This window comes from Natrix helvetica (assembly GCF_964273705.1).
Source record: "Natrix helvetica genome assembly, chromosome: 4".
Classification (NCBI taxonomy): Eukaryota; Metazoa; Chordata; class Lepidosauria; order Squamata; family Natricidae; genus Natrix; species Natrix helvetica.
In genome coordinates, this window is record NC_138550.1 from 135,322,318 (window position 1) to 135,466,496 (window position 144,179).

General features: G+C 38.7%; 2 protein-coding genes across 3 annotated transcripts; one reads left to right on the plus strand and one right to left on the minus strand.

Annotated features, from left to right (window-relative positions):
* Positions 1 to 5,570: 5,570 nt before the first annotated feature.
* Positions 5,571 to 65,299, minus strand: JPH1 (junctophilin 1). Of its 2 annotated transcripts, XM_081953016.1 has the most exons (6): positions 64,642 to 65,292; positions 59,506 to 60,262; positions 20,795 to 20,913; positions 15,571 to 16,208; positions 7,969 to 8,064; positions 5,571 to 7,804 (listed from the first exon to the last, which is right to left on the minus strand). In XM_081953016.1, the coding sequence occupies exons 1-5, from the start codon at positions 65,018 to 65,020 to the stop codon at positions 7,984 to 7,986; spliced, it is 1,974 nt and encodes a 657-aa protein (XP_081809142.1). In that variant the 5' UTR covers positions 65,021 to 65,292; the 3' UTR covers positions 5,571 to 7,804; positions 7,969 to 7,983. The 2 variants fall into 2 exon arrangements, 1 of the variants encoding a protein (XP_081809142.1); XR_014175384.1 differs by lacking the exon at positions 15,571 to 16,208 and having other exon boundaries at positions 64,642 to 65,299.
* A 17,898-nt stretch (positions 65,300 to 83,197) lies between these two features.
* On the plus strand, positions 83,198 to 90,568 carry GDAP1 (ganglioside induced differentiation associated protein 1). The gene is made up of 6 exons (XM_081952846.1): positions 83,198 to 83,441; positions 84,037 to 84,229; positions 87,295 to 87,468; positions 87,804 to 87,898; positions 88,146 to 88,260; positions 88,498 to 90,568. The coding sequence occupies exons 1-6, from the start codon at positions 83,325 to 83,327 to the stop codon at positions 88,878 to 88,880; spliced, it is 1,077 nt and encodes a 358-aa protein (XP_081808972.1). The 5' UTR covers positions 83,198 to 83,324; the 3' UTR covers positions 88,881 to 90,568.
* The last annotated feature ends 53,611 nt before the right edge of the window (positions 90,569 to 144,179 follow it).

The following is a 144,179-nucleotide window of genomic DNA, read 5'->3' on the forward strand; positions in this document are numbered from 1 at the left end:
AACTGCTGGGCTGGACAAGTGGTTTTCTATAGCTATTGATGTGATACTCATTTTCCTGAGAACTTCTGAATATCAACTCATAATGCCGACAATCTTCCTACTGTTTTACCATATTTGTGTTGGTGTTCCTGCCACTGTTGAGATCTAACTAACAAATGAGCCCACAAGAATCACATCCAATTAATCAATGTTATCATGATGTAGTAATGATAGAAAGCAAGCCAAGTCCTGGTCAGTAAGAGGTGCCCTAAAAATAATGTTCTAAATTTTTATTGTTCTAAGACAAATATCCCAAAGGGGCTTTTTCAAGACTCAACTGGACTTTATTTTTTTTTCTTTGAAGACATTTCACTTCTCATTCAAGAAGCTTCTTTAGCTCTGACAAGATAGTGCAGCATGGAAGGATCCGAAGGAATGGAAAAATGACCATCATGCTCACCGTGGGATGCTACAAATAGTCCTAAATGTGAGCCACTTGCCAAGTGCCCAAAATGCGATCATGTGTGGTGTGTGTGTGTGTGTGTGTGTACATCAGAATTTTGAAAGTGGGTCATAAGTAAGTCTGGGAAAGTCCATCATGTTTTTGAATGATTGATAAGTGATTGGTTATTAAGCAAGGACTCCCTCTAGACTTTTGTATCCATTTAGTAAGAAACAGTTCAGAACTTGAATAGGGAAATTCAAAATAGGAAATATTGCTATTCTCCTAAAATGCAAACTAATGTAAACTATTTGCAATAGTTCTTTGTTATTGTTTTGGTTGTTTGACTTTAGTAAAAGCACAGTTTATATTTCTTCTCATTACCCAGAATACATCGTTATCTCTGACTCTTAACCCATTCCATGTACAAGTAGTCCCTATGACTGGTCGCTTAATGATTGTTCAAAGCTATGGCAAAATTGTTATCCTCAAAGTTACAACTGCCACATTACCCTCACCATCACATGACTGCATTTTGGCCACTTGGCTACTGGCTTGCATCTACAACCAGTTGCAGTATCCCATGGGCATGTGATCACATTTTGCAATATTTTTTGTTATTCTCTAGGAAAAACACTTTTTTGGATAGCTAGATTCGGATTTAATATATATCCACGTGATTTGCTTAATGAACATTATAAACATGATTGTAAAATCAAGTCAGGTGATGTGACAACTCAACTAACGACCGCAATGAACTATGACCAAAATTTCTGGCTCAGTTGTGGTTGTAAGTTGAGCACTACCTGTATGGTCTTAAGCCAGTCTATTTTCTTCTCATACAATAAGTTCTGTATATACTTTTCTTGGTGTACTTGTAAAATAAAGTTACTAATTGAATGTTAATACATGTGTCAGATAGTTCTTCCATGATGCTTGTTTTTCTTCTTGAGCTAATGACACTGCACTGTTTATAAGTTTGAACATGAGTTGATTGAATTAATCCTTATTTGTTACTCAAATACCAGACATCTTCCATATACCCAAACTAAAAGAGCATAAATGTGCTGTTCACATGCTACTTTACATAATTTGTTCTAGTGTTGCAAGTATATTTATTCATAATTCATAAAGTGGTATATTGTTCACAAACTTACGTTTATCAGAAATTTATTACATAAATTTATTTTTTGATGCAAACACCATGTGGCAGGTGCATGCAGTTTTAAAAGGTTGTGGATCAAAGGGAATTTTTTGTGTCACGTGATTTATGCTTAAAAGCATGGATCTGGCAGTTAATGTTGCAGATTACATTTAAGATGATTCATTTTTATAGTTGCAGTATAATAAGGTATGAGTATATCTTAAAATATAGCAAAGCTAATCATTCTTCTAAAAAGATTCTACTCCTTTTAACAATGTTTCGGATACATAAAGGCTAGCTGAAAGGAGTGGATTAAAGAAAACAGCACAGACCATCTGGCAGAAAAAAAATGTTCCAAATTTTAATTTTACCATCTGGGAACTTTTTTCTCAGAGCATTTAGAAACTCAATAATCCACTAATTTTGGCTAAAGTGTTTCTGCAAAAATTCCTCCTGTTTTTATCAGAATTCATTTAAAGGTACAACCAATCATCCTGCTTTGCACTTTGTTGATATCAGAATTTATAAACATAACTTAATTGATATAGAAAGCAGAAAATAAAAATGACTGGGAGAGTTCTAAAATGTATCAGCTTGGTGGTTATAGATGACAAAAATATTGTGTAATACTTATTTTTATGAGTTCTATAGTCTCAAATTTGAATTTATTACTTATCAATTTCTGCTCTTTACATGACTTGCTGTCAGAGGTGAGTTGTTCCCGGTTCGGCCCAGATCAGGTGAACCAGTAGTAGCGGCAGTAGGAGGCTCCACTCACCTGCTTCTGCGCATGCACAGAAGTATCACAAGTGTGCATGAATGCGCCCCCCCCCCCCAACCCGGTAGTAAAAAAATTAGTAACTCATCACTGCTTGCAGTGTATAACTGACTAATGAGACAAAATTCTGGGACAAAGCATTACACCAATATCAGTATCATAATACCCCACCTTTCATGGCCATATAGCAGTGATGGCGAACCTATGGCACACATAGGTGGCACGCGGAGCCATTTGTCAGGGCATGCACGCACTGGCCAGCTGAGTTCACCATTTTTAAAAGCCATTTTTCGCCCTCCCCAGGTTCCAGAAGCTTTATAGGAGCATGGGGAGGGCGAAAAGAGCCTCCCCCCCTCGGAGGCCCTCCGGAGGCTGCAGGGACCGTCCGGAGGCTTCCCTGAAGCCTTCTGAATGCTTAAAACGACCCTCCGAGCAACTTTCGGTTTGCTCAGAGGGTCGTTTTAAGCGCTCCGAAGGCTTCAAGGAAGCCTCCGGCGATCCCTGAAGCCTCCGGAGGGCCTCCGGGGGGGCGGAGGAGGCTCTTTTCACCCTCCCCAGGCTCCTATAAAATCTCTGGAGCCTGGGGAGGGCAAAAAAAAGCATGTAAAAATGGGGGGAGCGCCTTTTGTGCACGCATGCGCACGGGGGGGGGTGGTCGTGCATTGCATTATGGGTGCGGCACGCACGCACATGATCCCCCTGCGCTCCCTCCACTTGTGGCATGCCAGCCAAAAAAGGTTCGCCATCGCTGCCATATAGTTTTCAACAGATAGAATCTGACAGTTCTGAAATTTCAAGATAAATGGTCCTTTGGTGGCTTCCAGCACTGAATAAATTCTATAGCTATGAATTATTATCAGAAAATCAGCCATGTGGAAATGAGAAAAAAGAATAATAAATAATTGTAGACTTAAGTGCAGGGGGGAAAAAATCAGGCATCATGCTTTTTTTAATTAAAAGCAGCTTCTTCAGGACCCTCCTATAGTTTGCATTATTCTACACATGCCTAATTATAATTTGACACAAGATGGTTTTTTGGTAGTAGAGCTAAACAATTAAATTGTCTTCGAGCTTTCTGAAATGATCCATGTACAAATTGTTTTGTATGGTCGTTTTGTAACTCTGAACAAGTATGAGCTGCTGTGAAACATGTCCTGTATCTACCTGAAAACTTACCTCTTTTGGAATATTATAATTTCAAAGTAGGAAAATCTCTTGAGTTGGAAGTACTTCTTTCCAATGTTTTATGTAATCAATCAATACAAACAAGCTCAGCAACGTGCACCATTTAATCTAATCTTTATTCTAAGGCTCACTTCATGACCTCGTTTAAAACAAAGCGCTTTACACACCATCCACAATCAGCATCGCTGTCCTTTTAAACATTAAAAATGAGAATGCCAAACATTATCTTCACAGGCTGGACTGGCTTTTCACCTATTTTTTTTCAGGGAAAGGAGGGGAACTGTAAAATACATCCCATACAAGAATGCAACTTTATTCTAGCATAAGTATAGAAAGGGCTGATATAGATCAGAACTGCTAAAGGGAAAGGTTGAACCTTGTTCTTCGCACTTTTCAAAAATAAAACTCATCAAGAAAAAATATTCAGCTTAATTCTCTTAGATGTAGTCACATCAGCAGATCTCTGTGTTGTGCTTTGATTAAGAAAAGCAATAAAACTCTTTCCTAAACAGAATCTTCCTCCACTGCTTGACTTCCATCAGAAGGCAATCTATTTATCCACTCAAGAAACTCCTTGATTAATACGCCTATTAATTCTGGTGTATCTCCAACACAGAATGAAGTTCTTTGGAGGCTCTACCGGCCTTTAGCACATTTCATTTGTCTAGGAGAACAATACATTTTTCTCTTCTCATTCCAGGTGCTGATTGTTACTGTGCCCCATCTTGAAAAGGAGGAAGATATTTTATAAGGCCCTATCCTATTAAAAAACAATAGGATACGGCTATATAAAATGAATGTGGAATGTAGTCTATAATCAGCCAAGGTGTCTATTTGTAGGAAGCAGCAAGGCAATCAATCACTCCCAAGAAAAGATGTGGCTGCCTTAAAGTGTTATAGGTCTTCATATTCTTATACACTCGAAACATCTTTTCTGGCAGAATTTAAAAGGTTACACATAGATTCTGTTTTGTCTCATAAGTTTACCTCGGGACAAAGAGTGAAGATATATAGAGCAAGTATAATATTCACTCAATGAATCAATGCTTTGCTTCATTAAATGTGATGAAAAAAGATAGTATTATATTTTGGAAAGTAGCATTATAAAAGTCTGTATTTCTGTTCTTCGTATATTGATTTCTAAGGGAACCTACCGTATTAAAGTTTTGAAGAGGCAAATAAAAAAAAAGTTTTTGCACTCTGCAAACCTCCCCAAAATGGCCCTTTCCCCCCCAAAAACATCATGAACAGCCTTTAGGGGGTTTGCAGAGTGCTCCTGGGGGTACCCCCCAAATGAGCAAAAACAATTCTTTTTTCGCAAAATGGGTCAATTGTTTATAAATAGCCTTTAGGAGGCTTATAGAGTACTGGGGGATGGGGGGCAAAATTGAGCAAAACACGGCCTGTTTTTCACTCATTTCTGCCTTCCTTAGCCCCCAGGAGCTCTCTGAAAGCCTTCCAGAGGCTCTGCATGGCCATTTTGGTGAAGGGGGCGGGGTTTCAGGAGGCAAAATACTGTATTCAGTGTATAAGACGCATCCAGATTTTCAGTCTCTTTTTTGAGGGAAAAAGGTGCGTCTTATACTCCAAAAATATGGTAGTACAGTGGAACCTCAGGTCCCGAAGAGCTCAGACCAAAAACAATTCAGTTTTTTTTAGCAGAAAAATCTGCTAAATGTTTCAATCAGGTCACGAACACATCCTCGGGTGCCGAATAAACACAGCTGCAGCGATTTCCCCTGCCACGGCAATTTCCCCTTCCACATCATTTTTTGCATGTGCACACATGTGCAGTCAGTCTTGCTTCTGGTCACGACCATATTGGGTGCCAACCGAAATCCTGGAATGGATTATGGTCAGCACCCAAGGCCCCACTGTATGGCATATTGTCTATATAACCACAATAAAGTTGAACTTGTAACATGCATGTGTTTTATTTGTAAATTATTTATGTTTTTTCCTTTAAAAAAAAGCAAGGAAAATGCAGAAAACATTAACTGGCTATAAAGAGAGAGAGACAGAAAATAAAGGACATTGATACATTTGTAACCAATACTATTCTTTAATTAGAGCAAATACAGTTATGAAAACTGTACATTATCCATTTTGGTTTCCAGAAATTATAAATAAAGCAGCTCATTAGATAAAAGAGTTCATTCACAGCAAGAAATTTTAAATAGACAAAAGTGACATATTTAAATACATTGGCAGGATTATAAGCTGTCCAAAATGTAGTGTACAATATTACAACCAACTATAAATAACCTTTTATGTAAAATACAGCAATGCACATTTTAGAAAAATACTAACATTTTTTTATTGGAGCTTTACTCTTAAAAAAGCTTATAAATCATATTTATAAACGGAAACGACATGTTTAATTTATAAATTTTCAAAAGCCATACTTTTTGGATTTTTAATACACATGTAATATTGTGTTACAAAATTAGCATAATCAACTTAATTGGGGCCTGTTGTAGATAAGCATGTTTACATAAGACTTGTTAAAATTTAATGTTCTGATACTTAAGGAAGAAATATTTTTCTAAACTTTATAAGTAAACTACGTTTTGCTTCTTTAAAAAAAAGTTGTTACATTTCATTTGCTGCCTTTTTGTGTTCTTCTCAATTCCATACTGGTCAAAATACAGGACTGTCAACCCATTTCTGCAAAAAATGCCACTATATTATTTTCCTGCACTAAGCAGCTCCAATTTCTGAGAATTATTCCAAACCATTTCAGTTAGAATTGGCTGCCTTTTGTGATAACTAATGCAATTATGAGAAACCTTTCTACTAAACCATGCAAATAATAGTAATAATAATCATTAATAATAATATACAATAGGATTAAACATCTATTGAAAAGCATAATTTCTAAGAGCTGAAAATAAAAGAAAACTCAAGTCCTATACCTTTTATTTCAAATTAAAATGCTGACTTTCCAAATGATCTACACCGTGTACAGTTTTCTGATAAATAAATAAGCATGCTCCTTTATTACATTTATTTCAATGGGGAGCATAAAACATGGATCACATCATCAAAACAAAGGACTGTACATCTAACTGACACAAAGAATCAAATTAAAATTTGAGGCTTAAGTTTTGAGTGGCTGAGGTAAGATGACAGACTTTGTTTAGCAACATTAAAGGCATCAAGCTGAGAGTCATTGTTAAAGATTTAAATGCTCTACCTGAATGTATTCAACATGAAGTGTAAGCTTTAAAAATGGTTATGTATGATAAGTTGAATTAACAGGTTTTACTGTCTAATCAGGCAAGGCTTTAATCCTAGTAGAATTTGAATGCAACTGGGCAAAATCTCACATTGCTGACTAACTGGCAAACTGCTTCTCAAAGTCTCCACACTTTGCTAATTCAGCATGCTGCTATAGCTTGATAAACCCTACAGCATTTTAAATAATCCGACTTGCTGGCATCACCAGGAAGATATAAACTATGGCTTAAAGTTCATCATAGTGTATTGCCTGCTAATCCTGAAAAATGACTTTTCTATCTTACATTTTAAAATAAATATTACGTAGAAATAGATCTTGCCAGAAAATATTCTCACTGTGCTTATAGCACAGGCTTTATTTGTTTTCTCCAATACAGGTTAAAAACCAGTGAAGTTTTCCAGGCTGGTCAACATTATTATATTACTGCTGTACAAAGGCTTTAAATAAATAGCAAGTGAGCAGAAATCATGCATAAGCAAATGAAATGCAATCTCCCAGAAAATGGCAGAGATTTTAAAAGCAGCAGGTAATGGAATAAGACTGGTGAGTGATGCTGCTAACTATTTCTTCTAATGAGATAGGAGTGAATATTGGAATCTCTTCCACAGCAACAGAATCCTCTGAACACATTCCTCTGGCAGTCACTTTCCCATCTCCCCCACCAAAAACATCAGACAGCAAAATAGTAAGGCAGCTGTTCGGTTCCATCAACAAATGTGCAGCTCCGTACATTTCCAGTTTAGTTACACTCTCTGTTCAAACAGATGGAGTAACCAACACACTTTATTTGTTGGAGTGCTTCAGAAAGCTGGTGTATATGATGATGATTTTTTCCCCCAACAGTGGCTGCTTGCTTCAGCTTTCAGAGGACCTCAAAAGCCTTTGGGCTGAATTTTCCAAGTTTCCACATTTCTCATGTCCCATCCTAATTCCATGCCTCCTTCCCTGTGTCTGAACATGACTCGTGCCATTAAAAAGGCTGATGACACAACTGCTGAGAACTGTGGGCTTACGCCACTAGTTGTCATGACTTCACTGAAGGATCAAAACAGTTATATCATTAAGTAACTATGTTGAATCACATCCAGGCATAGCCAAAATTAAATTGGGGAGACATGAAAGTTTACAAATCGTTTTAAAAAGGAAAAATATTGGGGAAGGGTAGAATTTCCGTATGGGAAGTACAAGAGCATTCTTACCTTTCTTAATTCCAATCAAGTTAGGAAATGGACAAAAAGAATGGCTAAGCCAACATTCAAGAGCATTACCATGACAATCATGATTGAATTAGGACCCTAAAAATGGGAAAAAAATAGATGTGATTACATTTACAAAGTAAATAAAATTCTTCAAATTATTATGACAGAATTAAAGCACTTGTGGACCTTAGAACCTTTGAAAAACGAAAGACTTTGAAATCGAAAGACTTGCTCCTGTTTAAAAAATCACATTACATTTATTTTCTGAGATGTCCAAAAAGCTACAATCTCTCTGTTACATGTACGGTATATAAAGTATATAACTATGATAGTGTCATTTGAATTATGTTTTTTCCTTAGGAAATCAGGAAATGCTGTGAAAAGAATGAATAGCTCTATAACTTCAAACAGTTTAAATTGTAGATGTAAATAAAAGTATGATTTCCAGATGCTTTTATGTCTATCAACATCAAACTATTTATCTCTACAAATATTAAAGCAAAAGATTTTGGAAAAGGCATGTATCATAACTAAATGCTGGCCTTCTGAACTGGCAGCTCTTAATAAAGTAGTCCAATTTTCCCCAATCTGTTCCCAACCAAATGTGTTGAACTTCAACTCCATATCCTTACTCAGCAACACATACAGATGGCATCAGATGGGGAAGACACCTGTACCCAACAAACTTAGATGTTAATGAGAGCTTAGAGAAAAAGATGGAGGTAGGGAAGCTTACTGTACTTATATACTTATCATATTTTACATTCTGCAATTCTGCAAGTGGACAGACTCCAATTCTGGTTATAAGTTTATTTCTGAAGAGAAAGAAAATTCTTATGATTCAGGTGTGTTATCTAAAGAAACTGAATTCCTTCACAATACTGACATTTGTTCTAATATAGATTTGTATTCCGAAGAGCTTATCTTACAAATACAACGTAGTTTCATTACAATTAACAGAAATAGCTTCAAAGAACTAAGTATCATCTAACTTTCATTTCTGTTATTCTGGTGTTTATTATGCCATTGATGCTGTTTTAACCATTTAGTTGCATCCGACTCTTGGTGACTTTATAGGCAAGTGCTCTCCATGCTATCCTATCAAGCACAGCTTCTCAATTGTTGACGTTCAACTTTGTATCAGATTTGATGTTATCAAGCTGGCATGTTCTTTCCTTGCCCTTCTTCTTGTTCCATTTAACTATTACTAGCATCATTGCCTTCTCCAACGAATTTGCACACATGACATGGCCAAAATAAATCAGACGTCGTTTTATGATTTTAGCGTCTAGGGATGTGTCCAGTTTTATATAATTTAACAACTCTTCTCTTAGTTATTCTGCCTGTCCATGGTACATGCAATAATTTATGCCAGCACCACAGTTCAAAGTATCAATTCTTTTTTTCTTAGTGTCCATCTCTCAAACCCATACATCATTATAGGAAAGACTATGGCTCTAACTAACTTGCTGTTTGTATTTATATCAATATCTCTGCTTTTCCAGATTTTATTCATGTTAACCGTTTCATTATTATGAAATATTCCCATGCTATTCATAAAGGTAGCTGACACTGGCACATACATCTCCATAGCACATAACAAACTCTTTTGAAGAATGGTGTTTCATATTATGGTTCTGATAAAATGATAAAATCCATTCATTCATTTAGGACAGTATTTGTTATTGATTACTGTTATTTGGTTATGGATTTTAGTGTTACAGGTAGTCCTCAACTTACAACAGTTCATTTAGTGGCCATTCAAAGTTACAAAGGCACTGAAAAAGAGAGATTTATAACTGTTTTTCACATTTATGACTGTTGTAGCATCTCCATCGTCAAGTGATCAAAATTCAGATTCTTGACAACTGGCTCATATTTATGACCGCTGCAGTATGCTGGTATCATGCAGACTTTTTGTGACCTTCTGACAAGCAAACTCAATGGGAAAGCCAGATTTACTTAACATCTAACTTTATTAATATTTACTAACTTAATAACTGCAATGATTAACTTAACAACTGTGACAAGAAAGGTCATAAAATGGAACAAAACTCACTTAACAACTGTCTTATTTACCAATAGAAATGTTGGGATCAATTGTGGTTGTACACTGAGGACTTACCTGTATGTTATTATACAGTAGATATTTTATTGGTATAATATATTTTAAGTGAGTATTATAAGCTGTCATAAGTCCAACTGGCTTTGGCAAAATATAAATCAGTCTCTATAACATTTAATGATATCCATAATACACGTTTCAGCCTAAACTTAGCATTATCCATGACCTCTGTTTGAGGATATACAAAATAGACAATTTAAAGATGGTTGTTTTTGATGCTTTCTGAATTTTGCTATTTGCTTATGGATATTTTGTTATCTAACTAGGTAATGTCAGTGTACGTTTAGAGTTTGCCGTTTGTTGATGTTACCTAGTTGGGTAATGAAATGTCAACAAGCAAACAATCCAGCTCGGAGTGTCCCAGGGATTCCACAATTCAACCCTGAGCTATAGACATTCTCTTTTAATGGTAATTTTTGTCACATTCCTAGTACATAATGTCAGTACTGCTGATGATAGTAAACGCTTGATATAAGGCTCCTGAAAGTCTTGGGCGAGGCTCGTCTAAAACTCCAAACTACATTATTAAAAGAAAATTAAAAACACGGGAAGCAATACCTCCATGCTTTAATACATTTAATTATAATTTAATTATATCTAATTAAACTCTTGCCTTGCTAGAGCAACTTCAAATTTAGTAATTTCCTCATTGTTTCCTTCTTTGTTTTACTCTTCCTATATTTCCAAATTATGGCCTGTGGTGAATTGTTCAAGTATGACACTTGCTTCAAAAAAGTTTGAAAGCCCTTTGGTTCAGCTGAAATAGAAATATAACTCATAAATCAAGAAGAAAAATAAAAGGAATGCTTCACACATCAGGAAGAACAGAAAAAGATACTCATATAATTGGAGGTGCTTTAAACAATAAAAAAAACTGCAAACAAAGTGCTCTGTGATAAAATCCGAAGTGCAGCTCAACTTGCGTCTTTTAAAACATTAACAGTGTGACTCCAGAATGCTTTAGGGTGAAGCACCATAAATAAGGGCTTAGTGATCAGCTATGGCTTAAAATAGAAAAAGGCAAAATTAGTCTCTGCTTTCAGTGACTGATTGGAGCAGGTGTTTATAAGGAAGCTATAATAGAAAAGCTTTATTCATGCCTGGAGAATTGTCCTTGTGTAACAGTAAGCTTAAGGTGTACAAAAGAGAAAAATACAACATTTAACTTTTCTATCAGGCATTATGATATGTTGGCTGGTAGGAACTATTGCAGAGGTGGGTTGCTCCCGGTTCAGCCTGGATTGGGCGAACTGGTAGTGGCAGCAGCGGGAGGCTCCACCCATCCACCTGGATGCTTTTGCGCACGCTCAGAAGTGACACACGCCAGCATGAGCGAACTGGTAGCACTGGGATTTGCAACCCACTTCTGAACTATCGTATATATTAAAAGAGGGTCAGTTAAGAAAGAACAGTTTTCTTGTTGATTTTAGTTGCAGGTGTATTTTATAAACAGAATCTCACTATTTATGAAGGCTCTGAAGGGCTATGCTTAGCTCATCTTTGATGTTTGATCATTGTGTATCTGGGATCTGAAATACATACATCATGCTGTCCTCTTTCAAGAAAATTAACATTTTGCAGAATGCAAAAAAGAACTAGTTAAGACAAAGAAAGGCATGAGGCAAGGGGGAAATAGGTAAAATTAGTTTATAATAACATCATTCATTCAATCTATGTATCTATAACTTCCATGACATTCATAGGCTCCTTCTGTCTTTTAGAGGATATTAAATGTACCTATGATTTCCAGTGTCTTCCTGTACCTCTTCCATCATGCATTTGTTTTGCAATTGGATCCTCTTGATATGACCAAATCATCTCAACATTCCATTTTATACTGGTCATTCATTCAAACCACATTAATCCAGGACCCATTCATTCTTGATCCTATCTTTTGTGTTACCACAACCTCAAGTACCAGATTCCTACTGCATTCAACTTATTAAGTTTTATGCAGGCATCTTTCACTTCTAAACAGAAAATAATTTATTCTTATGCACAGCCATTTTAATCTCTTTAGAGTACAGTAATTCCCCATTTTTCTATCTTTATTAAACATTTTTACAAAAGTAAACTATTGATTTATTTATTAAACTTATGTTTCCCATCTGTCTGCCATCATTTTTTTTACTATATGTGTGTGTGTGTGTGTGTGTGTATGTGTGTGTGTGTGTGTGTTGCATTTGTGCTGATAAATAAATAAAGGAAGACTAGTATAGATCTATTTCAAGCTATTTAGCTCTCATCAGGTAGCCATACCCTTACTGGGAATTGAACCCAGGCTGGTGGTCTCCTGGAGTGAGCCGAAAGACAGAAAAGGGAAGCAGTGTGCTCCCTCCCATATTTGGGCATACAAGGGGTTGACACACAACACACATACACACGGAATTATTCACAGCATTTTTCCCTGTCAAACGTAATTACCCTGGTTTTGGATATATGAATTTCAGAGCCATATTCCTGTTCCATCATATTGTCTAATATTTGCTGAAAATCATTTAGATTCTCAGTACACAAGCTGGGTCATCTGCATATAAAAGCACATATCTCTTCATATTCCCTACTGATACACCCCTAACATGATCAGAAGCATTCTTTATGCCCTTATCAGTAAATATTTCAGACAACTAAGAAGGCTTTACAGACACTTTTATCAGTCATTCCTCATTATTGAATCATTTGCTAAGCATTTCATTTGCATTCCATTATTTACTGTTTTCTCTACATTCATTAATCAGTTTTCCATTCCATATATGCACATAATTTTCAATATCATGTGTATTCTTAAACCAACAGGCACATTTTTATTATTTTAATAAATTTCTCAATGATCTGCATTAGTAATCCAAATAAGGAGTTAGCCTTGGAAAGATCTCTTTTAATGATATTGTGGGCTGGAAGGATTAGTTGTAATGGTCTAACTTATTAGACGGTTCTCTTTCTTACTGGTAATTTTATTGGCAGAGAGGAGGGGAGAGAGAAAAGGAGGGAGTGGGGAGAGAGAGAAATAGAGAGGGAGGAGGAGGAGGAGAGAAAGAGAGCTCTTCATATTTTATAAATATAACAGCTCATTGGATTTTATCTCCTGTAGGGTTTGTTTTTTTGCCATTCTTTCTACTGACGTGTAGCAAATGGGATAGACTTTTTTTTTTAAACTGAAATGGTCTCTAGACTCTAGAAGAGGTAGGACGAAGATAATTGCTTTCTTCTTACAGCTGAAATGGTCTTCGGGAAAAAATTGCAAACAGCATTGTAAAAAAAACACTGCATCAACGAGATACTGAGTGGATATGAATTGTTGAAAATAATGAAATTGGTGTTTGTGTGATCGATATGCCCATTATGCACTAATACTGAAATTCTCCTTTGCTTGAAATAAGCAAAGCTGTAACACTTATGATCTTTTAATATTTCAAAAAGGAGGCAAGAAGGCAAATACAAATATACAGCTCTCTGATTAGATCACATATATAGCAAATCACATAAATCTCTTTGACAGCTAGTTCAAAATCCTTGTTTTTTTCACTCTTCTTAGTAAAAATATTACATTCAGATTGTCAACACAAACGTACATACAGTAATTCAATTATTCTACTAAGCTGGCATCTTATTTATGATGTATGTGCATAAATATGATTTTCACAATGCTGTTCACGTCTGAGAATAACCTTTGGTAAAATATGCATATGTATATATGTATGTGTGTATGTACATCTCTCTCTATCTCTCATTTTTTTATTTATTTATTTATATTTATTAGCATGGCTAATAACTCCTAACCTCATTAAACTATATGTGTATTTTAACTATTGCAGGTAGTTCTTGACTAATGTGGAACAGAAACAGTGATGCAGTTGTTAAATGAGGCATCCTGTGACCACACTTGATTTTACAACCCACAATTGTGATTTGTGACCTTTCCTGATTTTCCCATTGATGTTGCTCACAAATAGTGATCATGTGATCCTGGGATGCTACAACCAAGGTCAATGTGAACTGGTCCCAGTGTCCAGATAATGATCATATGACCATGGAAACACTGTGACAGTTGTAAGTACGAGGATCAGTCATAAGTAACTTTTTAAAGCACTATTATAACTTAGTTGCTAGTTGAATGGTTGTAAGTTGAAGACCATCTCTGTAAAGGTATTTTATACCTTTAAAAATTCAAAACACTGAAGCACTTCATTATGTTCCCCATTGTGTACCTGCTTATTATCTTGTAATACCCTTTTCTCCGATCTCTCTTTTCTGCAAGGGCGATTGGGAAAGAAAAACATTTCTAGCCCTAAAATATTCATAGGATTCCTTTCATGCACTGTTATATCTGAAATCTGCTCACAAGAGTTTTTAAATAATATTCAAGTTTGAGAACTCTGAAACTATTCCAAAGTCTTTTTTTTTCTTGGTAATTGTTTATGGTTATTTACTGAAATATCTAAACTTTTCCACTTTCAATTTCTTCCTCTTAGAATACTTTGATATTTAATTGAATCCATTTTCTATCTACACAATAGTTTCTCTGCCATCTGCTGTCACAAACCGCAAAAGAATAATAAAGCTACCCTCAAGTTTAATGGCTGGCAAGGTATTTCTTTTTTTCAAATGCTTCATTGATTTTTCTCCAAATATATTTTGTTTGACTGAGCCCAAATCATTCAAAATACTTTATTCCCAAACATTTCACATTTACTAAGGCTTTATTTCCCTTGTTTTAGATAGTGAACTTTGTGATTATGTTTCTGGTAAGATGTTCTTTTTACAACCCTGGCAGTATACACGAGTAAGCAGCTAACCTTGAAGAAGGAAGGTAATAGCGATTAAGTGAAGATTAATTTAGCCCAGGAAGGGAAGATGCAACAAGAAAGACACTCAAGACTGCACTGATTCTCTTTGGTATAAGAAAGGCAGAGGGAAATTCTGTCAGGGCAGAATGTACTAGACTAGAGTAACTCTGACAATTGATTATCCGGCCTGTTTGAAGACCTCCAAGTAAGGAGATGCCACTTTAATTCTTAGCTCATGCAGCAACTTTTTCCACTGACTGATATTTCCCACAATCAGGAATTTCCTGATACATAGTCTGAAATTTTAATATTCCTTGAAGTTTTAACTCACTGGTTCTGCCCACTTCTTTTTCTCTATAGCAACCCTACAAACATTTGAAGGCTACAACCATTTCATGGCCAACTCACATTGCAGCCAACTCAATGCAGGACAACTCAATGAATACAAAAGTTAAATTAATTTCAACAGAACCATGGCCAAAAATAAAGTAAGTCCAAAAATGCAAGAGTTACAATACTTTAGATGAATATGTGGTCATCAATAATAAAAGTGACTGAATTAATCAATTAATACAGCACTGAATTATTGCGCGGTGAGTTGTCAAATGGTGAGTTGGCCGTGGTGATTTTGCTTATAGACTAAACAACTTTTAATCATTCCTTACAGTGCTTTCAATCTACCATACCTACCAAACTGATTTCGTTTTCCATTGAAGAGAAGTCATTATTAGCTGGATTCTTTGGTGCAGAGGATTCCAATTTCTTTAATGATTCTTTGGCATCTAATTGATTCCCAGCTCTGGTGGGACTTGGCTTCTGAGCTGATGCTGCTGGTTTAACTGCTGAGGATGATGGGTTGCTATGGTCCTCGTCTTCCCCAAGCTCATATGGATACAGTGTTGGATTAGTCTTCACATAATACCCATGGTAATGATCGTGCAACTCCCCATTTTCTTTGCTTTTGGGATTGTTGCGAGGTGACAACTTTTGGTGGTGTTTGGCCATCACTTCCTCTTTCACAGCAGGTGCTTTAGAAAAAACAGGTTTGGAGACTACTGGTACAATGTTTTCACTTACTACATTCTTTTTTTCTTGAATAAGTCTGGCTTCTGGGGTGGAATTTTGTTTCCTTCCTTGTTCTTCAGGAGAAGGCTTGGCAGAGGAGGCTGAGCTATGCTTATGACTTTCTTCTGGACTCCTAGGAGGTGTAGTGCCCTTTCGATAGAAATGAGGAGATTCTTTTGGTGTAGGAGGATTTTCCTGAGCTTTTTCTTCTGGTTTTTCCTTAAATTCTCCTTCCTGAAATCGCTGCTTAATATAATCAGGACCTGAAATTAAAATCAAACCAACAATAACTTGAGAAGTACTAATTTATTATTTCTTACTGGAAATCCTCTTTTTGGGCCTCATCACAAAAGATACTCATAACGCCCACAATAAAAATGCAAAAATCCATAACAGGAATAATATCCCAATAATACCTTGAAATTGTTATTTTCAGCTTGTTTTGTAATTGTGAATTCTTTTCCTTAAGAATGAAAGATTTCCACATTTTCTTATTATTGTAAGAAAAGAGAAATTTGGTTATATACTTTTATATTCGTGCTTTTCTTTCAATAAAGACTGCTACTGATAGTTAGATACACTTCCAAAATTATTGGTTTCCTGACCTGTGTCAGAAAAGTATATAGTATTTGGGATTTTATATCACAACTTGTATTTCTCACATAACTCACAACTCAGAATAGCTGCCACTACCATGTCCATGTGAGTAAATTACATTCACTCTGTGAGGAGATGGATGCTTTCTAAATAGGATAAAAAATAAATAATTCACACTGATACTATTTAAGTCCATATATGTCAATTATTATATCAGAAATAAAAGTTAACTTTAAAAATAGTTAACCGTGAACAATCAGAATTGTTGTAACATTATATTATCAGTGGAAATTTAAGTTTTCCACTATTTGAAACATGTAACTTCTGCAAGGCAATGCAGGCTGCAAGATCATTTTTCCAAAGCAGATTCCAGAATGAAATCTCACTTATACCATTACTATTTCTTTTAATTCCTTTCACCTTCTCTCCATCTTTTCAGTACTGCAATTGCCAATATCCAGTGCAGACATATGCAAAGAAGGGACTATCACTTTGCTTCTCCATGACGTTCTGCTTTTCCATACACAGCCTAAAATAGCATTAGCACTTTTGCACTTGTATCACATTTCAATTACATGGGCTGAACCTGCAGTGGTTGGCAGTTAACTTTGATAGGTGCAGGATCAGGTTTTTCATCTAATGTGCTGACTCCTATCACCTCTAAATTAGTTTCACAGCATTAATTTTGATTAATTTAAGCTTCTTGCTTTCATCCAATTGCTATTTCCATTTTTCTTTCTTCTTCTTTTTTGTTTATTAAAAGCATTAAAATTCCCAGTCTCTCTGACCTTTGAATAATAAAAGCTATATAGGTGGTATTATTTTGGTACTGCTAACAATCTGTCTCTGTCATTTTTAGAGGTTTTGTGAATTTTACTGGCATTTAATCAAAATTCACTTCTAATTAAACCCTATGCTATGAATTTCTGCAATGGCATGTGTCTGTGTGCGCGTACACACACTCACACATAACAGATTAGCTAAACAGCATTCCTTTATCATACAGAGTTTGTGTCTTTATTGAACAGTGTTGTGCTATTTATTCAGTTCATATGTCATGATCTGCATACTCGCTATGCACTGTAGAAAGCCCACTCCAACTATAAACTAATTTTGTCCTATAAGTGGCTAATTGAAAACTGGACAAAACTTTGTTCTACAAATATACAGATACTGTGTAGCACTAACTACAATACACAAATATAGGTGGCAAATAATGCCTAGCATTCGTACATCAAACTAACCTATTTTCAGAGCAATTTTCCCTGTTCCTGAATCTATTAGTATCAATACAACAGCAGGTTTTAAAAAGTGAAGTATTATTATATTCTGCTAAATACAATGTTTCCAAGTGTTCTCCAGATATGCTGAGTTCCCAGTCCCAGAGAAACCATCAGTATAGCCTAAAAAAATCTAACACTGTCCTGGAAGACCCTAAGTAGAAAAAAATGCACACAATATGTGGCAGAAGACAGAAGGAATGCTAAAAACAGCTGGGACTTCTCCCAGGCATCAGGCTAAGATGTGGGTTGAGCTGAGAGGCTGTTAGATCGGGTGCCAGATGGGGAAAGGTGATTTTGTATTTATCTCTGTTTTAACTGAGTGTTGTGAGCTGATTAGGAATCATTATAGTCCTTATTGTCTTTATTTAAATATCTATATTAATGATGGCTAGCCTTTTCTGGACCAAGCGCCCAAAGTGTGCATGTGAATGCACACCTGAACCCCCAAAATGTAATGTGCATGCTTCCCTCTCCCAAGCTCGCGTGTGGTCCCATGTGCCCTGCCCCCATGCATGCGCCCCCTACCCCACACATGCTGCCCCCTGCATTTATAAAAAACTATGTGGTTACCTTTTAAAACACAAGATAGAGAATAATTTATAATAATTATAATATAATTAATAGTAATAATAACAATTGTGACCTTATAATTTATAAATTACAATAGTTATTAATTATAATAATATAATAATTGTGACCTTGTCTCAGAGTAACTGTGAGACGGACCTTGGAATTCTAGTGGACAATCACTTAAATATGAGCCAGCAGTGTGCAGCAGTAGCCAAAAAAGCTAATACAATCCTTGCTTATATAAAAACTGGAAATTCGGGAACGGACTTCCTGTTTGCTCCTAGGGCCGTTTTTTGCCCTCCGGAGCCTTCAGGAAAGCCTCCTGAAGGCAAAAAACAGCCCTATGGACAAACTTCCGGTTTGACTGTAGGGCTGTTTTTTGCTCTCTGGAGCCTTCAGGGAAAATGGCCCAACTGGAACTGCATTCCCGAATTTCTGGTTTGCCCGTAGGGTTGGTTTTTCACGCTCTGGAGGGGGCTGAAAAATGGCCTCAAAAGACGGGCAAAGTTAGTTGGCCAGCGCGCGCATGCGCGCTGGAGCTGACAGGGCAGTGTCTCTCATGCCCTGACAAATGGCTCCGCCTTCCATCCTTGGCACGCGTGCCATAGGTTCTCCATCATGGGCATAGGATCTCCCAGTTGAGCAGAGGTTGGATTAGAAGACCTCCAAGGTCCCTTCCAGCTCTATTCTGATTGATTGGCTACCTGATTTGGTTGTTTGCTTGCAGACATTCCATTATATGTACTCAACTTATAACACTAATTGGGACCAGAATTCCTGTTGCTAAGCAAGGTAGTTCGTAAACAATTTGTGCCAGTTTAATGATCTTTTATGTTGTTAAGTGAGTCAGCCCAGTTGTTAAGTGAATCATGCAATTATTAGATGATTCTGGCTTCCCCATTGACTTTGTCAGAAGCCAGCTGAGAAGATCACAAATGGCAATTACATGATTCCAGGATGTTGCAACCATCATAAATATATTCCAGTTGCCAAATGTCTGAATTTTGATCCTGTTGCAATGGTTGTAAGTGCGAGGACCAATCATAAGTCACTCTTTCAGTTCCATTGTAACTTTCAATGGTCACTAAACAAATGGTTTATCAGTTGAGGACAACCTATTCCTGACTATTAGACCTATGTTATCCAGTCAAGTAATGAAATATCAGAAAGCAAACAACCAAGTTCAGAGTAGAGTTAGGACTCCAAGGTTCAACTCCAAGCTATATATATTCTCTTAAATTGGAATTTATTACAATTTATAGACAAAATGTGCATGCACATAACTGTAATCAAAAATACGTTATGTTTGCTGATTTCAGTTACACATTTTTTTTTCTGTTATAGCACATTCAGCTGAAATTCTCAGGATATTTTGCAAAAATATATACCACAAAACAAACAGTAAAATATGAAAATGGCAAGAAGTAAATATGGTTTTATCTGTGAAGGGTTTCCTCAAAGTAACAAATGTGAGAGAAAACTCACAATTTCAGCCTTAACAAGGGATACAGTATATTTGACTCAAAAGGTAATTGAATCCTGCACTTAAATTAAAAATAAACAAATGAAAAGTCTTAAAAGTAAACAGTTCCCTACTCATGCTGGATGGATGGGAATTTAGCAGGACAGCTCAGAAAGGCATCAGACTGGAGAAAACTGATGCCCAACTCCAGTCCAAAGGTAGACCAGTGCTGCATTAAAGAGGGGAAGAATGGCTCATAGAATACAGAATTGAAGACAGTTGTGTCTTCTCTTACTGGAATTTTTTTTCTCCAGAAAGATCAAGGCTTTATAGGTCTCCTTTTTGATTTTTAGTTGTTTATCCTGTGATTGGCCATTAGATGTCAGAAATCTTGCTTTACACATTAAGCTCTTTGTCACTAGAACTGTGTAAAAGTTATATTTTTCTACAATATTGACTTTCAGGACATTTTAGCCCAAGAGGAGGGTGTTGCTTAGCTACAGTTAGGAAATGTAGGGAACTGCCAGGATTCAGAAAAGGAACTACCAGATCTTACTAACATACGATGTGCTCTCAAAGCTTCTGGTTGTAGGGGTGAGCTGTTGCAAAGAACTGAAACTTCTCTGAAAATCCCTGTCTTTCTCTGATGATTGATTGGTGGCCAGGATTATATTTACACAGGGATGGCTAGTGAATTAGCAATATACTAAAGTGTTACGTATTTTCTCTCACAAATAACTTGTAAACGCACAAAAGTTATAAAAGTTACCATAACTTTCTCTTAATAAAAAGATGACATTAGCATCTTGCCCTCTTTCCTAGGACATGCGTTCTTACAAGACAATACACACTATCTCAAAGCTATTCATTCATAATTTTTTTAAAAGCAATATAATCCATTGTATTATGTAAATAAAGCAAAGATTCGTTCTGTCACCTGGTTGATAGAAACCCGGAGATAGTTCTCTGGCAACTGCTCTAGCAACATCACATTCCTGACGAGAAGACTGGGAAGCTTGCTCTGCAGCATCTGCTTTAGCTCTTGCATGTGCAGTTCTGTAGGAGACATAGAAATGTTCTTGAGCATAAGTGTTCTGGTACAGGAATATCCCTACTTCTGAAAAAAAGAGATTATATATATGTATATTTAGGCATCCTATAAAGCCTGCTGGTGTTAAATAATTTTGAAACTCTTGCACAATACATATCAACACATTTCTTACTGTTTGCTGTAACGGGATATAGTTATACTACAGCAGGGGTCTCAAACTCGATTTCATTGAGGGCCACATCAGGGTTGTATTTGATCTTGGGATACCATGATAGGCGTGGCCATGGTGGGTGTGGCCAGCTCGATGTCACTCATGTCAGTGGCGCCTATGGTGGCCTAAGCACTCTGCCAGTGAAAACGAGCTTCCGAGCTCCATTTTCGGCTGCGACAGTCAACTGAAATCCTCTGCCAGCGAAAGTAGAAGGTTTTTGCCTGTGGGTGCCCCTTCCGATCTCCATTTTTGCTGGCAGAGCCTGGTCCTTTGCTGCTTCCACAGTGGTCACATGGGCTTAATCTAAGTACCCTACATGCCGCATCCAGCCCCTGGGCCTTGAGTTTGACACCCCTGTACTAGAACAATCTGGTGTTTGAAGAATTTTGACATAAGTAAACTGAATATTGTAAAGATAGGGTACCTATGACCCCCAGATCAGGGGTGTGAAACTCACAGCCCGTGGGCCAGGTTTCTCACACCCTGGTTACACCCACCCCCAGTTTAGCAAGGGGAGAAAAAGTTGCAATACTTAATGTGAAGACAACCATGTCGTGAGTTTGAAACCCCTGCTCCAGATGTGGTTGAATTATAACTTTCTGGCTCAAATAATCAATAATGAGGAGAGTACTGGGAAATCTATGTTAGCAATATTTGGAAGACCACAGGCTCCAGACATTTGAAATTTTTAGTTCTGAAAAAAAAGGTAGGGGGAAATGACAGAAGTTTAGAAATCTGTCCTGGTATGCAGTTAGCACAGCATTTCTTTTCCTCTGATACATAATCGAAGTGGTCAGATGCAGGCAGGCAAATGTACATCTTCAGAGAACCATTTACTACCACCCAAATTCAGCCTCCTATCATGTTCCTAACTGATTTCAACAATCATGAAGAACAGGAATTGAAGTTTCAAATTAGCAGAGAACATTGCCCACTTCCTCAGAACTGACAGATTCTAATTCATCCTTGATAACTGCAAGAGGTAGCCCCCATCATCTTGTAGTCCTTCTCCAACTGATGTCCAACTTTGAGATATTTCATTGCCTAGATGGCCTGAACATTCTTCACAAGGCCCAACAAATGACTTCTGGTTCATTTCTATATAGCAGTTAAAATAAAACTAACAAGGAAAGGTTTTCAAGTCCAATAAACATCTTTTTTTCTGAAAAAAGATTTACAGTGTATTAAATATCAAACCCAGAAAATTAAGAAGTAGCATTTTGCAGATTAAAAATTTACAGTAATATTGTTCTTACAACATTAGGGGTAATGTTATGCTTTCATTGAGGACTGGTTTCCTGCAGAAGGGAGGACCTTTTAAAGCAGAGGTCTTCAAACTTGGCAACTTTAAGATTTGTGGACTTCAACTCCCAGAACTGGCTGGAGAATTCTGGGAGTTGAAGTCCACAAGTCTTAAACTTGCCAAGTTTGGGGACCCCTGTTTTAAACTAACCACATCTACATTGATGCCAAGCAGCATTTCATAGGCCACAACATGAGCGTGGGTGTTATTCTGCCTTTGAGTTGATGTAACTGGAAACTTTGTCCTGGTAACTTGTCTCAAGATGTTGAGGTGTTCTTATACTGATTAATTCCTATATATCAAATTGGGTTTGGTAAGACACTGTCAGTGAAGCATATCTTTTAGATGAATAAATTATGTGTAAACTATGGTATACTTGTTAATGTCTCAGTCACTGTACTATGTACCAACTGTAACTTCTGGACATGTCTCAACTAAGCCTTATCCCAATAATAATTACAGTAATCCAAGCTTGAGGTTCGCAATGCATGGATGAATCATCATGATCCAGCATCCCATTCAGAATGGGTACTGATACTAATAGAAGTAGACAGCAGATACTCAACCACAGGGGTCACCTGAGTTCAATTGATAGTCAATGTCTAGAGCAACTCAATCCCATCCACAGCAGGTAAGTCTCTATGTATCTGGATATCAGCTTTTCTGCCTTATCAAATTCATTTTAGATTAGCAGTCCTTATCCAGTCCACCACAACATTCAAAACCATGCACAACCTTCTAAAATTCTTATATTAGAGAAAAATATAGTTATAATATAATTCTTATATTAGAGAAAATATATCTTTCGGGAATTCTCTAAGTAACTTCACTAGTTTTTATAGATATGAAATTGGAGACAATGTATTTTCTTGGTCTGTCTCACATTACAATTGTTAGGGACTGACCTATAATTTTCCAATTCTATTCTTTGGAAATAGCTTTATCGGAAGTTAAGAGCGGAACTACTGCATAAAAGTGCTACATATATTCAAAATCTCTGGAGCCAAACCAGGAGCATACTGTGATGAACATTTTAGAGATGACCTTAAAGAAATTATGCAGAGGGAGCAGCTACATGCCACGGTTCCAAATAGCATCCAAAAGTAAATCAGAATCCAAGGCAAAGTATTGCTCAAAGTTCCAATTTATTAAGAGAGCCATGTTGACACATCTGGGAAAACCCAAATCTGAAAGCTTCCCGGTTTTCCCCACCCAGTTGAAAATTCAAGATCTTGCACCCAACACCCACAAGTCCATCACATGGTCCAATCTCCCACTGCCATGCTGGCAGTTCCACCCATCCAATCCCAGTCAAGTGCAGAAGTGCAGACACAAAGGATGACCTTGGCTTTCTAGAAATAATTTTGTTGTAGCTACATAGTATGTGACTCCTTACAATCCTCCCTCCCATTTTCCCACAATAGAAAATGCATAGCAGAATAATAGAAATTGTAGAAGGCCAAACACCCAAAAGAAATGATGACTGCAGACCTGACACTACAATTGCTTATATCAATAAATATATAGTAGTTCCAGTCAAGCTTTTGGAATTGATTCCCTAGTATGGCCTATCTCAAAGAACTGACAATGATTATATTAAAAGTTGCTGTGCTATCAAACAGGAGCAACAGATTAAACTATTTCTGTACCTTTCCCTGTATAGGTCACACATTATCACAATCAAACAATCCAATTAATACATTTTGCATAAGCCTTCTGTACTTAAAAGAAACTCAGCTTGGTTCATGTGATATAAGCATGATATAGAAGTTATAGCTAGTAATAATGCTGAAGATGGATAAAATTAACATTTTTACTAAGGAAGTATTTAAATGAAAGAATAAAGCAACAAATCCCTGGTAATAGAGGGATTTCCACCATTTTCAGCTACTTTGACATCATGGTATGGATCTTGTGGATCAAAGGATTGATTCATTCACAAACTGGTTGCCAGGGTGGTACAGCCCAATGGAAAACAAAAAAGTCAAATGTTGGTGATCTTTCAGCACCACAAAGGAATCTCTATTTCCTGAAAACAAAAGAACTAAAAGCTTGCTGTTTTATCTAATTTATATGAATTCTATCATCAGCAGCATTGATTTATAAAGGAAAACCATAAATTAAGCAAGGCTTATTGTTATCTTAAGAAAAAAAAACAGGGCAATATAAAATCTATTGAGATGATACAATCCTTTTATCAAAATATTTTACATAAAATATTACAGACTAGTGACCAAATTAATCTTTGCTATAAATACTTGCATGCCTGTTTAAAAAAGAAATGAAGCAAAACAGCTAGCACACCAAAAAGATGAATGAATTTCAGAAATGTATTCAACCTAGTAGCAATTACTATTATCTCAGTCATCCTGATATTCTTTATCCATTGCTTAAAACATGAGCAATTAAGACAAAAAGTATACTGATGTGGGAGTAATAACTGTCAGAAATAAAATGTGAAAGTAGGGGCAGGTGATATCACAGGAAAATAACAGACGAAATGCGTATGTTTCACAGCACAATTTACTACAGAGCACATCCATGCATGTGGATGTGTAAAAAACATGTAAAAATAATTAGCTTTCACCAGGGTTACACAGTGTTATTAGAAAAACTCCTACACATTAATCTATTTCCATTCATGCATGGTAACACAAGCCTTATTCCAGTTTTTTTTAATATAGAACTTTAGTTTCTAGGAATTACTGTATGCCACAATTTCTTCAGTTACTTCATCTGGAAATTTCTTTTCTGCTATTCTTCTTACTCTATTTCAATCAGATTAGATTAAGAAATAAACCCCAGCCTTTAGTAATACATTAGTAAATAGAAAATCACAATACTGCCTAAATTTTCTGATTTAACGCAACTTGGGTTAAGCCTGGTTAGCATGAAAATGGAAAACCTCCAGGGAACAGATTGGTAAATAAATAATGAAGATGATGAGAAAGACGGACAATAAGAGGAAGATGAGGAATTATTATTCTACTCCTGTTTTGCTACCAAGATGAGCCCCAGGGCAAGCCTGACTTAAAGAAGACTTTGTCTTAATGCTGCATTTCAGTGGTAGGTTCGTAACTGGTTTATTACTGGTTCGCTGAGAGGGCGTTTTGCGCATGCATGTGGGGATGCCTGATCAGCACTGGAACAAAGAAAATGGTAAAGAAGGTCAGCCAGGGTGGTGGAGCACAGAGTGACAAGAAGTCAAAAGGGCACAGATAGGGGAGATAGGTAAGTATGGGGAGTTAAAATGCACCTGCAGTTGTAAGTGCCTGGGGAGTTTCCAAGCACCCAAAATGTGATCATGTGGGGTGCTGCAACGGCTGTAATCTCAGGCATGTGTTGTAAGTCCCATTGTGATTTTGAATGGTTGCTAAATCATTATGGCTGTATGTTGAGGACTATCTGTATGAAAAAGGTAGACTCCATGCCAAAATGTTTTGGATGAGTTGATCCTTGTTTCCATGAACAATATTGCTAACAGAGTGTAATTGTCTCTTCTTGGGCCAAGCAAGCACTTGAGAAATGGGCAAGAGGCAGTGGTGGGATTCAGCCAGTTCGCACCACTTCGGGATAACCAGTTGTTAACTTTCTGAGCAGTTTGGCAAACTGGTTGTTGGCAGAAATCATTATCGCAGACAACCGGTTGTTAAATTATCTGAATCCCACCACTGGCAAGAGGGTAAGCAATATAACATCATGGTACAAGATACAATGCTTGGTCTTGCTTTCTAACTCTAACAGTACCAAAGAGGAAATTGTCAGCATTGTGTTCCTATGCATGGTTTATCCTTCTGCTAATGGCAAACTCCTACACATGGGGACATTTTTCAGATCTTCGTGTGTCACATCTTTGTAGAGAAAGTGACTAACAGATGGAATAAGAATGTGCTGTTTCTGTCATCACAGTTATGAATCTAACTATACTTTTTTATAAAAAGAACCTCTACAGTGTTCACTTTTTAAAATAGAGCTGGCATTCAAAGCTACTGAAATTCTTTTCAAGATGTGGAATTAGTTGGTATAAATTGGAAGGTAACAATAGCCACATTGAGTACGCTATTTTTTAACAGTTAGTATTGAATAATGGAGTACCATACAATTGGTCTGAACTTAACCTCTTCAAGATACCTAGGTATAAACTGTTTAGAATAGGCTACATATGCACTATGCCTCTCCCAAGAGGGTTAAATCATCACTAAAGTTGCCATTAAAATAATGTAAAATGTGATTATCAAGAAAAAAGGATAGATGGATAATCTTGTTAAGTATATTCATATAATGTAATTGTAATCAAGGAGAGAAGCAACTTAGAACTGAGGAGAAATTTCCTGACAGTGAGAACAATTAATCAGTGGAACAGCTTGCCTCCAGAAGTTGTGAATGCCCCAACACTGGAAGTCTTTAAGAAGATGTTGGATAGCTATTTGTCTGAAACGGTATAGGGTTTCCTGCCTAGGCAGGGGGTTGGACTAGAAGACCTCCAAGGTCCCTTCCAACTCTACTATTGTATTATTGTATAATAAATTTAAATTTAGTTCTTACCTCAATCCACACCCATTCTTTCTCCTAGTTAGTTTTCAGTATACTCTGTTTATATCCCAGAAAGCAGTATGGCTTGTAGTTATTTATAATTATCTATTTATTAAAAAATTGCACAATAGGCTAAAATGTAGTGAAAAAAATTAGGCAAATACTCCACTCAACAACAACAAAAAATGTTCATACTAGATTGGGTTGTGGTTGAATAGTAATTGTAGACAAACAAAGACCTAATCAGGAATCAGCAGTCCAAAAATAACCAACCAGAAGCTGGCACAAATGAAGGACCAATTAAGAACAAACGTCACAAAAATGACCAATTAGGATCAGCTCTCAACAACCTGCACCAATCAGAAATAAGCTCAACTAAAGACAATCAAGTCAGGTCACATGATTATAAAGACAGGATCCAATCAGCCTGCAGTCTATATAGTACAGGGGTGTCAAACTTGTTTCATCATGTGACATATCACAACTTTTTTCTCCTTTGCTAAACCAGGTGTGGGTATGGCAAGCATGTGATACATCTGACCCTTGGGCCACAAGTTTAACACCCCGGCATAGTAGGTTATTATGCTAGCCAGAGCTGCCAGTTAAGAGTCAGAAAAAACTGTTGTTTAAACCATAGTCACTAGAAGCTCAAAACTGTCTAATAGATACCATCTAAGAAAGCCTATGGAGCATGATATTCTGCTGTTGAATTCTCTCATACAAATCCAAATTCATGTTTTCTTCAATTTTGCCAACTCACCTAAGTTCTGAGGCAGCAAAGCATTCCCAAGCCATAATACTACCACTTCTATGTTTAATTGTTGAAATAATATCTGGAGGATCATTCAAAGTCTTTGGCAAACATAAGAAAAAGTATAAATGCTGTTTGTAAGGTACATAATTTTCAGGTAGTTCTTATTTTAGCATTGATAAAATAGATCGACTTTATATTCCTTTTCTTTGCCTCCAACTGTCTTAATCTTTAGTTTATCAAGTTGCTGAATTTCCATACAAACGTAATTTTTTTTCCAGTACAAAGGTTTCCTTAAGCTTTAGAAACCTTTTGTAAATCCAATAGTAAGTCCTGTCCAGGTTATTTTCTATCTCTTAATTTGTCATTTGAATCAACAGAAGACAATATTGGTAGTTCGGGGTGGAACTGCGGGGTCCTTGGTGCTGAGTTTAATTGTTCAGATCATTACCAAACTAGGTAACAGCAAGAAAACAACCAAGTTTACAGAGCAGCAAGGATTTCATCAGTTGTATTTCTACTTTAACAATAATTTCTGTGTTATAGTATTACACAACCTCTTCATTTTCTGATATATTTCAACATTGTTTAAGACTTTCTTTTGCACATCTTACAGATTTTTGACTTCTTTAAATTTTTCTTCGAGAAATATTTGGCAGGTATGGAAATTATTGGGTCAGTGTAGTTTCTTTGCCAGTCCTTTAAATATTCTGTGAAATATCTTGGACATCGCATCAAGCATCAACACACTAACAATGGTGAAGAGGAAAATATCCTAATAGAATTGAGGAAAGGTAAAGATATGACAAAGGAGGAATTACTGGATGATCTGTCAGAAATATTTTATTATTTTGAAAAATTGGATTTTTTAAAAAATATATAATTTTATTTTGATTGAGGGTCCTGATTCAAAGTTTGGTATCTGTTACATTTATGTTATGACATGAAAGCATGCCTTGAATTTTTTGCCTGGAAAGTATCTACTGTAAAACCATGAAGGGAAGTCAACCATTTGAAGCTTGGAAATTAAGGTGTCAGGGCATGTGCACCTATATGTACATACAAATACAAACTTTCTTCCACATATAATTTCCGCACACATATACATAGAATTTTTCCATGCATAGGCACATATGCCTACACAATTATATCACACATGCAAACCACCCTTAAATACAAACATCTCATGTACTATATGAACTGTTTCCCCATATAAGACACAATTTCTCCCTTTCACAACTGCACCATTTCATTAATAGACTTCATCCCCTAGTAAAGAAGCAATTTTGAACCTTTTGTAGAGGGACATGGTAACTTTTATGACTTGTGTTTTTCCCTCAGATAAAGCTTCAACTTTGCAACTGCCCCTATAAGATTTTTTCTCTTCCAGCTCATTCTTGCACTGTTACACTTATCCTCTCCTCCACTTACAACCTCTGCTTCTCTTTCACCTGATTTACTTGTGCTACAAAAACTGTACAACTGCCATGATAAACCGGGAAAGCTTTAATTTGTATTTTTTTTCTTCCTTTCATATGGAACTTGTTTTCTACACTATGGCTAAATATATATTGAACAGCAGATCAAAACTACTGAGAGCCATCTCAACTGAGACCTCTCTAGTGGGCGGCCTCCCAACAGATTAATCTGCTCATATATTGATCCTAAAAATAAAACAACAAAACAACAAACAAGATTTATATTGAGACAACTGAAACTTTTTGATAATATTTACTAAGTCTGAGTTGCAAAGATTTCCTAAGGTCATTAAATGATACTTGAGAAAGGCAGACTCAAACCGGGAAAGGATGAAAAGTTGCTACTGTTAGTTAGTATAAAATGACATGTTCAGCCTCTAAAAGAACATATGCCTTGAGTTTGGATATATACATTGTAAGTATCAATTCATAGTATATAAAAAACTTACAGAATAAACTTTAGGAAAAAAGATAAGTCAAACTGGCATCAGATTTTGCAGTAGCTGTTAACTACAGAACTTTATGTAGCTAATATTTTGCTTAAATCCTGTTTTCAAAGCATCTCCTTTTCATAAATCATTACACACCTTTAAAAAATTCACTGTTCGACCCTTAACTGGCAACATGTTGAAACTATTTTATGGCAATTATCTAGAAAAGAATAATAGTATTTAGTTCTTGAGTTGGAAGGATGGTGAAGGAAAGTGGCCATTAATAAGCATCTCTGTAAATAAGTGTTACATAAATGAACTCACAGATATGAATAGGTAAGACTGGAGATTTATGAAACTTTCCAAGATACTTTTCATGATCCTACAAGACGGAGAGGTAAATTCTCTATTTAAACACAGTTTGATATATTTTTAAAAAGAAATATTTATAGCTTTAATATTTTATCCAATGCAACAAAATAATAAAAACCTCATTTAAAGAAATACAAAATCATCTATCTATCATCTACCATCTATCTATCTATCTATCTATCTATCTATCTATCTATCTATCTATCTATCTATCTATCTATCTATCTATCTATCTATCTATCTAATCTATCTATCATCTATCTATCTATCTATCTATCTATCTATCTATCTATCTATCTATCATCTATCTATCTATCATCTATCTAATCATCTATCTGTCCATCCATCCATCCAATCACATTATGTATATGATTAGCATCTAATCATATCACAGAGCCAGTAATTCTGCATCTAATCATACCACAAGGTCAGACTTTCAAGTAAATTTAGTTTTTAAAAATGACCTCCCAGTGAAGATTTAAAAATGTCAACATACTTTATATGGTAGAAATGTGAACTTATTTTAAGAAACATCTGTGTATATTCTAGAGGTACTACACTGCATACATTATTAGAAATAAATATACTAATTCCCAGTGCAACCATAAAACAATTTTTTTCTTTGAGAAAAACTATGTGCATGGATACATTTGAAACCAAAATTATATAAAAGTTGAGAAATACACCTTTATGTTTCCTGAGTGTCATAACAAATGAAGAAATGATACTGCTTCCCATTTAAAGACAAAAGGTTGCATGTGTCTGCAACTCTTAAGTAGTCGTGCCTTTTTCTGTGACCTTATGCAATACTGCAGGCTAACTCACTGCTCACTCCAGCAGTTCGATCCTGACCGGCTCAAGGTTGACTTGGCCTTCCATCCTTCCGAGGCGATAAAATGAGGACCCAGATTGTTGGGGGCAATATGCTGACTCTGTAAACTGCTTAGAGAGGGCTGTAGAGCACAGTGAAGCAGTATATAAGTCTAAGTGCTATTGATATAAGGCTATCGATCTTGAGAAAATGCCTGCATGGTTTAAATAGTTGCAAACAGGGACTATATAAACAGCCATGCAAATATATTTTTTGCCTTCAAAAACAAAGTGCTTCAGAACTTTAACGACCACAACTATTCTGCAAACTTAAAACTTTTTTTTTTTGGGGGGGGCATGCTTCTAAAGCAGCAGTCCCCAACCCCTGGTCCATGGACCAGCACTTTACTGGCTTTCTTCCTGTTACTGGCCAGCCTTGAGGAAAATTGACTTTACTAGCTTTGTAGCTGAGCCTCGCATTAGCTGTCCGTATCTATCAGCATCTGAAGAGAAAGGGAACTCTTGAAAATGGCAGGAGGCCAATGCACCTAGCCTAGCTTTCTAGACATAATGGGACAGGGAGAAAGCCCAGGTCTCTTGGAAAGGGAGGAGGTCTGCAGGCTGTTGGGTTGACCTCGCCAATGCCTTCTGGCCCTTGGCACATTTCCCAGCATTTCCATGGTCATAAGGACAAGTGTGGTGCCAAATTTCTGAATTTTAATCACGTGACTGCAGAAGTACTACAATTGTTGGAATTTTGGGCAGGGGTTGTAAGTCTCTTCATTCAGTGCCATCATAACTTTAAACAGTTGCTGAACAAATGGTCATAAGTTATGGACTACTTGTATTATTTGACATGGTCAAAGTTTAACAATATTTTTAAAAACTAAGTTGTTCTTGAATTGAATTATAATATTTTTTTCCTTTTGCTTGTCTGCTTTTGTATCCCCTTCTATATATTAAAGCAGTACATTATAAAAATAGTCCTTCTTGCAGTGCGATTTGTAAGTGGTCCTTGGCTTAGAACCATTCATTTAGAAAAAAAATGATTTATGACTGGTCCTTACAGTTATGATTGTGGTAGCATTCCCATAGTCATGTAATCAAAATTTGATGCTTGGCAACTGGCAAGTATTTATGACAGTTACAGCATCCCAGGATCATGAAAAACGGCCCAACGTGCAAACCGGAAGTCCATTGCCAAACTTCCAGTTTGCATGCTGGATTGTTTTTCGCCCTCTGGAGGCTTCAGGGAAGCCTACTGAGGAGAAAAACAGTCGGGGTCCTCCATGCGTGTGCTGGAGCTGATAGGGCAATGTCTCACGTGCCCTAACAATGGGGGAAATCAGATTCACGTAATCAGATCCAAAGACTGTTTGATTCACTTAACAACTGCAGTGATTCTCTTAACAACTGTAGCAAAAAGGGTTGTAAAATCACATATAATTCACTTCACAACCAGCTTGCCTGACAGCTGAAATTCTAGTCCCTACTATGGTTGCATATAAAGGACTAAAGCAGTGATGGCTAATCCTTTTCGGATTGCGTGCCAAAAGCGGGGGGATCACAGGGGGGTCATTCAAGGGCATGCCCACATTCATGCTGCTATGCACGTGACCCCCAGAGTGCATGCATGACCCCCTGTGCGCATGCACACATGACCCCACCCTCTCCCCTGAAGGCTCCGGAAGGCGAAAAATGGCCCTATGGGAAACCCATAGGTTTGGGAATGGTGACTTCCGGTTTGCTTGTAAGGGCATTTTTTGCCCTCCGGAGCTTTCAGGGAAGCTTCCTGAAGCCTCTGGAGGGGGAAAAAACGACCCAACGTGCAAACCGGAAGTCTGTTCCCAAACTTCCAGTTTGCTCGTTGGGTGGGTTTTTTTGCTCTCTGGAGGCTTCAGAGAAGCCTCTGGAGGGCGAAAAACAGCCAAAGTCCTCCATGCGTGTGCTGGAGCTGACAGGGCAATGCCTCATGTGCCCTAACAAATGGCTCTGCTTGCCACCTGTGGCACGCGTGCCATAGGTTCGCCATCACGGGACTAAAATATATTGTGGTTAAGGTGGAAGTGTATGTATACTCTAAAAACTACTCATGGATACCAACTCCTCCTTCTTTGTTTTGAAGGAGGTTGGAAGGGAATGTTCAGGGGGATATAGGTAGTTACAACTCTGCCTGTGTGTTCACCTTTTTTCCACTAGTAATGTGTGAATCTAAACCAACTCCATCAATTGTGGTCAGTAGAGATAATTTTCACAGAACTAAGAACATACTGTAGTATTATAACCAAATAATGTTTCTTCTCCCAATGCACTGATATTGAACAGTTCTGATAAATAACTGTCTGTGATTAGACAATAGGTTTATTATTCAGTAACTGCTCTTTTTCCACCATTCTAACATTTTTAATATATGGGAAACAACACAAAGTAAAAAAAAAAACCCTTCAGCTAGGTTGTTTGCCTTTCTGAAGCCTTCAATAGTTCACACACTTTTGTTGATAGTCTTTGTGTTGGATTTTGTTGTTTGGAGGAAATTCCACTTCATAATGTGGAATGTCACATTATGTATCCAAAGTGGCCCAATTCAATCTAAAATTCAGTTGGATCCAAAGCATATCCATAAAGAAGGATAATGTTCAGCGATTTAGTTGATGTGGAAACCAGATTAGATCTGATGAGATGGAAATAACAATCACCATGGCAACTATCTATCTTTTAAGACAGGAAGTAGAAAGAAGAGCATTATAGTCACTTTTCCTTACCCATTTAACAGTTTCCCCCTAATAATTATATAACCTAAGCATGATATTAAAAAAAAAATCACCACATTAGTGGAACACATGACATAACAAGTTGTGATTTCTGCCTATAATATATTAATACAGATCTTGAACTGAGAAGAAAACAATGAACTGAGCAGCTGCGTCAATATCAGAGTTTCTTAAGTTCTAAATATGTTCTACTTGAAGACTGAATATAATCATAGCAGAGCTCAATGCATTGTAAGTTGGCTTTATCCTTATCCAAGAGAGAATGAATCAGGGCAACTATGAAGGAAAGGAAAACTGGAATAAGTTTATAAGCACAATTATACTTTCGCTTAGTGACCATCAAAACAACATTGTTAGTCCCAACTGTGGTCACTAACATTAAACAAGCAGTTGGGAGACTGCTGATTGAAATAAAATAAAAAAATGCTAGTTTCAATGGTTTTATTTGTAAATATAGTATTCTATATTTTAATTAATTAATTAATTAATTAATTATAGAAGGACCTTCTCTATGGTAGCTCCCTCTCTCTGGAACATCATTCCCCCAGACATCAGAATGGCCCCCACTCTAACACACTTTTGGATGGTGCTGAAGATGTGATTCTGTCAGTGGGCCTGGGGAAGCCGGAGCGGGATGGAGCCCATTAAATGGTTTGTATGAATGTGTGTTGTTGCTGGGGTGGGGGTTATTATTTTACTATTTTATTATTTTTCTTTTTATTTCTTTTATATAGTTTTATATCTGTGTAAGTCTCATTGATTCGCCATCTAAAATAAACAAACAAACAATTCTATGGCATTACAAAACAAATCCTTGATGATATTTCTATTTACTGGTATTTCATCATCTCTGATTATTCCCAGTAGGTCTGAAAGCATTTTCCCACATGTATTATTTAGGCCTTCTGGGTATCTTATATCCATTGATGATATTTTTAACACCATCAAAGAACATCTGTTTAACCCAGGTTCTTGGGAAGGACTTAATTGATGGAAAACAATATCAGACGCAATCTAAACATCTGGCTGATTGTGTCACCAACCATAATAAAAATAAAGCAGCACCCACACCATCTCATGTAGAATATAAGAAATATTATTAAGTTGTATCTTAAATAAGAAAACAAATATCTCAGTTTTAACTTAGTAAGCCCACACAATTAACAAGCTGTACATAGCAACATAAGAAAAAATAATAACACAGCAATTTTAGCTTAGTGTGAATCAAAATTAATATTGGTGTAATCCAGATAAGATGCATTTAAAATTTAAGGGAGATTCTCAATCAGAATTAGTTGAAAAACAGATTCAAGAAGACAGCTTGTTCCTTTCTACTGGAACTCTGCTCCTGGAAATGTGAGATTCTATTATTAGCTCACTCTATGTTTTGTACTTGAGGATTAATGGTTATTACAGCATAATACATCAATCACTTCATCAGAAGTGCTTAATATTATCTCACTTGGTCTTACTAATTGTGAACACCTGAAAGATGACCCCTATTTATTTGCATTTTTATCCCCAAAGCCAGGGATCTTGCTGGAATTACTGCCGGTTCGGCACACAAAAAATTTGCAATAAAACCAGTTCCGGAGCGCGGTAGGCTGTAGGAACCCACCTCTACCAAGGGCCAAGGAGAAGACACAGGGTTCTCTGCTTTGGGCTAAGCTAAGTTGATGATTCCTGGCTCTTACAACATTTGATTAGAAGGCATCATTATTTATTATTCAGCCTCAAGCAAAAAAAAAAAAGATCAGCCAAAAAGTGATTAATAGTAGAAAAAGGGTTAATAGTAGAAACTTATTCTGAATTTTATCTTTACAAAGGATAATAAAAATGTGATCAGCAATTCAAGATGCATCATATTTTTTTAAAAAAATAATGTATTGCATTATGGATTCCCGATTCCCAAGACATAAGGTATTCCTGAAAGATAAATTTCCTGTAGCAGATTTGTGGGCTGGGTTGATTTTTCAGAGTTTTTAGCTCAATGAAGTTTGAATTCCTGTTACGACGTTACAACTGAACAGGTAATAAAAAATTTAAAAATTCTAATATCAAGTAAAATATGAATATATATAGCAAGAAGATATCAACTTGTACATAACATTTAACAAAGGGGAAAAAGGAGCATTTCTTTTTTTCCCCCTTGCATCCTATCATCTTATTCTTGTAAGCGGCAGTGACGTGCAGTCAGGTGAGGCAAGTGAGGCACAGCCTCACCACTCTCATCATCAAAAAAAGAGTAAAAGGCAAAAGCTGAGCTAGTTGCTGCCTCACCGTGGATGACTCTGCTTAACCTCACTGGTGCTCTCCCTCCCCAAGTGTAGTGACTTCCTCCCCAGGCCCCCATTCATTTCTCTCTCTCACACACACAGCTGGATAAAACTATATAAAAATCTAGCCCAGCTTCACTGATTACAAGTTTGAAAAGGCAACGTGGCTCCACCTGCAATCAAACTACACTTGGGGAGGGAGAGCACAAGTGAGCACTGAGGAGACCACAGGAGGAGGCAGGAAGCCAGGCAAAGAGCCATGCTGTAGTACACACACTTCCCCCCAGCCTCTTTCTTTTGGAAGGCTCGGCTTGGCTCCCCTCCGGCTTCTCTGCCTCTCCTCTCACCCCAGCCTGCCAGCAGGAGGTGGTGGGTGGGCATTTCCCACCCAGACAGCAAGCTGCATTTGCAATGGTGGAGGTGTTTGGGAAAGGCAGCAGGGGAATGGGGGTGATGGTGGCAGAGGAGCTGCTTTCAAGCCATTGGAAAAGATATCCAATCCAACTTTTGTGTGTGTGTTTGTTTGAGAGTGAATGAGAGAGGGAAGGGGGTAGGAGAGATAGTCCAATCCAACGTGTGTGTGTGTGTGTGTGTGTGTGTGTTTGAGAGAGGGGTAGGAAGGGAGAGAGGGAGGAAGGAGGGGAAGGGAGAAAAAAAAGAAAATGAAAAAAGGAAACTTATTTCACAAAGGAGAAAAACAAATGCTGTCATTATAAATCGGAACTGAGCATGCCTGGCTGTAGAATTCTGGGTGTTGAAGTCCACAAGTCTAAAAATATTTGAAACCCAGCACTGTGTCAGTGCCTCATCAGTCATAAACCTCACCGCACGTCACTGGTAAGCAGAGTACTGATATATTTTGTTGGAGACTTAATAGAAATAATTATAATTAAACAATATAATGAAGAAATTCTGGTTTATATGATTTTACCAATGGATTTTTAAACATTTAAGAGAAGCAAAGTGGACAAGAGGAATTAGATTAATAGCCAGTACTCAATTTAAAATACAATAGAGAGCGTCTGTTAGATTTTATGGTAGTATCTAGTGCTAATGTTGATCTTGAGGTAATCAGGATCCACCTGAATCACATAACTTGCATTTATTGCAGGGCACTAATTACATTATTATACAGGTAGTCCTTGATTTATGACCACAATTTAGCCCAACATTTTTGTAATTAAGTGACAGTTGTTAACTGTCTGAATCTGGATTCCTCATTGACTTTGCTTGTCAGAAAGTCATAAAAAAGTGATCATATCATCTTGGGACACAGCAACGGTTATAAATATGAACCATCTGAATTTTGACCACAAGATCAGTCGTAACTGTGAAAAACAGTCTTAAGTCACATTTTTCAGTGGTGTTGTAACTTTGAATGGTTACTAAACAAACTGTTGTAAGTCGAGGACTATCTGAATTTTAATTGATGAAAAAGTTATACAATAGGCAAGTCTATAGTACCCACAGTGACTATCTATGAAGATGTAAAAATATTGCTATTACATTACATTTGCACCTTGGTTTGCTTCTGAAGTCTCAAGAAAATGATCTTGGAACTCATCAGATCAGTGGTGGGTTCCGGACCCTCACGCAGCTGGTACGCTGTGCACGGGGCCAGGTGTCTTAGGTGGCCATGTGCGCTGCATGTGCACGCCACAGCCCTGCGACATCCAGCTGCCAGGCGGAGGTCGCACAGGCACCACATGCTGTCACGTTATTAAACGGCCATGGAACGTGGGCGGGCGGATGGGCCAAATGAGCCACCATACCGGTACGGTGGCCACTTCTCCCAGCTACTCCAGGTACAGCCGTAGTGGGCCATACCGCCCGGAGCCCACCCATTGCATCAGATGTTATTTGAACTCACACACATTTTGAACTCAAATACATTGCATTTAATTCACCATGTTTTATTCCCAAATAATAGTCAGGACAGATAGTTTGTATTAATAAATAATTGATCCCAAATCACCCACTGAGTAACACAGTTGAATGGAACTTGAAGTCTTTAGAGACCTTATATCCATGATGACTACCCTGTGGCATGAAGAGCCCTCTCTGTAGGCACACCCGCCATCGTCAGCTGTTCTTCTCGTTTCTGGGACACACATGCACGCCGGCCAGCTCATCTTCATGTGCACCAGAGCTGCGAAGACCAGCTGTCCAGCACACGCATGCGCACTGGCCAACTGGTCTTCAAGTTTCCGGGGCTCTGGTACACACAAAAATCCGTTGGCTGGCGCACATGCACACCGGTCAACTGATCTCCGAGTTTCGGGGGCTCCGGCGTGCACCCACATTCCAGTTGGGCACTTGGTGTCGAAAAGGTTCGCTATTACTGCCTTATATAGATGAAAATGAACAGTCGCCATTTCTAAAGAAAAATCTCTCAAAGTCTTCTCTATTAACTTGCACCAAATAGAACATGAGGTTGAACATAGGGAAAAGAAACATTTCCTGATTCTTATCCAGGTCTATGTAAAATGTACTTATGGAATTAATTCAGATAGGAACCTAGGGTTTACTACTATAACTTACTTTTTAATCACTTAAGAAATTTCCATAGTGCCGAGACTGATAGATAAAAGAGCTGCCTTCAGCTAGGCAACCTTTGAAATAACTAGAAATAATGATTAAAGTAATATTTCTTAATCTTGGTAACTTTAAGATGTATGGACTTCAACATCCTGAATTCCCCAACCAGCATGAGGTTGGTCCACATATCTGAAAAAATGCCAAGGTTGAGAAACACAGATCTAAATGAAAAGAACACAACAAAGTATTGTGTGGAAGTTTTATTATTTTGCAATTTTTTTGGGCTACAGACTCATGCAGGGATTTTATTAGTGGACGGTGGCCAGCAAGCAGCAAGAAATCTAGTTTTCTTTGGCTATGTTTTGATAATCAAATCTTGAAGTAATGAAACAAAACTTAAATTATACATTTGTCAACACATGTGGCCCCTTTACCATATTAAGAAACTAACAAGGAAGCCTCTAATTAATTGTGGTTTCCCATTTTATCCAAATTGGGAACCTACAATTAGCAAGTTTTGATCTTAAATTGCACATGAAATAATATCCTGGCAAGTCCCCAGCCTAGCAATCACAGTCTTGCTATTTAGATAAAATGCAGAAGCTATAATTAATTGAACATTTCCAGATTTGATTTTGTGTCAAAAGGAAGAATAAAGGGACAATTCACAGGCAAAAGATCTATTTATAGATCAGCTTATTAAGATATATTATCATCATGCTTCTTATTTTTCTGCTTCTATACAGTGTAGAAGACAGAGTCGTATTATCATGCTATTAAAATATTCTCTACATTTTAAGCTGCTTTGCTAAACAAAATAAGCACTGCTCATAAGTATTCAAATATATATTTGCAAATTTATAAAAATAAGTACTCTTCGTATGTTACACTGATTAAATGAGGCAATTATCTTTCAGTATGTATGGAAAGCTAATGTCCACTGTATAGATGCAGAGCTATAGAAAAAAATTAAGATTCTTTTAACATGTATTAACATGGTATATGAAAATGTAAGCATGTATTCTAATATGATGGGCCACTTAATTATACAAGACACTACCAAGAAATATTTCAAATTTCTTTAATTACTTAGCAGCTTGATAATTTTAATATAACCCTATTACACCTTCAAAGCTTTATTTGGATTTATTTATTTTTAAAGAAGCTGTATATACAAAAGAGAAAAAAGCTACATAGTAAAAACTTCCAATACTTAATATTCTTCACATTCATATTTAAAACAATATTTATCCCCTCGAGTCTGCTGTCCTTAATAAATTGATACTGTTTTAGCATAACTTTTATTAAATATTTTAATTACAGCAATAAAAGCAAACACAAATAAAATTTGGAAAATAGAATGAGTAAAAAGTGCAAAGAAAAAAAAACGTAAGGCAAAAAAAAACCCATTTTGTAATCCACATTTTTTAAATTATCCAGTTTTTTATATTTCTGTATCAGATTTAATACATTATAGGCATATTCTATCTACAGAAGCAAGCATTAGTACTGACATTTCTTATATTGTAGCTACTAATATCCGACCCTGTTCTTTAAAATTCTTGTAATATTTCTAATATTTCTAGATATTAGTGTCATTCTTTCCCCCCCCTGGAATTTTTAGTCCATTCTAGTGTCCAGCTTTTTGATAATCATAAAATTTCAAATTATGGTTTTAACTCAAGATAGACAAAACATTCTGGTTCCCACAAAATGCTCTTTATTTTATTTAATTATTTTCAAATTCTTGTAGTAAAAGTCAATATTCCAAATTTAGCTGGACCCTTAATTCATTTATAACTTTCTTAGGTTAAAAACTTATTTAGCTTTTTTCCATTTTTTTCCATTAACTTTTTAAATTTATGGTTAGTTTTTCTTTTGTTCAAAAAGAATAGTAAACTTACCATGTGGCTTTTCAAACATGTTGTTCTATGGATCTCTAATAGACTTCAAATAGTAAATATATAACTTTTCAACGTTATTACAAAGTGAGTATTAGGTGACAAACATATGAAATGAAAGTCCTTTTAACTAACTTCCAAGATTTAACATTCTTTACTTTTAAAATTTCAGAGGCCTGCCACTTATGCAGAGGCCTCCCTTCTCCCCTTGTTGCTTTATGTAACTGATTTTTAAAAAAGTAAAAAATACTATGGCTAAATTTGTTAGACAAGATCAATATTAAGAGGCTTCTAGATATGCTTTATGATTATGTACACATCTTAGGTTCTGGATTCATTTTGGAAATGATGACTATTCATAAAATATTAATAAGCACACTTCTTTACAAATATTCATAGATTATTTGTCATATTAGAACAACTCAAAGTAAGCATTTCAGTGCTATGTTGAAAACTGATCACATACATTCAGAAAAAGATGTTAAGTAATACCCACAGAATCAATACTCTCATTGTAATTGTGCACATTTTGAATAAAGAAACCTTTCATAAGCTTTCATTCTTTTTTGTGCTGCCATTAGCAAATGGCAATGTTTACAACATTCTGCTACCAAAGAACAGAAAACCAGTTTGTAGTACTGGTATTTTAAGGTCAGTTTTTTAAAAAGTGATGCTTATGCCTTTCTCAATTATTTATATTCTAAAGTTTTCACATCTGAGAAATTCAAAGGCATTATTCAACATTTCTCTATCTAATGTTGTTCACAATTAAAGTTCTACATAGGTATATTGTATATGCACTTTGTACTCCTAATCTGGCCAATTTTACCCTCAATACAATAAGTGCTGGAATGTTTATTGTGATAATAAAATTATACAGTAAAGCAATCAGAATTCAGGATTGCAAAATGTTATTATTGTAAGCTTTGGATATTCTTGTGAAAAGATCATCAAGGCAGCTAATGAAACCAAAGAGATGTAAATCTAAAAACCCAGGTTTCAAAACTTCACAGAGGAACACTCTTAAATTGTAAAATTATAAAAGCTACAATGCTTTCTATATGTATATGAAAATATTATATGCACTGGAAAGACAGTACACTGGGGAAAGAAAAACCCAAACCCAGCAGAAACCAGTGGAATTTGACATTAGTTTGTGAATAATTACAACATTAAAATATTAGAAGTGAAATCATGGAATATTGTTTTGATCTAAATGAAAATTTGAAATTCAGAGTGGGAAGCTATATCAGAAAATCTTTTCTCAACTACATTCAAGAAGTTATCATTGTCTTCCCAGGTACTTTTAAAAATGTGGTCACTATCAAGATGCAAGGTTTGAATGTATTTCCCATAGGTATCTTTTCAACTTATCTCTTCTGCTCAGCCAACAATTCAGCACATATTTGCAGGAATAAACAAGAATATGGAATACATTCCCATAGTCAAGTAGATTTGACTTCAATCTGTATTTTTAAACAAATCGGTCAACATCTCTTTTTCTCTAGACCTTTACTGGTTCGCTATTCTGAGCGGTAATTCACATTCTATGTTCATTTCAAGAAGAAAGGTGGGACATAAACCTAGATGTAAATAAATATGAAAGTCATGCCACCAAGTAATATTTCTAAAAAGTGTCCTTATTAATAGTTTATGAATAGTCATAAATTCTAAAATGGAGTCAGAACATAAGCTGTGTACATAATCATAAAGCATATCTGAAAGCCTCTTAACATTGATCTTGTCTAACAAATTTAGTCATATCTTTTTTTTACCATTTCTTTTTTATCTGTTAAATAAAACTAGTATATCCTCCTATAATAGTAGTACATAAAGGCACTATATAAAGGGTGGACTATTTTTACCCTTCTAGCCCATGGGGTCTCCCCATTCATTCTGGTGATTAAGCCTTCAAGCCGAGAAAACAACTGTTTGAGAATCACCGTAAGTGGGAAGAAGCTTCATTTACTGACATTATGTACTGACTTTTGGAAAAAGATTTCTCCCTCCTGTTCATGTGTCAGTGAATAAGTATATGATTCATCTGAACAATTGAACTGCCTTAAAATCTGAAACTTCTGAAATACCAATTTTTATTTATTCTTTGACCTGCCTTTGTTTTTATAATAATCCAAGGCACTGAACACAACTAGTTCTCCTTTGTCCTCTTATTTTCCCCACAACAATTCTGTGGAGTGTGTTGGGTTGAGAGAGAATGACTGGTCCAAAGTCACATCCCAGTTTTCATGGTTTAAGGCAGGTCTAGAGCCCCAAGTCTCTTGGTCTCTAACCTGGGGCTATAACCACTAGACCAAAGTGATCTATTAACAAGAATATTCTAATTTCAGTACAGATTGAACTGCTTCACTTACCTGTGAAATACTTATTTTTAACAGGGGAAAGACTGTGTATTTAGTCATTATAAAAAAGAACATTTACCTTGTCAGTTGAGACCATATAATAAAACTGTGATGGTATACAACCAGCTACAACAAAACATTCTTGACTACTGAACAACGTCTTTCTTACAAAGACTGCCAGTGTTTTCAGTACAAGCCGCTAACTACAGCCACAGATTCTCAGGGATGAAGTAACGGCATCAGATGGCCCTGTGTGAGATTTGCTTTGTATTACAGTGGTGGGTACAATGAATAAGAGAACTGTGTATTCTGATTTAATCATTACTGAGAATTTTACTGTTAGAATATGTGGTCTAGTTATTTCATGGCATCTACAGGATAAACACATACAAGAGATTCCTATAGGTTTTCGGTCTGGTCTAGCAACAAGATTTATTTGTTGAAAAAGAAACTTTTAAAATTGAATTTACAATTGAATGAAAACAAAATAAAACCATTTTAATTGAGAAAAAAAACCTATTAAGATTATTATACTTTTAAAAGGTAGCATTTTTGCTTATTTTAAAAATGCAAAGTATGTTTTAGGTGTAGCAAGCAATATTCTTAACATGGTACTCTGATAAACGCCTAGCCAGCAAAAATGATGGGTTGTTATCAACTGATACCTTATATTCCTGTCACAGGCTGATAGGAAAATGAATGAAATCAACCGTTTAATAAGACTTCTCTATGATCCACAGTCAGTAAACTGTTTCAATGCTGGGGAAACAAACAAACAAACCACAGGTTCTGCTTAATTTACAGTTTATAGATAAATACATTAAGCACTAGAAAAACAAAAACTCTTTAACTGGTAGGACAAAGACTGAAAATGACTTGATGTGTTCACTAAAAAAGGCCAAATTATGGCTTTTCACTACAATCATCCTTAAATGCATAAATTTAAGGTCTCTCAAACACCTAACCCAAGCTTTTCTTATTTTTAAAAAATCCTTTAATTCCCTCACTTTCATATTTTGAATTTAGTTAACAGTTGCAACATTGTTTTCTTTCTCTTCCTAAATTTGGAGTTATAATCATATAGCAAATAACCTTATTTTGCAGAAAAATGCAGAAAAAAAACTGAGGAAAGTTAATCTTATAATAAAAATGGCCCACCTTTGTTTATGAAAGGGATTTCTAAGTTCTGCATGAAACAAATGTAAATTTATACAAATGCATGTGAAATGTGATGTGTTTATTTTTCACACACTTTATTTGGCAGTCATTTCCTCCTTTTATCCACAGGGAATTTACCAACTCTGTAAAAAGGGAAATACTACTATAAGAGAGAAAAAGAGAAAACTCACAGTAAAACAGTGAAGCAATGTTTCTATTTTTATCTAATTTTACTTATAAGTAGGCCTGATAACAGGTTTTGAATATATTTTTGTAATTATTTATATTTTGCCTTATTTTTTTTATTTCTCCAAAGCAATAAAAGCTTATAAATTTTAGTACTACAATAAAATCCAAACAAATAATTAATCAAAACAGTAAAAAGCAAAGTAATGACTAAACACCACACATTTATGTAAAATTAGCTTTTTCTACGGTAAAACAGCACAATTTCTCTTGTAATAAACCAGTATATGTCAAATGAGATCTCATTTCTAATTCTGTTTGATCTACAATATAGCGGTGTTGCAGAATTACATCAAAATCAATGAACTGCTAAATGAAACCCTCATTTCCTCCTTTTTCTGAGAAAGAGCCCCCAAAGGAATGAAATCAAAGTAGATCTGGAAAATGGTAGAAATGTATTTAGAGAAACTGTTGTTTCTCCTTGGTTCTTTGATTAGACTGTTGTTTACTGCTTGACTGTTTTTTTTGGTTTTAATCCAGGTGTTAATCCTTACTTATCTGTGTACTGATTACGGTAAGGAGGTATTGTGGCCTTTTTGTTTCCTTTTAAAACTTTTTAATTAACTCTTTTGGCTCCCTTCTACCACTGAAGATTAAACCTAGAAATAAGGAGAATTTTTCTGACAGTGAGAACAAGCAACCGATGGAATAGAAGTTGCCTTCAGAAGTTCCAGTCATTACTGGAAGCTTTCAAGAAGAGACTGGACTGCTATCTGTCAGAAATGGTGTAGGGGCTCCTGCTTGGGCGGAGAGGTTGAACTAGATGATCTACAATGTCCCTTTCAACTCTGTTATTCTGTTAAATGAAGATACCATCTGTTTAGGTAACAAAATGCCTGCAAAGAACCAAGTTCAGAGAACACAAGAATTCTAATGTTCAATTCTGAGCTACATGTATTCTCTCTCCTATTGGTACTTTATTGTTCCATATTCCTCCAATCCCTGAATCAACGTTTATGAGCTCAAGGTGAAAGTTCTTCATGGTAAATTCATACAGAGGCAATTCCCCAGATTTGCCCTGAAACTTTAGAAAATATTTAAGGTTACATCTTTTTTTTTGTCTGGCCTTTAATTGTTAAACCATTTAGGGCAGGAGTGGGTTCTTGCCAGTATTACTGCCAGTTCAGTGCGTGTGCAATTTGCATGAGCGTCTGACATGCACTCCGCACGTGTGCGCAGTTGTCTGTAAATAGATCTGTGCATGCACAGAACATTAAAAATATTTTTTAAAAAACATGTAGCAGCGACCGAGGGACTGGTTCGGGGGTGTGGCGAGCCTGCAAACCCTACCAGTTCGGCGATCCAGTCGCAATTTCCACTATCAGTTCACCCAAACTGGTGCAAACCGGTAGCAACCAACCACTGATTTAGGTTTTGTTTTTTGAATTAATTTTAACCTGTACTTTTAATTTTTTAAAAAAAAAATCTTTTAATTTTTGTTAGCGATCATGAGTGCTTAGGATGGAAATTATCAAAATAAGTAAATCTGGACATAGTTCAGACTGGGTCCTATGCCAACTGGGTGTATGGGGACTGTCAATCAAAGCATTGCAAACAGGGCACCTCCTTTAATCTATACTGCAGAGTGAGGAAGGAATTGAGGAGAGAAGGTTTTGTGAAAACAGACAAGAGCTCAGAATGCCAATCTAGCAAATGGGAGAGAAACAGGTTGTCAATATATTTAGAGGTAGGAAGACAAGTACTGGATATATCTATAGCTATATAGCTATAGATATAACAGTATGAAGGGATGTTGTTTATTTATTTATTATTTATTAATTAGATTTCTAGACTGCCCCCTCTCCCCGGAGGGATAATTTATTTTAAGTTATTTTATAACAATTAATTCACCGCTTAACATTAATCTTTTCCCTGTGCTCTACCTGGTAAATGGCATTCACAGATTCTGCATCTTAAAGGATAGTTCACAAAAATCCAGAAGGCTTGTGACTAGAATATAAATAATTCTTGGATAGCCAAAATATTGCTACATTGGACAATTGCTTTGATCATTTCCCCATCAAATCCATGCATATTTAACTTTTTTACTGCAGTGCTAAATTTCATTTATAAGTGAGTCACCACAAACTAATCACATGGAAAACTTTGGTATAATGTCATATTAAATCCCCAGAAGGTTGAGTAAAGAAGTTTAGAGTAATATGCTAATTAACTCCCGCTCGTGAGTGAAAAAACGCCTTTCATTTTGATTATTTAAATTTGATCATACCTGCACAAAAGTAATTTGAGTGACTCAAAAGCAGCAGGGACTTGCCATCAAATGTTACAATATAGAATGTTCCTATTTATGGTGCCATGCAGTTACATTTTTTTCTTAAGACAATCCATTCCATTCCTTCTCCAATCTTGGCTCCTTCTTCAAATAGCTACTGTACTGTGTAATTCCAACTCTTTTGTGATTATGGATCCTACGAAAAGACCCACCATTTTTAAAGACTTACAGGCAGGTATTAATTTGTGCCCCATCTTCCTCTGCAGCACTTTTTGGGAACTGAATTTCAGCTGCCACACACCCTTGCCAAAATATATGACACACAATGTTGTAGCTTTGGATGGAAGAAACACCAAAAAGAAAACAAACCCTTACACTACTAAGTGTTAAGACACCAACATGCATATGGCTATCCTTTAACATAATCTTGAAATTTCAAAACTTTCAACTGACTTTCAGAGTGGAGATTAAGAACTGTTTTAACACATATAAGTATAATAATCCCATTATATCTCTGAAATTTATAAGCAAAGAGAAAAAAAGAAAGCAAATAATAAATAATGAGTTCTGTTTGTCTAAAGACATTAATAGAAAAAGCACTAAAATCCTTAAACCATTAAGACTAATGGTTTGATAATGTTATTTTGCACAAGGTAAGAATAAAAAGCAGAGTTCTTGAAAAACATTATAAAATTTGTAGTCTGTGCTATTGCTAAAATGTGAATATATTAGGTACAATATAGAGTCACATTTCTGAAGTATGTGACTAATAGTCACACTAAAAATATATATCCACTAATTGTACTGTAACAGTGCTAGGATTTGAATAGAATTATACTATTTTAACTATTTAATTCCACAAATCCATGGGTATAAATTGACAAATCTTTCATGGCTTTGTTTATAGATCATTCAAGAACTGGATTTTTTACATGTTTTGCTTGTTCTTGACATTGTAATGTTCTAGATGCACCGTGTTAAATGCGCTAGCATGGTTTACAAAATCAGGCAAAACTGTATTAATAACATCAGCACTGTTTGAATGCTATTCCTCTACATAATGTTCATATTGCAACCATAATAAGTAAAGCATTTTAATTATTTGTTTGGCACTACTCCTGAAAAAGTGACCAGTTTAGTTTCTTGTGTCAAATAAAACTATCTTGCCAGCTTAATCCATAGTGGAAAGTTGTTTGCTCTACTCTGCGTATAGGTTCACATCATTCGGCAGAGTGAACTACTAACAGTCATTGAAGGAAGAGCATGAAATAGGATCTCAAACAAAATGGTGGAGGATGCTGAAATTTGTTCACAACTAACTCCTATAAATAATCAAAAACTTTTTAAAATCCCTGAAAAGACAGCAAGTGATATTTTCCCCTGCAGAAATCACTAAAATAAATATATAGAGATAGTATGAGCAGCTTGGTTAGTGCTACCATGTATGGATTGTAAAATTCCATATAATAAAAAGATACAGAAAACTCATAAAAATCCATTTGTATTTTTGCTGTCCAAATATTTGACCTACAAGTAATTTGAAAATAAATTGTGCAAAATTGCAAAATGAATTTTTTTGATAGCTCATCTGTCTTATTAATAACAAAACAATGTCCATGATAACTATGAGACTGCCCACAACGCTGATTGTGCAATCAATTCTGGTACCAGTTATGTGATATTCAAACTCTTCTCTTATTCACTTTTCCTTTTCTGGGTTGTTCAATTTTTTCTTCTTCCTCCACCTGTCTCCTTAGTCCTTTCTTCCATTTTTTTAAAAAAATCACAAATCCTTATAATCACCAAATCATCTGATTATTACAAGATATAGTCTTTTTGACTATCCTGGAACCAAGAAAAAAAAAACAGGTGGAGGAGAGGCACTTCATTGGGAGGAGAATAATGCAGTGACTGCACCTGGCTTAGACTGGACCAGGGTTGGAAGGCATCTTTGGTGCTTCTAGTCACTCTTTCTTCATAAATGGTCTACTATAGGGGTGTCAAACTCGTGGCCCATGGGTTCGATGCATCACGCGCTGGCCACACCCACACCCAGTTTAGCAAAGTGAAAAAAGTCATGATACATCACGTGATGATGCCGTGACCATGCAACTTTGACAGCACTGGTTCTACTACATACCCAACTCCAGTGTTACTAGAACTCACCTATCCTCACAATGGCTGCTTAGATTAAGTATGTTTCATTATGTTACACTATTGTACTCCTCTTGCATTTGTTGAATACCAAGAGAGCAAGCAGGATCAATCAGCATTGCAACTTCATTTCCTCAGCTGATATTAATCTCACTTTCAGAAAGATATAGACACCACTTTGATGCACAACAAGCTACAGGTAGTCCTTGACTTATGACCACAATTGAGCCCAAAATTTTGTTGTTAAGTGAAACATTTGTTAAATGAATTTTTCCCTATTTTACAACCTTTCTTGCCTCAGTTGTTAAGTGAATGACTGCAGTTGATAAGTAAGTAAGCTCATTGTTAATTAAATCTGTCTTTCCACTGACTTTTCTTATCAGAAGGATGCAAGAGCGGAATCACATGACCTTGGGACACAGCAATGGTCATAAATATGAACTAGTTGCCGAGCATCTGGACTTTGATTACATGATCATAAGGATGCCGAAAAGGTTGTAACTGTGAAAGACGGTCATGGTAACTTTGAACGTCTGAACAATGAACTGCTGTAAGTATTAATCAATAATAACACAAAAAACCCTATCAAACAGAAGTGTAACTGTACAATTTTAAGTGATATTTTTTTTCTGATAAGTATTAAAAAATTAGAGACTTTCTTGTTAGTGCATTTGTGTTGCAGCCTCTGGGCTAACAAAATATAGCAATTTTCATGCACCCCTTATGAGTTTTAATCTGAGTACTCTGTTCAAGAACATGAGATAATATTAACTTGCATGTCCAACACTTGGAAATAATACTCTTCTGAAACTGTCTCCTTTGTCTACTACTTATTCAGTGTTAAAGTTGTTGGAGGAGGATGTAGTTTTGGGGAGACACGCTAAAAAGGCTAATTAAGAAATGTATAGTTTCTACTAACAAGGACAGAAATGGTTGTGACTCATTTTATTTTCGTGAATGCTTCCTTAAAAGCGTGGGCATCTTCACTTAAGCCAGTTATATGGTCCGTCATGAATTAAATTTACTCTAAGTATTGCTGATATAACATGCCAATAATAAAGTATCATAATCTTGTGCAATCTGATTTATATAGGAGGCATATGAAAATATTGTTTCCCAAGCTGCTTTAAGATTAGTATTGTCCTCTAATTCCACTGAAACTGAACAATCCACAGAAACTAGTCTTGACGGACACATATATAAGGCTCCTCCTTCTTTTCTCACAAAGCTAGTTTACGCAAATCTCTAGTTGCCACTGAATTTATGATCATGACTGGGTTTTGTAAGTCATATCTTCTTTCTCTAGCTAGTATAAACATTAGTCCTACTTTAACCTACAGCCAAACATGGATATCTAGTCACACCATATATGTAAGTCTGGTGTGTCTTTATCTAGTGCAGCCAGATTAGCAGTGAATGAGTGACTTGTTCCCACCAGGCAAATGTGCATATGCAGCAAGTACACAACTTGTGAGGAAGCTAGAGTGGGTCAAATTAAAGTAGAAAACTAGCAGACAAAAATTAAGAAATCCTTTTCACACCTTTGCTTTTCTGCTTCTCATGTTCTTTTTCAGATAAGCTTTTCTTTAAAGAAAATCTGGGTTTGCTATCTATATGCAATAGTTCTCAGTGCGATTTAGGCTCTATTAATATAGTGCCAGTAATATAAGTAAGCACTTGTAGCATCCACTTTAAAGGCAGGCATGTGGGGGCTGATCTGTGTGGCAAGCAGATGTACATGAAGAGCTGACCACCCAAAATTCCTTGAGAAAAGGTCTTGGCAAGAAGTGTTGAAACCGACAAATGTCTTAGCAAATGGCCTCTATAACTAGCAGCTTCTGCACTGCTTAGTTATTAATTCACTGCGATTAGGACACAAAAGAAAAATGCTTCTTCCATATACAGTACAAACTACTGTGTTAGAAGACAATAGATTAAAAAAAAACTTCTATAAAAATAGGAAAGACTTTGCTTCTTTCAAAAGGGAATTCCAAAGTATGGCGCAGACCTGCTACAGTTAAAAGTCACTGTCTTTTCTTGATCATTTCAGAATGAAAGCCAAAACCTTAAAAGATGTTTTGGATTCCAGTTTTAGAATCTGCTCCCGTGCAAATTTCATCTTGTGTTTATTTTATTGTTCCTTTTATGCCAGACAAAGGGCTGCATAATTCTTATGTCATTTTAATCTTTTTTAATTGTTGCACTGTAGCCTTTAAATTAATTTCATACGGTGTTAGATCGGGTAATGGAAAGGCACACACAGGCTAAATAACAACAACAGCTCTTTATTAACTCAGTAGCAACTATGTACAATCCACCGAAGGTTGAGTCTGACAGCAGCCCTTTTATAGGGAGCTGTCAGACTCTTTGACCAATGAGATTAAACCTCTGTTCCCACCAGAACAGAAGACCTTGGTGGAAACCATTATAGCTGAAGCTAGTATCTAACACCCCTTCCCTCTTAGATGGAGTAATCCTACTGGTTACGTAGTCACGCAGGTAGGCGGGCTTTTTGGTAGTTCTGCCTGACCTGCGCAGTACAGTCAGAGGGTGCTCCTTGGACAGGTCAGACGGACCTGTTTCTTCCGCAGCTCTGCTTGGTGGAAGCTCCTGGAACCTTTCACAGGCCGCAGTTGGAGCTTCTAGAGCCGGTTCACTCGGAGCTCGCTGCGGGCCTGCAAACAACCAGATAAGTTCCCCAGTAACCTCGGGCTTGAGCTCCCTGTGGAAGGAGTGAGTCCTTGCTCCGTTTGGGTAGGGCTTTGGCTAATTCGTGCAGGGGTTACCTCTGGTTGCCTAAGAGTGGAATTGGAGAGGCCGCCACGGAGTTGGTCAACGTGCCTTCTCCAATTCCGACCGTCCTCAAGCTCTACAAGATAAGAGTGAGGTCCAGTGATGCCTATCACTGTGGAAGGAATCCACAGAGTTCCCCCGGTGTAGTTGTGGGTGTAAACTGAATTCCCTACACTAAAATTCTGAATTTTGCTTGTGGAGTCAGGGGGCGATGTGGCAGAATAGTTTGGGTGTAGCCGGTCTAAGTGGGATCTTAGCCGGCTACCCATGAGAAGCTGGGAGGGGCTTCTCCTGTAATGGAACTGGGTATGATGTGCTGAATTAGCAAATAGTGGTCAACCCATGTTTGCCAATCTCCCGGGCCCATCTTAGATAGGGTCTCTTTTTCAGATCTCACCATTCTCTCCACCTGACCATTGGAGGCCGGATGGAATGGAACGACCAGGCATGTCTGATTAGCTGTGCTGCTAAGAAAGGTCTCGAATTGCGTGGCTGTGAATTGAGGCCCGTTGTCAGAGACCAGGATGTCGGACAGGCCGTGTGTAGAGAAAAGTCTCTGTAGTACCTTGATGACCGCTTCTGCCATAGTGGAGGTCATCAGGACTACCTATAGCCATTTCAAGTAGGCGTCCACAACTACGAGGAAAGTCTGGCCATGAACTGGCCCAGCAAAATCAATGTGCAGCCTAGACCACGGTGCTTGAGGTTGCTCCCACTCCTTAGCGAGTGCCTCTGGAGGAGCTGGTCTAGACTCCTGGCACCAGACTCCCTTTCCATGTTAGGCCACCACACGTAACTCCTAGCCAAAGACTTCATCCTGACAATTCCAGGATGCCCTATGTGTAAAGCCTCTAATACTGCAATGCACAGTTTGGGTGGAACAACGACCTGGTCCCTGCACAGCCAGTTCAAAATTTGTTTGATGATGCAGTCTTTTGCAGAGTGGCGGGCAACGTCACTAGACGAAACAGGACCAGTCTCCAAGCAGTCAATGAGAGGAACTGGAGTCTCGGGGGTAGGGTCAGCAAGAAGTTCTGGTAGTGGGCAGCGTCGGCGTGCATGGCCATTTTGTGTTCCGAGGGCATTTTGAGTTTGCCACTCAAAATGGCTATTCGAAGCCGTGCTGAGCTCCGGGTTGGATTTACTTGCTGGATTACTACACTCTTTTTGGTTTGCCTAGTTGCCTTCCAATGCCATCCTCGTTGCCAGTGTTGGATCGGGTAATGGAAAGGCACACACAGGCTAATGGCAACAACAGCTCTTTATTAACTCAGTAGCAACTATGTACAATCCAGTGAAGGTTGAGTCTGACACCAGACCCTTCGACCAATGAGATTAAACCTCTGTTCCCGCTGGAACAGAGGACCTTGGTGGAAACCATTATAGCTGAAGCTAGTATCTAACATACGGTTTCCAAATTAATTTTATATCTATTCTTTTAGTTTCTGCTTTTTAAATTGACTATAAATACTATAAATATTCCACATTAAGAATGATTCAAGTTGATCTTCAAGTTGAGTCAGAAAAAGGAGAGTTTATTCATGTATCTGCTTTAAGTTTGCCCATTTAAAAATCCAGTTCAAAATCCAGTGGGGGGAAAAGAACCTTGGTCTTACCTGAACGTGTCTTTTCAGAGTAGGAGGGGGAGTGGTCACATGTGGGGTATTCTCATAGCCTGATTGGTCCAAAGACTGAGAGCAAACGCTTAAATACTCCTGGCTTTCCTTTCCTTCCCAGTTTCCTCGAAGGCGAACAGCAGAACTGGAACAATAAACACAAACAACACAACCACCCTCCCCAGGAGGGCCCCGGGCTCCCCTTGGCCCCAACATCAAAAATAGGGCGGGTCGTGACCACTCCCCCTCCTACCCTGAAAAGACACGGTCAGGTAAGACCAACCTTCTTTTTCCAGTGTAGGAGGGGGAGTGGTCACGTGTGGGACATACCAAAGCCCAGTCCCAAGGGAGGGATAGCTTAACCAATAACTATGGCCCAAGGGGAGTATCTTCTACCACCCTTTGCAACACTCTTCTCCCAAAGGCAGCATCTGCCGAAGCGAACAAATCCAGACGATAATGTCTGATGAACGGTGTCGGGGACGCCCAAGTGGCGGCCCCACAGATGTCCTCAATGGGGCCCCTAGTGGCCCACGCCACTGTAGTTGCGGCACTTCTAGTGGAATGGGCTGTTATCCCTGAGGGGACGGGACGCCCCGCCGCCGCATACGCCTCTTGGATGGCTTGACGCAGCCAACGGCCAATGGTGGCCGAAGACACCCTAGCCCCCAAGGTCCTAGGTTGAAAGGAAACAAACAAAGCCTCCGACCTGCGGAGCTCCGCCGTCCACCGGAGATAAATGCGCAAGGCCCGACGAACATCCAGACGGTGCCAGAGCCGTTCCCTATCTGAAGACGGCCCCGGACAAAAGTCCGGCAGAACAATCTCCTGAGCCCTGTGAAACAGAGTGTTCACCTTCGGAAGAAAGGTAGGGTCAAGCCGAAGCACTACCCTATCAGAATGAAAGTGGCAGAGATCATCTTTGGATGATAAGGCGCCCAGCTCCGAGATACGCCGAGCGGATGTAATCGCCACAAGAAAAACTACCTTAAGGGACAAGAACCTGAGATGAACCGACCTGAGCGGCTCGAACGGGGCCCCCGTCAAGGCTCTGAGGACCAGGGGCAGGTCCCATGTGGGGAACCTGTGAACAGGGGGAGGACAGAGATTCGCCGCCCCCTTAAGAAACCTCTTGATCAGGGGAAGATGAGATAGCGAGGACCCCACTCCCCCCAGAACTGAAGATAGAGCAGCCACCTGGCGCCGCAAGGTGTTGTGTGACAGACCGTTCTCTAAGCCCTTCTGCAAGAAATCTAAAACATTAGGAATGGTGGCCCTAGTCGGGGAGATCTGATGATGGGCGCACCACCTCACGAACGCGTCCCAAGTCGAATTGTAGATACGGTTCGTGGACGGACGCCTGGAAGCCTCGATGGTACGGATGACCCTGGGTGGAGAAACAGAGGGGGAAGAGGGGCTGAATCCTCTGGGAGAGGATTGGATCGATCTAGGCCTGATGGGCGAACGAGACCTGCTGGCTGAAGCCTGCCTTCCAATGCCCTATGCCTCCTTGCCTCCTCTCTGGTGGAGGCCCTGGATGGCCGCTGGGCCGTCCCTGGAGCACCCGAGGGATCCCCGGCCACCTGGGCTTGCCCCCCTCCTGCCAGGCCCTCGGCCTGGCCCTGGGGAAGAACCGTGTCCCTTTCCATCGCCTTAGTCACGTGTCCAGGAGATTGGGAATCTCGAACAGAAGGCCGCTGTAGGCCCTTTCGGAGCCTGGACCCTTGCTGCAGCAAAGCCTCTGGCAGGTCGCCTGCCTGTGCCTAGGCCTCAGTGCTCCCCAAGTCCAATGAGAGCTGCGCGCACGTGGCGCGATCCAAGATGGCCGCCAGACCCAAGCGCGGCAAAGAAAACGGCCGAAAACCGCGTGGCGCAGCTCTCCGGCCTCTGGCTGCAGCAGTAATGACTCGGCGGCACCCAGGGGCCTCGCGGCAGGCCCGCACGCACTCCCCCCACTCGCCTGCTCGCCTCAGTCAGTAAATTCGCCCCCGAGCGAAAAACCACCCGTTCTAGCGATCAGTGGCTTCTCTAGCCGCTGCTGAAGCCTCATGGCGCCGAAGGCTCCTCTTTAAAAGTAAAAGCCTCGGCGCGGCTGCAGCTGCCCAGAGCCGGCACCCCTGCAGTCCCGGGAGTCGGGCTAGGCTCCGCGCCCTCGGAAGGGAGGCAGGAACCCCCAAGAGCCCCCCCCCCAAACCGCCTAGAGACAGAAACTGTCCCTTTGGGCCACAGCTGCAAATTTAAAATTGTTGGTAAACGATTTAAAATGCCCAATTAGCCAAATCCAGACCAAATTAGAGAAAGCAAACAACTCAATGATTTCCTACCTACACACAGATTCTCAAGTGATTGGACCAAAAAAGACTGAGAGGAAACTGGGAAGGAAAGGAAAGCCAGGAGTATTTAAGCATTTGCTCTCAGTCTTTGGACCAATCAGGCTATGAGAATACCCCACACGTAACCACTCCCCCTCCTACACTGGAAAATGATTTCTATTTCATCCCCTCCTTATTTCTCACTTGAAATTGGTATATAAAAAAACTGAGATTCACAATTGGCAGACACAACAATGTGTCAGTCATTTTTATTCATTCTATTTCTGTTTAACCTATTATATTTGCTTACATGTTGAACATCACGTAGGATCACCCCTACAGACAGCTTTTAAGAATGATATCAAAATGCTATGTTGCAATCTTCTTCCAGAATGTATTGACTTCCCTGTCTAGCCAACCAAACCGGTTTTCTGACACAGTCTAACATCCACATTCAAATCAGGTCAATCCTACATATTTTTCCAGATCAACCAAAATGTTCCCATAGTCTACCAGGTTTTTGTTGGTTTTCATACAGTAGCATATAAGGTAAATGTTCGCCTTGCACATATGTGCTAGTTGTTTCTAACTCTAGGGGGCAGTTCTCATCTCTGTTTCAAACCTGAAGAGCCAGCGCTGTCTGAAGATGTCTCCGTGGTCATGTGGCCGGCATGACTAAATTCCGAAGGCAGACACAACGCTGTTACCTTCCCAAAGGTGGTCCCTATTTTTCTATTTGCATTTTTACATGCTTTAGAACTGCTAGGTTGGCAGAAGCTGGGACAAGTAACGGGAGCTCATAACATGGTGCTAGGGATTCAAACCACCAAACTGCGGACCTTTCTGATTGACAAGCTCAGCATCTTAGCCCCTGTGTCCCATTATAGTAGCATTATAGAGCTTGTTAATACTTATTGCTTCTTGCTATATTTCTCAATACAGATAGTCCTTGAGTTACGACCACAATTGAGCCCAAAATGTATGTTGCTAAGTGAAACAATGAGAAGTTAAGTGAGTTCGCCTGATTTTATGACTTTTTTGCCACAGCGGTTAAGTGAATCGTTACATTAGTTCAGTCAGTAACATGGTTGTTAAGGCAATCTGGATTCCTCATGGCTTTCCAGAAGATTGCAAAAGGTGATAACCAGACCCCAGAACACTGCAACCGTCATAAATATGAGCCTGTTGCCAAGTTCCTGAATGTTGATCATGTAACCATAGGGATGCTGCAAACGGTCGTAAGTTTGAACAATGGTCATAAGTCGCTTTTTTCAGAGCCATTGTAACTTTGAATGGTCACTAAATGAACTGCTGTAAGTCAAAGATTACCTGTATCTGTTTCTTAAAATGGAATTTCTTAGAATCCTTTCATTTGGAATGTGAGGAGGGGCATTTTCAATTCTGAGAGCCATATAGATCAGGGGTCTCCAACCTTGGCAACTTTAAGACTTGAGGAATTCTGGGAGTTGAAGTACACAGGTCTTAAAGTTGCCACGGTTGGAGACCCGACATAGATACCAGGTTGGTTATCAGGTGTTGTAAATGTTCAGACACAACACTTCTTCACTGATATATAATTCAATTCCATTCTTTCCAATGTCTACTGTAGAGTGCTGATATCCTGATTCCATTTGTGGCAGGAAACCAGTAATATGATCCCCACCAGGCAAATGATCATATAGTGCTTGATTTCATGCTATGAATGGCAGCAAATTGCCTTCCCCTCGTCCAGCAACCAAATTCCTGAAGACTATTTGCTCATAATGTTCAGCTGGCCAACAAAGAGAAAAGAGCAGAGTGTCTCTCAGACCACATTTTTCTGGTGACTGAAGATCATATGTAATACTCTGCTTTGCACAGATGAATTAAACCTGCCTCTCTGAGTACAAACTATCATTCACATGATGAAACATGCTTTTCAGAGGGAAGCTACTGGTTTCATTTTGACACCTTTTGGTTTTTTTAAAAAAGATGCCAGGAAGTATGATTGAAAAAGATTGAGGCTTTGAATATATTTCTAGGTTAGACGTGATCCAGCAAATTGCATATGAAACTGACTTTCACTTTCCAACTGATAATTAAGAGTATTTAAAAATTAACAAAATAAGTGTGTTTTTAAAATACAAATTTCCAAATACAAGCCCACACTACACTTGGTCAGGAAAAAAGGGTGCACAATGAATTTGTCATCTAATAAAGATAACATGATTCTTGAACACATCACATTATTTATTTTTAATTAATTAACTAATTTTAACTTTCTTTTATATATCAATTTATATGGGCACCAATGCAATTCCTGGTGGCTAACAAGAATTAAAATGCAATATAAATACCTGGCTAAATTAACAAAACCAGGAAACACCATTCCTAGCTGAGTAATACAACACACTATATCCTAGCATGGGCTTGATCCTGACCCAAGTCAGGTAGAAAAAACTGGATTAAGGCAATCCCTCAAACACTTTGATTCCACACCATGCAGGTAATAACTAGCACCTTGAATTGCATCTGGAAAAAACTTGAAGTCAGTGGAACTTATGCAACAGAAGGTGTAACCTGATCAAAGCGAAACATCCTCAAAATTGCCAATGCTGTGCTTTCAGGATCAATTCAAGCTTCTTGATGTTCTTCAAGGACAGCCCCATGTAGAATGCATTATAGTAATCCACTCAGGAGATGATCAAATGAGTGATTGAGTGAAGAGCCTTCTAATCCCAGAAAGATACACAACTTGAAACTGTGTGAAGGTCCCTCAAGCTATCCTGTGTGAGCAAGTAATCCTGTGCGATCCTGTGCGAGCAAGTAATGTTACCAAGCATTTCTTTATAAAATCAAGCTATCGTGCAACAGTATTTATATAACCATGTACATTCAATCTCTAGATGCAAATTTAAAGCTGGTTTTTACAAGACAAATTTACTTATACCTATGCTAAATCCTGTCATTTAAATACGAATCTTCCTGATTCAAACCTGCTACATGTACAGTGAGGCTACATTTAAAAAGTATAGCCAATAGGGTTTATTTAATCCAAATGTCAGGGGTAAGTTGCACAAAATAATTTTACATAGGTACCATAAACATATTCTTACAATTTATACTGCAGAATGTTTTTTTTTGCCAAGATTACAAGTGCCAATGCTGGTTTTCCTGAATTTGTCTCCATAATTCACCAAATAATTATTTTACATCTGAACAAGAAGTCAGTTTCCTAAACCTACTTGAAAGTTTATCTTCCCATTAATAGGTTTTACATTCATGTTAACATAATACAAAAGTTACCCTGCAAGAGAAGATATTGAGGAAAAAACACATTTAGCACATCAAAGGAGCAATTATTCAAAAACTGTGAATTGACCAATATGAGCTACGAGAAAATACTCAAGAAGCTTTAAAAAGACTAGGCCAGTGATGGTTAATGTTTTCTGTCACCATGTGTTGATCGGAATGCCAGAAATGGCACACAGAACTACCCAAACTTTCTGTTTTTGGCACAGGTGCGGGCCCAACAAACAGCTGTCACGCACATGCGTGCCGAAAAGCTGCTCTTCCTGGTTTCTGCACCCCTGTGTATGAGCTGGCCAATTGGCTGGCGCGCATGCATGTACAGGAATGCAGATGAGGAGCCAGAAAGGGTGACATGGCTCTGTGTGCCGCTTTCGGCACGCGTACCATAGGATTGCCACCATGGGACTAGGCCATTCCACTGATTTTGAGGGCTCCAAGTGTGATTAAATCTGAATTTAAATCTTTGCCTTTGTATCTTGTTTTCAACACAATTATTGCCAAAAGTATAAAATTAAAAATAAATGTCATGCTTCACTTAAGTATCCAAGTTGCTCACATGACAAATTACATGGTTGTCAAAAAAAAGTATTCTTTGATTTCAGCATAACCAGTACATCCCACACAATCCCTAAAATCAGTCTAATTCACACCAATCTTCAGAATCCTTCAAAGAACACAGGCGAGGGAAGCTTAAGAGAATGTTCAAGAGAAAAAAAAATCTTTAATCAAGTTAGCAGATACCTCCTTTATCTTCAGTGTCAAATGCAGGTTTATTCAGAAAAAGAAATTATGTCAAGAACAAGTGCAGGGGAAAAAATACACATGACTTAGTTTCTAAATAGATTTATATATTCTAGAGTGTCAACAATCAATGCTGTCAATATTGTGCAACCTCATTTCAGCATGATTGTACAGCTTAAACATTTTGACCCCCTTTCCTTCTTACTTTATCCAATTTGATTGAATCAAATAAGTTCCACGCAAAAAAAAGCATAAGCTATAATTCCTAGCTATCAAGATCTTTCTAGTCTGTGTCATTAAAACCAAGAATGAACCTACCTGGAAGTTGCAATTTCCACTTTAGTTCTAGCCATGGCAGCTGCACGCTGGGCACCTTCAAGTGCTCTCTCCACCTTTTCTTTAGTTTTTGTGTTCCTTATTGGTATAAGCTGCTTCCTTATTCCACGGACCAAAACATTGTTTTTATACTTTCCCTCTTCCTTGGTGCCATCTGGAAGCATAGTACATCCATACCCATGTCTCTTGTTGTTTAGCCACTCGCCTTCATATTTCATACCGTTTGAACGCTCACTAATACCAAAGCCATTACGCTTGTCATTCTTCCATTCACCCATATAGGTTTCTGTGGTGGTAGCATCAACATGGTCTTCTACTGGAGAATAATCACAGTCCATATCTCCAAAACTAATGGTAGAATTGGCATCACTAGAACTAATCCTGCTCATGGCAGCATCACTCCTGACAGAGCTACGTTTGCTAGATATTGATGATTTTGATTCAGATTTTCTAAGTTTTATACTACCAAGAAGAGATCCTCTTCTGAACAGGCCTCCTTTTTTCTTACTACCAACACTATCGGGATCACTGTGAAAATTCAACACAAACCCTCCTCTAGTTCCAGCAGGACTGTCTGCAGTGATATCATGTAAAACAGTGCCGTTACTCTGCTCGCTACGGAGTGAAGCTAGAGATGTCCGGAGGGGCGAACGGATCACAGTCGCCATGCCATAAGGAACACTTTGCCGCATACCATAGCCGTGTCTCATCCCTCCTGTCCATTGTCCCTGGTATGTACCTTGTCAAAGAAAAATAATGAATGAAATAAATAAATATTTGAAACTTTTATTCAAATATATTCATCAGCAGTCCACAAGATCCAACTTTTGTATTTTTCAACGCAAGTATTTTAAGGTAGCACCTGTAGACAATCAGAGGCATGAACCTACAGAAATAATTTTAAGGAATTAAAGCATACATTTTGCCATCGGTATCAACTTTACCAAACACAGTAAATATGAAAGCCAGATTTTCCCTAATAGTGGCAAACTACAAAAGGATTTGAACTATATAATGGATTTTTTTGGTAGTTTTTACAGTTAATATTGACATTGTTGAAATGTTGTTGATTGTACTTTTTGATGAATGACTTAGATAAAATTATTATCCATAGGCAGCATTGAAAATAATAATTTATACTTTCTACTAAACATTTCCCACAGATGAATCTCATATTTAACAGCACACAACAATTTAAAAAACTCCTATATATAAGAGCCGTGGTGGAACTGTAGTTAAAATGCAGTACTGCAAGCTAGCTCTGCTGTCTGCCGACTGCCTAGAAGTTTGGCAGTTTGAATCTCACTGGCTCAAGTTTGACTTAGCCTTCCATTCTTTTGAGGTTGGTAAAATGAGGACCCAGATTGTTGGGGGCAATATGCTGACTCTGTAAACTGCTTAGAGCGGGCTGTAAATCTCTCTAAAGCGGTATATATGTTGTGTACCTAGAATCTAGATGCTATTGCTATATAAAAATACTTGGTAATTCAACACTGTAAATTATATTGCTTTGTAAGATTTTGTACAAAGTAATATATAAGATTGCAAAGACAGTGCTTTCAAAAAGTCTACAATGCTGGAAAAGTTAGAAGGAAAAAGAAACTACTAGCAGCAAAGGAGAGGGACACAACTACAGGGACAATGGACAGTGTCATGTACAAAATATATGTGGCCATTAAAAGTTAAAAACAACTTGATGGCATGTAATCAATCAATCAATATTGAACTGGAAAATGACATTTAAGAACTAAGAAGTCATAATTTTCTGACCATTTACTTGAAACAAGCCTCGTGAAATATATTAAGAAACTTAAGAGTAGGGCTGTGAGATACAAAGATTAAACATATTTTTAAATAATCTTAAACATTTGAAAGGAAAGCTTATCAATTACAGGATATATAGAATATAACTTAATTTGAAATCATGATACATAGCTATAATCATCTTGATCATGGCTGAAAACTATGTATATATCTACATTTTCTGGGTCTTCCAAATCAGAAGCATTGATCCTTGGATATGAATGAAATAAAAGAATGGGCTGCAATGGCTCTTAAGTAAATGCTGTAAGAAGTTCACTACATATGTACACACTCACAAAAAGTACCATCTGGACAGCTATGTACCAGCAAACACCAAGAGAACTGAGCTGTTAAGCTATAAATGGGTCTTTCATCTGAGTAAGAAGTTGCACAGCATTTGGTCATCACACAGTTCTGAACAGAGAGTGCCAAGACAGAATAAAAATATGTTTTTTTTTCTCTAAATAGATTTGGATATAAAGTATTGTGAAATAATCTGCAAAGTACATTTATTGTACGTTATTTATGCAATATTAATTGCCCACACAAAATAAATATTCCTATGTTTTATTTACATATGTATTTTTATTTTGTCTTTCCTTTAAGTGTGAGATGACTGCGAGGTTAATACTCGTAACACACAACATTAGTAAAATATCTTTAGGTTAGAATATGTCAAGAATGGTTCTATAGCCTTCCATAAATGTTGTCGCTGGAAACAAGCCAAACAGTGACTAGTGTTCAAACGACACAAATAGAGGGTGCCGTTGAAAGAATTATCTGAACAAGATGTACTCTCGCCTGAAGATGCTTGTTTGATATCCTTACAATGTTCACTTTGAAGTCAGAAGAAATTGAAATATTAATTGCAAACATTTTTTTCTTCTAGAATAAAGTCATAGGATTAGGACTGGATATCATCATGCTCCAGTATATTGTTTTAGTCATATACCTAATATAAAATAATTATTTTAAAGAATTTTTATAATAAAAATATGCAAGATTCATTACAAGTAAACCTACACAGAAACATTTTACATCAATTGCCGACATGCTAAAATTATCCTCAACTCTTAACAGGATAAAATATATGATAAGCTTATATTACATTTAACAAGGAATTAATTCACGATATCCAAGAGAACATTAAAGCACAACCCTATATCTAAATTCTGTATGTGTAAAGGAAGATGAAAATTGTAATCCTTTTGACTAATATTGTCCTAATATACCTAAATTCTGTATGTGTAAATGAAGATGAGAATTGTAATCCTTTTCACTAATATTATCCATGTCCTGCTGGATGAAACCTATCGTGGGAAAGGGATTGATACTGTACATTGTGTGTTCTGAACATATTATGTGCTCTCCCAGTCTTCCTACCATTTCAAATTTTTAGCAAGTTTGGGGCAAATACAGTATTCAAAGCATTTATAATTTTGCTAGCTTCTTCATCCTATCCACTGCTTAAGGGTTCTGACTGCTCCTTTTAAACCATAAAGAGACAGGTGTGAAGGTGAGAGTTTTACTTTTCTATCTAGATATAGCCTTATCTCCGACCCTGGGGGGGGGGGGAACTCACCACCCAGTGCTGTTCTGGGATGGGGAAACAAGTAACCAGAGAATTACACTCTAACATTTTTATTAACATTCCTAATTAATTAATTCCATATGAAATGATGTCCTGTTCATTTCAAGAAAATAGTATTAAAACTATTGATAAATAACAAAGACAGATAATATTGCAGATATATTTATATTCTCCCTCTTAAATGTCATTTAATAGAAAAAAAAAGGGGGGGACACAAGAAACAGTCCTAAAGATTCCTAATTAACCCTCCTTAATTCCAGATGTTAACCATATAGACTGATTTCAATTTTCTCCTACAACTAGATACCTGAAAAATGTTTTGCATTCACAACTTCATATCTGTATGGAAAAAAAATTCTTAACCTATTTGATTTCAGACCCGAATAACAGGGCCCTGTTCACCCTGAAGTGTAATGAGAAAAGAACTGTAACCTAATTTATATTTCTGGATCTTCAGTAGTGAGATCAGCTGAAATTTTACAGTTAACATGCTTATAAAACCTATATTACTTCTTTCAATATAGCAGAAACAGTGAATCAATGTTTGAGTATTGTAATATTATACCATATTAAGGGAAGCTTGCTGAAAGTTAACTCTAGCAGGACAATTTTTGTGTTGTTAGTTGATTGGCTAGAAACACCAGTCATTAAATTCCCATAAAATAAAATAAAATAATTTAGTTTAACTTTGGTTGGCTTCATGGCTTCCATTTCTTTTAACCTAATTTTTATATTTTCACTGAAATTGTATTGTTGATGGGTACAAATTTTTCAGTACTTATGCTAAAGGTAAATGCATAGTTGACAGCTCTGCTGTGTGTTATCTCATCCTAAAAAAGTTGTGTGGGTTGTGTGGACTGTACATCAAAGCTATTTTTATTAAAATCAATATTACTGTCAAAGTATGGTTTGTATTATCAATATTCTAGCAATTATAGCCAGAGCAATAAATTTCTCACAATAGCAAGCAAATAAAAAATCTTCATATTCCTTACTAAAGGCATTTTACTTTAAATTGGCATATTTCTAAGGAAAATTAAGAACAAAGATACCAACTTTTGTAATTAACTGTGAGAAAATGTTTGCACTTACAGTGCAGTAAATAACTCAGAAATTCTTTGGCAAGTGTTCCTGAGGATGACTTAAGTGAAATTCCAAACTGAAATCAGAGTAGCCACATTTAGTTCTACTAATGGAAATACTGCCCAGGGAGAAAGTGGGATAAAGTACCTTGGAAATTCCTGGTAAATTTCTGGTTGATGTCAAGCGAATATTTTTGACTCTCAATCGTTTAACCATGGAAAAAAGTAAAATGATGCCAAATATCTCTACCAAAGTGTAAAAGATCTGTGAATGATGCTCAGAACTGTTATTAAATCCCGGGCTTTGCTATCGTTTGAGCCCATTTGTATTTCTTCACAACTGCCTTATCGATTGACAAGTTTATTCCAGCAGGGAGTGTATACAATATTTCTTTGCGAATTACAGGTCTCCAAGAATTCATTTGAATGCGTTTACTCATAGTAGATGAGACTTTTTCCCCTAAAAAAATAAAAATAAAACCGAAAGCAAGAGAAACCAAACGCATTACCTGCTGAGCGCACTTTCACACTCTTGAGCCCCGCGGTTGCACACGCCCGTGTGGAAGAGCAGCGCTTTGCACGCCCCAATGTGCGCCGGCCCCGGGCGCCCCCTAGCGACCGCTCCTCAGCTCACCCACTCACCTCCGTCCCCGTAGGTCTCGACGCCGTAACCGTCCTGCAGCCCGTTGCTCCAGGTGCCCTCGTAGCGGGCAGGGCTGGTGAGGCTCTGGCGCACGCCGTAACGGCCCTTGAAGCCATGCGACCACTCGCCCCGGTACATCCATTTGCCCTTCGTCTCCACGCCCAGCCCGTGGCGTTTGCCCTGCGCCCAATACCCGTGGTAGGTGTTGCCGCTGGGCCAGGTGTAAGTGCCCACCACCTCGAAGCCGTGCGCCCACGAGCCCGCGTACTCGCCCTGCCCTTTGGGCCCGGTGCAAATGCCGTGCCCGTGGGCTTTGCCGTCCTCCCAGCCGCCGCAATAGGTGCCGCCATCGTCGAAGTCGAACCTGCCGCCCGTCATTCAGGGGGAACGGGGCGCGCCCGGACCGAGATTACCCCTTCGCCACCTCGCGCTGCCGCCGCCGCTGCTGCTGCCGCCGCCGCCGCCGCCGCCTGGCGCGCTTCGTTCCCTGCCAAGGTGCCCGCGACAAATGCCGCGGCTCCGTCCCACTCAGCGATCTTCGCCTCGGCACTGACTCCCGCCCTCGGCGGCTCTGCTCCTCCCCTCCTTGCCCGTCCCCTCCTTCCGTCCTCAGCCCTGGCCGTCCGGCTCTACCCCGGGCGAAGGAAACGAGCAGGAGGCGCGGCGAGCGAGGCGGAGCCCGCAGGGGCAGGTGTCTCAGGAGGCGCGTGAAAAAAGGCTGGTTCCGGGAACTCAAAAGCAAAAGCTCGCCAGCCCCGGTCCCTGGAGTTGCCATCTGGCCTTCGGGAGGGCGAAGCTGTGGCTGGGTGTTGGTGTGTGTGTGTGTGTGTGTGAAAGAGAGGGGGCGAAGTCGGGCAATACGCTTGCGCAGCTTTTTGGCCATCTGAAACCCCCGGGGTGGACTGGCCCCCTCCTGGGTATTTGGCCGTCTCAGAGCCGCGAGTTAGGAAACGTGTTGGCAAACCTCTTAGGCTTCTGTCTCTGAGCATGAGCAGAGCTCCTTCCCTTCCCTGCGTTTGTTTTTGAACAAGTCATTCTTGGGGGGGGGGGGGGGATGTTGCTTCGTTATTTCCAAAATTACGGTTTATAAGACTGAATTGCTTCGGATTGTGGATGAGATAAGACGACTTTAATTCTCTGGATGCAGAAAAGGCGCAAAATATGCCTTCCTGAGCTGAGGTTGGCTATTGTTGGAAATTTTGCTACGTACTTGGAGTTATAGAATTGCAGGGTGTACATTCTTACAGTGTAGGATTGTCAATCTCTCACGCACCAACATACATGTGGATTCTACAAACATTGTATATACATTGTGTAGCTCATTCTTACTTCATTTTGCTCTATGTGGAAATCAAAGAGGACTTGTTTCAGGAAGGCAGAGTTACTCTCTTTGTTCCTTGCACAGACAGAAATTATTCAGGTCCATCCCCGGAATAAAGTTTTAAGGACATCTGCATCTGTGGAATAGTTGAACTATTATGATACTTTTCAAAAATCTTAGTCTTGAGAATCATTTCAGCCCCCTTTCTACCTAGCCCACCTTTATAGTATTTTAATGAGGATAATATCTGAAGAACTTATATGCTGCCACAACTTCTATAGATAAAGGCTCCCTTTGCACATATGTGCTAGTCGTTCCTGACTGTAGGGGGCGGTGCTCATCTCCTTTTCAAAGCTAAGCAGCCAGCGTTGTCTGAAGACGTCTCTGTGGTCATGTGGCTGGCATGACTAAACTCCCGAAGGAACGCTGTTACCTTCCCACCAAAGGTGGTTCCTATTTTTTCTACTTGCATTTTTACATGCTTTCGAACTGCTAGGTTGGCAGAAGCTGGTACAAGTAATGGGAGCTCACTCCGTTAACGCAGCGCTCGGGATTCGAACCGCTGAACAGCAGACCTTTTTGATCGATAAACTCAGTGTCTTAGCCACTGAGCCACCTACAATTTCTATAGCTGCGATGGCGAACCTTTTTTGGCTCGCGTGCCACAGGGGGGTCGTGTGCAGGCGTGCCGCACCCATAATGCAATGTGCAACCCCCCCTTTTTTACATGCTTTTTTCACCCTCCCCAGGCTCCAGAGGCTTTATAGGAGCCTGGGGAGGGCGAAAAGAGCCTCGCCCCCCCCCAGAGGCCCTCCGGAGGCTTCAGGGACCGTCCAGAGGCTTCTCTGAAGCCTTCGGAGCTCTCAAAAGGATCCTCCGAGCAAACCGGAAGTGACTCGGAGGGTGGTTTTAAGCGCTCCGAAGGCGTCAGGGAAGCCTCCAGACTTCCGGTTTGCTCGGAGGGTCATTTTAAGCGCTCCGAAGACATCGGTGAAGCCTCCGGACGGTCCCTGAAGTCTCTGGGCGGGCGGGGAGGCTCTTTTCACCCTCTCCAGGCTCCAATAAAGCCTCTGGAGTCTGGGGAGGGCGAAAAATGGCTTTTAAAAAGATGAACTCAGCTGGCCAGCGCGCGCATGCCATAGGTTCGCCATCACTGTTCTATAGCTATAAGAAATAAAGCTGTGAGCATTGTCTCAGTCCAAAACTACTTTTAGCGCAAAAAGGGATGAAAAAATAGCAACAGGGTGGCTTCCACCAAATTTGAAAGGCAATAGAAATAAACAGGAAGGACAGAATTCCATATGTACAAGGCCTTTACTCCAATGGGTATGGCTTTTGGCCAACACAAAATAAACAACTTGCTTTCCCAGGGGTACTTCCTTCTTGGGGTGTAAGGTTTTCTACAGAAGTCAAAGAAAACACAGCTTTGAAGTGGAATTTCTGCAGATAAGAAGGGTTGTCTAGTTAGAGCAATGAGTTACATAGAACAATAGAAGAATGTGGTTGAGGCAGTGGCATGCCGAAAGGGAAAGTAGGAAGTAAGTTTGACAGGCAAGGAGAAAAACAGAAATAAAAACTACAGGAAGAGGGCCTTGGGAGAAACAATAGAAAGATATGTAGGTTGTCATAGGAACCAGCAGGATTGAGCGTTTGGAGCGGGATGGCAAATACATGACAGATCCATAAGTGGAGGTGACAATCAGATGGAATGTCCATCTGCCATCCCCAAGGAGAAATCATGGGGTCCAGGGTGAAACTACAGCATGTAGAATGGAACAACAGCTGTATCTGTTCAGGCAGATACTGAAGAATAACAATGAGAGCTGATGCTTGCCTTGACAGCAGAGCGAGTTGTGAGAAAATCCTCCATTCCAATCTTAGCTCGTTTGTGAAGTTAAAGATAATTTTGAACCCTGGAAATATCCTCTATAAGCATATACCTCGACTTACGACCACAATTGAAGCCCAAATTTCTATTGCTAAGCAAAACATTTGTTAAGTGAGTTTGCCCCGCTTTTATCTTTCTTACCACTGTTAAGTGAATCACCACAGTTGTTAAGTTAATAAGAGGGATGTTAAATGAATCTGGCTTCCCCATTGACTGTGCTTCTCAAAGTCAGCTCTCAAAAGGTGATCACATGACCCCAGGGCACTATATCTGTTCTGACCTTGGCTTCCCCAAAAACCACGAAGCAAATTCCTGGTCCCGACAAAACCCCTTTTATTAAGTGAATGTAAATTCCTCTCATTCACATTCAGCAAAGGCCTGGTAAACAGTCTTTCAAAGGTGAATTTATGACCACAGACCTTATCTAGCTTGGAAAGCTGCCATATAAATATTTTCCAAACACAATGCTGTGCAAGGAAAGACTTGGTGCAGAGTTTCTGTGATTCACGGACAGATCTTCACGTTCCTAAAATGGATGAATGAATAAACAAATTGTATCATGTACAAGCCCACTCCCCCTTCACTCCATAGGAAATACTATGGGAGGGGGCCATTCACTGACCACCTGTGGCTTTACTCTCAAGTCGACCCTGATTTCTTAGCTGTTGTTTTCTTCTGGCAGCTCTGCGTATGCACACACTGGGAACAGGCTCCAGCTGTTCCTCTGCCTCACTGCTGTCTAGTTCTGAAGGCAGCTGAGAACTGCCAGACAGCCTTGGCCCAATCTCTGCCTACAATGCAAAGCCCTCGTCTGAGCCTTCCCCAGCCTCCAGGACTGGCCCATGTTCCTCCCCACCCTCCTCACTGTCCGACTCTGCTGCCATCTCTGCTGGCTGCTGGTGGACCACAACAACATCATAAATATGAGTCAGTTGCCAAGTCTCTGAATTTGAATCATGTGACCATTGAGATACTGCAATGGTCATAAGTGTGAAAAATGGTCATAAACCACTTTTCTTAATGCCATCATAACTTTGAACAGTCACTAAGTGACCTGTTGTAAGTCGAGGACTACCTGTATTTCTGATAGGCATAATATTTACTGGGATTTTCTGAAGAAATAATGTCACAAAAGTTAAACTGGGAAGATGATATCCAAACAGCAGTGCAATTCTTGGTTTTCTTGCAGGTGAACTTTGGGCCAGTTCTGATATATGGATTTATCAGTTGTTTTATGTACTTCATAGTTTTCCACAGCTGACAATGAATAGGATGAATAACTTAGCAGAGCAGGCTGAAAAGAGATGCTTAGGATTGAAGACTTCAAACTCACTATTTGGATTCAGAGATTATAGTAATGTACTAATGGTAATTCTTTTTATAAAAACCTTTAAAAAGAAGGAATTGATTGGTAGGAAAAAATATCACATTTTTGAGATGCAAAAAGAATATAGATTAAATCTAATGCAACTATTTCCACAGTGCTGATGTTTAATTTTATCCAGTCCTAATTTACATTAACTTGCCTGTGCATGTTTTTCAGTGGTTATTTTTATCACCTCTCTGTTGCAGTGGGTGTATTGTGTGAATGCCCACTTTCTTCTCACGAAGCTCAAGCAATGACTTTGGTTCTTTTATTCTCACAAGAATCCTGTGAGGTGAGTGCGAGTGAGCAATAGGAATTGATTCAAAATTACTCAGGAAATATTACAATTTAATTGGTATAGGGACATGATTGACAACCCCAGTCAAGATAGTTCCCAGCATTCTTGCCATTAGCCACAATTTAGCAACATCTGGTGTATCATCAGTTTTCTATTCTTGTTATAACTAGCAATACATTACATGGATTCATGGTAGCTCTTTCTTGGCACCATATGTTTCTCAAATTAAAGTGTAAACACACACATGCACACACTCATCATAGTATCATGTCTCCCTGCAGTCTTCTCTTCTGAAAGCTAAACATGTCCAAAGGTGCTTTTTCAAGAGGCACTGGACTTTCTGGTTTTTTTCTTTGAAGACATTTCACTTCTCATCCAAGAAGCAAAACATCTTCAAAGGAAAATCAGAAAGTCCAGTTGCTTCTTGAAAAAGCACCTTTGGGAGAGCCATGACCTGGATGACTGAGAATTTCCATAGACATTCAAATATATCCAACTTCTTAATTGTTTCTTGCAGAGCCTGGTTTTCAGACATTTTACCATCCTGTTAGATTTCTGAACCCATTCCGCTTTCTTCGTGTTCCTTTTTAAAATAAAGGTAGTCCTATTTAGTGAGTGCCTCGTTTAGCAACTGTTCATAGTTATGGCAATGATAAAAAAAATAACTTTAAAAGAAATCCTCACATTTATGGCTTTTGCAAGTCTGTAAAGCAAAGGAAAACTGTAGTTAGATCATAAATACAGTTGCAGCTTCATTTGGCAACCACTTTTCTTAATGACCAATTTGCTGGTCCCAATTGTGTCACTAATCAAGGACTTCCTGTATAATGTTCAGAAGTGGACATAGTATGGTGTAATTTCTGCTGAATACTGGGAAATTATTATCTCCCATAATCTAAATAACATGCTTCTGTTAATGTAAATTGTTTTATATATTTTGTCTGAAAACAAAAGCAGGTGATGACTAATGTTTTCTGCATCATAAACCTTGAACATGGAAAGCCCTGAAATTTAGAAATTAATATGTTGCTTGTAACTAAATATGGCAATCCCACATATTCCAACATTAATAAACTGTAGCTTTCTTGTATAAAATTGATACCTGTGGTCTGCCTGCCTGCCTGCCTGCCTGCCTGCCTGCCTGCCTGCCTGCCTGCCTGCCTGCCTGCCTGCCTGCCGGCCTGCCTGCCTGCCTGCCTGCCTGCCTGCCTGCCTGCCTGCCTGCCTGCCTGCCTGCCTGCCTGCCTGCCTGCCTGCCTGCCTGCCTGCCTGCCTGCCTGCCTGCCTGCCTGCCTGCCTATCTATCTATCTATCTATCTATCTATCTATCTATCTATCTATCTATCATCTATCTATCTATCTATCTATCTATCTATCTATCTATCTATCTATCTATCTATCTTCTGATAGGGATACAGTGGTGCAGAGATTTTGCCATATTTGGAGCATCTTGTGAACTTGCATTCTGTGACACTAGCATGCTCATGCTTGCTTTATACAGTCTGCTACATTTGCTAGCCAGCCAAGATATGGTAGGTGATGATAAGCCAATGCAGCTTTGAACTTGTATGAACCAATACATGAGATTAACTGTATTTTATAGGAACAGGCTGGGAGAGAAATAGGTGTAGGTATAACATGCCTAAATATAAGAGTAGCGCATTGCTGTACAGTTATTGCCACATCAGGTTGAACTACATTGTAATCGAGATACTTAAAAAAAAAAGGCTGATGCATGCAAGCCGTATTTCTTTGAGTAAACTGTACATTTTATTTCATTCTCTCCTGTGGGCTGTGAGTGTTGAAAGACGAAGGGGCAGGCAATGTGCTTCTGCTGCCAAGAGAGCAGAGGCAGCAACCTGCTGCCTCAGAATAGCAACAGCCATAAATATGGTCATGCTACTCCTCCACTTGGAGATCCAGATCACATTCCCGGTATCCAGTGGGGCCATTGGCTGCCAGGCATGCAAAGTCTTTGATAAAACAGTTGAAAATGGAGCTGTGGTTAAGAGAAGCTTAACTGCCCTGCCAGCCAAGTTGACATCAAGCAAAACAGGAGGTTGATGCCTCCGGAGCACAAAGTGCCGTGGGCTGTTTGGTGCTAGGTATTACGAGAGCAGCTGACTCAGGGTTTCAGAGACAGAGTATCTTTGACATGAGAGCTGGCTGTTATTTGTGGTCTTGACAGCAACGTGTCTCTCCTTGCATAATGCAAAATGGAAGAGCAAGACTATGGTATTTCTGAGTTAGAATTCCTTTCAAGAGTATCTAAAACAGCCTTTGGAGAAAGTGAATCTCATACCATACCGTGCCACAAAAATCCGGGCGAGCGGTAGTTATTGTTTGGCTGCTACTTAGGGATCTTCTGGATTTTTTTCAGCCAATGTGCAGCCGACCTATTGAAGGCATCGACCTGCTAATACGTAATGGATGAGTTAAATTCTATTGTAGGCATGGTAATTGTCTTTCTGATTAATTGACACTTTTCTTTAAAGAAGAAACTAATACCAGGTGCCCATATTTTCGCCATGATTTCAGATTGCTCACAAATGCTCATTCACAAATCGTAAGAAACACACACACACACACACACACACACACAAAATGTGTGTGTGTGTATAACAACATAATGTTCCTTTTTTAAAAACAATCATCATTAAAAATATTAACTCTTCTTTGATTTTATTTTTCCTAAGGTAAAGTACCATATTTTTGGAGTATAAGACGCACCTCCCCCCCAAAAGGTTGAAAATCTCTGTGCGTCTTATACACTGAATATAGCATTTTTGGCTTCCCTAAACCCTGCCCCCTTCACAAAAATGGATGTACAGAGGCCTGCAAAGTGGTCCTGGGGGCTTGGGACGACAAAAACTAGTGAAAAACAAGTCTCCTAAAGCCTATGCATGCCACTTTCTTTGGCAAAAAACGGGCTTGTTTTTGTTTTTTTGCCCCACCCCCCAGAAGCTTTGCAGGCCTCTCAAACACTCTGCATGCCCCATTTTTCACAAAAAATGAGGTGTGCAGAGGGTTTGGGAGGCCTGAAGAGTGCAAAAACTTTTTTTAAAAAAATTACCTCTTCAAAATCTTGGTGAGTCTTATACTCTAGTCTAGTGTGTTTTATTCTCCAAAAAATACGGTACATTGTCCAAACTTCCCCCCCAGAACTAAGCCATTTCTTACTTAGCTAATGTTGAATCTATACTATACAGAATGAATCATTCAAATTAAAATAATTAAACTGACTTTTTGAATTTTCAACTAAAAGGGCCTTTTTCTCCTAACCAGAAGTAGGAATCGTCTTTGTAGCCAGAGAAATGATTTTTTTTCCCTGCAGGATTTCCAGAGAGGCTCTGTGCCAGTATGAGGAGGCATTCTTAAGTTCTGACTCCACCTATTTTAGTGCTGCTCCAGCCCTGTTTAGGGCTGGCATTGTTCAAGTTCAAACGTTTTGGAAGGCATTCCAAATACTCCGGTCTAGTTGCTGCCAGGGGAGATATTTGGGGTAGGTAGAGAAGAGTGACTTCAGAGCCTTCTGAGGGCAGGGCCCTTTGCTCCCATGCTCTGACTTTTCATTTAAGAGGTGCTATTTCTGGACAGGATACTAATCCAATGGGCAAACTTTTATTTTTTCCCAATTGAAAAATGAGAGCACAAGGATCAGAAGTGTTGTTTCACCTTTCTTAAACCTTATTACAATAGCATTGTGGGATAGCTTCGCTTTAAAAATATATCCGGTTCTTTTGCAGAACGGTTTTGCAGAATGGTTTATTTATCAATGATGGTAAATTAAGCCTCTTTTAATAGCTTCCAACAATCTTAGGTCTAAAGAAAGTTTTTAAATTTCTCTGCAACTTAAAACCAAGTTTGATTTACCTCAGAACACTTGGTAAAATGATTATCTGCATTAGTCATCCATGGGTTGAAGTATGGTATATGAAAAATATTTCTTCCAATTCATTCCCGGGTAGAATGGGTCTTTTAAAAAAAAAGCATTTTGAATTCTTTGCTGTCCCACCACACAATTTTTGTTTGAATTTAAAGTAATTTACATAATTGTTTCTGACATGTATATTGATATACATATTAAGCAATTTTTCTTTTAAATATTGAAGCTTTAGTATATTCAGTGCATTTCATGTGGAAAAGGTATCGCTCTGCCACGAAAGTTTGTCTCTGTGTTATATCATGATATATGCATTCTGGAAAAGGACTATTTATAATAAATCTTGATCTTAAGGAGAAAGAGAACATTTATATTTTATGCATTACTATGTCTAATTTTGGGAGAATGTTGTTTTGTAATTTCGATACACAATTAAAAATAATCCACGATCACAAATATCCCTAAAGTAGCTAAAACACACATGATAGATTTATGAGATATAATCCAAGCTGTTAATGTGACAAGGAGGGATGCTTTACTCCACCATAAAATTCATACTGACGCAATGCCTTTATAAATCCAATTCATGGGTTTCTTTTTAAATGGGAAGGTTATAAGTGTCCATTGTTGGATACCAGAAACTGTTACAATGGTTTACACCAAGGTCCTCTGTTCCGGCGGGAACAGAGATTCAATCTCATTGGTCGAAAGGTCTGACAGTTCCCTATAAAAGGGCTGCTGTCAGACTGAACCTTCGCTGGATTGAACATGGTTCTTTCTGTCTTAATAAAGAACTGTTGTTAACTCTAGCCTGAGTGTGCCTGTCCTTTATCCAATCTAACATCCATCATTTTTCATCATGCAATATTATTAAAGAGAATAAGAGAGAGAAAAACAGTGAGAAGTAAACTTGGCAGATGTTCCAAATAGACTGGCAGAGTTTGCAGCCACAGCTGGGGTACATACATTTCCTGTCATCATGTAAATCAGGTTTTGTGAAGTGAAAAGGTAGGGTTTTGAGGATATGCCAAGAAAATAACTAAAAATTTGGCCTCATTTTTGGTAATATGCTAAGTACTCCTGTTGGCTTAATTCTCTTTCCAGAAAAATCGATGCAGTTTATTGAAAATTAGTTTTGGTTGGATTGCTTGTCCCCCAGTTCCCTCTAGTTGCCGTGTTCATGGTTGACTGCTATTGATTTTGTAGCCAAACCAGTATCACCCATGCATGACAAGGAAGCAAACAAAATAACCAACAACTTTATCAAAGGAACTTAGGGAGGCAGGGAATCTGCCCCCATGGGAAAGTAGTGCAATCAGAACTTGTGACTGAAGTGCCTACTTTTCTACGACTTCACATCTCTTTTTTTCCCCCTGCCCCTGCTGATAATTCATGCTTGTTCACCGGTAATGCTGTTTTATCTCTGCTAGCAAATGCAATCAAAGCTGAACATTTGAAAAAACATGAATAAAATCAATAGCTGAAGGGGAGCAGAGACATATGCATACCATAGGAAATTAGGAGACCCAGTGTGCAGTTGTCACATCTTTGAAAGGCTAAAAAATTATATTCTGGAAATGAAATGTGCCAGAACAATATATTTGATGCATGAAATTTATGTAGAAAGGAAAGGAAGACAAAATACTTAATTTTTCTGGAAGCAGGATTATTATCTGCTAAATAATAATAATAATAATAATAATAATAATAATAATAATAATAATAATAATAATAATAATAATAATAATAATTTGAATTTATTAGCCGCTCCCTTTCCAAGTAGGACTCGGGGCGGCGTACAATGGAGCATATAAAACATAGAAGATGTATAAAAAGCACATAGACATACATACAAAACACACATACACATACACGGACACGGACACGGAGGAGGTAACAAATTACATCATATAGACAGTTAAAAATCAGCATTAAAATACCCCAATTGTAAGAACCCAATATGCAATTAAAAAATTTAACGTTTAAAAGACAATTTAAAAACAGTTAGGAGGAATAAGAGAAATTACGATTGAGCCAGGCCAGATAATTGAAAGAGGTGGGTCTTCAGCTGTACACGGAAGGAGCGGAGATCGGAAGTAATCCTGATGTCACGGGGGAGGTCATTCCACAGGGCTGGGCCCATCACAGAGAAGGCTCTGCTCCTGGGTGTCGCCCCCCGGCACTGTTTGGCGGACGGCACCCGGAGAAGTCCCTCTCTGTGTGAGCGAATTGGTCGTAGGGATGTGTGGGGCAGGATGCGATCCTGCATGTAACTAGGCCCTGTGCCATGAAGCGCTTTAAAGATCATAATCAAAACCTTGAAACGCACTCGGTAGACCACAGGAAGCCAGTGCAGCTCGCGCAGGAGAGGTGTTACAGGGGAGTATCTAGTCCTCCCCATAATCACCCGCGCGGCCGCGTTCTGGACCAACTGTAGTCTCCGAGTGCATCTCAAGGGAAGCCCCATGTAGAGAGCATTGCAGTAATCCAGGCGAGACGTCACTAGCGCATGGGTGACTGTGCGTAGGGCATCCCGGTCCAATAAGGGGCGCAATTGGCGCATCAGGCGGACCTGATGGAACGCCCCCCTTGCCACGGCTGTTACATGGTCATCCATGGACAGCCGGGCATCTAGGAGGACGCCCAAATTGCGCACCTGTTCCATGGGGGCTAGTTGGACGCCCCCAATGGCCAGAGATGGAAGCACCTGGTTGAACCGGGAGGCCGGAAGCCACAGCCACTCCGTCTTGGAAGGGTTGAGTTTTAGTCGGTTGCCATCCATCCAGACCCGTACGGCCTCCAGACACCGGGACATCATTTCGACGGCCTCATTGGGGTGGTTCGGGGTGGAAATGTATAGCTGAGTATCATCAGCATACAGATGATATCCCACCCCAAAACCACGGATGATCTCGCCCAGCGGTTTCATATATGTGTTGAACAGGAGAGGCGAGAGCACCGATCCCTGTGGCACTCCACATGTGAGTGGCCTCCGGGTCGAACTCTGCTCCCCTGCCAACACACGTTGCGTCCGATCAGAGAGGTAGGAGCCAAACCACCGTAAAACGGTGCCCCTGACTCCCAGCCCCTCTAGCCGGTGCAACAGGATACCATGGTCGATGGTATCGAACGCCGCCGAGAGATCTAATAGGACCAGGATAGAGGAACAACCCCTATCTCTGGCCCTCCAGAGATCATCAACCAATGCGACCAAGGCCGTCTCCGTGCTGTGCCCGGGTCGGAAGCCGGACTGGCGCGGGTCTAGATAATCATTTTCCTCCAGGTGACGAGGGAACTGCTGTACCACCACACTCTCTACAACCTTCGCTAAAAAAGGAAGGTTGGAGACTGGACGATAATTGACTAGGTCCGTTGGGTCCAGGGAAGGCTTCTTGAGCAGGGGCCTCACCACCGCCTCTTTCAAGGCGGCCGGTAGGGACCCCTCACCCAACGAGGCGTTCACCAGGCCCAGGAGCCAGTCGCGCGTAACCTCCCAGGATGCCAGTACAAGCCAGGAGGGACACGGGTCCAATAAACATGTGGTGGGTCGCAGACGTCCACGCAACCTGTCCAAATCCTCGATGGCAACCGAGTCGAACTCCTCCCAAAGCGGTCCCTCAAGACTCGCCACGGGCGTCTCTACTGGACCACTGAAAGGGGCCCATCCCGTCCGGATTTGAGCGACTTTGTCCTGTAGATATTTCCCAAACTCCTCTGCTCTGCCCTGTAGTGGGGCTTCCCGTGGTCTCTCAGACAAGAGGGAGCGGGTCACCCGAAACAGGGCGGGAGGGCGGTTATCTGCAGACGCAATAAGAGCGGCACAATGTTGACGTTTGGCCGCTCTTAATGCCACGAGGTACGTCTTCAAATATGCTCGTACCTGTGCTCGGTCAAATTCGGAACGGGAGGATCTCCAACGACTCTCTAGGCGTCTCTTGTGGCGTTTCATCACCCTTAGCTCCTCGGTAAACCAAGGTGCCAGGGTGGTTCGTCGCCGCAGGAGAGGCCGCAAAGGCGCCACCCGGTCTAGGGCCCCGGTAGTCGCACTATTCCATGCGTCTACCAGGTCCTCCACCCGGGGGCGGGTCAGGTCCACAGGAGGTGGCCCAAGTTCCGTCTGGAACCTATCTGGTTCCATCAGGCGCTTGGGGCGGAACCATCTAATACCTTCCAGTTCCGCCTCCTCGCGGCGGGGGGTAGCACCAGGGAAGTCCAGCCGGAGAAGTGAGTGATCCGACCATGACAGGGGAATAATGTCTAGATCCCCTATTCCCAGATCACTCGTCCACTGGCCAGAGACAAAAACAAGGTCCAGGGTGTGGCCTCCCTCGTGAGTAGGGCCCTGAATTAACTGGGTCAGGTCCATGGCTGTCATGGAAGCCATGAACTCCCGCACCCCCTCAGACGCTTCTCCCGTCGACGGCAGGTTAAAATCCCCCATCACTAAAAGTTTGGGGGTCTCAACCGCCACCGATGAGATCAGCTCCAGGAGTTCGGGCAGGGCCGCTGACGTATAGCGAGGAGCCAGGTATACTATCAGCAGGCCCAACTGCCTCCCTGGGCCCCATCTCACGACGAGGGACTCACACCCGGATGTCTGCGGCACGGTGAACTCTCTCGGCTCTAAGTCTTCCCGGATAATCACTGCTACCCCACCGCCCCTTCCCTGGGCCCGAGGCTGGTGAAATGCTCGATAACCTGGTGGGCACATTTCCACAAGGGGTAGACCTCCCTCGTGGCCCAACCAGGTCTCGGTTATTCCGGCGAGGTCCGGCTCCCCCTCCAAAATTAGATCGTAGATGAGGGGGGCCTTATTGACAACGGACCTCGCGTTGCATAACAGCAGTCTCAGGCCTTGGGTCTGTAGATCCTGACCACCTAGTATGCAGGGGTTGGTACAAACGACCGGGAATGACCAAAAGCCCCGGTCTCCCAACCGACTACGCGCTCTTAAATTGTCCTCACACCTGCCCCTCCCCACGACCGTTGGTATTAAGGAGCCCTGAACAGGAATGCTATCTTCCCTCTCCTCCCCCACTCCGCTCCCTCCTCTTTCGACCACACCTAAGTGCCTGGCTCTACCATCCCTCCTAACCGGTTCCCCCACCCCACCCCTAGAACCCCTTACAATTTTTAAAAAAGAATTTATTAAAAAACCCCTCAATGTGCGCTTCCTCCACCTCTCTGGGTTAATAAACCCGTCCTCGAGGTGGGTCCTAGAAAGGGCGGGAGGACATAACTGCGAGAGGGGAGATTCCCGCAATAAAATAAGGTCAGACCTCGCATACATGACAAATGATAAATAGTAAATACACCGGGCTAAAGATGGATTCTGGGTGCTGAGGTGTTAAATAAGTCTACCCGTAAAAATCATAACAAAACGGCAACCAAGATAACAAAATGGGAAAAGGAAGGATGGAGAAAGAAATAGGTAGAAGTAGCTAAAAATAAATAGGGCCCATAGTAGGGGTTAGGCAGTTCTTAAAAATCCATAAGAGGGTGAGCAGATGATTCATAGCGGCAGGGGGGGGGAGTTCAAATAGTTCCCCGCAGGCATATCATACAGCTGGTAAAAGTTTTTGTTGCTGTTGCTGTTAAATTGTTGTCGGAAGTAGCAGAAAAATCCCTCTACGTTCTTCCTAAACTTCTATATTGGTTATTTTTCATTCAGTTTCCATAGTTCACAACCATCTATACATAGTTTTTCCATGTGTATAAGCAAACATGTCAGATTAACATTGGTGGGGTTTACTAGTCAGATTAGTTTTAATTTTGTTTCCTTCAACAACATATCTAGAATGAAATTCAGCCAGAATTTAAAACATTGCTTTATAATCAATATTAGGGTGAAATGAAATGGAAACAAAAATAAAGCATTTTATATACTGAAAGTATTCCATATTATATACTTAACTACTTTTATTCTAAGTATTCCAATAGTAGGTTTGAAAAAAAAAATCTGACACTATTTCTCTCTCTCCTCTTTTAATTAAAAAAAATGACCCACATTTTGTACTAGTAATCAGATATGAGTCTCAACCCACAGAGGCAACAGATCAAAATCTGAGATGTTCCAGTTTTACATATCTCTCTCATATTGCCGACATAACAAAACCTTACGTGACTTATACAGATTACAAAGCAAATGAGTAAAGGCTTTGTAATAATGTTGAACCGTTGCCTAGTTCTAGTCATAAAACTTGTGAACCCGTGACTAATTATCATGGAATGCAATAGATATGTTCATTTAGATTACTTGTAGTGATAGACAGACTTTTATGGGTTTGAGAGAAAGGGCAGGAATAAGTAAATGAATGAATCCCAATACTCCTTTTTCATGTTTATTGGTTGAATTCAGCAGCCAGTTGGGATTCTTAAAATAAAGAAAAAATCTTTGATCTATGAACTTTATGAAAATGTCCAAGTAATTTGCTTTCCTTCCTTCCTTCCTTCCTTCCTTCCTTCCTTCCTTCCTTCCTTCCTTCCTTCCTTCCTTCCTTCCCTCCCTCCCTCCCTCCCTCCCTCCCTCCCTCCCTCCCTCCCGCCCTCCTTCTCTCTCTCTCTCTCTCCAGTGAACATATCTGACATGCTCTTTCCTCCTGCTATTTCCCCCCACAGCAACCCTGTGAGAAGGGTTAGACAGAGAGTGATTAGCTCAATGATATTCAGCTAGCTTTCACGTTTAAGGCAGGACTAGAACTCACAATCTCTTGATTTCCAGGTCTGGTGCCAGACTGACTTTAATATGCAAGTGGCTTGCCATTTTCTAGTCCAGAAGCAGTGAAGCATGCTTTATAACAGAAGGGAGATTCGTTTAGAGGAAATACAGACCATATACCAGTGATGGTTAACCTTTTTGGCACTAAGTGCCAAAACTGGAGCGTGCGCATGCTGGAGCGCCAGAATTAGGAAGAGAGCAGCTGGCCAGCTCTTCCGGGGTTTGTTGCGCACACACTCGCCAGCCAGTTGCTGTCTTCTGGGTTCTGGCATGTGCATACACGCCGGCCAGTTGGTCGACAGCTGGCCAGTGCACATGCGTGTGATGCAACCCGGAAGAGCAGCTAGCAACAGCACTAATGTCCCCAGAGAGGGCTCTATGTGCCACTTCTGGCATGAGTGCCATAGGTTTGCCATCACAGTCCTATACATTATAATAATAGGCAAAACCTAAAACCTAGCTAACTACATGCTACCAGGAAAGTCCTAGACCTAGTGCATGTAGGGAGGGAGGCAGAAGATTGATCTCAAATTAGCAGTCTCTTAGACAAACAACAGGAAGGGTGAAAGACAAGAAACACAGAGTTTAAGCCTTAACTATTTACTACTACTGAGTACTGCCCTCTTGTGGTCAGATGGTCAGACATACTAAAAAATACAGTAGGTGCTATTGAATTTGGACCTCCAGTATGTTCATCTTCTTAGTCTAATCTACAGTGCTGAGATTTCTTGATGGCCTTATCTAGAAGCCATGAAAAAATGTCTGGGCTTGCCCTATATAAGCATCATCCTTTTTTGGTTTATAGAGAACTGGTATTGATGGTGGTTTTCAGTTCAATCTCAGAAATATAGATTTCTCATTTCCATATTTTTTTCTTTATACTGCAATAAATAGCCATAAGTACCAGCCATATATTCCCAAATGGTAACTTTTTCTCCCTCTGGGATATTCCTGACTGATATCATGTAGAAAAGATAGTTAACTTTAAGGTGTAGTTTGCTTTTATGCCTTTATCCTCAGCAGTCTTGCGCCAAAGAGTTATATATCTATATCTATATCTATATATCTCTATATATCTCTATATCTCTATATATCTCTATATATGTCTATATATCTCTATATCTCTATCTCTATCTATCTATCTATCATCTATCTATCTATCTATCTATCTATCTATCTATCTATCTGTACACAACTTATGTCTGTCTGATGACTTATGATACATCTGTAATGGGAACAATAATAATAATAATAATAATAATAATAATAATAATAATAATAATAATAATAATAAGGCTGATGCTGATGTTGAATTTAGTCTAAACATCTGGCTGACTGTGCTACCAACCATTATAAGTACCCGCTACATAAATTTCCAGACTTAACAATTGTCAATAGAAAAGACAAAAAAGTTTGGGTAGTAGGTGTGGCAATACCTGGAGATAACAGAATAGAAATGAGATAACTAAACATATTTAGTTAACTAAATATGAAGACCTGCAAATAGAAATAGAATGACTGCAACAAAAGAAATAAAAGGTAATTCCTATCGTAAAAAGTGCTATCCCAAAGCAATTGGAGCATCACTATCAATAGTGTTCACTTTAATACTAACAATATTGAGTTATAAAGGTACCATTGGTCAATTGCAAAAGGCAGTTTTACTTGGAACAGCTGACACCCTGCTTTAATACCCTCAAACAACAACATCTTCCTGTCGCAGGTCCTTAGGAAGAACACCATAGGTGGACAAAAATGCCAAATCCAGTCAAAACATCAGGCTGACTGTGCAACCAGCCATAATAAGAAGAAAATATAAACTCAATATAACATTTTACTTGAGGTAATGTATCCTCATTATATCTGGAACTATAGAGACCTCTTGTGGTCATTCAGAGTTAAGTAATTTAATTTGTGAAGAATTTTTCAAGTAGTCTAAATTAGTGATGCTTTTCCATTTATTTTGCAGGGCTCATTTATTGAGAAAATCCCCTTACTTTTAAGTGACTCCTTTCATTAATTATTCTACAATTTGAAATATCTATTTATTTATTTATTCTGTAAGTCTATTTTTTTTTACAACCAATTAAACATATACTCATGCTAAAATATGACTAAGATGTTCAGGTCTGGCTTTAACCATAAGGGAATAAAAGTGAAAGAAGATGCCCTGGTAAACATCTTAAAGATGAAGAAAAGCTAGAATATACATTTTTAAATATAACAGAAAGTATCACATCTACCATTATGAAACAAATACAAAGTTAAATACAATGGAATACAATTATGAGCCACTGAAATGCCCAGGAGGTTAATAAAATTATGTATGAAGGTGAGTTGAACTAAAAGAAAAACATGGGAAATACATAACATTCATGTATCTCATACACATTTTGAGACAGATATTAATTTACTGTTGAATTGTGAAAACCGGTCAGGCGATCAAACCGGTCAATCCTGGAGGAGATCAACCCTGACTGCTCTTTAGAAGGCCAGATCCTGAAGATGAAACTCAAATACTTTGGCCACCAAATGAGAAGGAAGGACTCACTGGAGAAGAGCCTAATGCTGGGAAAGATTGAGGGCAAAAGGAGAATGGGATGACAGAGAATGCGGTGGCTGGATGGAGTCACTAAAGCAGTAGGCATGAGCTTAGATGGACTCCAGAGGATGGTAGAGGACAGGAAGACCTGGAGGAACGTTCTCCATGGAGTCGCGGTGGGTTGGACATGACTTTGCAACTAACACAACAACAACAAATTGAAATGTTGAAGGCATATTCATTTAATTCCATTATCCTGCATTATTTAAGTTCAGTTTCTTGTCTGAGTTCAAGGAAGCTTTATTTTAGTTAAAATAATTAAATGTATCTAAAATATTTATTTATTACAAACTAGAGAAGAAATTCAGGAAAAAGAACATTTTTTTCTTGAATCTAGGTAGGTAGCTGAGTTATCTCTGTGTTGATCCTGAATACCCAAGATTCTCAACAGTTTTTTCATTTCATGAAATCCTGTCGGAGGGTGAGGGCAAAGTCAGGAAGGCAGCTTCGTCTGCTACTAATGAGCATGCTCAGTTTATGGAGCAGACTCAGTAACAGAGAGAGGAGAGAGAGAGAGAGAGAGAGAGAGGGAGAGAGAGAGAGAGAGAATCAAATCTCATGGGCAGAATCTCGGAGCAGTGAATTGAGCAGGAAGAAAAACGTGAAATGGCAGAAGAAAAGGAGGAACAGATGGCCGACAAAGCACCCCCAGCTGAAGTGGAGGTCAAGTCAGAGGCTAAACTCATCCTCTATCACTGGACACAGTCCTTCAGTTCCCAAAAGGTGAGTGTCTCATCTGCTAAAAGGAATGTTGTATTTCAGAACCTGGATAGCTCCCTTCACCCATGTACAACCCCCCCCCCCCCCACTTTTAAGACTGCCTATTTGCCCTGGGGAGACAAAGCATTTGTATTAAAGGCAGCTGTGGGTGCCTGAGAGAAGAAGGAATCAAAAATAATGAAAGAATGGCATACTCAAGCCAGGAAGCTTCACAAACAGGCCCAGACTCTATTGTTCAATTTTGTGCATTAAGAATGGGAGCTTGGCTAATCCAAGATAAAGGAATGGAAAATAGACAATAACAAAACCAAGTGAGATCAATTTATATTACAGGAAAAAAGTGTCATATGAAGAACTGATATTTAATATGCACATTAAATCGTTCCTGCAGGTTTCTTATTGTTTCTCTGGAATAGCAGCATGTTTTATTCAGCTATTTATTATCATAATCTCCCAATTTCCATAGCAAATATCCCAGGGCCAAGTTCCATGGCCAGGTTTGGCTTTGAATCCATAGAATATGTGATAAACTGCATGCTTTTTTAAAAAAAATGGGCACCCATAATCTTTAACAGGAAAGCTTGTCCATTTGTTTCAGGTACGACTGGTGATTGCTGAAAAGGGCTTGAAATGTGAAGAGCATGATGTAAGCCTTCCATTGAGTGAACATAATGAGCCTTGGTTTATGCGTTTAAATGCATCAGGAGAAGTCCCCGTGCTCATTCACAAAGAGAACATAATTTGTGATGCAACTCAGATTATTGACTACCTTGAAGATACTTTTGTGAATGGTAATAAGATATTTATATATTTTTTAAAAAAAAGCCTTAATGTGTGTATCTCATTTCATATGTGTAGGGAGATTCTCATTCATCCAGGCCATTGTTGTCCCAAAGGTGCTTTTTCAAGAGGCAACTGGATTTCCTTGTTTTTCTTTCGCCTCTCATCCAAGAAGCTTCTTCAGCTCTGACAGGATGATGGGGGAATGGAAGGATTTATATTTCTTGCAGACAGCTGGTCATTTGCATTCTTTTAGAGAATCCTTGTGTCCTCAACTACTCTAAAAAAGAATGCAAATGACCAGCTGTCACATAGGAATATAAATCTTTCCCTTCCCCACCATCCAGTCAGAGCTAAATAAGCTTCTTGGATAAGAAGCAAAACATCTTCAAAGAAAAACAAGAAAATCCATTTGCCTCTTAAAAAGCATCTTTGGGACATCTTATTTCATAGAAATTTATTTATGTACTAAATGATTATTTATAGTATGCATTTTATATTTTGTATCTTATTTGTACACCACCCAGGGTCCTTCTGTGAGGGAGATGAGTGGTAAATAAATAAATAAATGTGATAAATAAATTGCAGTTTGAGAAAGTTTTCATGAGGGATACATAATTTTAAGCTTTATTCTTGCAAGACATAGAAAAGACACATGGAGTGAGATATAGACACATATAAATCTTTTTATCAGCAACTCTTCTGTAGAGAAACAGGAATTTACCTTGACCAGTATTATCTGCCTTAATTGGCAATGGCTATCTGGGAAGCTAGAGAATTTCTTTATTTCTTATACAATCCTGTTAACTAAAATCATATCAAGAATATATACAGGTATTCAATAGGGTGGAGTTAGATGATAACATATAGAATAGTATGAAATCCGATCAAATATATTCCTTGTACCTGAGCAGAAATCTGCCAGTTCTACCTTGTGGAGACAGGCATCTAAGTACAAACAAACAAAATCATCCGGATTTGATTGAGAAAGACTCTTGAAAGAATACCATAACTTGCAGTGATGGGATTCAAATAATTTAACAACTGGTTCACCCAGGATCAGGTTGGCTCCCTCTGTCGTGGGAGTCATGGCCCATCCCCGTCTTCCAGCTTTGCCGCATATATGGGATAAAGCTGCCCGCGATGGCCAACCTGATTCTACCGTGTTTCCCCGAAAATAAGACAGGGTCTTATTTCCTTTGTGCCCACAAAATATGGTTTGGGTCTTATTATGAGGGGAGGGTTTTGGGGTTGCTGGGCAGCTGCTCTCTTGCGAGTGGGCTCCCAAAGAGCCAGGCACAGCCTCATGGGTGAATAACTATATTGCGCTGTCTCAGCAATGCAACACAGCAGCCATGAAGCAACCACGCTCACAAGCAGCCACCCGGCAAACTCCCTTTCCAGCCGGGCACAGCACCATTCACTGACCTAGGGGTATGGTCAAGCCGCGTGAACACCTGTTTGCCACTGCCCTACTTCTGCAGCTTGGCACCTTCGAAATGCCAGTGAATGGCGCTCTGAACGTCTGGCGAAGGGGGTTACACGAGCAGCTGTTCCACTCTTACTCATGCGCTCCCATCTTCACAATGCCCTGGCCCAGCCCTCTCCCGTGGAGCCAGGGCACCTCCGCTGCCACCGCATGGCTTTTTCTCACACAGCCCTCCTCTCCAGTTGTGCAGAGCGCCATTCACTGGCATTTCGAAGGCGCCAATCTGCGGGAGCTGGGTGGCGATGAACAGGCGCTCATGCGGCTTGGCGATACCCCTGAGTCAGTGAATGGCGCTGTGCCCGGCTGGAAAGGGGGTTTGCCAGGTAGCTGCTCATGAGTGTGGTCGCTTCATGGCTGCTGTGTTGCGCTGCTGCAACAGCGCAACACAGCCATTCGCCCGTGAGGCTGTGCCCGGCTCTTTGGGAGCCTGCTCGTAAGAGAGCAGCCACCTGGCAACCCCACTCTTCAGCTGGGCACAGAGCCACTCACCAACCTAGCAATATCCTGAAGGCGCCAAGCAATGTGATTACCTTTGCCTCTCCCCGGTTCCCGCGGCTTGGCACCTTTGGAATACCACTAGGTCGGTGAGTGGTGCTTTGCCTGGCTGGGGAGGGTGTTCAGACCGCTTATCTTTCAGGGGGGGGGGCTCATATTTTTGCCTACCTGAAAAATGTGGCAAGGCTTTAGTTTCAGTACATGTTGTATTTTCGGGGAAACACGGTAGGCAAATTGGTTAAATTACCACCACCCCAAGCTATCAAAGTGGATCCTGGGTGCTGTGTTGCAATGGAGAAATGGGAAATGGAGCATCCAGCAGAAGGGAAGGAGGAGAAGCAGGGAGAAGAAAGAGTGAAAGCAGCCTCCTTCCGTTAGGGCTGCCACTCTGTTGCTCATTTCCCCATTGCTATGCAGCCCCATCCACCACCACCCAGATGCCCTCGCTTCCCACAGGCATTTCTTTGCCTACCTGATTTCCAGCTCTATTGCATTTCTCCATCCTGTTTCTTACTGCATTCTGTCTGCTCCTTCTCGGTCAGAGCTGAAATGCCACTGACTTAAGTGCTGGTAGATGCCAGCCTTCTCGCGTGTGGGCCTGGGCAACTGCTGGAGAGAAACTGGGCCTGTTTCAGTGCCTGGTGCCCAGATGCCCAAGCTTCCCCCAAGCATTTCTTTGCCTACCTGATTTCCAGCTCCATCATGTTTCTCCGTCGTGTTTCTCGCGGTTGTATGCAGGGAAGCAAGTTTGTGGGGCTAAAAAAAAAAGTTCAATTAATCAATTCCAACTTCACGAGATCTTTTCATCCACAATCAGATCATATTCAAAATCTCTTTTATTTTTCACTTTCAGATATAAGGGTTAAAGTGGGTAAGAGGTTATGAATATCTAAACCAGTGTTTCTCAAACTTGGTGACTTTAAGTCCTGTGGACTTCAACTCCCAGAATCCCCCAGCCAGCACTGGCTGGGGGATTTTGGGAGTTGAAGTCCACAGGACTTAAAGTCACCAAGTTTGAGAAACACTGATCTAAACCAACCTCGTTTTATTTATTTTTTGCTAACTTTCATCTATGGATATTCTTCTCTGTAGAAAAGACTCCAAAATTAATGCCAGAAGAAGGAAGTATGTATTATCCAAGGGTTCAACATTACAGAGAACTCCTAGATTCCCTGCCTATGGATGCATACACACATGGCTGCATTTTACATCCTGAATTAGCGGTAGACTCCATGATTCCTGCGTATGCCACGACCAGAATTCGCAGTATGTGCAAGAATTTTACATGTCCTAGTTATCTGTGCTGTTCAAATTCATTTTAATTTTCTTATTTAAATGATTTTATCAGATTTATATTTATTTAAAATCAGCTTATCAGCCTGGTGAAATAAGCAACATATGGCTTTTTAAAAAAAACATTTTAGTTGACTTTCAGGATTAATTCTGCATTACAGATGACGTTTCACTGGACTGTTCACCCAAGATATTGCAAATCCATACATTTTTACAAAGTTAAAATATTTTAACATGATAAATGTTACTTAATTTATTTGACGGTTTGATGTTTAATAATCTTAACTGCTTAATTGCTGTTTTGCAAGGCCAAATAGGTAATACTGAATCTGAATTAAAGAAACTCGCTGAAGAAAATCCAGATCTGCAAGATGCATATATAGCAAAGCAGAAACGACTCAAAGTAAGAACAGAATATGTATAATTAATTAAAATGGAACCTAGGATTGCTCGGAATATTATATTAATGTAAAATAGCAAATATTGCATTCTTTTCTGCTTGGAATAATTCCATTTTAAAAGAGATTATATATATATGCCATTTTGTGTCATTTAGTAGTCTTACAATTGCTTGCTAAGATTCACAATATTCAAGAGAACTTATCATCATTATTTTGGAAGCTAATATGTAACCCATTTATTTCCTGTAGTCTAAATTGATGGACCATGATAACATAAAATACTTACAGAAAATACTAGACGAATTGGAAAAAGTTTTGGATCAGGTTGAAACTGAGTTGCAAAGGAGAAATGAAGAAACACCAGGTAGAATATTATTTGCAGTCAATTCTGTCTCATTTCTTTAGATTATGCAATGTTGAATCATCATTTAGTAATCAAGTCAAGTAATGCTCCAATTTGCCAAACCATTGCAACAAATAATCTAGAACTAATGGTTACACACATTTAATAAGAATATTAATTTCATGCAATAGAGGGATCTTTGCATCATATTGCATTTTGTTAGTCTCTAATTATTTATGCCTTTATTTTTGATATCAGAAAATGGACATCAGCCTTGGCTCTGTGGAGAATTCTTTAGCTTGGCTGATGTATCCCTTGCTGTAACACTCCATCGGCTGAAGTTCATTGGACTAGCAAGGAGAAGTTGGGGAAATGGAAAGCGGCCTAACTTGGAAGCCTATTATGAGCGTGTCTTGAAGAGACAACCATTTCATAAGGTTTTGGGACATGTCAACAACATACTAATCTCAGCAGTTCTTCCAACAGCATTTCGAGTAGCGAAGAAGAGGGCACCCAAAGTGTTTGGAACAACTCTTCTGGCTGGCTTTTTAGCAGGAATAGCATATTTTGCATTTATGTGTGCTCGGAAGAAGTTTGCTAACTTGCTATTATCAATAAGAGGAAGGCAGAGTTATCTGTAGATGCTTCCTTGCTAGATCGGAATCGGAGTGCTTTATTTTCCAAAGAGGCTGATTTGAAGAATAATGGTCCCAAATATTGTCTTCTATTATTAGACCTTTTTCTGATTGTAGAAATACATTAGTAATGTAAAAGAATCTTGCAAATTTAAGACAAAAACACAATGATTAATTTCAAACATCTTGCTAAGCTATTATATGTTCAATATGATTTTGATTTAGTGTAATACATCCACCAGCCTTTATGGTTCATAAACTATTGTTGAGGGGTTTCCAGTTGTAAGCAATGTCTCTGTAACCTATGGGTAAAAATCCCCCACAATTAGTTCAATGTATGAAACAGCGAGAAGCTTGTTTGTGGAATTGAGGAAGCATATTTTTGTTCCCTCTTGCTCCATGCTGCCTTTATTTTTTTTAATAATATATTTATTAATTTTCAATATCAAACTTTAAAATGAAAATTAACATAAAAGGGAAAGGGAATTAAACTAAAATTAAAAGTGACAAAAATATATCAAACAAATTTGTAACAAAAATGACCTCTATCTTTCTTTTGGTACAGGGATAATAATAATACAAGCACCTTTTTCTTAGTTTAAATAAATAGCACCAATATACAAAACATCTTAAAATACTAATAATCAACTTACTAAAATCTCCAATGTGCACAAAATATTCTTCTCTTGGTTTTATCTAAGAAGTAGTAAATTATTAAATACAAATCTATCTGTTTAAAAAGCTGCATTATTTCTCTAGTCAAACCCAGTCTAATCTTCAGATCTCAAAGTCAAAAGTTTATTTTTCTCGTTATTCTAGAAAAAAACTAAGAACGGTCTCCAAGTCATAAGAAATTTAGTCAAATCATGCCACCTACAGAAGAATTTATCTGGAGAATAGGGCTAGCAGGATGGGATGAAGGATGCAGAGTTGTGGGTTAATGATGGATTTATCCAAAACTGGATAGATGAAATTCTCTTAAATTTAATTCTTTGCAGAGCCCTTCATATAATTTTGATTAACTTCCTCCCCATCACATCAATCTGCATATTATCTCTTTATGTTAAGGTGAGTCCCTGCCCCTTCATTTTTCCTAAACTTACTTACTTATTTACTTATTTATTTATTTATTTTCCCATCTTACCAATAAACAAACTCTAGGTGACTTACAAATGATAAAAAAGATAAATACAGAAACAATTACAATTTAAAATGCCACAAAAAGTTATGTCATTTATAAAAGTCATAATATTAAGTCATTATATCTTACCAGTGATTTGTTTGTAAACAATGGATGTTTATACCTGTTATTTTAATAGATTGTTGTACTGTGATTGGCTCATAAAGCAAGCCCATTAAATGTTGGCTGACACAGTGGCACATGCTTCAATTACAGCCTTAAATAAATGATTAGCTAGATATTTGATACATAGCAGGTAGGATTTCAAGGCACAAATTAAAGTTATGCCTACCAGACCTCCTTGATTGTTTGTGTGATTTGGAAATGTTTATGCACATTAGTGATCTATAATCTATTCAATTAAAAGCAGTGTGCATTTTATACTGTATTTTGTGCAGAGAATATATTGGTAATTTTTTTTCTTAACGCAAACATATGCTTCGTGCTAGTGTATTAATGCCATCTTTGATGTACTTCAGAAAATATCTGTTTCACAAATACAATTTCTTCAGAACAAACATGAGCACAGTGTTTTGACTTTCATGCTTTTTTTAAAAAAAGTAATTAAAATGGGTTGAGCAAACATTAACTTAATTGCTAAACACGACTATGATAGAATCTTGAATTTCCATCATATGCCATGATGGTTGCAAATCATCATGAGATCGACCCGATTTTATGATCTTTATTTGTGCAGTCGTTAAGTGAACGCAACAGTTGTAAAGTGAGTGTTGCAGTGGTAAAACAAACCCATTGTTTGCAGTGGACATATTCTTGCCAGAGACTGGGAGTAGATGTTGATTTCCAGCAAAATATTGCAGAAGTGGTGTAGGCTTTCCTGCCTAAACAGGAAGTTGGACTAGAAGACCTAGAAGAGCGATGGCGAACCTTTCTTGGCTCGCGTGCCACAAGTGGGGGGAGCGCAGGGGGGGGCGTGTGTAGGCGTGCTGCACCCATAATGCAACGCGCGACCACCCCATTTTTACATGCTTTTTTCGCCCTCCCCAGGCTCCAGAGGCTTTATAGGAGCCTGGGGAGGGCGAAAAGAGCCTCCCCCACCCCCTGGAGGCCCTCCGGAGGCTTCAGGGACCGTCCAGAGGCTTCCCTGAAGCCTTCGGAACGCTTAAAACGACCCTCTGAGCAACCTGGAAGTCAGTTCCTGTTTGCTCGGAGGGTGGTTTTAAGCGTTCCGAAGGCTTCAGGGAAGCCTCCGGACGGTCCCTGAAGCCTCCGGGGGGGGGGGGGGGAGCCTCTTTTCGCCCTCTCCAGGCTCCTATAAAGCCTCTGGAGCCTGGGGAAGGCAAAAAATAGCTTTTAAAAAGGTGAACTCAGCTGGCCAGTGTGCGCATCTGCGTGCCCTGACAAATGGCTCCGCATGCCACTTGTGGCACGCGTGCCATAGGTTCGCCATCACTGACCTAGAAGGTTCCTTCCAGCTCTGTTATTCTATTCTATTCTATTCTATTCTATTCTATTCTATTCCTGTGACCTTGGGATATTGCAAATGGCTATTAATGTGTGCTGGTGACAATGAAGTGGTGAACTTTGCCTCTGGGCCCTAAGTAACTTTTGGGGGCAGGTCCCTCATACCTTTGAGTGGTCTTTAAGCAACTGGTCATTAGTTGAGGACTACCATTATATCACAGTGTGAGACATTGTGCACAAAAGTCAAGAGGAGTCTTCCCATCGCCCCGAGTCCCTTTCGGGAGAGGGGGCGGTCTATAAGCGCTAAGAAATAATAAATAAATCTATCTTTCCCTTTATCCAGTATTGCAAGCCCTGTTGCACTAGTTTTATCCTAACCAAAAGCATTGTTATGGCATCAGTCTATTTATTAATTTTGACAATACTATATGTGTTTATTCATTATGTGTTAATTCAAGCCCTCTGAAGCCACTGAGAATAAGCCTCAAGTCAGAGGATAGTTTTACCTTCATAAAATATAATGCTTCACAATGCTTTATAGCCCTTTCTAAGCACTTTACAGAATCAGGAAATTGCTCCCAACAATCTGTGTTCTCATTTTACCAAGGTCAGAAGGATGGAAGACTGAGTCAACCTTGAGCCGGTCAGGATTGAAGTGCTGGCAGTTGGCAGAATTAGCCTGCAATATTGTATTCTATCCACTGCACCACTATGGATATGAGACCAAGGAATTTCCTAGGTGATGAAGGATTTCAATTAAGTATTTCCATATCTAAGTTAGCTCTTTTGTTCCAATATGAATATTTCTCAATCTTTCTCAACTCTGTTTCATTTATATTTGGCGATTCCCCACCATCTATAGAGAAAATTATTTTTTCATAAACTCAAGCTCTTATCCCAAGATTCTCAAATTTCCATTTATTTTAGACTCATCAGAAAAGGGATTAAGACCTGCTTATTATTTTTTGTGTTGCATCACATATCCAAACAGAATCCCCTTTGGTGAAGCATTCTGATAAGGTCCCAGGTATCTATTTATTTAGACAAGTCTGTTGCAAAGATTATGAATCTTTCCACTGTATGGTGGAAATGGCAGCAGGAAGGATGAATAGATACTGAGGCCTATTTGTTTACCAGTGTTTTAAATCCTGTTCTGATGCCTGGGGTAGAACATCTGGGATAGGCAAGACATCATAGTCTTTTCTTGATTTTTACCCAGTTGGAAAAATGTTTATTAGTTTTTAGCTATTGATGAGCAAACAACAATTCTTCATGCACCCCTGAGACCTTCATGGAAAAAAACAAAGCTCTCCTAGATAAAGTTGATGACACTACACAAGACACACAAGACACGGGAGGTGCCGGAGCCTTGCTGGTGGGGCGGGGGGAAGAGGCAACATCGAGAAAACTTAGATCACAAAAGTGAGTTAGAAAAATAATGCAAGATCACAAAAGTGAGTTAGAAAAATAATGCAATTGCTCATACAGGGAACTTTTTTCTGTTGGATATAAAATAGATTGAAAATATTGGAAGATATAAGGTAAAAATATGCTGTCAAAAATTGTTAAGTAGTATTTTACTTAATGTATTAACAAGTGAAAGTTATGAGAATCGGGGGGAGTGCCATTTCCTGCATAATGTAGCTGTCATAATTTGTACCTTTATCCATTACCCTTCTTCCTAAAAAATTTGTAAAACCAATAAAAAAAATTGTTAAAAAAAAACAATCCTTCATGCACCCCTGAAGATTATTCATGTCACTGAAGAAAAAAAACTATCTCACCATCTAGGAAGCACTGATCTTTACCATATCATGTTGTTTCTCACCATGGAATGCTGTCTAAAGAACCATCTGTTTCAGTATCATTCTACTATCAAAGTGGGCTTGGATACTTGGATCAGGTCTGACATTTTCATGTGAATATATCTATTGCAGCTTAAGGTCTGTTTCTTCAGAACTGCTAGTGTCAGCCCTCAGGTTGCCATTCAGGGGGACTCTGTCCATCACCATGCCCACCATGCAACGCTGCCACGTTGATGTTGCCTCTCTGATGTCGATTGAGCCTGTAGCTGCATGTGGCTCTTCTACCCGGGTGCAACTGCCTACTCTGATGTAACTCTTCTACTCGGGTGAACTGCCTACTCTGATGTAACTCTTCTACTCGGGTGCAACTGCCTACTCTGATGTAACTCTTCTACCCAGGTGCAACTGCCTCCTCTGATGTAACTCTTCTACTCGGGTGAACTGCCTCCTCTGATGTAACTCTTCTACTCAGGTGCAACTGCCTCCTCTGATGTAACTCTTCTACTCGGGTGCAACTGCCTCCTCTGATGTAACTCTTCTACTCGGTTGCAACTGCCTCCTCTGATGTAACTCTTCTACTCGGGTGCAACTGCCTCCTCTGATGTAACTCTTCTACTCGGGTGCAACTGCCTACTCTGATGTAACTCTTCTACTCGGTTGCAACTGCCTCCTCTGATGTAACTCTTCTACTCGGGTGCAACTGCCTCCTCTGACGTAACTCTTCTACTCGGGTGCAACTGCCTACTCTGATGTAACTCTTTGCTCGAATGCGGCTAACCAGGAAAGAGGCTATGAGGACACTGAGTGGGGGTGTGGCTGGAGGTGTGGGTCATGGTGATGGTGGGTGGGTGTCATCTGGGTGGAGTTGTGGGTGAAGCTGGGTGGGGTAATGGTATATATATGGGTGATGGTGTTAACTTGGTTAGAACTAACTTGGATTTGATTAACTTTGTATCATTGTCATTTAGTGCAAGTTATCATGTAGTTTGTTAGATAGAGATAAAAGATTTTCATCAAACAAACTGAATCTCTGTATGCAACGTGAACGCTGGAACGTGACAGTTAGAGTTGAGTCTTATTAAAACACTGGCATGCACTTCTAATTGTAATACAATATATTTAAATCAGCTGAAACAGACCATAATATATCATCATAGTTTGGGTCCCCAAAGAACACTTTGGAGATCCAAACTATAAAGTCATTGCAAAAAGTTTGAATTTGTCTTACTTTGACACATTTTTCAATTAAATACAATGTTTTCCAGGACTTCTTTTCCCCACTGAAGAATTTTTGAATGTTATTGTTAACCACATCTGATATAAAGTTATAGTAAAGACAATGAATTAAAATACATTGTGTTATATCATGATTTTTTTTCTGGGACTAGATCTTCAGATGGGACGAAGTTAAAATTATATATAAAAATATAGTCAAGCTTAAGAAACATATACTATTGTATGGGTTTGTTATATAAAAATAGAAATGCTAAATTCCAAATCCTTATTCATTTTTCATGGAGCTCAAATGGTTTAAAAGTTATGGCTTGATAGAGAATGAATCAACATTTCTGAAGAAAGTAAGTAGACAAAATTTGGCCAATGGTTAGATATAAACATACATTACCTTTAGTTTCATGACAGAAGAAAGCTGATAATGAACAAATAGACTTACATCTGTAACAGCTTCTATTGAAGATTGGCCATCCACTCACAAAATTTTAGATTTTAGATGAATTTTCTTACTAATGGAAAATATATATTGTAGCCAACATGATAATTTACTTGCAAAATGGCAAATTAGTGTGTGATACTTTTAATTTTTCAACAGAAAGTTACTCAGATTCTCTCCTTAAACTGTAATAAGAAACATATTTTTAAGCTTAGAAAACAATGCTTTTTGGGTTTAGTTGGTGGTAGAAAACAGATGAAAATAATTTAACTTCATGACCCAGATATTCTGGCAATACTAACAAATTGGACATGCTCTGTTTACCACAGATTTTAATTTAACCAAACAATACTGATTATGTACTGGCATCATCTCTGTTCTCCAGTAATAAGCAGATTTAGATAGAAAAATCCCAGTTCTCAGCAAAGGTTACTTTCAGGTAAGAGTAGAATTAGAACTTTGCTTTGGCATTGTTGCTCATCTACTTCAGTCATATTTAATATTCAACAATGGGAGACCAAAATTGGAGAATATATAGCAAGGAAAAAAATGACTGTATATATTCATTACAGACGTTCATCTACATTCAGTGCATCACACACCAAAGCAGGCTTACATATTGGCAATATGGTTTTTAAGAAACAAGAGATTAATTAAAATACCAGATAAAATGACTTTAAATAAATATAAGCAACAGTGTTCAATATTTCAAGAAAATGAGAAATGCTTAAGTAGTGATTAGTGACTAGGAATGGTGAAGGGAATGGGCTATCAAAAGTTCTTCCTTTTCTTGTTTTTTTATATTTTACTTTTTGCTTTGTGTCAGCATTTAATTTTTATATATCTAAATTATTTTTGTTATCAGCTTGAATAATGCAAAATCATTTATAATAAAACATCGTGTGTGCATGTGTGTGTGTGTGTATTCACAAATTTTGAAACTGGATAGCTGCAATGATGCTTATGCTTGATTAAGGATTCTGTAATCTACCATTAAAACATAATCTGCTCTAACCATGGTGAAACTAGAATATGTTATTAACTGATAGTTCAAAAAAAAAAAAACTATGCCGTTCTTTATCTGCACTAATTTTTAAAAATGTATAGCACGATTTTTCCTTGATTAAAGTTAATGCTTTCCTAAATAGTACGATCTACAATGAAAATGTCTTCGGATACATGATGGTGTTTGATTTACTAGGATACAGCTGTTATTCTTTGGGATACTGTATAGGAAATTATCCACCAAATGACCACCAGATGACAGTATTTTCCCAAGGCTACATGTTAAAGTTAAAAAAAAAAACCAACTCTAGTTTTCCAGTTTTTAAATTTTTTATTTTAAATATTACCTATTGGAATTTCTAAGTGTTCTACCTAGTGAAAATGCATATGGGAAAAGTGGAACCTTAAAGAAATGCATTTCATCCATGCATAAAGAAGGCAAAGTTACTCCAGTTTGATGACAACTGTGTGAAAGGGATCGGGCATTATCTTCTCAGGGGAATTTTTTAGCTTCCTGGTATAACTTTCACCTCTGGATTTCTAAGATAGTCTCCCATACAAGTTCTTACCAGGCTCAACCAGCTTATCTTTGAAGATCAGATGAAACTGTGCAAGCATATCCATCGCATGCCTATAACCATCTGAATAATCTGACAGAATAGTGACATTAAAAGCTAGCAATTGCCCTTAGATTTATATACTACTTCACGGTGCTTTACAGCCCTCTTGAAGTGGTTTACAGAGTCAACATATTGCCCCCACAATCTGGGTCTTCATTTTATCCACCTCGGAAGGCTAGAAGCTGAGTCAACCTTGAGTCAATGAGAATTGAACTGCTGGCAGTCAGCAGAATTAGTCTGAAATACTGCATTTTAACCACTGCGAAACCACTGCTCTTTACTGGGTACATTTATTGATAAGAAACACACAGAATAAGGGTGTCAAACTCCAGGCCCATGGGCCAGATGTGGTCTGTGAGGTGCTTAGATCTGGCCTGTGGAACCTCCCTGGAAACATCAAAGGACTGGCCCACGATGTCTCTGCCAGTGAAAATGAACTCTTGTGCTACACGTTAAGAAAATTAGGAAGAGCCAAGTCTGAGATACTTTCTCAAACTGCATTTCTGCCTTGGACTCAAATTTCTTTTATCTGACTGTTGTCTTAGTTGCGATTGTTCCTCCAGTTTTTCAAAATTGGGATAGGATAGAATGGAATGGGTTAGGTAAATATAGGATAGAATAGAATAGGATAGGACAGGACAAGATAGAGAATACTCTATTGGTGAAGTGTGACTAAACACAAAAGGAATTTGTTTCTGGTACAACAAACATTCAGTGTACATTCATTCATCTTTTTTTTCTATTTCCAAAACTTCAAGTTATCTAAGCAATAAAATGTCAATAACTTTAGTTAACACTGCACACATATCATTATATTGAAGCAACATGTTTATGATTTATTATCATTAGAATGAACAAAAAGTTACTCCTACTGATCATTACACTTAGTGGGTAATGAAATGTTTGAAAGGAAACAACCAAACATCAGGGAACATCAAGAACTCCATATTACAATATCTGAATAGTTGCTAATATTTTACTTAGATATATTTTTTGTTCCTTTTTCTCCTATACAAAAGGGCATTTGAGGAAAGAGGAAAGGAATATGCTAAGGCAGGGCAATCTCTGGACTTCTCCATCCACTTTTTTTGCAGTCTCAAAAGTAACTCCAGATTTCCGAATTATGACAGCAATACCATATTTTGTGGCATGATTGTGTGTTTATAGACTGATGGTGGGTGGTGTGTCTGGTTGTCTGCCCTATAAAGGGGCAAACTAGGTACATTAATTAAATGCTTCTAAGTGCTGAATGTTTTCATTTCTCTGCCCCTCTCCCTAGAGATATGCCACCTCCTGAATCCCTCAGAGGTTGGGTGTGTGTGTATTTTAAAAAAAACGAGCCACCTAAAAAAGAGCGAAGAACTGAGATGACAAAAATACATTCTAATGAGGAATAAACATTAGCCTTCTACAGCTTCAGGGGGCTTAGCCGGTCTGAGAAAGCTCCACTGGAATTACCCTGTGAAACAGATTGGTAAATTGAAGGGGCGACTTGCTTTGAAAGAATGAATGGACCCTGACAACTTCAAAAAAAGCTTTGGAGCTTGCAGAAGTTTTTCAAAGAACCAGTGGCTTTTCTGTTGCTTCTAAGACTGTCAGTTCATAACATTACACCTTAAATTTTTCGTATAGAGATTGTAGGAAGGGAGGTGTTAAGTCGTGTGATTAATTCTCTGCATTGCTATGAGTAGTTTCAACTTTTTTAAAAAAAATGTGGCTAGCCACAGGCTTTATGTTTTTTTTTCCTTACTGTTGTTCTAATTGAATGTTATATTTTCATTTGGTTCATTTGGTTTGTTATATTTGGTTCGGCCAACACAACTGAAGTCTGTTCAGCTCTCAACATTCTTAATGTGGACTTAAGACTGGTCAGTCCAGTGTTATGTAGTCTAAAATCCTTTAGAAGTTGGGTGCTAATAAATTCAACTAAGTAACTAAATGGTCAATCCTACTTTCACATTCTCATCATTGGGGCAGCTTGAAGTGTGTTTGCTTTACAATGAGTTACTCTGTTCCCACTTTGCATTGATAAGCGCCTGATTCAAACATTTACTACCTCTAACAATGGGGACTGGGGTGGAATGCAAATTTTCCATGAATTATGACCAGTCTATTTGTGACATAGTATGCATATTTACTAGCCTGCTTGATGTACTATTGCTAATAAACTCAGAACATTGCAAGAGAGCAGAATTCTGATGCAGCAAATCCTGATAGTATTAAATAGGTCTTCTAAGAAAAGGCCAAGAGAGCCAGATTGATATAGAGGTTAAGAAACCAGCCTAGAAACCAGGAGACGGCGAATTCTAGTGTCTCCTTAGACACAAAGTCGGATGAGTGACCTTAGGCCAGTCACTTTATCTAAACTCTAGGAAGGATACAATGGCAGTCCACTTCTGAAATCTTGCAAAGAAAATTGGAGAAATTGTCCATGCACTCACTAAGAATGAAGCCTGGTTTGAAGGCACAAGAAGAAAAAAGGCTAAACTTCTTAAACATTTGTTCTAGTCCTATGCACCAGCTAGCTCTGCTATTCAGTTGTTAGGGATTCCCAAGATACATAAGAAGTATAGAATTGCTTTCATGTCTCATTGATGGTCATCAGTGGAACAAGTTAGTCATGGCTAACTTAAGTTAAAATGTTTTTAATTAAGTGTACTTAGTCATGGCTAACTTTTTGATGATTTACAGAACTTGATTACAATTCTTGAAATATTTAAAGCTGTGGAAAAAGTAACCTCTTCTGTCTGCTAATAGTACGTTAGAAGTAGAATTTGAGGCTGTTTCGGTCAGTTTTCATTTCTGTTATAATATCAAATTTTGGAAGGAAATACATGTCCATGCCCTCTTTCCCCCCATTATTCTCCTTCTTTGATAACAGGAATTAACAAGACCCTTTGTTATTTTGTCATGGGAAAAACTAAGCACATGGTGCATTGAGGCAGCTGTCAAAATGCAAATAACCTGAAAAGTTAAATTTCACAGGGGACAAAACTTGTAGTGTATTTACTTATTTTTAAATTGCTTTGGAGTGTGGTTATTTTTTTTTAAACTTTTTATCTCACAAATTCACTTTGAATGTTTTACCAACAGAGCAGTAAAGTTATTTATGCTATTAATCGCCAAACACTGTTTTTGCATGAAAAATAAATCCTTTAAAAAGAGCCCAGTTGGTTCTGAGTAATCAAGAGCCTCACAATATTCCTCTTTAAAAGAGGGATTGCATGGCAACCATTGAAATGCAATGGGTTAGCTTGTTTAAGCTTTAAATATGGGCATAACGTTCTGAACTTTGGAACATGAAGTTGTTTCTTTGGGAAAAAGTCCATTTAAAAACAATTTGTGAGTACGTTTAAGATTGTTCCAGGATAGCATCATAAAAGTACATGTGTATGTTTAACACAACAAAAGAATAATAAAATTTAACAGTTTTCTTCTCAATCTCTAATCTCTGCAAATGGGAGATTTCAACTGCCAAGGGAAAATATAATTTATTGCACAAGTAATGTATTGGAATAAAGGCCCTGGTTACTTCATATCATTGAAAACTTCCAGGAAATTATTGCCACAAAAACATTAAATACTAATAAGGTTATAGCATCAATTTCAATGTGCAATACTTTCAGCTGTCTAAACAGACTCGACTCTGACTGCTATTAATTCTTACAAACTGAGATGTGATTCCAAGGGGGTAACTTTAATGTTATTTCAGCACTTAGCTTTATATTCAAAACCATGGCAATGTTGTTTATACCAGAGAAGCTTTGTTATTTATTCCACCAGTTCTTAGCTCCATAATTATAGAGGAACAATTGTAAGTTCTCTAATTAACCTTCCAGTTTAACATCAATGGCATTGGATTTCCATTTGATACGCATACTCTAATTTTGATTATTGTATTGAGCAGCTAATTCATTACTAAATTACGCTAAGCTAGGATTCTAATACATTGTGATTTATCCACATCTTTGCAGTTTAGAACTTTTTATATGTTTCAAATGCTGGAAAGACGCCCAATGTATTTATTTATTATTTACAACAATGACAGAGATTGAGGAAAAAATTCATCAATATTTCTATTTGGCTCAGTATTGAGGTACAGAGATATAAGGTTAAATGAAATATGACATAGCCCAGCTTTTGTTAATGCCATGATTAAAATGTGATTCCAGATTCAGAAGAACAAATTTCTCTGTAATGCTCACGTGTTCCATTCAAACCAATGGAATAAGAATTAGCTAATTCCATTTCTCAATCATAATCAATCTGAGATCAGTATGCCAATAATAGGACCTTCTGAATGAAATATGCTTTTCTCTTTTTATCAAAATAAACAGAATGGTTTGTGGAGTTCTTTCTTTGATGGACATTTTATCCTACTCTTTGTCAGAAAATAAACATGAAAAGGCAATACTAATATGTATTGCTTTGTTTGCTTTCATTGTAATATTTGCTACTGCAATGTATAGCCTAGATGTTCTATAATAGCATGCAAATTTATAGGAAATGTTTGAATAAATCATTTTTCTTGGTATGTTCGATGGCTCCCTTTTTCTCAAGCATCAACATCTTCACTCTTCACTGTGTCCACTTAAAACAGTATTAAGGGCAGTGTTAATTTGTCCATCTGAAGTGCCATATATTTGATCATGAATACTTTTTTATTTACATATCTAGGATCTTATCCATAAACTGGGTAAAAAGCAATCTTATTTCCTTCCTTCCTTCCTTCCTTCCTTCCTTCCTTCCTTCCTTCCTTCCTTCCTTCCTTCCTTCCTTCTTTCCTTCCTTCTTTCCACTGTGGTAATCACATATGAAGGAAAGGCATTCAAAATATATCTAAATTCGAGAGGATTTTATATATATCAGTATGAACACTTCATGATCTGCTGGAAACAATTTTTTTTCAAGTTTTGGCCTAAACAGGCAAAATATTTACGACCAATTCTTCTGTAATATTAAGGTACAATAAATTCACTCAACAGCTCAAACTTTCCCTGATAATCTTTAGGTACCAACACTCAAGGTATTTTACATGCTTTAATTCCTCTCATAAAACACATGGCCATACATCATAGGTTTTAGGAATATTTTTTTAATATCACTTCTTATAGATATTTCCAGTACCTTTTGGTAAATCTCATGTACTCCCAAATTGCGGAATGCCAGCAATAATATTTTGATTACAAGATTAGCGATCCAAGCTTACCTGGTGTGACCATGTTAGGTATAGATCTGGTTATACTGTGTTTGTGGTTTACTGCCCCATATATGCTGTAATGTGAAATAGTATCCCTATTGCCAGCAGAGAATGCATTTGATCAATTAAAGCTGACTAATTCATCTACACCTTACAATACAATACAATACAATAGTAGAGTTGGAAGGGACCTTGGAGGTCTTCTAGTCCAACCCCCTGCCTAGGCAGGAAACCCTATACCGTTTCCGACAAATAGCTATCCAACATCTTCTTAAAGACTTCCAGTGTTGGGGCATTCACAACTTCTGGAGGCAAGCTGTTCCACTGATTAATTGTTCTAACTGTCAGGAAATTTCTCCTCAGTTCTAAGTTGCTTCTCTCCTTGATTAGTTTCCACCCATTGCTTCTTGTTCTACCCTCAGGTGCCTTGGAGAATAGTTTGACTCCCTCTTCTTTGTGGCAACCCCTGAGATATTGGAACACTGCTATCATGTCCCCCTTAGTCCTTCTTTCTATTAAACTAGACATACCCAGTTCCTGCAACCGTTCTTCATATGTTTTAGTCTCCAGTCCCCTAATCATCTTTGTTGCTCTTCTCTGCACTCTTTTTAGAGTCTCCACATCTTTTTTACATCGTGGTGACCAGAACTGAATGCAGTATTCCAAGTGTGGCCTCACCAAGGCATTATAAAGCGGCATCAACACTTCACATGATCTTGATTCTATCCCTCTGTTGATGCAGCCTAGGACTGCGTTGGCTTTTTTGGCAGCTGCTGCACACTGCTGGCTCATATTTAAATGGTTGTCCACTAGGACTCCAAGATCCCTTTCACAGTTACTACTACTGAGCAAGGTGTCACCTATACTGTACCTGTGCATTCCGTTTTTCTTGCCTAAATGTAGAACCTTACTCTTTTCACCATTGAATTTCATTTTATTAGATAGTGCCCAATGTTCAAGTTTGTCAAGATCCTTCTGTATCTTAAGCCTATCTTCTGGAGTGTATAGCTGGAGCTATTCCTGCCAGCTTGGTGTCATCTGCAAATTTGATGAGTTCCCCATTTATTCCCTCATCCAAATCATTGATGAAGAAGTTGAAGAGTACTGGGCCTAAAACAGAGCCTTGGGGTACTCCACTCCATACTTCCCTCCATGTAGATGCAGTTCCATTGAGAACTACACATTGAGTGCGGTTGTTTAGCCAGTTACGAATCCATCTGGTGGTGATGCTGTCTAACCCACATTCTTCTACTTTATCTAGTAGTAGGCTATGTCTATCTTATCAAAAGCCTTACTGAAGTCCAAGTAAACTATATCGACGGCATTCCTCTGGTCCACTAATTTTGTCACATTATCAAAGAATGCAATAAGATTAGTCTGGCATGATCTGTTTTTGACAAATCCATGTCGGGATTTCTTTATTCCTTCTTTATTTTACTAGAAAGCTTTAAGTGGAAACCTCAGTAGATCAAAGCCATGGTAGTCAATTGAGATCAATAATTAAGGGGCTATCTGGTAATGATCCTGTCATACATAACTTTTCTATTTGGAATGTAAGAAGAGTAAATAATAATCAGCATGAATTAAAACAAAATAAAGAAAAGTAACTTTCTTTCTTTCTTTCTTTCTTTCTTTCTTTCTTTCTTTCTTTCTTTCTTTCTTTCTTTCTTTATGTCGCTTATTTCCAATGGACTCTAAAGGTGGCACACAGACTAAAAGAGAGATAAAACTTCTAAAAAAATCCAGACTATACTCTAGTAACAAAATCCATAAAACAAAACAAAAAAGACTATTTAAAAATGACAATCATCATCTCCAGGCTTTGAACCAAAACCAGGTATTCGGAGCTTTCTAGAACCTTAGGAGAAACGGTACCATTCTTGTTCCTGAGGGAATGATGAAAGCGTGATGGAGGCCACAACAGAGAAGACAGGCTTCCTTGGTCCCACTAAGTTGGCAACATTTAATGGTGGATACCTGGAGAACATCCATTCTGTTAGAACCTACTGGGCAGGCAGAAATATTTTGGAGACAAGCAATCTCTCAGCCATCCAAATATATTGGAAGTCTGTGAATCACAAAGGGGAAAGATGCTATGGATCTGAATGAAGTTCATCTGATCTTATGGAATTGTGTAAAACATATAGGGATGTAAAGGTGTAGATTTAATTTTGAATGAAAGACATGCACTGTATGTCAACAAACATAAACTGATATAATTTAGTTTATTATGGGCATATGTGAAAGTGGAAATTCATGGGTTAGCTTCATGTTATGTTCCAGTGGAGATGATAATGGAATAAACCAGCGATGAACTTTGGGGAAAAATTGTGCAATGTTGTTTGTGAATGTAATTTAGAGGAAAATAAAATGAACAGATGGATGAGAATAAGAATACAGACAACGATAGGGTCATTTAGAGAATTAAGAATGAATGAGAATGGTTGTGAATATTTCCTTAGAAGTCAAATAGACTGCTCAGGTCCCTGGCTTGTGATTATAATGTTGCAATGTACCATGCCACATGATCATCCTTCGTGACCTTTCTTGCCAGCTTTTCAAAGAAAAGTTAATGAAGAAGCCGGCAGGGAAGGTCAAAAGTCACTCCAGTAAGTCACTGCCTATGTCCTTTCTCCTAAGGAGCCTGCTTCTCCACATACTCCCAAGACTATCATCGACCTACCCACACTCCATAGCATCTGCCTACAGCATCCTCCCATCTTCCATGTGTCTTTACTTGGATTTCTGCCTCTTCCTAAGACCTGCACTTTCTGGAGTTGCAATTGAGGTTGTCTGGATTACCAACACTAAGTGATGCAGTCATGGGACATTACATTGTATGACCACATCACTTAGCAATGACAATCTCCATCCATCTTTGAAACCCGGAGTCTAGTGGTAAGAGAATGAAAAAAAAAGTTCATCTATGGTTCTTCCATTATCATCTTCATTGGAACATAACCCCTGACCCCAGGCCCTCTTGTTGCCTGTAGTAGAATTCTTTAGAAACCAGGAAGACTGCCATTCACTCTTCTGTCTAGTTCAGACCAGTGACGTGCAGTCAGGGGAGCAGGGGAGGCACAGCCTCACCATTGTCATCATGAAAAGAAAAAAAATGTAAAAGGAAAAAGGCGAGAGCTGAGGTCAGGCTGAGCTAGTTGCTGCCTCACCGTGGATGATTCTGCTTAACTGTTTAAAAAAGCCTCTTAAAAAGTGCCCTCTACTATGAGGCAGGAGAACTGCATGTCTCATCTCGTCTGACTTTAGGCGTTTTATGATCACTCGAGCAGAGTTTAGCAAGGATTAAAAGCCTAAAAATTCCTGACGTAGGTGAGGCACGCAGTTCTCCTGCCTCATAGTAGGGGGCGCTCGTTTGGGCGGGGCTTCTTCAGAGGACCCGAGGCAAGAGCAGAGTTGAAATCCTCTCTGAAACAGCTGGAAAAAGTACATGTGGGTCAGAGGGAGGGGGAGGAATTCAAACTTCAAACTTCAAAGTGTAGTTTGATTGCAGGCAGAGCCACGTTGTTTTTTCAAACCTGTAATCAGTGAAGCTGGGCTGGATCCTTCTGGGGCTGGGAGAAAGTGTGTGTAGTCCAATCCAATTTCTCTCTCTGTGTGTGTGTTTGAGAGAGGGAGAAGAAAAAGAAAAAGAAAGAAGGAAAATTCTTTCGCAAAGGAGAAAAACAAATGCTGTCGCTTTAAATTGGAACTGAGCATTCCTGGCTGTGGAATTCTGGGAGTTGAAGTCCAGAAGTCTAAAAATTTGAAACCCACCACTGGGTCAGTGCCTCACCAGCCATAAACCTCACCACACGTCACTGGTTCAGACAGTATCTACATACATTGCAGCATGCTAGACTTTGAGTGATCTGGCCATTTATTTCAAAAGGCATTTGAAGAATTGTACAAAATGCTGTGTCAGGTTTTAAGAACCACTGAACTAGCCTGTGGTATTGGAAATCCTGAAGTATAATTGGATTTCTGAGACCCTATAGAGAACTTAACCAGATGGGTGAAATTCTTGAGTTAATGGGAAAATTCCTTCCAACTTCAGTCATTGTTGACATACCGCTTATAATCAACTGACTCAAACACATATTCCCATATGGGAAAGCTCTGCTTACTTCTCTTTGACTAATGCCATAGATTTGTAAGTGATATGTTTATTGTTATGGAAAAGGACAAGTGTTAAGGGCTGGACTTATAGGGAGACAACAATGTAAGCAAAATGCTTACAAATGAAATTCAACTTGGTTCAATGCAAGTTGCCAAATGAATTTTTTAGTAGCAGTAATGAAGAAAGAAAAATTATCTGACACTGTTTATTTAATATCCCTCATTATTTATTTTGGATGCTTCCATATGAACATGTGGGCATTTCTAAGTATTCTGATCTAAAATTGTAAACCCATTGGATATTGAGAATATTTTAACTGGAAAACTAAACCTAGTGCAAGCTCAAGTAATTTACATGGTGTGAAAAGCTCACACCATGTGCACAAAACTGTTCTGAAAATGTGGAATTAATATAATACTAGTAACAAAAGGTTTAAAAATCAGAGTTAAATGAATGTTCAAGATATGTGTATTATGTGCAGATAAGCTGGGCAGATGTGATTCCCTTTTCAGAGTCTTTTTAACACGATGCCAAAACTGAGCTCATCTGTTGTTTGGCTACAGTGGAACATAACGTCAGAAGCCACAAAATCACTTCCATCCTTCTTTAATTAAAACAGCAAAGCATAATTGATTGCTAATGATTATATAGAATAAGCTGCCATTCCGTAGCCATTAACTAGGAGTAACCACCATTATGCTGAAAAAGACTTTATAGAAATGTAGAAAAATGTACAGTTCATGACTTACAAATCCAACAATTTTAAATAGATGCTGGCATAGCAAAATCAAAGCCTTATCAAGATAGTAATAAACCTGAGCAGGATTTTCATTAGATATTTTTCTTTTTCCTCAATATATTCTGTAGATACATTTTTAAATCCATAATCTAATAAACAGAATTTTTAAAAATATCCTAAGTAATGACTCTTGGGGTTTTATTTTAATTGATTGGTTTTATAGGTTGAATGAAAAGTATCAAACTTTCTCAAGTTCAATTTCAGATCTTATTTTGGAAGAGAGGCACTGGGTGGCCTATATTTCTCTGCTTAAAAACTTGAAACGTTATTAAAGACACATTTTCCCCTATATCCATTTGGGGCAATCTTTCTCTCCAGGGTTTTAAAGTATAGTTTCAATAAGTCTAACTAAAGAAGTAACAAAACTAATGAACCTTTCCAAGATGGAACATTTCCTCCCTAAATACCCAGAGAATCCTTGGAAACAATTATTTCCAATAACAGAGCAACATTTGTGTATTAGCATCAATCAAATCACTAATTCAGTCTTATAGAAATCAGGCATCAATATTTGGAGGGCTACTAAAAATCTATCACGGTTTACTGCTAGAGGCTCAGTTCTTCCTCTACCCTGGTTTGAGTACCAAAAACTACCATAGAGTTCTTCTAAAGCTGGAACTATCAAACAGCAAACTTAATCATATCAGTATGTAAAATATCTTTTAGGGTTTTTCCAAATAAAAGAGTTACTTTTACATTTCTGTGACACTAGATTGTGCAAATGTGCTATATGTATCCTGTAGTTAAACATCCATATATCTCTTATTACCTGCACTTACTGTTTTCTATAAGAGCTTGAAAAACCACTACTTACATTACATATTCATGCAGTTGGGTACCAGATCTGCACTTTCATTGCACTCAATCAAACGCTACAGATGGCACATTAAATCAGATCCTGAACTGTTAAAGTCATCAATATATCATTGTTGACAAAGTAAAAAACAAAACAAAACAAAACAGTAATTTTGAGGTGGTAAGTGCTGTAATTTGGATGTATATATACAATAGATTAAAGACCCATGGGCACAAAAGTCACCCTTGATACCCTTTTATCCAGGTGAAGAGTTACAACAAAAAGGATGTGATTCAGGAGACTGGCAATTGTTAAATGAATCTTAAAGAACTTTAAACCCAACATTATTAAAGGAAGACCATCTTTCTTCCTGTGACAGAGTCATAAGATATGTTCTTTTCAATGCCAGCCGGTTTGGGTGGCTTGAAGTGCCAAATTATAGGTCTAATTATTGTTCATTTTCTACACATTTCATGTTGATCAGATCACATTTGTACTGAAATATAGATTTCCCCTCCTCCTCCGTTACTTCATGGATGGCAAAACGCCACAGCATAGAGTAAAGTCATGTGCTACTTGAAAAGCAGTCAACTTCTCTGATACTTATCAACTGCTACACTTTCTTGGATTGAACAATGATAAATGATAATTTGCTAACCATCTTCCAGGATAGCTCAGCTCATTGTAAGAGGACCCCAAAGTTCAGAAACAATAACTGGTGAGCCAACAGCTGTGGCTAGTTAAATGGAGAAGATTAAACAGACCAGCTGGAAGAGAAGGCAAAGTTTATAGGCAAAACTTTTCAAAATTTTAAACACATCAACAAAATTGAAATCATGAAAACTCTGATACCTTATGTAATTGATTACTTTAAGGGATTGTTTAGGCTACACCTCAGCAAATCTAAATTTTTCATGGGATTTGTGGTTGGGATGAACAAAGGAGGAGTGGAAGAAGTATTTTATTCAACAAAGCTTTGATTGAAATTGATTTATCAAAATGCCATAGCAAATTGAACTGGGGGACTTGCTTTAAAGCAATGAATTGAATCAAATGGCTTCAAAAAGCTTTATAGTTTGTTCTGTGCCTAACTTATCCAGTAGGTTTTTTTTTTGCCATTTCTGGAGTTCCTACAGGCAACATATAAGAGTACAACTTCATTTCCATTTATGAGAAGCAGTGAGGGGGGAGGGATGTGAGGACTAGCACGGTGGGCTTTCTAACATTAACATGAATAGCTGGCCAATATATTTTATTTTATCACTTTTTAAATCTGTCTATTGAGGTTCTTCAGGATAGTAACGTTGTTTTGGTATTCTTGCCAGCATGAGTGGAAATTCAGCACTCCTAATATGGGCTCAGGAGTGACTAAACCAGAACACACTCTTGGATCAAAATTTACTTTTCAATTCTGCCTGAGCAGGGATAAATGTAAGTCTGTCAACAATGAGTAAATAGGTGCTGGCTTAAGATGAACTGTGCTGGTTTTAACCATTTATTGTTGTTTAAGAACAGAGGTGGCAAGTCCACAAATCCTACTTTTTTGTGCCAGCCACTTTCTTTGCCTTCTATCTCTCTTGCATTGTATCTCAGGGTGCCACCTTTGCTGCGTCTACTAACCCAAAGTATTGCCAGCAGTGGTGGGTTCTGGATCCCGTTGCAACCAGTATGGTGCAACAGGGCTGTGTGTCCATCATATGCATGCACGCAGCGCGCGCCTGCATGCTTACCGGCTGCGATGCTCTGCGGCGCTCCAGCTGCTCAGTGGAGTGTTGCGCAGGTACCGTATGTTCTGTGCGCAGGCATGTAAGCCCTAATCGGCTCAAATACAGGTATGGACTGCGGGGGGGTGGGTGAGCCTTCCGGAGCACTGTACTGGAACGGTACCTGGTGCTCCCAGTAGGCACCGGTACCCTGTACAGGGCATACGGGTCGTATCCCACCACTGATTGCCAGCAACCACAACACTAATACATTTGTATTTTGTCAATAACGAATGGGCCTCTCCTAGAAGGCTAAAGCATCAATCATCCATGCCATGTCTCATGATACTATAGAAAATCCAATCATCTAAGGCAGCCCCACCCCATAAGGATCATATAATATGATTATTCAGCAACATATTGGAGTCCTGGCATTCCAGAAAAACAAATTGAAAAGCAAGAACCTATTTTCAAAACTAAATATGAATGTTTTTATCTGAAGTTGTTGTAGAACACTTTTATGTGTTAAGGAGCTGTTTTGAGATCTGCTGGACTGCATGGGGACTAGAGTGAAGTGTTTTTACTATATTTATCTCTGTGAAGAGTTTGCCCTTGAAGATTTCTGGCTAAAACCTGACATGATCTTTTCAGGTCCAGTGGTTCTACCATTTTCATTTCATTTATGTGAAGCAGCAGAAAATGTTAGCATCCAAACCGTGCTTAAAAACAAAATAGAATGAAGTCCCGTACTTCAATTCACAACCATTGGTTTGCTTTGGAACAGCTGTAAAGCAGGGAATTGAATCTTTTTGCTTCTAGGTTTAGATTTTTGTCATGTCAATCATCTTGATTAATGCATTTTGTTGGAGTTGTTTTAGATGAGTTAAGTTGTACCCTTTTGGAATGCAGATCAAATTTGTACAAAAATCTGCTTGTGGTTTATAGAAGCATGTGTGTGAATTGCCATTGGGCTAAAATATATAACAATATGCAGAAATTCATCCAGCTTTATGGTCACATCAATAAAGTTTAGAGACAGAGAAATTAGTTACATACATTCCTAGCTACTCCAGACTTCACAAAAGTGGTGTTTTGCTAGATATTATGGAGATTGTAGTCCAAACATATCTTTAGAATAGTGCATAGGAAAAGCAACTATATCCTCTGTACTATAGCAGCATTTATTTAAGATGTCTAATCTGGAGAGTAAATGGATAGAGAATACCATTTTCTTCAGCTGGAATATTAATACAGAATGGTCTATGGTTAAGGACGAGCACAGTAGGATAAGTTGGTATCCACACCACAAGTAATTGTTAAACTAACACTGTCTGACATGAAAGTAATGGAATCATAGATTTGGAAGAGAACATTAAATTCAACTCCATGGTCTGTGCAAGAATCCAAATTAAAATATCCATAACAGATGCCTGTCTAGCCTCCAACACAGCAAAGGGGACCCTACTACCTTTTTAGTTAATTGGTTCCACAATGGAGCTGTTTTTATTGTTAGGCATTTCTCCCCCAACATCCAGTCAAAATCTGTTTTTCTGTAACTTAAATTTGTTATTTTCTGCATTGTATTTCAGATCAATGGACAACTGATCATCAGTGGGACCTTTTTTTCAGGTATCTGAAGAGTGTGGTTATACAGTATTTCCCGCACCATCTAAACCTGTTATATTATATGAAAGCAAAATTAAAGTTTCCAGTATAGTGATAAAATGAGCAATATTACTAAGTTCTCAATTCAGAATATGAATTAGTTACAGTTATTTTATATTTTAGTTGTTGCTCAGAACAAAACACATCAAATGGCATCTCCGCACACAGGTCATAGTGTGATTCTGTTCATTAATGCAGCTGTTGTAATTATCCTTACTAATATCCCTAATAAGTTACTAGTTGGCTACAAGCAGTTTGGGTCAATCTTCCATGTTGAGTCTCATTGCTGCCTTCATTTTTTTCCATGTGCATTTCTTTCAGCTAATTAAATTACTTGGTGCCACTGTGACTCCTGGATGAAGTGTTCATTCCAGCTTTGGATGTCTTAGTAGGGAAGTTAACTTATTTGCATCAGTTCCATAGTCAGAGAACATTAAATGGAGAAAAAGAAGACTTGCTCATGGAGGAGGAGGAGGAGGAAGATGAGGAGGAAGAGGAGGACGAAGAGGAGATTTATATTTCAGAGGAAGAGTGCATCCTATTATTTAAACCAATTCTGTGTGATACAGAGACTCATACTGCTTGGTTATTTTAAGAAAGAATATGGCCATCACAATTCTCTTTTGATTGATGAGCATAAGGACGCAATCCTGGAAAGTTCACTACTGATTCAGATTCCTAATTCGATTGACTGGATCACAAATCCCTGTCTTTGTAAAAGGAGGTCCTTCTCTGAAGTATGCTGGACATAGGAAGCAGAATGTCTTAGTACAGTTACTTTTTGTCCTCGTGTGCCGAATGTGAATGCACATGACAGTGTGTGTCCATACCCATAATACAATGCGCGCGCATGCTGCCCCCACCCCCCTGTGCAGATGCGCACAATCCTCCATGCTCCATTTTGGGTCTAGCAGGCCTCCCTGACACCTCTTGGGACCAAAAATGGAGTGCCCCCACACTGCCCCCTGTGCATGCCTTTGCTGTTACAGGAATTATGTCAGCCTTGTACACAGGTTTATTCCTCTCTAGCATTCATCTCCATTGTTCAGTGATGCATTTCCTGCCTCTCTAGGATTTGCCTCTATCTGCTCCTGTGAGACACTTCCTGTTCCTGGTGGATGTATATTGATGGCTTGTATAGTGTTTTGCAGAGACCTCAAAATCAGCTGGCCGGTGGCGCATGCTTGGTGGAGTTCAGCTGGGGCTTGGATGCTGGCAGAGAGGCCTCCCCATACTACCACATATGCCATAGGTTCGCCATTATGATCTTAGGAAATGTGGGTTACTTGAATAAAAGAAGGTTGTGTGTCCCGAGAACCATAAATGTATGCAATACAGTTTCAGAATCAAGAGGAAAGAGCAGCATGGTGAACCTAAAGTAATCTATTTGGACGTAATAGAACACAAGTAGTTGTAAAAGGATCTACTTTATCTTCAATTCTCCACCCCCTTGAATAGTGTAGGAAACAGAAAACATTTATCTCTATTATGTTTCTACTTACCACTCGTTGAGGAGGTATTTGGAAAGATGTTTTCCAGAGGAAAATAACCCTATGGAAACAGTTTGCTATTGCCTTGTTACATCGCTCAGAGAACTCCTGATGATCTACCATCTAAATGCTAAGCTTAGATTTTTTTTCTTTGAAATCTCTGTGATTGAATTTCCTTATCTTTAGAGCTATTTGATTTAAATCCTTTAGCAGGAACACACAATTACATGTGGGCCAAATTTGTACCAAATGAAGACCGTCTGAAAGCTACTTCAAGTGTCAACTCCTGAATAACTGTTCCAAAATCAGGGCATCAGAACATCTGATAAAATATAAGGTGATTGCTATTAAATACTTTTAGGTCAGTTCACATACTGTTCATTATTGTTTTATACAAGAGGACTGAGATTCAAGGTACCACTTTGAACCAAATCTTCAGAAGACATCTGAACACATAACACTTAAAATGTATTTTAAAATATACTTACTTGGTGGTCAGCAAAAGTCTTAAAATGAATCATGGCCTCTTTACTTTTACATTAGCCAATTTAATTTGCATTTATGATCATCTGTTAGAATATCAATCCTTTTTGATGAGTTGTATTTACTATTTAATTCATAACAGTTGTCTGAGTCAGCAGGAAAAACAACTGAACTCATTACTCTTGCTAGTAGCCAGAAGAAATCAAACTGCTGGGCCTATAATTTTCCTCTAATAAATACTGCAGCAAGACCACACTTCTTTGGTGAGAGTAGTTTATAGCCTGATTATAATAGGATCTAGGATAATCACAAAGCACAAATACAATTATTTCTTTACATGCCAATGTTCTCTAACTCATCTTGGCAGAGAACATTGGATCTTGAAGGTTCCTTTCTCTTTCTTAATACATGGATATAATCCAAAGGCCTATGTGGATTGTTCTTGGAAACATTGTTTTTCACTTCTATCTAGGTACTTAGTCATGACAGAAATGAAAACGACCAAGTCTTTTAAAAATAGCATCATGCAATGGCAGCCTTTCATCTTTGGGGAGTTTCCAAATTTATTGTGTGGGCTTATGGGCCAAGTGCTGAAAACTGACTGTTGTTTTCTGTGGGTGCCTCAGGGAAAGGGAAAGCTAATTTAACTCTTGCTTTTCCTCTGTGATATATTAATGCCTCATTTCAGCAAATAAAATCTTCTCCATTTCTACTACACCTGAACAAAGACCCGTCTTTGTTAAATCTTGATGAAAAGCTTAGCTAAATTACATTTTAGATATGCAACCTCGCTTTAAATTCCAACTGTTGCCAACTCATTTTGTGGCCCAGAATGTCTTCCCTTTAACTGAAAAGGGAAAAGTCAAAAGGAACTCTGTTTCAAGGGAAACTATTGCATTTCAAAAAGGAACAAGCTCAATTGATTTGTTCAATGAGATCTGCTTATTTATTCTGGAGAAGGGAACCCTTTGATCGATTGTCCTTCTTTGCACCTGCCAATTGGCCCTGTTGACTGAAATCTGTACATCAAGAATTTGAATCTATTTAATAAATCATAAGAGCTACCAATAGGAATGTATGGGAAAATGCAGATTAGAACCAGGATGGGCTTCAAAAATTTTAGCAAGGGATTATCTTCCCAGTTGCTGGTGGGTGTGGCCTAGTTGGCCTCCTGCACCATGGTGGGGGTGGTGGCGTTTTTGCCTTTGCTGGGCTCCAGAGGCTTTCCTTGAGCCTCCAGGAGGGCAAAAATGGCCTCCCCAGGCTCCGGAGACCCTCTTTCCAGCCTTCTCAAACTTCTGGTAGGCCCGTTTTAGCTCTCCCCGAGCCTCTGAGTGGCGCCCTGCACTTACCTGCATCCAAAATGGGCTGTGTGGGGACTCCTGGGAGGGGTGGGATGGGATGGGATGGGTGGGGCCAGCCAGGAGTCAGATTTAGGGGTTCTCCAAACTGCACAGAATGTTAGCTAGAGGTTTTCCCGAACCCCTGCGAACTCCCAGAAGCCCACCCCTTAATTTAGAAGTCTACCATTGGATATTGAAACATATGGCCAAAGGGAAAGAAGACAATTCCAGTTTCACTTTTGAATTCTTATAATGGCCAGCTGAAATGAAAGTGCAACCCAGATATGCTCAGATGAGCTCCAGAGCAGGTAGGTGGTCACTCTTCCATATTAAAGGGTACTTTGCTCAGTTAAAAGTTGCAGCAAGTTGTCAATCCCTCACTATCTTCTAGGGCAGTGGTTCTCAACCTTCCCAATGCCGCGACCCTTTAATACAGTTCCTCATGTTGTGGTGACCCCCAACCATAAAATTGGTGTCTCGGTTCCTAAGACCATCGAAAATGTCGATCATACCTGGGTAGCGAAAATCGGGATGATTTGTAGATGACCTGAAAAGAAAAGTCTGTATGCTCCCCCGATGCTTCTAGAAGGAAAGACAGGATATACATATCAAAACAGCATTTGATGAAAAGAACTGTAGCACACATTTTTACAAGTGCAATTAATTTTAAATTAGGTTCAAAAGATGCTACCAGATTTCTGATTGTCAAAACCAAAGCAAATACAACTGTATAGACAGCTGTGGTCTAACAAGACACACCCTCAGGATGGTTTTCCTGGAGACTTTTGGTAAGTACAGAAACTAGTAGATGCCAGATCTGATATGACACTCCATATATTTTCTTCTTTCCATAGCAGTCATAACACTTGATTTGCTTTTTGGCCTGGAATGAAGTTTTATAATCAAATTGTCTCAGGGTTCCCTCTGGTGGTGACTGCTGGAAAGTCTGTCTGTAGTCTACCATAAGAAAATAGTAAAATTTATTATAAAATACAGCAACTGCAGTATGCCCATGAAGTATTAGAGTTATTTGCTGATAAAATGAACAATAATTCTAACAATTGCAAAAAAGATAAAATATGTTAAAATTGGGAATTTTTGTGCAGTAAAGATAGAAGTTTATTTACTTAATAGGATTTAGAGCCCACCCCAATTCCAAAGGACTCTGGAGTGTTATTGCCAATTAAATATTGCATAAATTTGTAAAAATAAAACAAAAGTAACCAGATAATTTTCATGCATGTTTTTTTTACCTACACAACTTATACTGCAAAAGATGAACATTGAAAATTAAAATTATTTTGCAAAATTCTTTTTTTTTCCAGTGTAAAATGGGGTAGCTGTCTTTTTGTAGCTAAGGCTGGGGTTTTATCTCTTTTTTTTAAAGGATTTTTTTGTTTATCAATAGTTTTTGCACTCAGTTATCTGAAAGATTTAAAAAGGATCAAAGACTTATGGATAAAAAGACTTATGGTATGAAGCAAAGTAAGTCAGGATTTGAAATACAATTTTGATGAGGAACTTGAAATTACTAAAATTCACAAACTTTCATTGCAATTGGAATCACAGAAATAAAGAATATATGATAAAGTTGGCTAACTATTTAGCTATAATATACCGATAGATCAATGGGTAACTATGTGATTAAATGGGTTGAAATTTACATTGTGTTATGCTCTCAAAGAATTTTAGTGGGGAGTGGGAGAAGGAAGTTCTCCAACCAGAACAGAGGTGTCAAATTCAATTTCTTGAGAGTTGTGCATCAGGGTTGTGTTTGATCTTGGTGGCCAGATTGGGAGTGGACAGGTTGGGTGTGACCTGTCAATGTCACTCATGCTGGGTGCGCCTGTGATTGCCCGAGTGCTCTGCCAGCAAAAACGGGTTCCCGAGCTCCATTTTTGGCTGTGACGACTTCCTGCAACCCTCTGCCAGTGAAAACGGAGCTCAGGAGGGCTCTCCCAAGCTCCATTTTTGCTGGCAGTGGCACCACAAGCCGTCATTTCCTATTTCCAGGGGGCTCCATGGCCCAGATCTAAGCACCCTGCTGGCCGGAACTGGCCTCCGGGCCTTGAGTTTGACACCCCTGATTCATTTTTTAGTGAATCCTAACCAATGAGCCTACATGTACAACAAGACAATCATTTTAATACTGTAGCCCGCTTTGGGGAGGAATTTCACTTTTACAGAAGCAAAACAAAATACTGTGAAACATCTACTCTCTTACCTGCTTGCTTTTCTGTTGTGCTTAGTATTTGGATACAGAGCTGATGGAACGTGCATCGCTTTTTCCTGGCTATGGATGATTTCTCTTTCTAAAAGCCCATGGCTTGGCACTAGTAGACATATTTCCTTTAGTTTTCCTGTGGTTGAGTAATGGAGACTGCATCAGAGATGGTAGAATAATTCCAATCCTGGCAAGGTAAACTGGGAAAACTGTTCTACTCAATGGACTTTTGTAAAACTATATCATTATCCTGAACAGGCATTATAGGAGGTACAGTATATAGGATGTTCTCTATACTTTGGGTTTGAGCTTATTGCCATGTCCTGGACAAACCATACCTCTTCTTCAGAGAACATTTGAAAATTCTGACCTCTGGTATACAGGTTATATAAACAACAGTAAATCACAGTAAATAGCAATGTTGTGCAGCTATTTTTGAACCATGAACCAAAGAAATATGCTGGGCTATTTTGATTTCAGTGATTATGCATAAACCATGAAGTGTGTATTTTTAAAATCCTATCTCTCCAACATATACTTTAAACTGTAGAATTTCTTCCAAACCAAATGCTTTAAATATGAGGTTACTAAAGGCCTTTTTCAAACTTCGATCCTAGAGTAATGATACATTTGGCATCAGGAAAAAAAAGGTATACTCTGGATCCTTCAATCAGAGCATTTTACCACAATTAATACCAGTAAAAAGTAGCATTAACATGAGAGCAAGTATATGGGTTACAGTATTGATTTCATCTTAATCATGTACCAGTAATAAACTGTTTAGCAAAACTATGTTACCTTTTTTTTGTTTTTCTACAATCTCAATATATTTTGTATAGTTTGACAAAACATTTGTATACTTTAAAAACCCAAAAGAAAAACAAATTCAAGACAGTGAATCAAGGAATGACATGGCTATAAACCCATAAAGTTTTGTTGATGAATTGGATTAACTTTCATGCCTTTCTCATGAGTTATGTCACATATCAACTCTAGATCAGAGTAAGTTTTTATTCCCATTTGCATCAAAAGGCCAACTAATTGGTGTCGTGTTCTTGTTTTGCTCATAATTCTTTAATGGATTTACTGTCCCTTTCATCATAGTGCTAGATGAAAATATCAGAGGCATGGAGACGTTCTGGATGGTAACCTTTAGTTCAACAATTCAGTATCTTCAGAAATATTGGGATTATTCTAAATGTTGCAGTTGTAGTATGTAAGAATCTCGTATCTTTTCTGAAACAACGGACATGGTCTTTGAGTAGCTGAAACATTAAAATCTCACACATACTCACACCAGGATTGGAAGATTTGTAACTGGCACAAATAAATGGCTGATGTAACTATTTATTTGATCTGTCTGTCCATCCATCTATCCCCAATTATTTTTTAAGAGCCATGGTGGCACAGTGGTTAGAATTCAGTATTGCAGGCTAACTCTGCACATTTCCTACAGTTTGATCCTGAGGTTGACTCAGACGTCCATCCTTCTGAGGTTGGTAAAATGAAGACCCAGATTGTTGGGGGCAATATGCTGACTCTGTAAACTGATTATAAAAGCAGTATGAAGCAGTATATAAATCTAACTGCTATTGTTATTGCTGTTGCTATTGCTTTCTTGCTTTCCTTTTCAAATAACTGAATATGGTGAACATATACAACACACCTACATTCTGCTGTTTTGCCCACAGCAACAACCCTGTGAAGTGAGCTGGGCTGAGAGAGAGGGACTGGCCCAAGGTCACTCAGCTGGCTTTCACGGCTAAGACAGGACTTGAACGTAGGGTGAATTTCAGGGATTTCTCTCTCTCTTTGAAGCGCAATTGTTAGCTGGCAAGAATTAAATCAGGGTTCATGAATGGGTAACCATTGAATTATTAGTTATGTGTTTCTCCTGCTAGACTATAACTGCAATCAAATGCAATCATGTTGATTAGAAATATATAGAGCAAGTAATCACTTGAAGTCTGAATATTTTTAAAAATAAGATGCTGAATTATCAGAATCGGTGCTGTTAATTAGGAAGCTAACTTTTTCCTTCTATGGTACTGATGAATTGCATGTTTCCTGACACGTGATCAATAACTTTATTTTCACCTTATACATAAAATTTGCAGAGTAAGCCTCTTTTTAACCTCCCCTTGGTAGTTTTTTGGATACAGTAAATGCCAGATAAGCTTTAAGTACATGTGTTTTTATATCATTGCCAAATTTCCCATCTCTTCAAATGTGATTTGACATTACAGCATTTTGTGAATGCATGGAAAACAGCAATTAGTCAAACTATTCCTGTATTGGATTACAGTGCATAAATATTTGGTAATGATTTTAGGAGAACAGCCAAACCTGCCTTTTTTATTAAATTTGAAGGTGGCAAAATTCAGCTGACTCTTGTGATTCTCAAACAGCTTTTAATCTGTTAAAGGCTATTCCGATAGCATTGTGGCTGCTATTACTAATTGCATCTCAAACATCCAATTACCTCCTATATCAGGGGTGTCAAACTCAAGGCCTGGGGCCCAGATCTGGCCTGTGGGGTACTTAGATCTGGCCCAAGGGGCTGCCCTGGAAACAGCGAAGGACTGGCTCGCGGTGTTTCTGCCAGCGAAAGCGGGCTCCTGAACTGCATTTTCGGCTGGCATGGCCCTCTGCAACCCTCTGTTTTTACTGGCAGAGGGTTGTAGGAGGCCGTGGCAGCTGAAAATGGAGCTTGGGAGCCACTTTTCATTGCCAGAGCGCTTGGGCCACCATAGGCGCTCCCGATAGGAGTGACATCGAGCTGACCATGCCCCCTGGCCATGCTCCACATCCCCCCCAAAGTCAAACACAACCCTGATGTGGTCCTCAATGAAATTGAGTTTGACACCCTGTCCTTTATGGATGAAAGCACCATTTCATTCCTTATATTGAGTGCAATTGGATCAAAGTAAGGACAGAGTACTGTACCCTATTTTCTTAACACCTTTCCACTAAAGATGAAGCACTGTTTCTGTGAGTGCCACTGATGTGATCAAATGGTGGTTGAGTTCAGAAACGTGGTGTATGGGATCAGAGTCCATAATGGGTGAGGCCTCTTTTTGACTTCTCCTTTAGAATAAGAGTTTCTTATACCCTTTTTTCTTTTTCTCCTTTTTCACATACTTCTACAAGGAATTGGTCACTTTTCCCAGCAGTCTAAATTGTTTATGACTTTTACTAAGGAATAAAGCTAGGCTAAGGACTTCATATCTTCCCTTTTCTATTTTAAAGATCAGCTGCATATAAAACTAAAGAAAGCTATGTGAAGGAAACACTCTCTACATCAACTGAAGGACTTAAGACATGTATTCAACACCAGATATTTAATGCCAGGTTTTAATTGGACTTTCATATACACTTTTCATTGCTTTGCTTTGATTTAATTTGCTGATTTGCCTTCTTTTGCTACTGGTTCTTTTTCTGAGTTCAGTGCATATTTAATCCCCCCCCCATTGATTTTGGAAAAGGCTATAATAAATTATTGTGATACATTAACAATAAATAAAGGAGCTAAAGTACAGTTGTTACACTTGCCAATCATCGAACTTTTGATTAAATTAGGATTTGAAGCAGTTTTTTGGTTTGACCTTTAAAATTCTTTGCAAAAAGGACATGCACATTCAGTTGCATCACTAGTTTATTAACAATATAAAGAAATGATGATTTGATGCAATAAGTCATTTAGAAATACGTGCATTGATTTCAAAAGATTGGACTTTCCAATTTGTAGATAATTCCTTTGACATCTCTGCTTACTCAATATGCCTCATGGCTGTAATATCCAGGAAATCCACTGTGTGTCTATTCTTCCTTGACTTAGGCAAACCATTTATTTAAGAAAATGTTGTGATAAGACACTGCAATAATCTATTTATACAGCTAAAAACAATATTCTAAAGACCATTATTGATTGCTATTTGTAAACCCACAGAGAACTGCGGGAAGAGAACAATATTTCAAAATTGCACATTATTAAAGAGTCTCAAGATTAATTTGTTAGAAAAGTGCTCATTTGCCAGGTCAAACTACTCTCTTCTTTCCAACCCTGGTCTTCCTCCTCCCCCTTCCTTTCTCTTATAGCCAAGAAAGGTATGATTCAGCTTTCAAAATGTTTTCTGTCTTAACAAATGGACTTGTGGGTAATTTCAGAGATCTTGGAAGAATCAAATCATCAGCCAACAGCTCTCGAAGTCTGCTGTAAAGAATCCATCTGCAATTGGATCATAACTTAAAATTACTGCCAAAAGAAAAGGAAAAAAGAGAGAGAAGGGATGAGCTAGTTCAGCCTTGCCTGTTTCTGAGCGTCAGGGTTTTAGAACGAAGCAACGTAATTAAGCCGTTCCAGTGTATTTTTCTATGCTATTGATGCCGAAGGAACACATTTTAAACAAACAAAAATGGTGAAACAGTAAGCTGTTCAGTTTCATTTTATGTAATCAACCATTTTTTCAAGGAAATTTCTTTACTATGATGAAACATTGACAAGATTGTGTAAAAGTTTCTGGATATTACATAAAGGTTTTTTCCTAAACAGATCAGTTGTTCACAGAATAAAATTCAGGGGAATATTTAAAGGGACATGCCTTTTTTCTCCTCAACAAGAATAATCTTTCATGTGCCCTATTTAAGTGATAAGAGCTGACAACAAATCAAAAGTCAAACTCAAATACAGCCATCACGTTAAATACTTGTAAAATATATATTAATAATAGGCAATAGCTTTTTATTCAGTCTGCCATCAAATCAACTGGCAAGTGAAAGTGCTATTTATTATTAATTAAAGCATGCATAATAATGTATATTACAAATAATGAAATAACTGCAGTACTTTACATAGACTCCCTTTTCAAAAATGTAGTTGACTTAATCAGCAGAATCTCTGTTTATATTCAACTAGAAGAAAGCAAAATTGAATTAACTGGGGATTATTTCGGAATAGTATAGTCTTTGGATTGCAATAAGAACAAGAGTTCTGCAGAACCTCAAACATGAACTCATTTTTCTGGTATAAACATTTATGGGCAAAAGCAGTTTGGTCTTTGGGCTGTTGATTAAGGCTCTCTGTGATTTCAGTGCAAATACATCAAGTGCAGGGGTGGGATTCATTTTTTTTTACTACCAGTTCTATGGGCATGGCTTGGTGGGCGTGGCTTGGTGGGGGGGTCATGTGACTGAGTGGGAGTGACCAGCTCAATGTGACACAAAGGCAACATATATAGGGCTGGAATGGGTGGGGTGAGCATCGAGCGGGAGGGGGTTAATGAGCAGCGACCGGGCTACTGGGCAGGTGGGGGCAGGACCAGCCAGAGGTTGTTACCAGTTTGGCGAACCAGGTCAAATTTTCCCTACCATTTTGCCTGAACTGGTGCGAACCGGCTGAATACCACCGCTGATCAAGTGCTTCAATATTAAATGTTCAGAGGCTACTCATTGGGGAAGATGCACATAAAGGGTCATACCTTGTATGCCTTTTAAAATCTTCATCTATGATTTGCATGACCAGTTTGGTGTCATGCTTGGGGCACCAAGTTAGAAATCAGGAAACTGGGTTTGAGTCCTGCTTTAGGCATGAACCCAGTGGGATTAACTAGGACCCATCACACTTGTTCAGCCCTAGAAAGCAAACAATAGCAAACCACTTCCAAAATCTTGTCCAAAAAACTAAAGGGCTTTGAACAATAGTTGCCAGGAATCAAGACTGACTCAAAGGCGCGCAGACACACACATACATACACATACACTTGGAAAGTATTTTATTCACTACTATCATCCGATTAAGAATTATTACCTTACTTGGTTTATTGTTTAGCAGTGTGAATGAATAATGTTCTCTGGTTGAATTTTCAATGGAAACTACATCATTTTCCTGGTAGCTCCTTCCAGCAAAGGAGAATATTTGACTAGTACTCATGATATCCTCCAGCTACTGCCATGTCAACAGTCACAAATACTCACTGACCTTCATATGTGATCAGAATTTGTGAATACCTACAGTTGTAGTCATCTATCCACTGGTAATATTTACTCAACAACCTTTGATAGATGCTGAAAGTATTCAGAACTAAGAAAAATACTCAAGGAACAAATTACTTTACTTAGAGGTGAGGTAACTTTAAATTCCTTTATTTAGAGTCTTGGTAAATGATTAAGTTGTCTGTTGAATAATAACAATGACAAGAAATGTATTTTCAGCGCAGATTTATTATATCCCTGCAAAACAATACATTGAGATCTAAAATTAGATTCATATTTCTAATTAAGCCACAAAAGAAACCAGGGGTGAAATGTTACCAGTTTGGACCAGTTCATCCGAACCAGTAGTAAAAAATGCTACCAGTTTGGGCAAACCAGTATTTTTGCCGATTAGCTGGGTGGCGATCAGCTGTGACACGTAATTTATATTAGCTAGAATCATCAGATTTCCTGCTTTCTAGCTAATTTAATTCATGTGGCATGGTAGATTCCCCTCCCCTCACTGTTCTACTGACCTTTGCAGACTCAGAAGGCTTCAAAATGTTCCTTTTTTAGCGCTGCGTGGGCACACCTCAGGCACGCAAAGCACACGCTCAGTAGCAGACTCATCGAACCGGTAGCAGACTTCAGAGGATTACACCACTGAAAGAAACCTTATCCAAAACTAACCAAGATTTGACCACTAGGCAACTGCAGCAATTGGTTGAACATCTTCTGTGAACTCATCCCTTTAATTTGATCCTTCCTTAATTCCTAGAGCAGGATATTTGGTTTTGGATGACCATATTGCATTTGCTGAAATTGTTGATAAACTTGTAACACTGGCAGCTTTTGAAAGATTTCAGAAAAAGGAACTACCAAACATCATAACATTCATTTAAAATGTATGCTACTTAGCTGCTTTTAACCTAAGAAAGAAGAGCTAATGTGAAAGTACCAGGAGTTCTATTCTTTAAACAGCTTCTTCTTTCTTTCTTTCTTTCTTTCTTTCTTTCTTTCTTTCTTTCTTTCTTTCTTTCTTTCTTTCTTTCTTTCTTTCTTTCTTTCTCCCCTGGCCACTTATTTCGAATGTTATAGCTCTCCTAATCACTTTAGTTACTGACTTAAAAAGATGACTCCTGGAACAGGTCTTTGGACATCAACTTACCTTTTAAACAATTGTAACAGACATTGACTTAGGAATCTCTTCTGCCTTTATAATTTGGCTGCCTTCCCTCTTTGGTGAGTTATATTAGCACTGTAGAACTTGGTGCTACTCTGGAGATTACTTCCGGTTCCTGTAGGTGATGGACATGTTGTCCACTGCTCGTCTCCCTGGTGGGCTCCTTTTAGGAGCACAGGGGGCCTTGGAGGGGTCCCCTGCCGCAGGGAGGCTTGCTGTAACCCCCCAGATTCGGCGGCAGCTGGCGGGGGTGTTTCCAGCCTCGCCCCAGGAGCCGGGGAGCGGAGGGGGGGGGGCATGAAATAGCTTTTGGCTGTCTGCCCTTTCGCCGAATGGCTCTGGGAGGAAGGAGTCAATCGAAGGACGAGTGGCTGGAATGCCGGTGGGAGAGATCCGTCCTAATCTCCTTAATCATCATTAACGGATAAGCAGCAGACTATTGTAAATTCGTGTTCAATCTATTTGAAACTGGAAGATTAGAGGGCGGGTTTCTTTCTCTTTATACCCCCCCCCTTCGGACAAAGCGGCATTTGAACTATCTCTCTCTATATTGGAATGGAGAGAGAATAAAGGCTGACTTACCACTTGTACTAACTATGTCAGAAAAATTGATATCACAGCTGCAAGAGGTGATTGCTGAGCTGTTTTCTTAAAAGGAAAAAAACTTTATGGAAACCTTTGTTCTTCTCCCTGCGAAAGGAGGAGCCAAGATGGCTCCCCTCTGTCTGCGTTTTTGTACTTATAAATGAAGTCTGCCTTTTGAAACTACCTTTGAAAAAAAATCTCTGGAATTGTCTTAATACCCCCTCTGAAGGTGCTCTGGACCTCTCCTGTTACGTGGTCTTCCTGGATTTTGATTTGATTATTTGAATTTCCCCTTTCTGGTGTACCTCCGTGCCTTGGAACTGTGAAGGATAACTAACTTTTCACTTTTGGATTTGCCCACCCCCTTGGACCGGCACAGCTGCGCGTTCCACTGACACCATTTTCTTTGTAAAAGACTTATCATCTTTGAACTCAGATAAATGGGGCCCAAAAAACCACCAACGGGCAAGTCACTCTTGGCTCCTGCTTTGCCACCTCCAGTCCAAGCATGAAGCAGATGAAAATTACTTCATTGTTACAACAAGAAGGGATTGGAAGCAAACAAAGTAATAGCCAAAAGCCAACATGGATTTGTCAAAAACAGATCATGCCAGACTAATCTTATTGCATTCTTTGATAATGTGACAAAATTAGTGGACCAGAGGAATGCCGTTGATATAGTTTACTTGGACTTCAGTAAGGCTTTTGATAAGGTAGACCATAACCTACTACTAGATAAAGTAGAAGAATGTGGGTTAGACAGCATCACCACCAGATGGATTGGTAACTGGCTGACCAACCGCACTCAACGTGTAGTTCTCAATGGAACTGCATCTACATGGAGGGAAGTATGCAGTGGAGTACCCCAAGGCTCTGTTTTAGGCCCAGTACTCTTCAACATCTTCATCAATGATTTGGATGAGGGAATAAATGGGGAACTCATCAAATTTGCAGATGATACCAAGCTGGCAGGAATAGCCAACACTCCAGAAGATAGGCTTAAGATACAGAAGGATCTTGACAAACTTGAACATTGGGCACTATCTAATAAAATGAAATTCAATGGTGAAAAGAGTAAGGTTCTACATTTAGGCAACAAAAACGGAATGCACAGGTACAGTATAGGTGATACCTTACTCAGTAGTAGTAACTGTGAAAGGGATCTTGGAGTCCTAGTGGACAACCATTTAAATATGAGCCAGCAGTGTGCAGCAGCTGCCAAAAAAGCCAACACAGTTCTAGGCTGCATCAACAGAGGGATAGAATCAAGATCACGTAAAGTGTTAATACCACTTTATAATGCCTTGGTAAGGCCACACTTGGAATACTGCATTCAGTTCTGGTCGCCACGATGTAAAAAAGATGTGGAGACTCTAGAAAGAGTGCAGAGAAGAGCAACAAAGATGATTAGGGGACTGGAGACTAAAACATATGAAGAACGGTTGCAGGAACTGGGTATGTTTAGCTTAAGAGAAAGAAGGACTAGGGGAGACATGATAGCATTATTCCAATATCTCAGAGGTTGCCACAAAGAAGAGGGAGTCAAACTATTCTCCAAAGCACCTGAGGGTAGAACAAGAAGCAATGGGTGGAAACTAATCAAGGAGAGAAGCAACTTAGAACTGAGGAGAAATTTCCTGACAGTGAGAACAATTAATCAGTGGAACAGCTTGCCTCCAGAAGTTGTGAATGCCCCAACACTGGAAGTCTTTAAGAAGATGTTGGATAGCTATTTGTCTGAAACGGTATAGGGTTTCCTGCCTAGGCAGGGGGTTGGACTAGAAGACCTCCAAGGTCCCTTCCAACTCTACTATTGTATTGTATTATTGGAGAGAGCTCAAAAGAACTATCTGTTACCCAAATATTTCAGGAAATTATGAGGGGTCAAAATGAGCTGAAAAAAGAGGTGACAGATCTCAAAGATGAACTCAGAGGTGTACAACATCATATAACAGAAAACAAATAAAGAATTGGGGTGTTGGAGGACGGGGCAACTGGGTTGGGGGAGTAAGTTAAGGCAGTCCGGAGGGAAATTTAGAATTGGAAAATTTTATGGCAAAAATAGAACTTGAAAGAATGTCCTTTTTTCTCAGATTCCAGAACCTACCAGAGACAGAAAATGAAGATCTTAAGGATATTATGAGTACAATTTTAGCAGAATATGTTAAGAGAAACAAAGTACAGTTGTGGTGGGATATGGATCTGGTTTACAGGATTAATTCAACATATGCTAGAACACATAATGTTCCAAGGGAGGTACATGTTAAATTTTCTTAGGAGGACCACGAGGGATGAGGTACTAGGAGCCCAAAGGGAGGGACCATTAAAATATAAAGATAAATAAATTACCATTCTTTACCACACAGTAAAGAATTAGTATTCCTCCTTATCAAACAAATTATACAATAAAGGAGTCTGGTTTAGATGGTTATTGCCAGAGGCAATGTTGATTTTTGGGAGGGAAATAGAATTAGAATTAATACAGTGGAGGAGGCAGAAGCCTTCATTAAAAAACATATTTCTCTCCTAGAGGACGAAAATAGGGGAGGTGGTGAAAAAGGTAGTAATGTACAAGATATGAAGGGGGGGCTGTGGCTCCATCTGGGGACAGGGAGGAGGGAGCAATATCAAAAAGGCTCAGGTCACAAAAATAAATGTATTTGAAATATTACTGTAATTGTTGATATACTAGAAAGTGACAAAGAAAGAGATGATTGAACACATGGTTGATATAATGTAGAACAAGATTCTGTTTATGCTTATCTTTTATACGTTGTTTTTAATATTGTAAAAATTGTGAGATTTGGAGGGATTTCTACCACTAGCACGGGAGTTGCCAATTTTTTCTCTGTACCTTTTTACCTTTCCCCATAAATGCTTAAAAACCAATAAAATTCTTAAAAAAAAAAAGAACTTGGTGCCACTTTATTAAAGACTCAGGAAGATGCTTTCCAGAAACTTGAAACTTATGCTGGGGTTGTTTTTTTTTTGGGGGGGGGGGCTTTCTGTTCCTGAATGTTTATAAACTGAATATGAAATTTCAGCACATGAAGGCTATTTATTTATGGTGGTGCCAGCTTGATCCCAATTAGCTGCTTCACTTGCTTCAGCTACATAGGGATTCATTATCCCTTAGGTAACACTGACACTATTCATTAGGGGACAATTATGCTGTTGATTTGTTGATCCTGCCTACTGCCTGAGGACTTCTATTCCTTTAAGGGTTCCAAACTTGCGTTGTCATGGTGTTGCCATGTGATATATCAAAAACTCCCCCCTCTTCGCTAAACCGGGTGTGGGCGTGGCACAGCGTGTGAAGCATCTGGCCTGCGGACTGCCCGTTTGACAGCCCTGTTTCAGGAAATATAACTTATCCCATAAAATCTCTAACCTCTTTTGAGCATACTTAAATGCATTAAATTACCATTGGTGACCTCTGGTCATGTGTGTTTTCCAAGGACATTGCAGTCTTGCTTCCCCTGACAAATCTTCAGATGAATTGAAGGTTGAACAATGGGTAGATTTGGGCTTAGGAATTTTTGTCCAGGTTGAGAGTGGACCAAGCAGCACAGGCGGTCCTTGATGTACAACAGTTCACTTAGCGATCATTTGAAGTTACAACAGCACTGAAAAAAATGATTGTTCTGATTGTTTTTCACACTTATGACTGTAGTAGCATCCCCATGGTCACAGGATTTACATTCGGATGCTTGACAACTGACTCACATTTATGATGCTTGTGTTGTCCAGGAGTCATGTGATCCCCTGTTGCCACCTTCGGACAAGCAAAGTCAATGGGGAAACCAGATTCACTTAATAACAGTGGTGGGTTCCGGATTCCGTTCCAACCGTACCGGTGTCACCCACATGGATGTGTGCAGCATGTGCATGCGTCCTACTTGCCTGAGAAAATTCTGCAAACCTCCGCGACACTCCAGCTGCTCAGCGGAGCATCACACAGACGCCATGTGAGCCCCCCAGTGCACAGTACAGAACGGTATATAGTGTGTACGTACCGGGGCGTACCGCCTGCAATCTACCACTGCTTAACAACCACATTACTAATTTAACAACTGCAGCGATTTATTTAACAAGAGAAGCAGTAAAATGGGGCAAAACTCACTTAACAAATTTCCTACCTAGCAACATAAATTTTGGGTTCAATTGTGGGCGTAAATTGAGGACTACCTGTACTCCCAGAAATGAGTGAATTAATGAGGCATAATACTTCTTCCTCCCCAGGCCTTAAGAGGAAAAGAGCAAGAAATGAAGTATAATGAATAATTGAAGCATAGATTTTCATATCTGTCTTACCATGTCTGAAGAAATCAATTGCTTTGGGATTTATCTAAGCACTGTCAGCTATTGTGATCAACCCCAGATACAGTCCCTCAGATTTTTGACACTTTCTGCTCTTTGCTCTACCTACTTTTTGAACTAAACAACTATTTTAATAGATTTCTTGGTTATAGATTTTTGGACTCTCTCTCATTCCTCCTCTTTAGTGTTTAATTTGTACAAACCTATCACAACTAATATTGTTAAAATAGAAAAGTTGCTGTATAATTTTCGATGTGGGAAGGTTGTATATTCTATTATGGGGTGAGAAAATTGTTAAACCTGCATGTAAGATCTGCAGACAGTTGACCTTTTCTTAAGAAACTCATTAAGGAATCATGAAGCTTAAGAAGCTTCTCTGAGAATGTGAACTGAAATGGGGAACTTTTAAATCAAGAATTGTGCTTATTTTATGCAAGCCCAATTTATATTTGAGGATCAAATCTCTTTAAATTCCACTGGGTCAAACTGGTAATTAACATTTAGGACCTTCAGAGACTATTGAGGTGTCAAGGTGGTGCAGTGGTTAGAGTGCAGTACGGCAGGTTACTTCAGCTGAGTGCTAGCTGCACTTCAGCAGTTCAAATCTCACCGGCTCAAGGTTGACTCAGCTTTCCATCTTTCCGAGGTGGGCAAAATGAGGACCCAGATTGTTGGGGGCAAGAGGCTGACCCTGTAAACCACTTAGAGAGGGCTGTAAAGCACCATGAAGCAGTATATAAGTCTAAGTGCTATTGTTATGTTATGCCCTCACCGTCACTGATTGTTACACTACTTATCAGATTATTGTTAATGAACTCTTATATATTCTTGATTTTGGTGATTCTTAGCTGGTCATTGCTCAACAAGTTGGGCTTGCAACCTTCACAATGTTTGCCCGCACCACTATGGAATATGCACCTGCTCATTCCCCCAGCTTGTAAGAAAAGGGTAGGTACTTTCCTTTTAGAACAGACCTATACCTTACTTGAGGAATGCTATTTTTTTTTATTTTGACTATTCTCAGTTGTAAGGTGGGTGTTGGAAGGCATTTCTTTTACTGCCATTGTACAGTCTCTAGAATTTTTGTAGTATGATGATGTTGATATCCATTTAATCACATCTGACTTTTGGTGATTCCATGGGCCAGATCTCTCCACATCTTCTGATCTTGCACTATTTCTTTGAGTTTTTCCTATGCTCTGGCTGCTGTCAGCTTTGATAGTGTCCAGCCCCTGTGTTCTTTGATAGCCTGGTTTCCTTTTACCACTAACTCTTCAAAACACAATTGCTTTCTCTAGTGAATTTCCCTATATGACATGGCCAAAGTAAGTGAGATGCAGTTTTGTGATTTTTGCCCTCTGGTGACACATCTAGTGTTGCTCTAGTATTTGCTTGTTAATAACCTTTGCTGTTGAAGGAATATGCAGGAGACTTTTCCAGAAGTACAGCTCAAATGAGTCAATTTTCTTCTTGTATTGTTTTTTAAAGTCTAACTTTTACAACCATCTAGTAGTATAGGCAGTATGAAATCACTAACATAAAATAAGAGAAGCTTAGCATCTCTCTCTCTCTCTCTCTCTCTCTCTCTCTCTCTTTTTCTTTCTTTCTTTGTTTCTTTCTTTCTCTCTCTCTCTCTCTCTCTCTCTCTCTCTCTCTCTCTCACACACACACACACACGTGTCTGTCATCTCATCTGTGTAATCTATCAGTTATCTATGCATACTTTGTATTTAATTGTTGTTTTTGAGACTTCGTTCTTGTCTGCAATAAAAACAGGAATATATAGCCAAGTCTTGTGTAGGAATCTTCTATCAAGACTGGCTTAAAACTAAAGTAAAGGTTAATTGACTACAGTTCTGTGATTGTTTTCTGAGCCCTTGCCTGAGGTTTGAAAAACAACAACACTTTTACCTTATTTTGGAGAAATTAATTGGCTAATTACACTTGATTGCTAAGCAACTATTGTACATCAACTTCTTTTAAGTGAATATGACTCTGCCTGTTAATGAGTCAGTCTGTGTAATAACATAATAACTTTAAAAAAAGCAGTTTTACCTCTTTGCAATGACAGGGCTAGCTAAAATATATTTGTTCTTTAACCGAGCATTGATTTATATTGTGCATATCTTTATATCGTTTGGTAGCACAATAGAGCCCCTTACAATATGAAATTGGTCTCGTCTCATCAGTGGTTCCACGTAACCATACTGTAAAATAATGTTAGCACTTTAGGCTTTTTTTTCTATTATAAAAGAATAGAACAATAGACTGCTATTGCTTACAGCTGGGAAATCTTGAATGTAAAAGTACTATGATCGTACAAAGAAAAACCTGTTCGAGTCAGTTCAACTGCATATTTTAGCCAAGTGATGGTTTTAGTATATTATTCCAAAAACTATCTCAGACTATCAGCTTGCTTGTTCACCCAAAGTTCTCTCAGTGCAAACAACCCTAAACAAAATGTAATTTTTATTTTAATTGAGTGTAAAGTACTTATACAGTGCCATGGTAAAGTTTTAGATCTTCTACTTTACTGTAGGGAAAGTATGATGGCCAAAGGCCACCCAACTGGCCTCATGGTTAAGTCATAACCAGAATTCACATTCTGCTGGTTTCTGGCTGATGCCTTAACCACTACACCAAACTGCCTCTCCTAATAGCTGAAAGCTCTACTAAATGTGTCCTATTAGTGTTCTACAAAGAACTTCTACATTTTTCTTACTGTTCCTCATTCGATCTTAGGGAAAGAATTGCTTTCCAAGTGTAGTACATTAAAAAAAACCAACACCTTGGACAAACTCTATTCTCATGGATGGAGAGTGGTGCATTACGTACTTAGGAAGTATCCAATCGCACATTTCATGAACAGCCTGTGGTACAGTTACCCCTCCAGTAATCTGTTAATCAGCTCTTCATTTCCCACGTTTCTATGAAATCCAAAGGAAAGAAAATATGCCTCCCAGGCTTTTTCAGATAGAAAGTGTAGATTGTCAGAAAGGCTCCAAAATGATTGAAAGATGTGCACCTGGAAGAACATAATGGGTAGCTTCCTTCACCATTCCAAAGAGTGAGCTGAGAAATGTAAAACAACATGAAATGGTGAAGCCCCCATAACCCTAAGATAGAACAGAAATGGCTGTTTGATCCTGAAAAATAAAACTCCCCCCCTCCAAATTGCAAGGCAAATTTCATCACTGGATTTGATGCCAGAGCTGTTAGATTCGGAACTAAAACCATACTTACCATACCACATGGTCTTGATTTATATGCTTGAGTAATCTGGAGCTAAATCCTTGGCAGTTTTCATGCCATGATGTATTTCCTTTCTGACTTTAAAAAAAACAACAACTGGATATACAATTTGATTTTTCCTTCTGGAAATGCAGTCAATTCAAATATATTTCAGAGTTTGGTCCAAATGCTAAATCTAAAGCTTCATTACAATCAACAGAGGAATGTATTTTGACTTACTCTACATCTATCTACAATCTTTTTAAAAAGCACTGGAGAATATTTAAAGTGGATATCAGTTACAGGCAATCCTTGCTTAACTATGGCAATTGGAATTTTCATTGCTAAGTGGTATGGTGATAAAGTGCAAGATCATGTGACCCCATGGGTTAATCACATCAATCCCAGCAATCCCCGTTGCTGTAATTAAGCAAGGACTGTGGGTGGCTAAGCAAGGACCTCATATGACTATGGCTTGTGGCTTCCTGTAGGATTCTGACATGCAGAGTCATGGAGAAGTCAACAAGAAGTTGCATGTCCTCCGTGGCTCACAAGCAGACTGGGGTGGGTGAGTGCTAGAAAGGGTGCTTGTGGAGTGCCTCAGTGCCATGTGAGTGGGGTTGAGTGGGGGCAGGGTGCTGTGTCCCTGCACAAGTGTGTGTGTGTGTGTGGGGAGTGTTGTGGCAATATGTAGGTATGGTTGGGTGGATGAAATAAACTGTGGCATTATGTAAGCCACAGCCACGCTAGAGATGATGTGCTCTGACACTGCAGAAGCATGGTTGGGCATGATGCATGTATGTGCTATCGACTGCAGCGGGGGGTGCTATGGGATCTCATCAGAGGTGGGTTCCTACAGGTTCGGACTGGTAGTAACTCGGCTTGCCATGCTCCCGAACTGGTTCTGTGGGCGGTGCCATAGGCGCTGCCATCTTGTTTTTCACTTCTGTGTGCACAGAAGCTTTTTTTAGTACTGCGCATGTGCATGTAGCATGCATCAAGTGCATGCATCAAGTGCATGCACAGCGCATCCCGGAGCAAATCGGCAGTAGCAGAACCCATCCCTGGATCTCATACAACATAAGAAGGCTTCTTGAGAGATAAGGCAGCAGAACTGACTTACAGGAATGATTTGAAAATTTCTGCGCTGGCTTGCCCATTGAGTTTGCTTGTGGGAAGACAGCAGGAAGATTGCAAATATCAGTTGGGAGACTTTGGGATACTGCAACTGTCATAAATGCAAATTGCCAAATCGTTGAATTGCAGTCAACTGACAGCTGGGGTGCTGCAACAGAAAAGAACTTTGAAGACCAATTGTAAGGTCTATTCATTCAGTACTGCCATAACATCAAACGGTTGCGGAATGAGTTAACTAAGGATTTCCATGTATTTGCAATAACTTTGGAAACTGAATGAATGGTTAAGAGTCTTAAAATATCAGCTTTTTTATGAAGATAACAAAAGATTAATTGTGGGATTTTAAGCAACATTTCATTGTTATTGCTTAGGATTGCTATATGTCTTCTGACTGCCATTTGATGTATGTCAGAAGACATGATGAAAACTGCTTAATTTCAGAACATACTGATAAGAGCCAACAAAATTTAATTTGAGGAAGTGTTTATTTCATTTTATTTTAGACCAACCCATATCTAAACAAAAACAATTCCTAGAGCTTTGACATCTAGCCAAATTAGCTATTAACCAATACATTGAGATGTTCCATCCATGAACCATTCCAAAGGAAACCTCCAAAAATCAAGGAAAGGAACTAACAGCCCTTATTACATCCTTCCTTATCATGCACCTATTAATCAATAACCAGACAAGCAGGGAGCAGCACCAGACAAGCAGGGCAATCAAGAAGAAGCAAACCCCATTCAAACAGCAATCAAGAAGGGTAAATTACCATAAACAGTCATCAAATGTCAATCCCTCCCCTGTACTAATGAAATTAGCTATCCTGGTAAGGAAATGTCTGCCAGAGAAAACAAATCTAGGGAACACTGAGAAGTCAATAATTTAACTTCAAGTTACATATATTCTTCACTATTGTGAAGGGATTAATTCAAGAACAATAACAAAAACATTTTAATGCAATAATCATTTTATTGGACCCTTCAAAATATGTTTAAGGATTGCCTCTCAATTTTATTATACTGAAAGTGTAAAATAATGACATTGCATAAGATGTGCTTGACTTACTATCATTCAAACTTAGTTTATTATCATTCAATTCCACTTTGGGGAATAGTTCAAGCACATGATTTTGAACTGTGCACCAAGAATTTGGAACTTACTTTCTAAACTCAAAATATTTTTGTTTGAAGATCTACGGATTTACTCATCTCCCATGAATAAAAATATTTTTAAGTATGATCAAGATGACTATTTTATTCTGATAATAAGATTTCTAGCTCAATTGTGCTTAAAAATTGACAAGCTAACTTTCTCCAATTTGGTGTCCTCTTGAAATGTTGGACTTTCATGGTCAAAGAAGGACAATACCCAGACAGCATAGCCAGCACACCCAAAAGCTAGCAGATTGGGAAAAAATACCTTATATGATATCTATGGAGTGAAAGCTGATTGTTAAATAGCTTTGAAATAAAACCAGAAAGTCCTCTGTTGTGATTGGCTGATAGCTGTAATGGCAGTTCTCAGGACAAAATAGCATAACTGACCATTTTAATGGATTTGGCAACATTTTGCATAAATGCATTACCAAAGTCCAAGGTGCAATAATTCTGTAACCAGAATTATTTCTACATTGTTGATTGTCATATAGTTTGCTTTTTGCATGCCAGGATTTTTTTGTTTAATTTGGTGTTTTACTATTTTCATTTTCTGAAAGAAATGAAGTCTGTTGGCCTTAAGACTTGTATATGATAGGTCATCCTACTAGAAGTGGCCCAAGAAATCTCTTGTCATTTATTTTAACATTGTCTGGTAATAGAAGTCTCTGAGGTGTGATTGTTGGCTTCTATACATAGCTGTAGATCAAAAACTACTAGTAGCCAGACAGTCTATGATGATCAAAGAGAGGGTAGCCAAAAGCAATGGGCAGCTGCCAATGACTTCAGAGGTCATTAAAGAAGAAATGGGATGAGAGAAATGCAGTACTATTCAAGCTTCAAATGGCCACGGTTCAAAATGCTACTGGAGAAAAAGCTACTGTTGATGAAACTGAACTTGCTTTCTCTTTCTAAGACGTTTATATGCAAGTAATGCATTTAAAGACATTTAAATGGATGTAAATACAGGGATAACATGGCCTTTTATACTATCTATCTATCTATCTATCCATCCATCCATCCATATATCCATCCATCCATCCATCCATCCATCACACACTCTATATATATATGTATGTATGTACGTACGTATGTATGTGTGTGTGTGTGTGTGTATGTGTGTGTGTGTTACAACCCCTGGTATGGCCAAATATGGGAGGGAGCTCACTACTCCCCCTTTCTGTCCTTCGGCTCCTTACAGAAGACCATGCAGGCAGGAAACCATATTTTTATTTTTAATGTTGCCTTTTTATATTTGTGTTGTATTTGTGCTGATAAATAAATAAAGGGAGACTAGTATAGATCTATTTCAAGCTATTTAGCTCTCATCAGCTAGCCATACCCTTACTGGGATTAGAACCAGGGCTGTATTACATATTAGGCAGTTGTATGTGTGTGTGTGTGTGTGTGTGTGTGTGTGTTTGTGTGTGTGGGGTATGCTGGTCTTGTTGTATTCGGGTCTTTTCCCATGTAAGATTGAGATTGTTTTGGTAACATTTCGGCGAGGTCCCACTTGCCATCTTCAGGCTGGTGTTTTTGGCTTTGTGCTTGTGTAAGTAAAGAAACACCAAAGACAAGATCCAGCTAGAAAACCAAGGAGTCTACGAAATACCATGCAAAATCTGCCCAGCCACATACATTGGACAAACTAATAGGAGAATAAATGCATGCATTGCAGAACACAAGAACGCAGTCAGAAAAAAAGAAAAAACTTCCTCTCTTTTCCAGCACCTTAAAGCAACAGGACATGAAATTGATGTTGAAGAAACAAAATTAATCTCCAAAACAGAACACTTCAACAAGAGAATAATTATGGAAGCCATCGAAATAGAGAAACACCCCCACAACATGAATAAACGTGACGATACCTCCCGCCTACCAGAAATCTGAAAACTATGTCTAGGAGGTAGCTTTATTAGTCTATGTAGGTTGTGAAGATTTCAGTCTCTCTTAATGGTTCTATCAGAGTTCTGATTCTCAAGGCTTCAGAAAAGTTTTTAATTTGCAACCTCCATCTTCTTTTAAAATCAGTATTAAACATTTTCCAAACCTCATATGTATTTTCCAAGCAGCCTACTCATGTTTTATCCTTTCACTTGTATTTTTCAACAATTTTTAAAATCAAATTGTGTTTTTCAGATCTGCCACAACCCAAATGGGATTATTCCTTGATTGATTTCCTGACAGATTTCTCTCAATCACATTTTTCTTGATCTGCACAATGTTTTTGCATTTTCACAGGAACAAGAGGAAGGGAGGCTCAAATTACCATTTAATTATGAAAGTACTGGCAGGTCCTTTTTGGCATACCTTACTTCTCAGATTATGAGATTAAAATGGAGTCTTGGACTTCTATCTGAATTATGAAGCTTCTGTGAATTTTGCTAAGATGGCCTGTACAGTAGGTAGAATGGCAGGAAGTTGGACGGTTTTGAGAACTCTTTCACCTCTATGATTCTACATTCTGTATTAACTGCTTTTCTTTTCTTGAAACACATAATAAAATAACAGATATGTTTGCTAATACATTCCCTTGACATACCAAAGAAAGATAAAGGTTGGATTATACTTGATGCTACATAATTTATTCTGTAGGCACAGAGATTCAGCCAATTCTGACAGGTTCTGGAGAACCGGCAGTGGAAATTTTGAGTAGTTTGGAGAACCAGCAAATAGGCTGGCCCCGCCCCCACTGCCTCCCAGCCTCCCAGCTGATCTTCTTTTGTTGCCCTGAATAGCAGAACGCAACTGGAAAGGTAGGTTAGCGGGGAGGGGAGGAATGGGAATTTTTAATATCCTTTCCCTGCCACACCCACAAAGCCACACCCACAAAGCCATGTCACGCCCACAAAAACGGTAGTAAAATTTTTTGAATCCCACCACTGTGTAGGCACTATTGAGGCCCTCAGTTTCTATTACTTTCCTCAATTTTTTTCATATACTCTTGTTACATTTCGCCATACTTTGTAAGTGAAGAGTTTATGCGCCCCAAGATTCAGCCCTAGGACATTATATGGAATGCTAATATGTATCTATATTTCATTGTCTCTTGAAAGGATTATTTCAAATATTTAACAGAGTTGGACAGCTGCAGACATTAGCTCCTCCAATTGGTGACAGTGGAAAACACCCTATGCATAGTGAAAAATGTAAGGAAAACCAAATAGCCACCAGCACTGCAAAAGTGCCAGAAGGAATGTTGATTTTCTGGGAGGGAAATAGAACTAGAATTAATTCAGTTGTGGAGGCCGAGGCCTTCATGAAAAAACACAGTTCCTTCCTATAAGAGGTAGTGAAAAAGGTGATAATATACAAGATATGAGGGAGGGAGGAGCTGCGGCTCCGCCAGGGGGCAAGGGGGAGGGAGCAATACTGAAAAGACTCAGGTCACAAAAATAAATGTATTTGAAATATTATTCTAATTGTTGATATATTAGAAAGTGGTAAAAGAGATGATTGACCATATGGTTGATACAATGTATAATAAGGTGCTGTTTTTGCTTATCTTTTATTTTTTGTTTTTCTTTCTGTAAAAGTTGTGAGATTTGGAGAGATTTCTACCTTCAGCACGATGTAGCTGCCAAAATGTTTTGTATATCCACCTACCCTTCCCTATAAATGTTTAAAACCAATAAAATTCTATTAAAAAAAAGCGGAGTGCGGATCCTTTTCTGCAAAGGGCAAAACTATTGATAAGAAAAATCTGCACCACCTTCAAGGTGCCAGAAAGAACCAACAGAGACTCTAAAGAGTAAGCCAAAGGCAACAGAATGACATCTTTGGGGGGGCAGCATTCCAACTGACTTGTGACATCTGTTTGCATAATGTTTTTCATGATAAATCTAGCCAAAGCAGCCAATTGATCAAAATACTTGGACATATCCATGCACAAGGCTTGTCCATATCCATAGAGGACAACAAGGCATTACTCACATAGAAGATTTCATATTTCATTAGTCTTTGTTTTTATTTAGAGCACATCAGCTATGATAAATCTAGCCAAAGCAGCCAACTGATCAAAATACTTGGACATATTCATGCACAAGGCTTGTCCATATCCATAGAGGACAACAAGGCATTACTCACATAGAAGATTTCATATTTCATTAGTCTTTGTTTTTATTTAGAGCACATAAGCTATAAAGCAGAAGACAAGTTAGACAAGTTTGATCTCAGATATTCTCCAAACTTACTAAACGGCCACTCTTTCATTTTCCCACTACTTCCTTTTCATTAAAAAAAAAAACTTCCAGTAATAAAGTTGCCTTTCTCCACCAATCTATCGAAGATGTTGGCTTGCTCTTCACCTCTCTTTCTGTTGTTTGTTAAGTCTGACATAAATGCCAAATGTGAGTTTGAAAGACGCAATGCAGAACTGCAGTTGAAGTTTGTTTATTAAGAAACCAGATTCACAAAGTGACACTATTTTTATAAGCCTGGAAAAAATAGATCATTTTTATAAATGACTTATACACTAAAACAGCTGATCTATAGAGGGAGATTGAATTTGTCATTTCTGTAATAATTTTACAGCAAGAAGAAAGTTCTGGATTACGGAGACAAAAATAGTACTATCCTCATAGGATTTAAGACTATAATCCTCCTTCCACTAGGTAATGCAAACAATGAAAGTCAAACTAATTCTCTGTATATGGCATTTATTTTCAGAGTTTGGGCATTATAAAAATAATGTGTTGCTCCATTCTCTAAAGGATGTGTGCATCAAGAAATGTCCAGTAACACGGACAGCATGCTCTCCATCCTTCCCTCCCCCCAAGGATTGTTCCATAAAACCTTTGGAAGATCATGGGAGAACTGTGCAAATTATATAACACATTTCTTCTTGATCTTAGTTTTCTTTAGCTCAGTTAATTTATATGGCAAGTCATGGATATGTTATCACATGCAATGTCATGAATCTTCTGTTTAAAAAGATATATGACCTCTGTCTAGTTAAGGATAATCCATAATATGGGGGAACAGAGAGTTGAAATTACTATCAATGTCTAATAGGTGGACAGATGGTCCAGCAGACACAGTTTATTTATTTTATTTATTTATTTTATTCGACTTATCAGTCGCCCCCTCTGGGCAAAGGGACTCGGGGCGACGTACAATCAAATCAAAATATACAAGTGTGGCATGGAGGAGGTAACATCAATGATTAACAATACAGATGCAAGTGCAAGCCACTAAGTTAAAACAATTTAAAAACCCAAAATTTACATTTACAGTATTAAAATTGCCAGGGAGGTTAAAGGTTCTAGTTAAGCCAGGCCAGCTAGTTGGAACAGGTGGGTCTTGAGTTTCGTGCGGAAGGAGCGGAGATCGGTCGTTATCCTGATGTCTGGGGGGGAGGTCATTCCAGAGGGCTGGGCCCATCACAGAGAAGGCCCTACTCCTGGGCGCCGCCCCCTGACACTGCCTGGTGGATGGCACCCGGAGGAGTCCCTCTCTGTGGGAGCGAATTGGTCGCAGGGATGTATGGGGCAGAATGCGATCCCGCAAGTAACTAGGTCCTGTGCCATGGAGCGCTTTAAAGATGGTAACGATTGCATCTTGGAACTAAAGATGGTAAAGATTGCATCTTGGAACTGTCAACATATCCCAACGTTGAAATTAGCTGATGATAACAGGTGGCTATCCATAAGAACCAATGAGTCAAGGTTGTTGCTAGTTAAAGTCTTCTCTGGAAGCATTTGTTGCTATCAAAAGGAAGGTATAATATGCACCAGTAACAATTTTCTATTTGTACTCCTTATTGGTTTCAATTGCCTGTCATAGCCATAATTTTCAGTAAAGGGAAACATTTAATTGATTTTAAAAAATAATTTTTTTTTGTTTATATCCTTGGTGGAGAATTGTCAACATGCAAATTTCTCCCTTCTGCGTGATCACTAGTATTTATCACTAGCACTGATATTCTGTTCCATTGGATAGTAAGCTGAAGTTTTGTACAACTAAAATTGTAGTAAGATGTTGCCTACTCACATTCAACACCCCCAAAACTACAGGATAGTTGACTATGTGCCTTATTTTCTCGATTGTCTTGCATTAATTCTCAACATACAACATACTATTTTATGAAAATTGTGATAGATTTCAGCACAATTTTAGGCTGGGTTTGTTCAGTACAATAAGCCATAGAGGTTTAACCAAACGTTAGATACCTCCCCTTTGAGAAAGCAGCTGAATCATATATCATGGCTTGAAAACCACACCACTAATGCCTAAATAATAACAATATCTAAATTAAGTAAAGCACATTATGACTTAATATGCTTTACAACAATGTACATTCCTTATAGCAAATAGCTGATTTGTTCAGCCAGGCTGCTATTTCACATATTCCTGTATTTTTTTTTTTTCATTTTGCAGTCAAAACATGGGATGGGATTATAACTAAATTGGTTTGTTTTGAAAAGTCTGATACATCTCATTATTTAGTAAAAACAAAACTTAATGGGAAACAGTATGTCATGAAGATTTGGAAAAATATGATTTTGGCCAGATTAGAGTATAGCTGCCATCTTTTTCTCCCTTGGGGCAATTCCTACATATTTAAGATCTGCATGTCATACAATTTTTTTTCCTGTTCCATGTTAAAAAAAGATTAAGATTCAGAGTTTCTATCTAATACAATTGGCCCTGCCCAGTTGTGTGTCTGTTTTATGTCCATGTAGCAGATTGAATCTATGTGAACAAACCCAACAAACATTGCAATAATACAAGAATTGAAGCTAAGTGTCCATCACCAAAATGAGCCCAGCATTTCAGAGGAAATGGGCCAGGAAAAGGAGATGCACACGAAGGCCAGATGTTGAGGAAGTAATGCTGAACTGAGAATGGATGGAGATTAAAGGCTGTGGTTTGGCTTGCCTCCATGAAGTTAAAGAGGCTATCTGGGGTCATAATATCAGTAAATAAAAGGCATGAGTAATAATGAAGGGATCGCCCCTCTCTTTTTTTCTTGATATGGATTTTTTTTTAAATCCAGTAATACAATAATTTTGCAAAGATAGATATTGGAAACTGTCCTTTAAGACAGAAACATCTGTTGTGCTTAATTGAAATCAGAAGTTGGAAAATATTAGGCTTTTGAGAGTTGGTGTTTTGGCTTCATATAGATGTGTGTTTTTCATGGTGCACATTAGGGCAGGGTTGTCAAACTCATGTCATCACGGTGAAGTCATGTGATGTATCAGGACATTCTTCCCTTCACTAAAATGGGTGTGGGCGTGGCCAGCACGTGATTCATCTGGGCAGCGGGCCACGAATTTGACAGTCATGCATTAAGGTGTCACAGTAAAGAAAATGTCAGAAAGAGACCTGTAAAACCTTCCTTCAGATCCTTGCTCATCCAAATGACAGCTTGAATTAAATGCACCCCCTCAATGCACATAGTAAACCAAAGTCAAACCCAGCTCTATTTTGTAACTATGAATTATTGTTTAATGCTCTGTGTGAACCCAACATTTTGATACATTTTATGGGATTTGGATATCCAGGATTTACACATTAAAGAAAGACAACATCTTCAACTGTTTTTGCATCTAATAAAGCCTTAACAATTGTTAAGCTGTCCTGGAGAACAAACTATGTAAACTATGGGTGCAGGGCGGGCATGGAAGATCAAGGGCTACACTATATGATCTCTATATCACCTATCCAAACACAGGATTGAACTATCAAAAGAACAAAAACTTGCAAGATGGTGGCCATGATTGCATAATTGAAGCCTTGCCATGATTCACATGTAAGAGGTAAGGCTTTGATTATGTTGTTGCTACTGCTGTATTTATGTTTTTGACCTCCTTGGGTATGGCCTCCAGATATTTGATACCAATGAATCACTGAATGATGGATTTTGCAGTTGAGGCAAAATGTTATAATACTATAATCCACCTGAAATTTGGAAGCAAAATCCTACTATTTTAAGTACTTTAGTCTTCATTTATGTTGCCAATAATTACATCCAGATATTTATTTGCAATGTGGCAGTATTAATCTGTTTTTAAATCGGCTTGACCATCTGAACAAACAGTAAAATGATGCTAGTACAATTATACTCTTAGTTTAATCATAGCTTTACAATATTAAATTAGAAGATTGCATTATCCTTTAACTCAGTTTTTTTTCCAATTGAACACACAACTGAAGCCAAAAGCTTTTCTTTTACATTTGATGGATAAACATATATTTTTAAAAACCTTGGAATTTTGTTTTATATAAAACCACAGGAGCAAGGCTTCTAAACACAGAGATGGAAGGACTCACGTGTAGCCACAATGGAAGAATGGGTGGTGAAATTAATGGAGTGAGCGGAAATGGAGAAATTAATTACTTCGATTAAAGAAAATACTTTACCTAACTTCGTTTCTATCTGGAAACCACACTTTTTTTCTAATCAAGTTTTTGACTGAAACTGAAAGAAATGAGATGTTAATTTTGATGATTGTGCTAGAACTGCTACTGAAGACCCAGATAGGATCAGGATATTTCATTGCCTTAGATCAGGGGTGTCCAAACTTGGGAACTTTAAGACTTGTGGACTTCAACTCCCAGAATTCCCCGGCCAGCCATGCTTCCTGGGGAATTCTGGGAGTTGAAGTCCACAAGTCTTAAAGTTCCCAAGTTTGGACACCCCTGCCTTAGATATTTAGATGTTCTAAAACCACCATGACTACAATATTGTGTTATTTATATTTTATTAGAAGTAAGTATGAAGAAAACCAAGATGTTGCCGGAGTTCAGCTTTTTTATTTTAGCTGTCCACCAAGCATGGGAGAATGTTCCTTCAAGTTGTTCCCATTTCCAACATGCATTTCTAATGCCTTTTTACATTGTAGATAATTTCTGTGGTGTAATGTACCAATGATACACAATTTTATAAATATTATTTTTGTGATCATAACATAATGTAAATTTCAATCTTTCGGACCAGGTATTTTCCCATTGATCCATCTATATATTATAAGCAAAATTCTCAGCCCACATTACCATAAATTCCTCAACCTGTTCTTCTTTTGAAATTTTAACAAAACTTCATACATTTTAGCAATTACATGTTCACCTATACACAGTTGCATCTCAAATTCTTGTTTCTTTGCTCCATATCATAAGCATTTTTATCCATTTTAAACCTTTCTCATAACTTATGAAAAATATTTAAAATTTTGAAATATTTTCATTTGCTTCAACTGACTTGGCTTTTAACTCCATTAGAAATGACCAACATTCTGTACTGCTGACTTGTGGTTTGGTCTGCATAGTCAGCAAGTCAGTTATATTTCAGCTTTTATGACAAACTGTTTTTCTAGGTACTCAGACTCAAAATGAAGGAAGTATGACTTACAATACAATACAATACAATAGTAGAGTTGGAAGGGACCTTCGAGGTCTTCTAGTCCAACCCCCTGCCTAGGCAGGAAACCCTATACCGTTTCAGACAAATAGCTATCCAACATCTTCTTAAAGACTTCCAGCATTGGGGCATTCACAACTTCTGGAGGCAAGCTGTTCCACTGATTAATTGTTCTCACTGTCAGGAAATTTCTCCTCAGTTCTAAGTTGCTTCTCTCCTTGATTAGTTTCCACCCATGGCTTCTTGTTCTACCCTCTGGTGCCTTGGAAAATAGTTTGACTCCCTCTTCTTTGTGGCAACCTAACCAACTTATATAATCAAGACAATTACAGTTCTGCTCATCTACGTCTTAATTCCTAATAATGGCTGGAATTGGACCATGCCTTGAAATTAAATGCTATGGGATTAAAGTGCTCGAGGACGTCCCAAATGTTGGAGAAGTAAAATCCGCTTTTGTTGAGGGGGTGAGGAGAAGCCATCCATTTGACCTGCTCATTAGATGCTTATCTAAGAATTCTTCACAGTGAAATACCAGGTGAATGGTCTTACGTGGGATGTACTGTATGTCACTAATGGACAAACCTTTGCAAGGGTGTGTGGAAAGCAAGCAATAGAAGAAACAGTTGGCCTAAGACAGGAGTGTCCAAACTTGGGAACTTTAAGACTTGTGGACTTCAACTCCCAGAATTCCCCAGCCAGCCATGCTGGCTGGGGAATTCTGGGAGTTGAAGTCCACAAGTCTTAAAGTTCCCAAGTTTGGACAGCCCTGGCCTAAGAAGACCCAGTACAGCCTAGATGTGGGGATCTTGACAATAAATATTCCCACCTTCTTCC

Bases quoted from the DNA above. Each gene is read 5' to 3' on its own strand.
- JPH1 (XM_081953016.1), bottom strand. From the start codon at position 65,020: ATGACGGGCGGCAGGTTCGACTTCGACGATGGCGGCACCTATTGCGGC. The intron at 16,209-20,794 runs GTGACAGAACGA...TTTTAATTTCAG, and splicing joins TCCGGGTTTCTATCAACCAG to GTCCTGATTATATTAAGCAG. The intron at 8,065-15,570 runs GTAGGTATGGTA...TCCCATTTTTAG, and splicing joins TGGAAAACGAAATCAGTTTG to GGTCCTAATTCAATCATGAT.
- GDAP1 (XM_081952846.1), top strand. From the start codon at position 83,325: ATGGCAGAAGAAAAGGAGGAACAGATGGCCGACAAAGCACCCCCAGCT. The intron at 87,469-87,803 runs GTATGTGCAAGA...CTGTTTTGCAAG, and splicing joins TGCCACGACCAGAATTCGCA to GCCAAATAGGTAATACTGAA. The intron at 87,899-88,145 runs GTAAGAACAGAA...TATTTCCTGTAG, and splicing joins CAAAGCAGAAACGACTCAAA to TCTAAATTGATGGACCATGA.